Genomic DNA, 141,070 nt, shown 5'->3' on the forward strand with positions numbered 1-141,070 from the left:
GCAACCTATTTATTACTGAAAAATATAACATATAAAGAAAAAGAAATAGAATTAAGGTAAAGAGAAAAGAGGGAATAACTTCCGGAAGATATTGGAAGACAGAAAAAGTGTCTGAGAGCCAGCCTCCAGGATGGCTCAATGATTCTTGCCTCCTGGTATTCATGCTCCTTTGACTTCTCCTCCTACAATGAAAAGGGCTCACCAGTGTAACCAAAAGCATGTTATGGAAATGATGGAGTGTGACTTCTAAAGTTGTTAGGTCACAAAAGAATTCACAGCTTCCTCCTTGCTCTTAACTTACTCACTCTGGGGGAAGGCAGCTGACATGTTGTGAGGGCACTCAAACAGGCTGTGCAGAGTCCCACACGGCGAGGAACTGAGGCCTTCTGCCAACAACCAACACTGACTTGCCAAATATGTGAGGGAGCCACCTTAGAAACAAACCCTCCAGCCTGTCAAGTCTTCAGAAAACTGTGGCCCTGACTGACACCTTGACTGCAACTACATGAAAGATCCCAAGCCAGGATTACCCAGCTAAGCCACGCCTGAATTCCTCACCCACAGAAACTGGGAGGGTAATAACATTTAGTTTTTGTTTGTTTGTTTTTGCAGTACGAGGGCCTCTCACTGTTGTGGCCTCTCCCGTTGCGTTGCGGAGCACAGGCTCCGGACGCACAGGCTCCGGACGCACAGGCTCAGCGTCCATGGCTCACGGGCCCAGCTGCTCCGCAGCATGTGGGATCTTCCCAGACCAGGGCACGAACCCGCGTCCCCTGCATCGGCAGGCGGACTCTCAACCACTGCGCCACCAGGGAAGCCCTAGTTTTGTTTTAATCCACTGTGCTTTGGGGAAATTTGTTATGCATCAATAGCTGGGATATAGTACAGGGATGAAGTTAGCCTTGGAGAAGAAGTATACCTCTGACGTAAAGGATAAGATGGATGTCACAAGAGTTCAAGTCTAGGGATGGGAAAAGAGGAAGTTCAGTTTGATAACCGGTATTTTCTCTAGAGAGTAAGAGGCAATGCCATCTGCTGAAAGTAGGGGTGGGAAGTAGGGACTATAAAGTTGAGGAGAACAATAAAAAGGGTGCAATAGTTAACAGGTAAAGCTGAAAAAAGCCAAACAGGAATGGGTACTTAAGAAATCATACATCTGCAGTGGAGTCAGTTGGCATATTTATGTGATTTTTCTGTCACTACGCTTGATAACCTAGAGGAAATAAAGTAAGAGATGGCGGGTTTCGCTTGACTTGAGAATTGGTGAAGCGGAGACAGTAGAAGAACAACAGGGTCAAGGGAACTCAGGGTGTTGACTTAGGCCACTGAAGTGACTGACCATGGAATCCAAACTGATAGACATGGAAATGAGTTGCGGAGGAAACGCACAGCCTGAGAGAATGAGAGGTTGAGTGCAGAATCAACATTTAGAGAAGCAGAATGGTTATAGAAGCCCAAAGCAGCAATTTAGGAATCAGAAGTTGCAGGTTATGGTCACTATTAACAAGCTGTGTATCCTTGGTAAAGAGAAAATTTTCAGGGCCTGTTTTCCCCTCATCCTTGGTTAAAATATGTAAAACGCTAAGAACAGTGGCTTGCTTACAGTAAGCACTCTGCAATGATTTTAGCAAGTATTCTTAGATGTTTTAAAATTATATACTATTTAATACACACATATGAAGCATAACAAGATAAACACTGGGAAACCCACCACCCAACCTATTAAACAGAATACTACTAATATACTGTGTTTTTTCCTGATCCCATCCTCCTGGCTTCTCCTCTAGAGAAAATAACTATCTTGAATTTTGCATTTATCATTCTTTTTCCTTAAAAAGATATGTCATGTTCCACATTTGTACAGGGCCTGTTTCTTTATAGGTAAGATGAAGCTTTGGATTAGCGGCTCTCTAAACTCCCTTCTAGCTTTAAGAGTATATGAGAGATGATAGGTGGATAGGAAAACTACATACCTAGCAGAACCATATTAATGTTTATTTTTCAAGGGTTTTATAAAGCTAAAACACTTGCTCTTCTGTTGAAATCTCCAATTCAACAAAAGGATATCTCAATGGAACTTTTTTTTTAAGTCTGTGGGTTTTGTTTTTTTTTTTTCGTAAATTTATTTATTTTTGGCTGAGTTGGGTCTTTGTTGCTGCATGCGTGCTTTCCCTAGTTGTGGTGAGCAGGGCCTACTCCCCGCTGCGGTGTGTGGGCTTCTCATTGCGGTGGTTCTCTTGTTGCGGAGCACGGGCTCTAGGCGTGCGGGCTTCACTAGTTGTGGCGCATGGGCTTAGTTGCTCCACAGCATGTGGGATCTTCCCGGACCAGGGATCGAACCCATGTCCCTTGCATTGGCAGGCATATTCTTAACCACTGCACCACCAGGGAAGCCCAAGAGTCTGTGGTTTTTTTTAAAAAAAATTATTTATTTATTATCTTCGGCTGTTGGGTCTTTGTTGCTGTGCATGGGGCTTCTCTAGTTGCGGCGAGCTGGGGCTACTCTTCGTTGCAATGCATGGGCTTCTCATTGTGGTAGCTTCTCTTGTTGTGGAGCACGGGCTCTAGATGTGTGGGCTTCATTAGTTGAGGCACATGGGCTCAGTAGTTGTGACTCACGGGCTCTAGAGCACAGGCTCAGTAGTTGCGGCACACAGGTTTAGTTGCTCCACGGCATGTGGGATCTTCCTGGACCAGGGCTCAAACCTGTGTCCCCTGCACTGGCAGGCGGATTATTAACCACTCTGCCACCAGGGAAGCCCCCTCGATTGAACTTCTAATTTCAAGATCAAGACTTTCCATCACTTTCAATTTGCACCTCTGCTATAAAGTTATACTCTAGAGAGAACCAACACGAGGAGCTAAATAATCTAAGCCCCTGACACTGTCCAATGAAATCCTGAAACTCAAGCCTGAGGAAATAGGACTGAAACAGATGAACTGGGAAAGCATACTTTATTTCAGTGACAAGTATTTCAATAAAAATTAAGAGGCATGGTTGGGTTCATATGCAGTGGCTTTTAATACAACCTGGATTTGTTTCTTCCACATATATGTGTATATATAAGTAGTATAAAGTAAAACAACTAACTTTGTCTTTTTAACTTTCATCAAAGGTGCTTACACTATTTTAGTTTCATAAAAAACCATCTTTAGGGCTTCCCTGGTGGCGCAGTGGTTGAGAGTCCGCCTGCTGATGCAGGGGATGCGGGTTCGTGCCCCAGTCCGGGAAGATCCCACGTGCCGCGGAGTGGCTGGGCCCGTGAGCCATGGCCGCTGAGCCTGTGCGTCCGGAGCCTGTGCTCCCCAACGGGAGAGGCCACAACAGTGAGAGGCCGGCATACCGCAAAAACAAAAAACATCTTTAAATACGATAAACACAAATGCAAATCTGCTGACCATATGGCTTTCCTCTAGGGTGCCTGTCTGGCCTAGGATGCTGTTCTCCCTATCTGTAAACAACCTGAGATTTTGTATTTGTCACACCAGTTACCAAGTTGATAAGAGTTAAGTGAGTTGGACCAGGCAGTGGAATTGCTATGTCAAGGGCAAATAAATGCCCCGCTGATACACAGGTCTGTGTTTATCAGACTTCAGTATGGCTGGAATAGAAAGTCAGCTGAGACTGTTGGTACGAGGTAACCGCTTAATGTGTTTTCAGCGGCCTTTGAAGAGGCCATGACTGTAAAGTAGGATGTGAGTATGTTCTGAACCTTAACAGTACCAGGACAACAGTGGTCGAAAGAATGAGCATTCACTACAGTAATTTTTTCATGGAATTTCAGTAGTTTTCCTTATTCTACCCATTGAATTGGCACAAGAAAACAGGTATTTCCTTACAGGTATCTTCTTCCCAAGTCCAGTCTGGCTTCAATCAATTAAAATATAGCATACAGGGCTTCCCTGGTGGCGCAGTGGTTGAGAGTCCGCCTGCCGATGCAGGGGATGCGGGTTCGCGCCCTGGTCTGGGAAGATCCCACATGCCGCAGAGCGGCTGGGCCCGTGAGCCTGCGCGTCCGGAGCCTGTGCTCCGCAACGGGAGAAGCCACAACAGTGAGAGGCCCGTGTACCGCAAAAAAAAAAAAAAAAAAAAAAGAATATATATATATATATATATATATATATATATATGGCATACAAATCACCTTGATTTTTATAACCTGCCTCTTTAAAAATGGTAGTAAGAAGTATAATGTCATCTCCTTGGTTTCTGTCTACTTTGGAGCTTAATATGAATTGTGAAAAGTACAACTAAAGGACTCTAAGAATGTCAGTATAGGTATTAAGAGACTAACACAAGCAGCTACTGTTCTCTCTCAACAATGAAAAGGTACTGCAGTGCACTATTTGAAACTGAATCCAAATACTCTCCTCGTTTAGCTCAGGTACAGCTACCAGGAGAGCTAAGCATCATTTATTACCTACATTTGTTTATTCCCGGTAAGAACATTTGCAAATCACAGTGTCACTTCCAGAATACCTACAGAGAAAGGTAATCTTCCAGAAAGCAAATGCTCTCCTTGGGGTAGAGTGTGGAATCCCTGGATAAGATCAATATGCAGGATTCAGAGGCTCTCTAAGATAAGCTCAAAATTTTGAAACATGTCTGCATTTAACCTTTAACCATAACACTTGACCTTAACTGAAATTAAGGTATAATATTCAAGTGTTTACCTTCCACTGTTCACATTCCAAAGGGAAGGCAGCCTCTGAAGAAGGTCTCAAAAATAAGTAAGCTTCTTCTCCCAACTCCCAACTTCTGACAAGAATTAAACAGTCACTTCTTTGTTCTAGTTTTTAGGAATGTCCAAAAATCTTCAGCAAACTAAATCCAGTCTAGTGAATCCTAGGCCCAATAAAAATCCTAAGCAGTCTCTGAAAGCTCCTGGACAAGACAAATTGGCTGATTTAATCATTGGTTTACTAAAGAAAAACTGGGTTATCTATTTTGTGAGCTAACAAAATTAACATAGGCAGGCATTCTCCCATAGTGAGTGTTACACTCGCAAAGGTCAGATGTGTTGTGGTTAAGTTTTCGTAGTGGTGAGCAAAGAGATGTCCTCCTAAAATAACATAAGGTTTTTCATGAATGACATGCTAGCCTTTCTTGCCCCTTTAGATATTTAAAAAACACAAAGTAACTATTTTCTATTTAATTCCTTTGTTGAGTTGCACTCAAGTAGCTAATTCTTTGCAATATGACTCATACCCCTTTTTCCTAAACTAGGAAGGAGCTCTGGGTTACAAGTGTAGTGTACAGAGTTTGGGTTGTCATTACCCAAACAAAATCAAAAGGGTTTTGTATTTTCTAGTTAAAACTATTTTTAAATAAAGTTAAATGTGAGTTGCTGACTGACACTCAAACGTAAGTAACCAGAATTAGGAGAATAATGGGTGTTTTTTTCCCCTCCTCAATACATTATACCACCCACTCCAGAAGAAATGGTCTACTTACTCACTTATTCATACAGCTAGAAGAAGAAATACTATTGTACTAGGGCTTATCTTGAATCTGTTTTTAGAGATTGGAACTAAATAAACAGATAGCTCTGCTTCATTAAAGAGAGAATCCTGTTTTGTGTGAAACTTGTGGAAGAGGCATTCCACAATAGCCCACTCCCCCTACAAACAATGCTCAACAGATCAGTTTTGGAATTATTGGTCAGTATGCTTCATCTGACTCCCTATCTATACCAGATCCCAAATCTCTTCCCATGCCAAATGGCTTTAAAACCAAACCACACCAAACCTGAAAAAAAACAACCAAACAAAAAACTGGTCTGGGAGGTTATGAAGTCTCCTTGTGAGGGTCAACAAGATGCTAGGATAGCCAGAGCCTTGAGTTCAGAAATCTAACTTATTATACACACGTCCCAAGGTAGTCAGCAGGGCCTTCACACATTTCAGCTTTGAAGCTTAATCAAATTTCACACACAGATGAAAAGCCTATCTCTTCTCCACACGTACATTGGTTCCTCCTCTCCATTCCAATCTTCACTCCTACGCAATCCACACCTGGTTTGACAGCTAGTACAATTTCTAGCTGGAATGTGGGAAAGAGAAAAGAAATAAAAGAAACCTACCCTAGGTTACAAATATTCAGGGAACAAGATGTCCTAAAGATTCTAAACAAGAATAGGGTATATTTCTATATATAAATGCTATCAACATCAAAGACTCAATAAAAAATGCACTAATCAGAAAAGGTCCATTCCTATAAATGTTAAAAGGAATTTGGTTCATGTGTGTCAGAGAACACAAATATATACACAGTTACTTTTTCCAACCCAAATTTCTTGCCTGCTTTAGCTGGATCCTTTAAGATAACTTTAAATGATTTTGTTTCATCAATGTAGAATGAGATATGAGTTCTGATCTTGCGGCTGCAGGTACTTAACCAAACTATCAAGCTATTTACAATGATGGTTTATTTGAAACAGTTCTTCTGAGCATGAGGATTCTTTCTTGCATCAAATGAGTAAGGACTCAAAGGGGGGAGGAAAAGAAAGGTACTTGTCAGTTTGAAAGTCACAAACAATTTATCTTTCTATAATTAGATTAGGAGAAAAAAATGAAGAACCCACTGTAGCAGGAAGAAGCAAAGAGTCTTCTAGGGTCTGGCATCTGCAAGGAAATAAGAAAAAAAAAAAAAAAGAGTTCTTAGTTCCTATCAATGACAAAAGCATCAACTACATCTGACAATGGGCCACACAACTACAGCCCAATTAGTCTCCTGGTCTGCTGGAAGAATCTGTTGTTGCTAATGGCAGAACACCAAGTACTTTCTGACCCTTAGCTCTTTAGTATCACTAAGCACACAGAAACTTGTTAATTCAATTAAAAACATTCTATACAGAGATCAACGCACACTTGTTGTGTCAACAGTTTTCACGGGTGAGGAGAAAATCAGAATTGACCATCCAGGCAATTGACTTCTGCAGACAATTCTGGATTAATTCCAATTAACTTATATTGATCTTTTTCTCTTCTCATATACCCATCTACTCAGTAATTCAATAATATTTTTGAGCTGTTACAATGTACATCATGGTATTACCTGCTTTTGAGGCACTTACCTAGTAAAAATTGGAGTTGTTGATAAAAACACAAATGGGATAAAGCATTTAAGTGCAAGGTGAACAAACCCTTTTCAGGCATGTGCATTAAAAAAAATTCTCCACCCATTCTTAAGTTTCTTAAGGGAATAAGTCATGTCTTACATTTTTTGTGTGTGTGTATCTATCCAAAGAAGAGAGTTCTGCAACAACAGGTATTCAAAAAATGATGCTTTATTTTTATTAAGGGGATAAGAAGGTCTTTGGCTGTTAAAGGATTCTTTTTTTGTTGTTGTTAAAGGATTCTTACCTATTTTTTTTCCCTTATTCCTCACGGGTTACATAGAAAAAAAAATTATCAGTGTGTAAGGAGTTTATTAGCAAAGAGTTAAGTTCCAAAGCAGAAAAATGTTTAGTCTTAAGTGATAGAAGTTTCTCCTAGGCTTTCACCGTAGAGTAGCCATTTTTACTAGCCATTTTTACTATCCACACTCTATGAACACAAGCATCTCATGCAGTGTGTCAGAGAAGGATTCAAAGTTCACCATTTACCCATGTCTGTGTATGCTTTCTTGACACACCCCAGTGCAGTTGTGTCTTTCCCTTCTGGGATCAAATCCAACTTTCTGGCTTCCAGATATATTCAATAATTTGATGTCAGAACCTACCAAGAAAAATGGCCAGTACCTACAAGCAACTGATAAATATTATTGTTCATAGCTAAGGGGTGTTTGCTTTTAGAATCTCTTTTCTGCTTCTTACCAGAAGAAACATCAGTTTTGGTACTAAAATGAACCCTAACTTGCAGGAGATCCATCTACTTCACTGTCCAGAGAAAGTAAATGGACTAGAAGGCAACAGGCCAATTACTCATTCATTCAATAAATATTCGCTGAAGGCCTACTATCTGCAGGACAGTGGGGATTATCAACCCATTCCCAGCCCAACAGTATTCCTTCTGCCGGAAGCAGTGTGGCCGAGCAGCCTCAGCCAAGACAGCATCTGAAGCATCAAACCTGGCTCTGCTATGGGTACACAGGGTGACCTCAGAGAAAGGCTTCATCTGTGAAAACTAAAAGATTTTGGACTCTTTATATAGATTTTGTGAGGTTCTGCTAAATCAAATATTCAGATAAGATCAACAGTGAGAGACTCTTAGAGACCCAAAACCTTAAAGTTCTCATTCAAAAGAGTATGAATTTTTGATGAGTACTAAACTGTACTGCACAGGGGAAGAACTGCAGAGCAGAGAAGCACAGTTGTTTGACTAATCTCAGTCCATTAAAAAGGCATGATAGGGCTTCCCTGGTGGCGCAGTGGTTGAGAGCCCGCCTGCCGATGCAGGGGACACAGGTTCGTGCCCCAGTCCAGGAAGATCCCACATGCCGCGGAGCGGCTGGGCCCGTGAGCCATGGCCGCTGAGCCTGCGCATCCGGAGCCTGTGCTCCGCAAAGGGAGAGGCCACAACAGTGAGAGGCCCGCGTACCACAAAAAAAAAAAAAAAAGGCATGATAGATCTAGAACGCAACTTTGATAAAAAAAAAGGAAAAAGGAAAGAGGCAGTGCGCACTACCATTAGGGAAAGCCACTTGGCATGTAACAGAATTCTAATTTAACTAGTAAACGCCTATTCATTAGCATGTAAAGCCATAACAGAGGCTATATACTTAAAAACACAGGCACATACAAAGCTTTAATTTGGTACCATAATCTGAAAGAAAATTGGACCCAAATTGCTTTATGTCCAGTTAAATCTTGCTACCATCTGGAAAAAAAAATAGTGAAATAAAACTGGAATACTTACTTGAGATAGATACTCAGTTACTGTGCATTTCCATCTATGGAGTAGAAATATTTCAAAATAAATACGCCATGTCAATTGAAAATCACTCCATCCCCTATTCTTACTAAACACGAATGACTTATTCCTGGGGTATATGGTATTATAATATAAAAGGAGAAGAATTTAAAATTAGCAATTGGATTCCACTCAAGAGCATGGAAAAAGGAAACAGTCCTCTACCTATCAAGCCTTATGGCATATGATTTGGTGATCTCATTTTTGGAGAAATGCAAGTATCCAAAGGGAAATGTTTTAAAGGGGATACTCTAGCCATTTAAAAATTAGCTCAAACAGTAGCAAAAACTGAAATCAAGAGAATCTGAATTTGGGGGCAACATTAGGAAAAGAAAGTTTGTATTAAATAAAAATGACAGCACCTTGGGTGTACCATATGTGGGAATTTCTTTACTAGGGTGGTATGACATGAATTTCATACCTGTTTACTCAGCATGGTCTCTGAAGCCTAGGAAAGACATCTGAATACCATTCTTATGGTGGTTCTTACGACTTATTACTTTCATTTTGTCTCTACCCATTACCTTTTAGGCCCCTGCAATCCAATTTCTAATCCCAATTCCCTATCAATATTATGGCTTGAAAATCAGGGATGATTTCCTCCTAGTCAAAATCAATAGCCTTTTTACTGGTCCCCAAATTTACCCATGGTATTCGATGTCAGTGATCACCCCATCTTGAAAATATTCTTTATGCTTCTGTGATCTTGTCCTTTCCTGCTACTAACCAGGAGTAGGGGCAAGTGAGTAAGGTGCTTGGGGTGCAAGATTTAAGGAGGCACTCACTCTCAGGGTCATGTGGGTACTAGGTGTTCAGAATGAACATGTCCTTGAATAATCAAGACCAACTGTATTTAGCACAACAAACAGAGTAAAAGCATTTTGCCTCTATTTCACTTACTGTTTTTCCATGGCAGAACATATGGCAGAGACTTGGGAACACGCATGCCTGAAGCCAGGTTACTCTTATGTTCCATAACTATGTTGCTTGCGGGGCTGCAAAAAGAAAGATGAATTTGACTATATGTATTCTTCAGGCAGGCACACACACAAGACAATCAAATGCGTTTTTTGTAATTTGGGGGAAAACAACAACCTACATTCTGAAATGTAAACACATTTCCATCAAAACATTCTCACAATGAGAATGATTACCAGCTTCTCTGGTAAGCTCACTCTTCTGTACAGGCATTAACATGAGTCTAACCATTTTCATTTTCCAGAAATTGAGATAAACAGCAATGCCATCTACTGTTCAGTTGTATGACAGGCTCATGAACTCAACAGATAAAAGAGATAAAATAAAATGCCAAGACAACCAAACTAAAGGCAACAAATCTCACAGAACTGAGATAAAATTAAAATTGTACCAATGGAATTCATCTTTAAGTTTTTCTATCTCAGTGCATACACAGACTAAGATACATTTGTTATAACTAACTGACCTCAGGAGCTAAAAAATAAAAATTGATAAGTGTTCTATTTGAGGAAAAAAATGAAGTCTAGCATCTAATTCCTTCATTTTCTAATCCAGAAATATTCTCATTTGGGTTTGAAACATGATCTTTTTTTGCCACACAGCTTATGGGATCTTAGTTCCCCAACCAGGGATTGAACCTGTGCCCTCGTCAGTGAAAGCACGGAGTCCTAACCACTGGACTGCCAGGGAATCTTTTAAGGTTTGAAGATCAAATAGTAATGAAAAATCTTAAAAGGTTTAAATTAGATACAAAATCAGTGGGAAGAAGAGATGCGTTTTCTTTCCTACCCATTTGGTATTATGGATTGCCCAATCTCAAGTCAAGAACTTCTGGGCTTCCCTGGTGGCACAGTGGTTAAAAATCCACCTGCCAATGCAGGGGACACAGGTTCAAGCCCTGGTCCAGGAAGATCCCACATGCCGCGGAGCAACTAAGCCCGTGCGCCACAGCTACTGAGCCTGAGCTCTAGAGCCCACAAGCCACAACTACTGAGCCTGCGTGCCACAACTACTGAAGCCCGCGAGCCACAACTACTGAAGCCTGCGCGCCTAGAGCCTGTGCTCTGCAACAAGAGAAGTCGTTGCAATGAGAAGCCCGTGCACCACAACGAAGAGTAGCCCCCGCTCGCTGCAACTAGAGAAAGCCTGCACACAGCAACGAAGACCCAACGCAGCCAAAAATAATAAATAAATAAAATAAATTTATTAAAAAAATAGAACTTTTAAGATTACTTTTTCCTTAGACACTAGTTACCCAGAGTAAAAATGATACATGTGGTACAGCTAGAGAATTTTTTCAAAGCATTAAAATAATGTGAACTTAGCAAAAACTCCAACTAAGACATAAGAATGGCTGGCGCCACTGTCTCCCTTACTAGACTCTAAGCTAGTATTTTTGTGTTCCCGTGGTAATTAACACAAAGCATGTGACCTTTTTATGAATCAAGGAATAAATAAGGAAAAAACCCCACCAAAACTATATCTAGACTAAATTACCACCAAGTAACATCATCAAGGAAAGAGGTCAATACATGCTTTGGTGGCTTGTATTGGTAACAGAGCACTGTGATTCTGGGAGGAAGAGGTGGGAATGAGACCCTTTCATTTACCTGTTGTTGCCACAGTAGTTGGCTTCGCCCCAGACAAATGGGGTGCTGGTCTGTTCCCACAAATCTGCCAAAGGAAGCAAAACATGGTTTGTGGTACTACTAGGTAAAACACCAATTCATGCTAGTTGAATTTGTAAGATGAGAAATAATAAACATAAGTTTAGAGAAGCAAGTAATAACTGATCAAGTACCTGGCCTAAGTGACAGAGTAGCAAGAATTTAATTGAAGGATATAAACACAAGTGACATAAATAATAATAAATGTGCCTAGTAGCAACCAAACACAGATGGTACAACACAATTTATGGAAAAAAACAGATGTAACGAAGTGCTTTTTCCAATCAAGAGGGATAGGCTGTTCCACGTGTCTGCACAGAGAGAAATATGTGCTTGTATTGGGGCCCAATAAAAATAACAAGTCATTCTGAACAACATGGTATGTTCATAAAAAAGGAAAATCTTCCTTCTGTCTAAAGCAAATGACTTGAGATTTTGACATTGTGAAGAAAAAGATGTAGAAGCATTTCACCTTTATCCCAGTCTTCATCGCAAGGAGGGCACTGCCATGTGCTCTCAGCCAGAGCCTCTTGTCCAAGGTTCCTGGTTTGGCTGACTGCAAGACAATAGAGATTCTGACTTAACAAGGGAACACTGCCAAGTTATTATGTTTAAAGGGGTTAGTGGCTTAAAAGGTTGCAGGGTCTTTGTTTCTGAAAAATGGATGGGATGAAAGCTAAACAGAGATGTCTTATCCCCTTGCCAACAGAAGACAAGAAAGAGAAGCAGAAACAAAGATGTTTGCCATATTTATGGTAATAAAAGAATTTTCATTTTTAGATGAATTATTAGCAAAATGAAATCAGGTTGTTCAGAAGAGAAAGCAGTCTGACAAACACAACCTGACAACCTTTTGCTGCTAAAATAAAAATCTCAAAGGCAGAAAACCATTGTTCTTCTGAAATGATGAAAGCCAAAATCAAGGTGATAACGTAGCATCATATAAATTTGAAGGGGCTAACCTCCAACACTGAAACATTTAGCGAGTCAGTCTTACCTACATCCTGCTCAATACAGCTTTTGTCATCACAGCTTGAGATATGATGACTGATTTCAGCCCGAGGAACCTGATGGCGAGCATTGAAGGGACAAGTAGCCAGTTTGTTTGCGATGTCAGGATGATTCTGTGAAAAAAATTAAAGGGGTCCGTCAATAAACTTGTGGCTTAACTTGGTAGGTAAACTCATAGTAGAACATTAAGAGGGAATTATTTATCACTCATATGGACCATAGAGACATTACCTCAGAATCATCAAAAGCTAAGCCTCTTTGTTATGATTATAAAGACTGACAACACAGATACTGGGGTTAAAGTGGCTTGTATGGAAGTAAGCAGTGAATTTAGGATGGGGTATTTGAAACATATCTTCACCCCGTTTACTTCTCAGGGTCACAAGATTCAGGCGGCACAGCCTGTAATGGTAGAGCTCTCTGGACATCTTTGAAAGCTGATATTCAGGACGAACAGCAACACTAAAACACACTTAGTCTGCATTGCAGTAGTGCCCCTGCTACTGCAGTACAATAGTGCAGGAAAACAGCTGTTGGAAGGGAGCTGCAGAAGAGGCAAACCCAATGATTTTTCAGATTAACACAGGAACGCTTATTTAAAGTAATGATGCCTGAAATGAGGCTCTGAACAATTTGACCTTTATTTCAGCTATTTCACTAAGGAAAAGTCCAAATGATAGAGAACTCTGCTGACCAAGTTCTTTATTTTAATACAAAACAAGAAAACAAAACAAAATGTTTAATATCACCCAAATCCTATGGTAAGTTTACCAGCAATTAAGAAATTTATTAGGAGAAGCAAAAGATATATCATAAATGCTACTCAAAAAAGTAAAAATAATGTAAAGTGGGGAGAAGGGTGGAAAAATATAGGGGATGGAGAAAATTGTGAGGGCAGGTATCTCCATGATTTTTGTAAGGGATATCAGGCATTCGAATGCAAAGGTTTTGTAGCTGAAGATTAAGACATTAGAATAGGGGAGTTATGACAATGTCTTCTTACCACTTGGACCCCTTTCCCAACCTTTATCCTTGGAACATTTTTGAGAGCCTAGGGGAGGAAGTTGTGGTAGTATTTGCTAGTCCATATTGCCCAGGTTCAACCTTAAGGAATCCTTGCTCTAGAGATTAAAAGGAGCTGAGAAATAATCAACAATGGCATTATAATCATGTCTCCAGGACTGCAAGAGAAACATCATTTGAAGAATGTTAATGCATACTTGAATTGTATGCAGGTTTAGATTAAATACTAAAATTGTATTCCAAGCATAAATCCTGGCAGAACTTTGGCCTCTGTATCTGACATCTATATTCTAACAATCCTTTCAAACTGCCTCAATTAATATATCAGCATTAAACTAGCTTACATCAGCTAAGTCTACAAAAGGGTGACCAGAGGAAAAAAAAATCTTTGAGCTGGTTTTTTTTCCCCCAAAGATGCTTACTGTTGAAACTTGGAGAAAGTTATTTTTAGGAATGCTCTTTCCTTGGGTTAACCTCTAGCTGTTCAACTTCTCTAAAATTTCTAAACAAACAAACAAAAAAATCAGAAATAAGTGTATTACAATACTCAATCCTTATCAGGACAATGAACACATCAAATTCACAAGGCAAGAGGGATTTCTCACTGCTAGCAAAAATTAGTGTTTCCTCTTTACAAAGGCTGCGAAGATTCTTGAGAAGCTGTTTATGATGGGTGCTCTGTCACTAGTGGGGGGAAAACCAAAACAAGAAAAAACTTACATATCCAAGAAATAAACAAATTCTTTTCTATAAATATTGGTATTTAACCCAAAGCAATTTTGGCATTCAGTTAAAACATTTATGCTAAAATTATTTGATATTTACAAAATTTGGCTTTTAAAAAGAACTCAGGAGGGCATCACAGGGCAAATTAAGAAAATAATACCCTACCTTTCTGCACTTGATAAGATGATAAGGAAACCTGCAGGCCCTGATCTGGTGGTTTTTATCATAGGGGCATTGTAACAGCTTTTCAGGGTCCAGGGTATCGACTGAAAGAGAGAAAAATAGGGTAAGTATAAAGCTTAACAGGCCCTTGTAAAACTTCAGCATCCCCGGCACACTGGATTTTTTCAACAGAATCTGTAAGAGTTCAACAAGACAGCCTAACGACAGCTTGGAATTATTTTTTAAAAGGGTGACTAAACATCTGAAAATAAAAATGTAACTGTGAGAAGATAAAACTGCATTATCATCGAATCTTCATTAAGTCCAGCAAAACCAGCAGTCATGGGGTGGGGTCTTGGTTCAGATTTGGTTGTACATGAATATTGTTGTTTTCATTGTTGGTTACCCTTACTATAAACAAAAAAATTAAATGAAACATCTTTTCCTTTTCTAAAAGTGCTAATTCAGTGTCATAGGACTTGCGTGGTGGCGCAGTGGTTAAGAGTCTGTCTGCCGGTGTAGAGAACACTGGTTTGAGCCCTGGTCCGGGAAGATCCCATGTGCCACAGAGCAACTAAGCCTGTGCACCACAACTACCGAACCTGCGCTCTAGAGCCCACGAGCCACAACTACTGAGCCTGCATGCCAAAACTACTAAAGCCCACGTGCTCTAGGGCCTGTGTGCCGCAACTACTGAGCCCATGTGCTGCAATTACTGAAGCCCGTGTGCCTAGAGTCCGTGCTCCACAACGAGAAGCCACCGCAATGAGAAGCCCACGCACCACAACAAAGAGTAGCCCCCGCTCGCCACAACTAGAGAAAGCCCACGCACAGCAATGAAGACCCAACACAGCCAAAAAGAAAAAAAAGTGCTAATTCAGGGTCATTCTTATCTCTAGCTAGTTCAACCAGAGCTTCCCAGCCAGTATGTTGAAGGTTGGAATGGACAGTGTACTGATACACTGCCGTGGGGGTCCATTGCATGCGTGTCCCCTATTCCCCAACCAGTCCTAGGGTAAGTTGAGGGTAGTTAATCCCCTACACTAGCATCCCTATTTACTAGTATGCTATGACATGAAAAGAGTTGGTAAGCATTGCTCTATATCAGTTATACGTTCTATGGAAGCTTGAGAAATATTCATTGATAGATTTCTTTTTCGTCTGTCTGCTTTAATGTACTTCTATAAGTAGTTCCTGATCTTGGTGAATCTAGTTACCTCTCAAATGAAACCAATACCTTTACCAGATCGGTGGTTTTACTTTTCATATTTTGGAACATAATGAGAGAAAGACAGAGAATTCTTTAACCTAGTGATTATCAAACTGGCCAGATAAAAAAGTAGAATAATCTGCAAAAAGAGAACCCGAAGTTATTAAGACAAATGCAGATACCTTAAAGGGGCTGCTGTGTGAAGGAAAGCCCCTAACCTATATCACGCTATTTAAAAGTACCCTTAGAAGACTATACTTTTAGGGACCATTTCAATAGTTTGAATAGAAACGAGAGAAGTTTCTCTGAACGTGTACAACTATCCTTATGTTCTGCAAAATGTCCAGGCTGAGCCCCAAATTTTAGGAAGCCTGGTTAAAGAAGGGAAATTAAATGGTTAAGCACATTCTGAATATATTATGAGGACAAGAGGCAACCTAATAAAATGCTGTTGCCACCACTGAAGGCAATAATAAAAGTGAAATAAGATAAACAATTCACATTTGATAAGAAGCTTATAAACCAGGAGATTGCTATGAAAATCAGAAGCTAGTGGGGAACTGAAACAGACAGCTTCACTGGAAGAGTGGTAAACATGGGATAAATTGATAACCATGATCGTGATGCAAATGAGCCAGAAAGGTGACTTGAAGGACAGAATGAATAGGAAGGAAAAGTCTTAAAGGACAAGCAGGCTTATTATGCCAGCCAGGCTCATCCTGACCAGCAATCTTTTCATATTTCTGAAGCTTCAGGACACCCGGGAAGAGTGTACAGATGAAATTCTTGTTAGTTTTCCTTCATTTAATCCATTCCATCACTAGCAAACGATACACCATGTCAGCAGCTGACAGAGACTGGACGGACTTTATGATTCATCCACATTTTACTGCCCATACAGTGGTATTCATCAGAGTTGATAATGATAGCTTCCTACCAAAATGCTTTACTTTTTGGTCTCTGATAACTTAGGTCAGCTCTAAACTGTTTTGTGTTTGTTTTTTGTTTTTTTTTTTTGCGGTACGCGGGCCTCTCACTGCTGTGGCCTCTCCCATTGCGGAGCACAGGCTCCGGACGCGCAGGCTCAGCGGCCATGGCTCACGGGCCCAGCCGCTCCGCGGCATGTGGGATCTTCCTGGACCGGGGCACGAACTCGTGTCCCCTGCATCGGCAGGTGGACTCTCAACCACTGTGCCACCAGGGAAGCCCTAAACTGGTTTTTTAGATTAAAATTTTTAAAATTTTATTTTTAATTAAAAATTTTTAATGGTAATAAGATACACATAACATAAAATTTATCATCTTAACCATTTTAAAGTATACAGTTCAGTGGTGTTAAGTATATTCACATTGTTGTGCAACCAACCTCCAGAAATTTTCATCTTGCGAAACTGAAACTCTATACCCATTAAATAACTCCCATTTCCTCCTCCCTGTAAACCCTGGCAACCACTATTCTACTTTTTGTTTCTATGAGTTTCACTATTCTAGATACTTCATATATGTGAAATCATATGGCATTTGTCTTTTTGTGACTGATTTGTTTCACTTCCCACAATGTCCTCAAAGTTCATCCAGAGTATAGCCTGTGACAAGCTTTCCTGTACCTATTTTGCTATTTGCTTTCTTTTAACTTAACATATCTTTGAACTCCTTCTATGTCAGTATGTTAAGAAATGTTTCACTGCTGCATACGGATGTACCATAGATTCTTAATCAGTTCCCTTACGGATAGACATTTAAGTTGTTTCCAGTTTTTTACTCTTATATACAATGCTGTGACTAGCAATATAACAGATACTTCTTTGTGCATTGTACGAGTATTTCCCTTGGGCAGATACCTAAGAGTGCTACACGAAGTATACACGCATTTAAAGTTGTAATGAATACTATCAAACTGCTCAGCAAAAATCTTGAGTGGCTTTCTGGGAATATAACTTAATTTGGAAAACAAAGCAGGCCCTGTGGACAACCTTCCTCCAAGAGCGTAGACTCAGATGTTCCTCACACTTGCATAGAGCCCAGAACCCATGGTGAGAAATGGAGGAAACTTCACAGAAATAAGGAACTAGACTTGACGAGAGTATCATCAGCTAAGAGGTACTGCCCAAAGACAGAAGCTGGAGATCTTCAGGAGTCTATCAGATTAACGTTAGAGTTTTAGGTCACTTTGGGAAAAAGGTCAAACATATTCTAAAGCACTGTTTCTCACTTTAACATGATTCCCGGTGCTAAATCACTTGGGGACTGTGTTAAAATACAGATTCTGATTCAGCAGGTTTGAGATGAGGCCTGAGGTTGTGCATTTCTAACCTACTGCCAGGTGATATTTTTCTTTTTTTTAAGTCTTAAAACAATGAAGCTTTATTAAGAAAGACATAGATAAAGAAATGCTATAGACTTAAAGGAGTTGTTTCTTCACAAGCCAACTTATTTATTTATTAAACTTAATCACAAAACTTAAATAAAATTGTAAACATACAGCAAAATTCACCATTTCCTTCTTTCTTTAACAAACATCTACTGATTATCACTACGTAAAAAAGTCTGTTATGTAGCAATACAGTAATTAAAAGAACCAGGTGATATTTTTCTAAGAAAAAAAAAATCACCACTGACAAAAGTAATGAATAGAGATATAAAGGGGAGATGTTGCTTTCTAACTTAATAGAGTAGTAAGCTTCCAAGAATAAATAAATATAACTCTCTCATATCTATCTCACATGGAAATCTCAGATTTTAATTAACACATTTTTAGAAAAATTAAGGGGGTGAAGGAGGAAGCCCTAAGGAAGATCAAGGAGAATCAGATCCATTATTCTCAAAGTATGGTCCTCAGATTAGCATCATCACCTGGGAACATGTTAGAAATGCAAATTCTTGGGTCCCAGACCTTCTGAATCAAAAATTTTGGGGGTGGGGTCCAGCAACCTGTGTTTTAACAAGCCTCCCAGGTGATTCTGCTGCATGCTAAAGTTTAAGAATCTCTATTGTAGATATTTAATAAAGATTGTTTCCATGTAGTTTCTACATGTTGGTGATAAAGATTCTATTGGACTCTTCCTTGAAGGTAGAATGGGACTAAAATACCCTTTAGTTAGAACTTATTAATTATAGAGATTCTGAACAAGACAGAAAGTAGGAAACAAAGGAGGCCTTGTTGATGAGTTTTATCCACTCAGATGTTCCTCAAACTTGGTCAGGGTCTAGAAACCACAGTGCTTTGTAGTAGCAAGTAGGGCACTACATATAAACAACATATAAGACTCTGGTTCTGACTCTGTCCCCAACTACCTATGTAACTTTAAGGCAAATCAATTAATCTAGGTTCTGTTTTCTCAGTTGTAAAATTCGAATGTTGAATGAAATGATTTTTCAGGTCTCTTTTGGTGCTACACTTGTATGATCCTAGGTCTCCTGGTTCCCATTTGATTTGTTGGGCCATCTAGATTCCTGGATCACTCGAGAAACAAGAATCCTCCCTAGGATTTCTTTAAGTCTAAAAACTCAGTGTACATCAACATTATGCATATCATATTATCCCACAAAATAGAAAGAAACCAGTTAGTTAATGACTATCCCTGTGTCATTAACAGGAGAAACTGAAGTCCTGAGGAATGAAAATGCTTCATTTAATAAAAATATAGTTTAACACAGGTGTCCCAACCACAGCTTTCTCAAAGCTTGATGACTTCTCATACTTCTTTATTTAAATTTCAAGTGTCGTATTTCAAATTTGGACATTTCTCTACGTTACTAAAACAGTCTCTGGGGAGACATTTTCTTCTCAGCCGTCTAGTGAGAAAAGTGAATCTTTCCCAACACAGTAAAAGTCTTGTCAGACAGAAAACTACATGTAAGTAATTTAACTTATTTTCTAAAAGCAAAAAGAAGTACGTACTGTAAGTTTCTTCCATGCTGGAAATGAAGGAGCCAAATCCAAGTGCTGGTGGGGGGGAAAAAAAGCAATGGATCAGGGAATCAGAAATGAAATGTATCAAAAGTAGCCCTAAGAAGTGGAGTCAAACTTGGATTCAAAGTAGAATTGAAGTCACCCAAGTTCAATATAAAAAACCCTCATAGCACCTCCCTCCCCCTCAATAAATTTCTCCCCTTGAAGGCATTCTTTACTACTTTGAACCATTTTAACATCATTTGCCCAATTTACACTCTTGGAATAAATTCTAGGGCTCACAGTTAAGAAAAACCAAATATGACTACTAACTTAAACTGTATTCAGGCGATAAGATGTCAGTCTATTTTAAGTGCCATTACAACACCCTGTCACTGTTTACCATCTATTAGGGTTTGATGCTATTTAACATTAGAGGGGGCAAGTCAAGTCCACAAGAATACTGTTATTTAAACTTCAGGATAAACAAAGGAAAAGGGTACTATGTTAAAGCTCTCCTCTCAAGTCGTCAAAAATACAGGATGGGCAGGCTGCCAGTCTTGCTTCTCCCCCGGGGACCTGGGGATGCTGGAAGCCTGTGTGAGACTATACACTCAATCCATTCAATATGTCCAGAGACATTCTAGTTTACTACTTCTATGACTTTTCTTAAACATGATTAGGAAGTACCATACTTTTTCCAGTGATGCTTTACCCCCCTCCCCAAATCTCCTATGCTAAAATGGATAGACTTGGTTATTTAAATCTCTCCAGTTAATACTCATTCCCTCTATGCACTGAGGCAAAACTTCTGAATGTTAGGACTCGAGAACTGTCCATTTTATAGTTGACAGTCATAAAAGAACAAGTCTGTAACAGAAATGTGGAAGATTAAAAGACAAATTTTTTTTTAGTTTCAGTCCTCTTCCACCTGAGATTCCCCCCTATTGAGCTCTGTGATTAAATAAACTTATCATTATAGAAAAGACTAAATTTATATAAAACCATCTCCATAGGAAACTTCTGAAAACTGGCTAGGTTTACATCTATTGCCTCTAGAGCCAGCTCTCCTTTGCTACCTCATACAATTCCACACCCCTTCCCTCCATTCTATGACATAAGCAGCCTTGGAACCTATGATAGTAAATACAAGTGATCAGCTGGAACTCGTTCAGTTATCTGCTGCAGAGCTCATTTGTAAATGACAATCATCGGTGAAACTGTCATAAAAAATATTTTTCATGTCTGGATTAAGAAATTCTGACATTCCTTTTGACATGTTACACATAGTTACTTTATACTTTTTCAACAACAAAAAAAGAATTGGAAGAAAGAATCAAGCACTATGTTCCTTGATTTTAAGTCATTTAAAGGAGCAATCAGTGCCAGTTTCATCAACTTGTAGGGAGCCACCCTATCCTCTGGGGGCAAAAAGACTAAATTACACAAGATTAAGGGCACTGGAATCTACAGCCTCATCATTCAGCCCTGTCCATCTAAGTATCTTCCGTATTAAATTGTTAACAAGTGAGTCTTTTACGTTTTTCCTAGTACTAGAAAGCGGTGTAATGGACAAATGACACTTAGCAGGCAAGCTTGGGGGCTGGTTGCAGACTGAAGCAACTGGTTACACTCTTAACCGAGCTGGGGTCTCGGTAAAACCATCATTTTTCTTCCTTTAAACAAAACAGAGTCAATTTAAACAATGGGACTAAATAAGAGAAGGTGGGGAAGATGGTTAACTTAAAAGAATGGAGACACAGGAGCTAGGGAAGACCTCGAGGGGACGAAGCAGCGGCGGCACCACAGGTTGCCAAAACAGCCGCGCCGAGAACCCACGAGGCCGAAAGCTCTGGGCAGAAACGGGAAGATCCTAGAAGGTGAAGGTACCCCAGTCCACTAAAGGTGAGGTCTTTGGAGGCCCCAAGCCGGGGCCCGCGCGTCATTCCTACCTCGGCCGAGTCACACTCCCGCTCACACTCGCCTTCACCCCACACCCGCGCCCAGCAACGCTCACTTCCGGCCCCTGACGTTAGGGGGTGGGGGTGGGGCCCCCACTTCCGGTGACGGAGGCTGGACTCTGACCGAGCGAGGCGCGGGCTGAGGCGAGGGCCTCCTCGGCTCTCCCACCCCTGCCCCCCACCTCGGGCCGTCGTCCTCTGGCCCCCGGCATGACCGTGACCTTGCGTGGGTGGAACTCGCGCTGCCCTGCCGGGCTCTGGGGTGGCCATCTTAGAAAGGAGAACGAGTGCTGAGACATGGGCGCTCGAGGAGGGGCGGGACTCATTAGGGGTCCATGATGGGTACTGGTGAGAACGAAGTCTTGTTTGTGGAAGTTGTCCAGAGAGAAAGATAATTTAGATTTTGACTGGAAGGAAGAGGAAAATTGAAAAGGAGATAAGCAGACACAACAGGCCCCTCTCCCACCCACCCCAACCCCCCAAAACGAATCACCAAGGACAGGAATCTAGTTGTTTTTGTTTAGCACGCATTGTAGGCAGAATTTCAAAATTCAAAAGTTGATAATGGTTTATCTGAGAATGCGTGGTGGGATGGATGCCCTAGTCAGATTAAAGCGAGTTTTAGAGTTGAGGAGAGAGCTCGAGGTAAAAAGGGCCAGAAAGTTATAATTTGATAGTGGAAAACGAAACATATATTGTGAGCCTTTGTTCTGGAAAATGTGATACCCAAAAAAAAAAAAAAAATAATAAAAGGTGCAAGCGGTGGTTCTTGTCTCCAAGGTGCTAGGAAAATAGGCCCCAAAGTGAAAGGTTAAATGGTAGTGTAACAGATGCCAAAAAAGTTGTTGAGACTGTAAATTCATATTAGAAGGAAATCAGTGGGGCCCAGAGTCACCTGGGGAAGGCTTTGAGAAAAAGGACATGTGGCCTTTGAAGATTAGACAGAAAAAAGGAAGAGATTGACACTACAGGTAGATCTGGTAATAATAGTTTTCAAAACCAAGAAGTAAGAGATGTGATATGACAAATTTTTGTATTGCCCAAGGTAGGCAGTCTGGGAGCTCAGTCTGGGTGCTGAAATATTGGGGGTTTTAGAACATTTCAGTGGTTTCTGGAACCTAAATATAATTTAGGAGAACTTACCCTGACAGCATGAAATTAATGTGGCTTCAGTGAAAAGGGTCGTGGGACATTTTATCTTTACATGAATAATATGTAAACATTGTTACCGGGTTTTTTTGTTTTTTTTTTTTGTCCACACCACGCGGCTTGCAGGATCTTAGTTTCCTGTCCGGGGATGGAACCCAAGCACCCTGCACTGGAAACACGGAGTCTTGACCACTGGACCACCAGGGAAGTCCTGTTTTTTGTTTAATTATCATCCCTTGGGCTGAATAGAGTGTGCTTCACAGCCTTTGGTTCATATTAAGACCCTAAAAAGAAATGTGTTGATGCAAGCAGAGCCCAAGCCTGCTTGTTGCAGGCTACTGTTTTTTTGTTTTTTTTTTTTAACAAATTTATTTATTTATTTTTGGCTGCATTGGGTCTTAATTGCTGCACGCGGGATTTAGTTGCGTCAAGTGGGGGATACTCTTCGTTGCAGTGCATGGCCTTCGTCATTGCGGTGGCTTCTCTTGTTGTGGAGCACGGGCTCTAGGCACGCGGGTTTCAGTAGTTGTGGCACGTGGGCTCTAGAGTACAAGCTCAGTAGTTGTGGCGCACAGGCTTAGTTACTCTGCGGCATGTGGGATCTTCCCAGACCAGAGCTCGAACCCATGTCCCCTGCATTGGCAGGCGGATCGTTAACCACTGCACCACCAGGGAAGCCCGGCTACTGGTTCTTAATCTTGCCTGCACATTAGAATCATCTGGGGAGCTTTTAAAACATATTGTGCCACGTTCCCCTCCCAGACCAATTAAAGGGTTGGGCATAGTTATTTTTAAAAATCTACCCAGATGATCTAATGTGCAGTCAGGGTTGAGAACCACTGACCTAGGCACTGTTTTGAACTTACAAAAGCTATTCTTCACCTGGGTGGCCTAGATGATTCCTGTGAAGGAGGAGCAAGCTGTTAAAGTGCTTCTTGAAAGATGATTGCTAAGAATGAACGCTTCCTTACAAGCTTAGCACAAAGCATTTTAGGAAAAGCTGCTGTTTTGGCGAATCAGTTTCAGATTGTTCAGAGTATCTTAACGTAATCTTTACGAAATCCTAAACCTTAAACCTCTGGATTTATCACAACATTATTCATGCAGAATTAGTGGGGCCACTGTGACTTGAAATGAAATGTGATTTTTCAGGCTTTATTTATTATTAATTTTTTTGGCTGTGTTGGGTCTTCATTGCTGCACGCGAGCTTTCTCTAGTTGCGGCGAGTGGTGGGCTGCTCTTTGTTGCAGTGCGAGGGCTTCTGATTGCAGCGGCTTCTCTTGTTGCGGAGCACAGGCTCTAGGTGCATGGGCTTCGGTAGTTATGGCTCACGGGCTCTAGGGCACAGGCTCAGTAGTTGTGGCTCGCGGGCTTAGTTGCTCCACAGCATGTGGGATCTTCCTGGACCAGGGCTCGAAACTGTGTCCCCTGCACTGGCAGGCGGATTCTTAACCACTGTGCCACCAGGGAAGCCCGATTTTTCGGGCTTTAAGTTGAGGTAATCTGGTGAAATTGTTGACACTGTTTCTGTGACCCATCTGAACTTTTCATTCAGATACCTGAAGGTTGAAACTTCTGGGGAAGAAAGAGCTAAGAGCTTGAGAGGACGGGGAGTGGGTACCAAACCAGAATCCAAAGTCAGGCTTCAGTGCATTCAGTAATGCCTTGTCAGGGTGACAGGATCCTCAACTGATAAAGTTGTTCCATTTAGCACCAGTGAATGAGCCCACTGACTTTCAAACAAACAAACAAAAGAACCAAACCTGTCTTTCAATGCTGGAGATATTAAAATAAAAATGCATCACACATCTATTCTTTCTATTCTTAAATGCTTTGTTCATTCCTTTCCAACCCAGAAAGTTCCTGCTTTATCTGATATCCCTGCTGAGCTTTCTTTCAGACTGATTTTCCAGCCAGGTTGAATGTAGTTGAAAAGGAAAAAAAAAAGAGAGAGACCAAGGCATTTACACAGGGTCATTCTAAGAGCTAGTTGGGATTAATACCCTAAACTGAATCTGATCTTTGCTGGTTCTATCTCTGGGTATGCTTGCATTTATCCCTAAATTATAAATTATATTTTTAGAGTTATTAGTTAAAAATAAAGACTGAACTAATGAGTAAAGAGACATCTGTATGCTAATGACTGAAAAAAAAAACCCCAACTTTGTTAGAAGATGAGTTTTCTCAGTTTTTAGGACTGAAGGAATCCCAGTAGTCTTTCAGATTCTTTAGAGATTTTCAGTGTTTCAGAAAGCCTGATAAAACTTAAACTTTTGCCCATCAGAAGACTAATACATTAAATTTCTTTGTTTTTGGCTTAAATTTTATCAACTAAGTCCTGGTTCCCTCATCTAATTATGATTTCTGATTGGTTGTTAAGTGTATAATTTAAAATAGGAAAATTATTCAATAAATGAATTGCAAAATATTTCAAAAAGAGATCTATGGGGGAACATAATAGATGTTCTTATTGGTGAGGTTAGATTGGGAAGTATTGCTGTAGAGGAGGGTGAGAAGTTGGGGCTGGTTACAATTTTTCAGGCAAAGTAGCAGGGAGAGGTGTTCCCACCCGGGAGCCACTGAAAATAAATTTATGTTTAAAAAAGGGTCATTAATGGGAGTTTGCCAAGAATAGCCAGCAACCCCCTCCACAAACACAGGATGATACAGGATAAATGAAAAACCAGTAGTGGGGCCTCCCTGGTGGTGCAGTGGTTGAGAGTCCGCCTGCTGATGCAGGGGACACGGGTTCGTGCCCTGGTCCGGGAGGATCCCGCATGCTGCGGAGCGGCTGGGCCCGTGAGCCGTGGCCGCTGAGCCTGCGCGTCCGGAGCCTGTGCTCCGCAACAGGAGAGGCCACAACAGTGAGAGGCCCGTGTACCGCAAAAAAAAAAAACGAAAAAACGAAAACAAAACAGTAGTAACTTTTAAATTTTTGTCTTTAAATTCATTCTGTGTCCTAATATGTAAATATTATATAGCTGTGTAATCCACATTGCCTGTAATAGTTGCCAGTGTACTCGAGCAATCTGTTCTCTGTGTTTTTCCTTGACTTCTAGGTAATTTCTTTCCCTGGGACTCAGCAACAAATAGCCCCTCATGCCCTTACTGGTGCTGGCATCTAAGATGTAAATTGTAAGTCCAAGTTTGTAAACCATTGTTAGTATTGCTTTGGCAAGGCTTAATGAATAGATAGGTAAGAAAATGGAAACTTCTTAAAAGTTTGTTGAAAAGATGGTAGGATGGCAGAATTACGCTAAGGAAATTTTACCTTCTAAAAATTGTGTAAAGGGCTAGTCTTGTATGGAACAGTTCTAAAATTCCAATAATACTATTCTTCTGATGTTATTTTAAGGAATGTCAAATGTTTAAACCCAAAGGTCATTTTCCTTTTGAAGCCTTCTCCTAACCTCTGCCTAGGATTAAGTTCTTATATTTTCTTATAACCTCCTTTCCTCCCAGCACTTAAACTGTGTGTCATACCAGTTGTTCTCAGAGTGTGATCTCCAGACCAGCAGCATCAGCGTCACTTGGGAACATGAGAAAAATGCAGATTCTTGGGCCTTACTACTGAAGCAGAAACTCAGGGGTAAGATACCCTACAATCTTTGTTTTAATAAGCCCTCCAAGTGATTTTGATACCCACTGAAGTTTGAGAACTGTTGCCTTATATTAACTATAGTCGTCAACATTGTTCCCTCATAATGGACGAAGCCCACTCTAGTTCTTTTTTTTTAAATACATTTCTTTATTTTTATTTATTTTTGGCTGCATTGGGTCTTAGTTGTTGCACGCAGGCTTTCTCTAGCTGTGGCGAGCAGGGGCTTCTCATAGTGGTGGCTTCTCTTGTTGCGGAGCACAGCCTCTAGGTGCGCAGGCTTCAGTAGTTGTGGCACGTGGGCTCAGTAGTTGTGACTCGCAGGCTCAGTAGTTGTGGCACACAGGCTTAGTTGCTCTGCAGCATGTGGGATCTTCCCGGACCAGGGCTCAAACCCGTGTCCCCTGCATTGGCAGGTGGATTCTTAACCACTGTGCCACCAGAGAAGCCCCTACTATAGTTCTTAACATAGTGTCCCAAGCTTAGTCGATACTTGATTATTTGACTTGAGAGCACAGGTATATTTTGTCAGGGGCTGCAGCAACTGTAAGACATCATCTGTCTTGTAAGAGAATACGTGGGAGGAAGAGACTAAACTATTTGAGGTTGTTTTCTTTCTCTTTTTTATACCACAGCTGCTTGGAAAGCCTGAACAAAAAGGCCCATAAAGTATGGACCAACAAAAGGATAAAAGATGCAGAACCAATGAGATACGTTTTGGTACGTATCTAGGACGTGAGTAATGGGCCTTAGCAATTTTTCCCCCATAGTTCATACTGTGAATGTAAGAGTAGAAACCCTAAAACCCGATTTTAGGGACGAAACTTTATAGCCAGAAAGTCTTATTACTGTTACACAAACATAATTTAAATCACCTCGATAGAACTTTTCTGTGAAGATGAGTGAACCTGGTTACCAAGGGTTTTGAAAGGTTGATTTTTTTTCAGTATAAATATTTAGCCCAGAGTACTGAATCTCTTTTTACTACACCTTGGGTATAAAGTGTAGATTCTCCACATTCAGTAGCTTTGATTTTGTGTGGGCATAGGACTAGTACATAGTAAGATCATGCCTCTCCTAAAGCGTATTATAGTTTAATAGTAATAAATCAGAATGAAAGGAGGTTAAAAGGAGACATAAGCCACCTGTTATGGGAGCCTGGGGAAATAGTTAGGACTTTGGGGAGTCTAGGCAAGCTTCAAGGCAATTATTTTTAAACTTTGCTTTTTTTACAGAGTATTTTTCCGTAAGTTAATTTGGTCTTTTTGAAGCTTTGACCAAATGTTATGTTAGAAACCAAGAAAAGTGATTCTATTGTGCTTTTATCCAAGGGACTCAAAACCTCTTAAAGCAAGATTTGAGTAAATCTGGCACCCATGTTTTGAATGATACAACTGCCTAATAAGTGATGACTTATTAGGGTAGTTGACTCGGTTTGTCTGGCTGTTATCCCAGGATAATTATTGTTCCCCCTTTCAAGCTCAAGAGTATCCTGGTTTGGAGGAAAAATTATATGGTCCCCCAGTTAAGACTGCATGCTCTTTTAGGGGAAGATTCCATAGAGCTAAAATATGATAAAGGAAGACAATTTTATCTTTTAGGGCCATTTTTCCTGGGAAACAACCTTTTGTTTTTATATAGTCTGGTGTTAATATACCAAAGTATAATTTTAAAAATTCAAAATATGTGTAAGGTCTTAGTCAAGAGATAAAAGTAAATCTTGTTTATATTCTGTAAAGCTAAGTGAGAAAGTCAGTAGCCCCCTACCCCCTCCACTTTGTACGAAATATACTGGAATGTGCTAGATGCTAAAAGTGTCTAGTGTTCTCTGTTCTCCCTTCTATTTTAGCGGAAGAAAAAAAAAGATCATTTGAAAAGGATCTAGAAAATACTTAGGTAGGGATAGGACTCTTTAAGTCTAAATATACCTGGACTAGTCAGTAAACTAGCAAAACCCCAAACTCATTATTTTAAAAGGATTAGCTAGCTGCAATAAAAATTACAGGTTAAGAGGAACTAATTTTGGCCTGTTTTAAATTGGGTCTTGGTTCAGTTTAAGCACCAAGTATTTGAATATCTCCTAGATGCACAGCACTAGGCTAATGAGGTAGCAAATATAAAGCAGTATGTGATTCTGCCTTCCTTCACGAAGGTTTGTGGTTTGGTTGAGGTCGGAGACAGGGAAGGTTTAAATGAGGTGACGATTAAGAATTGGACTTAAAAAAAGCTAGAACAGGGATTTGAATAGTTGAAGGGCAAGGGGTGACATTTTAAAACGAACCAAGTGAAAAAGAATAAAACATATTTAACATGGATGTAAACTGACTTCTGCAGAGTTAGGAAGGTAGATTTGGAGCCATGTTTCAAACTCAACTTGTCATAAAAACTATATCCTTTAAGCATGGAAGATTCGTATGGAGAATTGATTGAAGAAGGTTGATATGATGGTCATACAGTAAATGACTTGGAGGTAGGAGAAAAAGGTTGGGGGATAAAGAACCTAACTAAGGAATAGCATTATAGACCACATGGTGACTGTAGTTCCCCTACAAAGAGAAATAGGCAAATCAGCCCTCCAGCCCTTTAGTTGAAATATGAGGATATGACAACAAGGAAGAATAAAAAACCAAAGGAAGCCTGATGACATAGATTTCATTGCTGAGTGATATTGCCCATCTTCATTTAAATAAATAAAAACATGTTAAGATGCCAACAGTGACAAGAGTTGTTACCTAAAACTTGACAGTAAAGATTGCCCCAAAGTTTTAAAACAAGACTTAATAAATCTTCCATCTGCTGGCTCTTTAATCTACAACTTCCCCATCAGTTCTTCTGACCTAAGGATAGAAAGAGAACATTGAGGCAGTGCCATTTTGATAGCAAGTGTTTTTATGGAAGACCTAAGCTTGATGTGTGTTAATAGCATTTCAAATAGAGTTCTAGACAGCTCTTTCTCCAGTCTGATTTAAAGCCATCAGGACTTTCCCTGCATTCTACTGTGAGAGGAGGAGGACTTTGAATAGAAAACGTTTATTTTTATTTATGTATTTATTTTTTGAAAGTGTTTATTTTTAAAGAAGAAAAGCTTGTCTAAGAATCTTTGAAGATTTAGAATACAATGTTAGTGATATTAGTTAAAGCTATGTTAATATAAAAAACTATGTTGGGCTTCCCTGGTGGCGCAGTGGTTGAGAGTCCGCCTGCCGATGCAGGGGACACAGGTTCATGCCCCGGTCCGGGAAGATCCCACATGCCGCGGAGCGGCTGGGCCTGTGAGCCATGGCCGCTGAGCCTGCGCGTCCGGAGCCTGTGCTCCGCAATGGGAGAGGCCACAGCAGTGAGAGGCCCGCGTTCCGCAAAACATAAAAAAAAAAAAAAAAAAAAATTAAAAAAAAAAAAAAAAAAACTATGTTAATATATATTAAAACTGTGATGTTAAAAAAGTTATTCTACCTTTTCTCCAGGACTTATGGTTGTTAGGATGTTTATCATCCATAGTCTCTTTTTTTATGTCTCTTGAATCGCTGTAGAAGATGACCAAAGGAGGAAAGTTAGCTGGAAATCAGAACTAGAGAATTAGTCTAGATAACCAGTTCTAGGAGATTAAAGTTACTTTAACAAAAATAGTTGATGCTACTACATGTCAGGGTAGGAATTACTGGTTTTGTGCTAGCATCTGTTTTATATAGTTCCTTTGCACCTTCTCTCCCCACTGTGTATCCAGTGGGTAGCTCCACGGAGGGCTTCTCTAGCTCTTGGCTGTACCCTTGAAGTTTGTGTGGTTGGGGATCCTGCCCATGTATAGTATACTAGCTCTTTCCCCTTTGTAGCTTTAGGAATTGGGGATTTTTTTCCTTGAAAATCTTACACAGAATTGAGAACCTTGTGTAATCAAGTCCGTGATGGATTAAAGTCCTAAGTGGAGCCTTAGGAAAGGAATGGAAATACTCAGAGCCCATGAGTACAGCTCTTTTAAAATTTGTAATTGAAGCTTAGGCATCTGCCATGCCTATGATCTAGTGGCCATTCTCCTAAGGTATTAAAGGTATTCCACTCTCTATTCCAATAACTTCTATAGGATGATTTATCTTACCTTTCACAAACCAGCATTTTTGGAGCAAATGTCTTAAGGACAAATGAAGGAGAATGATGTGTGTTATCTAGAAAGAAAGAAATCAGGATGAAGTAACACAAGTACTAAGCATTTTTACATTATTGCAGAGAAGGCCAGCTGGCAGGAGATTTGAGTCTCCCTTCCATAGCTGTTGCTGGGAAGTGACTGCTCTGCCTGGGCCTACATTTCTGCCTCCCTGACATAGGTATGGTCTTGTTACTAGTTTTTGCCAATGGGATGTGAGTAGAAATATTCTCTTCTGGGCTGAGGTGGTTATGAGGCAGCTGTACTTTCTCCCTTCTCTTTTTGTGGCAGCTTGGGAAGCCAGGTGTGGGAGGTGACAGTCAAAAGTCAAAGAGCCTCTGTTCTTGAATCACCACTCCTACCAAATACTTGCACTGGATTGTATACAAGGGAACTTCTGTTGTGTTAAATCGTGACATTTAACACAGTTTGGACTTTATCTGTTAAAGGGGCTTGCATTGCTCTAACACATACATACATCTTTATTTAATATTAATCTACCTTATGAGGTAGATATTATTCCTTTTATGGATGAGGAAGATGTGTTTGAGAAGTAACTTGAGGCCAGAGCAGATAGTTGAACCTAGATCTGACTGAAAAGCTAGTGAATTCTCCAATATAACATGCTGCATCTTAGAGAAAGGATATCACTTGAGATAGGATAGATCCTAATCTTTCAGATTACAAGGAAAAAATTACTTCTATGGAAAGTGACTGGGTATTGGTAAGATAAGAATCTTTTAACTGTTATAAGTGAATTTAGATTTAATTAGACTCCTTTTTACTGGGTTGCCTCTCCAGAGAGAGATGAAATTCTGAGATTTACTCTTTTGATTGCTTTGGTGAAGGATTTTGTGGGAGTAGTATTAAGACTAACTACTGCAGGGCTTCTGTACTTATTAGCTATAGAGGACTTAGAGTCCAGGCCTTCACTTAGGACTGTGTTCACTGTCTCACCCTTGCTTACCTACATTCCAGACATCAGGGTCAGGAATCTGATTGGCGGCATCAGAAAATTTTTCACTTGGTTCCAAACTTGGAGAAGTAACCTTTGGAAGATTAAATGGCTCTGAAATAAAGCAGACCAGAAGTTATAGAAGCAGAGTGGAAACTTCTTTTTGTTTTTCATTCCTCATTTGGCTAAGGTGTCCATAGCTATGAGATATGGAGGGTCGGGGGGCAATAGAACTCGACTCCACTTATCTGTCCCCCAAATGAAAAACTTGCTGTCATCTATAGCAGTTCTATTGACACAGTTAGCCTCATGTTCTTTGAGCCTTTTGATTGGGACCACATGACAAGCATTATATTTGCAGTTAGCCATCTTTTTTAGTTTTCTTTGGATTTTTCTAAAAGGAAGAAGTTCTTGTTAAATGGCTATTAGGTTTTGCCTGTATTCTACCCTCCATTCCTTTCTGGAAATGCTGAAGACATACAGTGTTCCAACATTAAGAACTTGCAGGTGCTATGTATACTCAGAAGTTTTTTTTTTTTTTTTAATTTCTTTCTTTCTTTATTGATTTTTGGCTGCCTTGGGTCTTCGTTGCTGTGCCCGGACTTTCTCTAGTTGCGGCGAGCGGGGGCTACTCTTCATTGTGGTGCACAGGCTTCTCATTGAGGTGGCTTCTCTTGCTGTGGAGCACGGGCTCTAGGCACGCGGGCTTCAGTGGTTGTGACATGCAGGCTCAGTAGTTGTGGCTTGCGGGCTCTAGAGTGCAGGTTCAGTAGTTATAGCACATGGGCCTTGTTTCTCCGCGGCACGTGGGATCTTCCCGGACCAGGGCTTAAACCTGTGTCCCCTGCATTGGCAGGTGGATTCTTAACCACTGCGCCACCAGGGAAGTCCTGTTCTTTTATTTATTTATTTTTGGCTGCGCTGGGTCTTCATTGCTGCGCGCAGGCTTTCTCTGGTTGCTGCGAGCGGGGACTACTCTTCATTGCGGTGTGTGGGCTTCTCATTGTGGTGGCTTCTCTTGTTGCGGAGCACGGGCTCTAGGCATACGGGCTTCATTAGTTGTGGCATGTGGGCTCAGTAGTTGTGGCTCGCGGGCTCTAGAGCACAGGCTCAGTAGTTGTGGCACACGGGCTTAGTTGCTCTGTGGCATGTGGAATCTTCCCGGACCAGGGCTCAAACCTGTGTCCACTGCATTGGCAGGCGGATTCTTAACCACTGTGCCACGAGGGAAGCCCCCTGTTCTTTTTTTTTTAAAGGGTCTTTAACCTTTTATATTCTGAGCTTAGTTTTCTCCTTCCAGTGCCTTAAGAGTTATCGGGAAAACTCACCTTTCTACATGATGCCAGGTGGTACTGTAACCTGCTGACTGACATCCTGTGGTTTGGGTCATAAGGACATATTTCCAAGACTTCTAGCTCCATGAGCCCTAAATAGCAGGAGCCATGGGTTGGCAAAGAAAATACTGACATTTAGGATCAAGTAATGTTGACATAGGTCTATTTTCTGTTCTCAGAGAAAGAGTAGTGTGAAAGATATGGGTGTCTCAAGTTTTACCTATGAAAGTTTTGGATAACTGAACAATAGTCTAGCCAGTTAGATAGTAGGATAATAGGATAAATTCACGTTTATCTGCCTCAGAAGGCCAAAAATTAGTATTTGTACATATTATATAGCTTGTTTTAGATAGTTTTTTTTGCCCTTCTTTAGTGTGTTAAATAAACAGGTAGGATTCCTTGGAAAATTCACAGTACTGGGGTAAGGTGAAGTTTAACACCATAAGCTTGAGTGCTGGAGAAAGCAAGGGCTGGGGCAGCCGGTTCTTTCACTGTTCAGCACTGCCCCCTTCCATCTCTCTGCCAAACCTGTCTAAATTAAGCTCTTTTCCAGACAAGGATGCTACTTGTCAGATAGGTCAGCATAGACGCTTTTGGGGAGAGGGATTTGGAAGAATGAACATTACCATATTCAAGTTCAGGCTACTTTATAATTATCTGAGAATGCTCATCCGAAATCTCTAAAGTTGTAGGTATTAACACATGAAGACTCCTAGAAGTGAACTAAGAATACAGTCTCAAATCTGCCTCATTTTACTACCAATAGGAGGCCTACACTCCCTTATGGCTAGCTGTCTTTAGCATCGCAGACATTCACTTCAAGGACTCCCAAGTTTCCAGGCAACAGCTACAGTTGAGATTTCTGCAAAGCAGAGACAGCACAGTCTGATAAGGGGGAAAAAGATCAAGGCAGACTGCCATAAGCAGTAGCGATAGAGAAGTGCCTAGAATAGCCCATTTCAATTCTACTTTACATCATGCCTAGGGCATAGACAAAGGGCACAGAGCTAGACTGTTAAATGTCAGATTTTCCTGAGGGCATTTAGGTGATTAAGTCTAGGGATTTAAACTCAGGTACCTTTCAGGAACACAAGCCAAGGTGTTTTTTTAAAGCTTACAATGCATATTAATGGTTATGTTAGAGCCGTGAATACTTACTCTGAAGTGAATTAGCTCTCTGAATATAAAGGCGCAGTATAATCCAACATTGCATAGCTATCTTTAAATTCTTCTTCTTTTTTTTTTAAATTATTATTGGGGTATAGTTGTTTTACAATGAAGATTCTTAAAGATAATGGAAAAAGAGCTTTAATACCTAAGTGTAGTCTTTAGATAACCTCAAACCCTCATTTCTAGCCAGCAGCCTAGAAAAATTTGAAGTTTGATTGGACTGAAAGGCTGGTCTTAATAAACAAAGAGTGCTTCAGGCATAGGCCTCAAGAATTGGTGCCCTGGGACCGTTCACCTAATTATTGTTAGCTGAATATCCCATGTAGAGAGGCCAACACTCTAATGGAGGCAGTTTGGTTTAATGCCATTTGTTAGACTTGGCAACAGTATTCCAACCTTGATGCTAGCTTGACACTTAAACGTAGTCTGAAGGCTTTTTAGACCGAACTTATTCTTGAAGCAGTGACTCTCAAGAATCCGAAAGGCAGGGTCACTTGAACAGGAGAACAATCCTTCTGTAAGGCAAAACAAGGCAAACAGCTGAAGGGAAAGCACAGTACCTTTCAGTCAAGTGATGTGAAGCAACTTTCTGTTCAAGTGGTGTGAAGCAACTTTCTACTCAATGCCTCTTCTCCCATCATATGTTCTGTGGTTTCTCAGAGGTTTGGAAGTTTTTGATGTCATAGTTAGGTCCTGAGAAGTGGTTCTCAAGCCTGGTTGTACATGAGAATCACTGAGTAGTTTCAAAGTGACAGAGCCTTTGGCCCCACTCCAGAACTGTTGTATTAGAATCTTCACGAATGGGGTCTGGCTAACTGTGGCTTTAAAAGAGTTCCACAGGGTATTCTGATTTGTAGACAGGGTTACTAGACCCTGCTCTGGGGTATTTGAACTCCCCTTAGAAGGGTTCCTCCCGTTTCCAGCAGGACCTGCCACATAATGTTTCCAGTGAAGTTTCCCTAGAGATTACCTGTTGGCAGATTAGTCTCATCTTTAAACTTGGCCTTTTTCTTGATGGGGTGCCAAATAGAATTCCACAGAAAGCAACATAAGCTCACTACATGCTAAAAAAAATCAAAAATTTATATTTGGCGCTCCTAATCCAGTGTACCAGGTCTTGAGCCAAATATTTACATACACCATGTCATATAATTACTTGCACAGTTGTATGAGGGATTACTGCCATTGTATAGATTAGGAGACCAGCTCAGTGGTGGTAGATAGCTTAAAGTTACAAAGCTAGTAAGTGTTGATTTCATCAGGAACGACTTTTTTTTTTTAAATAAATAAATTTATTTATTTATTTATTTTTGGCTATGTTGGGTCTTCGCTTCCGTGCGTGGGCTTTCTCCAGTTGTGGCGAGCGGGGGCCACTCTTCATCACGGTGCGTGGGCTCTCACTGTCACGGCCTCTTCTGTTGTGGAGCACAGGCTCCAGATGCACAGGCTCAGTAGTTGTGGCTCACAGGCATAGCCGCTCCGCGGCACGTGGGATCCTCCCGGACCGGGGCACAAACCCGTGTCCCCTGCACTGGCAGGCGGATTCTTAACCACTGCCACCAGGGAAGCCCCAGGAACGACTTTAAGTATCGGGAATCTGTCAGGCTCGTAGTAGTGGATACAGGTTTTCCAGAATTGTCATTTCTGCTTGACAGTTTGTATTTTATCAGTGGCAATAAATACTGTCAGTTGTTTTCTCTGAAAAAAAAAAAAAGCTAGCAAGTGTTTGAGTATCATTATTACTATTCTTTGATGTAATACATGTCAAGCACTTAAAGTACCTGGTACATAGTAAATAACCAGGTCATCACTTTACATGCAGTAACTTACTTAACACACACAGTACTCCCAAGAGGTAGGAACTATTAATATCATCTCAATTTTACAGACAGAGACACTGGATCAAAGCTGCTAAGTGATAGAGTTGGGATGTGAACTCAAGCTATCTGGCTCTAGAACCTGGGATCCTAGCCTCTAAGTCATAAGGCTCAGTCCACTGTACTCAACTGTTGAACCCAGAATTCTGTCTGATTCCAGAATGTAGGCTTTTCCCATATGCCAAGTACAGGCAAATAAGTGTTTCTGGGCTCTAGCAATCTTACAGTTCAGCTGAGGTGGCAGTATAATATGAACTGGGCAATTAAAGGTGAAAACTAATTTAGGTGTAAAATATGTGCTATAGACCAAGTGCTATAGGAGTTCAGCAAGGGCTGGACTTGGGATTGTTTGTGCGGGATCCAGAAGATTGACTGGGATTTGGGTCAGCAAGAGGGAAAGCATCCATAAATGAGAAAGGCAGAAATGAAAAATGAACATAGGACACTGAGAACATGGTCCCCACTAAGCTGATGAGTACACAATAGGGGATAGCAGAGCGTAAGATTGGCTTGGCATGGAGTGTCTTTAACAAAATTTTTTGGATGAGGATAAGAAATGCAAGTGAGAAAGATCCAATAGGCACTATACTAACCCATAAGGAGGCTGCTGCTATACTGCTGGTCAGCTCCGTAGATATTGGTGTCTTACTGCCTGCCCTTTATTCTCCTCCATCAAGGTGAAAGACCAATAGAAACCTCATGGATCTCTTTAGTAGAACCTGAGTTGTGTTGGTAACAGCAGGTAATTCAAATATTTGGGGCCACTATCACCTTATGCTAGGCCCATAGCCTTCTAGGGACTCAATTGCAGTAAATAAGCTGGAAGGCAGATTCTGTTTTCCGAAGATGCAAAGTCTACCTTCGAGATATTTGAAATTTTATTCCATCTTCTTGTTTATTTGAAAAGGTGTTAGAAAGGAGGTAGATATGAAGACAATTCTGTTTGATTTAGAATTTTCTGAGGACTTTCTGCTTTTTGCCTTGAAAGAAACTTGAAAGAGAGCTGATTTTCTTGAGTTAGGGAGTTAAGGCCTAACTTGGAATGACAAAATATTATAGTGCTAAAATTTATCTAATCTTCTAGGATTTAAAGTCTGTCATTAATTTACCCTTGTTAATCTCAGTTAATTTGGTTCTTCTTTATGGGGCCTATTTCCCAGTTTAGTCTTAAAAATTCAACAAATAAATCAGCATATTTATTGAGTGGCTATTGTGTCTAAGAGGTGGTGTTCTAGATCATTGTTTCTCAATATGTGTCCAACGGAACATTTGCACCAAAACCTCCTAGAGTACTTGTTAATGCACACTTCTAGACCCCACTGCAGACCTGCCAATCCTGAATCTCAGGAGACAGGGATTGATCTCAGTTTCTTAAGCACCTTTAAGAATCATTGTACTTAAGTGGTAGTTCTCAAACCTGGGAGAGCATTGAATTTAACCTGGAGGGCTTGTTAAAACAGAGTGCTGGATACTACCCCAGAGTTTTGGATTCAGTAGGTTTGGAGTGGGACCTGAGAATTTGCATGTCTGATAAGTTTCCAGGTGATGCTAATGTGACCACACTTTGAGAATCATTGTGCTAGAGGGATATAAAGAAGTGTTAGATACAATTCCTGTCATTAAGGAGCTTATGATGTAGTTGGGAAGATAAGACATATACTTAAAAATATAACAAGGAATACAGTGTTATATAATGTTTGACAATGAATGGGGTAGTTTGGAGGAGTTGGAATTTAATCTAGGCCCTAAAATGTGAATAGGCTTAAGGTTCAGGAGAGAATAACATAGGCATTCTTGATGGGGATATAAAAGAGGGAAAGTATAAAGGTGGATGGGCCTGGGGTGGTTGATACTTTTTGTCTGGTGTGGAGCTTTATATAGGGCACTAGTGGAAGGGTAAGGCCAGAAAGGTTGGTGGCAGACTGTGAAGAGCCTTGAAAGCCTGCCCCTCTCCCCCACTTCCACACATTTTACAGTCTTACCAAAAATGCTGCACAGCTAGAAAGAGGAAGTCTCCCCTGCTGAGTGTGCAAGAGGAAGCACAGAAGATTTGGAGGCCTGTGAGGTGTAATGACTGCTTTCAGCCATGAGCCAATTGTAGAGGCAACGGGAAGACCAGCGCACCAACCAGGCTGGGTGCCTCCGCCCAGAGGGTGTCACCACCCAAGCTGAAAGTGTTTGGGGAGATCAGGCATTGCTGTCTGGATGCTCCTCTCTCTCCGTGGCCATCATGTCTTTGACTTCTGCCTACGAGCATAAATTAGCAGAGAAGCTCACTATCCTGAATGACCGAGGTCAGGGGGTTCTCATCCGAATGTATAACATCAAGAAGGTAAGCATAGGCAAGTGGACTAGTACTAACTATTCCAGCAGTCGTAAGGCAGGGAACCCTGAGGCAGGTCCAGCCATTAGGCTTGCTCCTCTTTCTCTCTAGTTTAACTGGCCTTCAGTCACTCGGATTATGTAGGACAGCCAGTGCTGGGAGGCAGAAGCGGAGGCTTTTTTTCAGGGCTTCCGCCTTTCTTGGTATGATTCTCACCCCCAACGAGGGTGTCTGCTTCCTGCTGGGGTTAGAGATGGGATGGGAAATAACTGTGTTCCGGGTCTCCTGGATAAAAGTCTGGGTCTAGAATTCTGGGTCTTATTGTTTAGTGCTGGTCCCCCACACTCTGAAGACAGCCAAAGTTGGGTCTCTGGCAAAAACTTTTTCGTGCAAGTACTTTCCCTAAAAGGAAAAAATAGATATGCTATTTGGATTAAAAAAAGTAGGTACCTTCTGAGGGACTTAGGCTCTGAGACAGCTGTTGCTGTGGTTATATATATATGTGTGTTTAGGATAGGAACTTCGGAATTGGGAGAAGCTGGTGGCAAGAGGTGGGCTAGGGGCTGGGCCTAGTGAAGTTAAGAGATAAAGACGGGTGGGAGTGGGGAATTTCTGGAAGAGAAAATAGGGGACTTGCGGGGAGGGGACTTTGGTGCATTTCATAATAAAACAAATCACTGGGGACATAGTTTCTCTGTCTCCATGCCCCCTATAAATGCCCTTTGGGATAAGATGCTTATATAATGGACATAATTGTGACACTGATTCTCCCACAGAGTCTAAGTTCTGAGCAGCTGCTTTTCTCACTCCTTCCGGCTTCAGCTGAGGGGTGAGGAGAGAGCTTCCTCTTTGTGCCGGGCGAGCAGATGTTAAGCTTTACCCAGCAAGACGAAATGCTGAGGTTATTTAGCTCTTCTGATAGTTGGCTTAATGTCCTGAAACTTGTTCCTGACCTACTCTTATGCTTTTATAATTAATTCCCAGTTTCCCTTTCCCTAAGAGAGATTGTGTGAGAATGCATGATGCAGGAAGAGGTATGTTTCCAAGGAGCGGGAGAAAGCGTTGAAATGTAGTGTTATTTATTTGTGCAGACTTGTTCAGACCCCAAATCCAAGCCCCCTTTCTTACTGGAAAAGTCCATGGAATCATCTCTCAAGTACATCAACAAGAAATTTCCCAACATAGATGTCCGAAACAGCACGGTGAGAATGCTGTCCCTCTTCTCTCCTTTCTCTGAAATAACTCTGTGCTTGGATGGTTCAAACTCTCTTTTGACTGCCTCTCTTTGAACTTGGCAGGGGATGGAGTAGCCTTCTTTTAGTTTTCCTAAGCTCAACCACAGGGCTTCAGGTTGTTGTAGTCTTAAGAATTCTGAGATAAGATGGGATTCTCCTAGGGTAAACTGGAGCAAAGCATTGCCCCTTTCTCCATTGTAAGATTCACAAGAACACTTTGTTCTTTCCAAGAAAGACGGCTCTATCGATGAAGCAGTTGCATGTATTTTATTGTTGTTCCTATTTCCCCCTCAGTGTTTTCTCGGTTATTGTCTTAGAGTTATGCATCTAGTGTCATATCCCTTACTTCTCCCTTATTAAATGTTAGCCCTAGATTTCTTACCATCTTACCTATAGCATCTTCTCATTCAGCTTCTTTTGACTTTGATATGAATAATAAACCTCTTTAGCTGAAAGAGACCTTGAAATTTCCTCTCATTTCACAATCTATATCCAGTCAGGATTGCCTGCAACCATCCTGCCTAGATAGAGAATATTCTCTGTTTAAAAACCTTCAGAGTTCGAAGACTTTCCAGCTTCCTCTGTCAGTGTATTTTAACCCTCTTTAAGAATGTTTTAGGTACAACCCCTGTTCTTCTTGGGTTACTTTGATCAATTGTCTTCTTAATTTGTGTTTTTTATTCTGTTTCTCTCAGCAACATTTAGGACCAGTACATCGGGAAAAATCTGAGATAATTAGATTCCTCACCAACTACTACCAGTCATTTGTGGACGTTATGGAATTTCGGGTGAGCTCTCTCTAGCCCAGGTCCCCAATGTTTGGACATTCTTTTATGTTCCTTATTCCCGTTTCTTGAAAAAATAAGATGTATTGATATATGGAGGGATATCTAAGTTGTATTGTTAAATGAAAGTGAGTTGCAGAATAGTGTATGATACAATTTTATTTTTGTTTTAAAAGATACATAAACTTATATACACATAGTGTTTTATATATATATATATATATATATATATATATATATATATATGAAAGATGTGGAATATTTCACATTAAACTGTTAAAAATACCTGCCTTTGGGGGTAGATTATTATGATTGGCTTTAACTTATTACACTATACATTTTTGTATTATTTGAGTTAAAATTTTAAGTATTCTTAACCAATAGTTTATTACAAATCTATTGAAAAATTTCAAGAATGGTACAATGAACATTGTTCTACTCTCCCCCTGGATCTCCTGATTTTTAGTATTTTGCCATGTTTGTTTACCTTTTTTTTTTTCTTGAACCATTTGAGTTAGTTGCAGGCATCGTGACATTTCCCTCCCTGAACACTTAAGCATACATCTGCTAAGAGCAAGAATATTTTCTTACCTAACCTTAATACAATTATCGTACTCAGGAAATGTAAAATTGCTACAATGTTATAGTTAATATATAGCCCATATTCATATTCCTCTAGTTGTCTCAAGGATCATACATTGAATTTATGATGTCATGTCTCTTAGTTGTCATGTCTCTTTAGTCTTTAATCTAGAATAGTTCTCAGCCTTATTTTGTCTTTCATGACACTGACCTTTTTGAAGTGTCCAGACTAGTTATGTTTCAGAATTTCCCTCAGTTTGGATTTGTCTAATTGTTAACAGTGTTTGGTAGCATAATACATGGATGATAAATTGAGTTTTAAACAATGAGCATGTACTATTTTTGTAAACATAAACTGTGAAAAATTATTTAGTACAATGTTTTTGAAGGGCAGATCGATACGGTGTTTCAAAAGTCTTAAAAATATATACTTTTAAATGTAACAATTCTAATTCTAGAAATTTGTCTTAAGGAAACAATCAGAAGTGCAAAGGTATATGTACAAGAATGTACTCTGTTGCATTACTTATGATAGTGACAACTTGATAATCATATATTCAAGAAATAGAGACTTAGTTAAAAGTTCAGAGTATATGTCTATAAATGAATATTATACAGCTGTTAAGGATAACACGTATTTATATTAATCGGCATGGAAAAATGCTCTTCACATGTTCTTTAGTATAAAAGCAAATTACAATGTAGCTTACGACAGGAGATGTCCCTAAAATGTATATTTACATAGGTAAATATGCATATAAATAAGGCTGGAACTTCTTTACATAGTGAGATTATGAGTGGCTTTAAAAATAAATTGAAATTATGTTTGTATTTTCTAATTATTCTGCAATGAACACCTATTATTTATGTATTCAAGAAATAACACAAATTTTAGTCATCTGAGCCATTTAAGTTTGTGATGGTATTATAATATTTTTTCAGGTGGTACAAGAGTATGGGACCCTGCTTTGGGTGTCCTGTATTTTCTCTAGGGAGCTAATCCAGGCTGTTCATTAGATCTTGCAGTGAAGAGGGAGGGTCAGGTCAGAGGTTAATTCATTTGGAATTGAGAGTAGTGATTAGGAAGAAGGTAGGCACTGGTGGAGGTAGTAGAAGAATGCTGGAAGCATATAAAAAGTCTATTACTAGAAAATTTGTCCAAAGGAGATTTTAGGATACCTCTGGTTGCTGCAGTGGTAAAGTTCTGAGCCCAAGGAATCTAGTATGCCTCATTCAGGGCAGGAAGGGAAACAGAGACACGGAGGTATTGTGCATTGTAAAGTAGGTAGGCTCTGAATCAGGCAGACCTGGTTTTAAATCTCAGCCTTATCACTTACAAACTGTATGGCTTTAGACAAGAAACTCTTTGACTCCCAGTTTCTTTATCTATAAAAGGGGAAATGAGATTTACTACATGGGGTATTTGTGAGAATTAAATGAGATAACACATTGAAAACATCTAGTACAGTGTTTAGCATATAATAAAGTAATAGGCCAAACAGATGTTAAATACATTCCCTTCTGATTCTGTCTTTACAGTATAGTGACACTGGTTGTATGAGAGGCTGAAAGCAAACTTCAGTTATATCTTATATCCCTTGGGAACTGGGTTGCAGGAAGGAGTTGTAGACAGGCCCTCCCAGCAAAGGAGGCAGCATAGACCTAGACAGAGGTCTTGAGATCATGTAGTATAGACAGAAGATCATGGCCTCCAGGTTCTAATTCTGATACTTTGCCTTACTAGTTTTGTGATCTTTGGGGAGTTTCTTAACTGCTCTTAGCCTCAGTTTCCCCATATGTTACTTTAGATACAGCCTTTTGGGGAAGGTAACTTGGAAACATTTTTCCCCATACATTTAATAAGTTTGCAAATGTATATACCTGTGTAACAACCGCCACAAAGTACAGAAAATTACCATCAACCCAAAGCTTCCCTGCACCTTTTTTTCCTCAGTCCATCCCTACCTCCCTGACTCCTGGCCCCAGGCAACCACTGGTCTGCTTTCCAGATTAGGTTTTTCTTTTTCAGGGGTTCATATATATAATTAGAATCTATATAGCATGTTTTCTTTTGTGTCTGGCTTCCTTCACTCAGCATGTTTTTAAGATTTGTTTATGTTTCATGATTCATTTCCTATTTTTGCTGAGCACTATTTCATTCATTGTATGGATACAATCTGTTTATCCACTTACCTGTTGATGGACTTTTGGGTTGTGTCCAGTTTCTGACCATTATGCACAAGTTGCCATAAACATTTGAGTACAAATCATTTTTCATTTCACCTGGGTAAATAATCTAGAAGTTGAATTGCTAAATCATATGGTATGTATATGTTTAATTTTATAAGAAACAGCCAAACATTTTTTCCAAAGTCATGGTTCCATTTTCCCTTCCCATCAGCAATATATTAGTGTTCCAGTTGCTCCACATTCTCATCAACACTTGCTTTTAGTCATTCTTTTTTTTGTTGTTTTTTGGCCGTGCCAAACAGTTTTCGGGATCTTAGTTCCCTGAACAGGGATTGAACCTGGGCCACTGAAGTGAAAGTGCCAAGTCCTAACCTCTGGACCACCAGGGAACTCCCGAATTTTAGTCATTCTGATGGGTGTGTGTAGTGATATCTTCTTGTGATTTTAATTTGCATTTCCCTGATGACTAATATTATTGGGCGTCTTTTCATGTGCTTGTTCGTCATTTTTATATTTTTAATTGTAAAGAGCCTGTTCAAATCTTTTGGCAACATATTTTAAAAATAAAAATATATATACCCTTTGATCTAGCAGTTCCACTTTTGTAGAAATGAAAGTACCAATGTGCAGTGGATAGGGCCAGGAATTGGAACAAAGCAAACACTCATCAGTGGGAAAAAGGCTGAATGAACTGGCCGTACCATGGGCTATTATGCAGCCATTAATAAGAAGTACATTAGTGCTCTACCAGATGACTTGAGGACTTTTAGCAGGTAAGGTTGAATAAGAAAAGTAAAATGGTAAGAACAGTATAATATTATCTCAAATTTTTAACACAAATGATTTTCAAAAAGACCCCTCTCTCTCTTTTTCTCCCTATCTAATAGGATTATATAAATAGGATGAAAATTAAGAAAGGACATACCAGGTTGTTAAACTGGTTTACCTGAGGGTTGGGCAGGATGGAGGGTGGGTGCTGATGTTGCGGGGAGGGAAGTGTCCACAGTAAAACTGCATATTTATTTAGGTAAAATTATGTATGAAAAGAAAAAGAATCCCTCTCACACTGAAATGAGGTTAAATGAAGTATATGCAACTTACCTAGTAAGTACTTAGTACATAGTAGGTGATCAGTAAACAGAAACATGTAGAAAGTTGGGTAGTTTTCCCATTTGTTAATGATTAACTTCTGAGAATAAGAGACAGAATCAAAGAACAGACTGATTTTGGGATTCATCAATAAAAATGGGTCTGATTTTTGGTAGTTTAGAAACAGCCTATCAGATGGTCTGCATCTTGTAACCTTTTTTTGTGGAGGAAGGGGGCACTGGGATGATAAGATCAGGGAAAGTGTGCATAATGTAGTAGTGACTTGTGCCTGTGGAGACATGGGCATCCAGTAGGGTAGACTGATAGGGGCCCACGGACAGCTTACGGAGGAGGAACTCCCTCTACTCAGCAACCCGCTCTTATGTTATTCAGTGGCTCTCTAGGACCTCCAAGGGAGAGAACCTTCCCCTCAAATTCTGGTAGTACATGTCATCTTCTCTTTATTCATTCTCATCTCCGATTCTACCCCCAGGATCATGTATATGAACTTCTCAACACGATTGATGCCTGCCAGTGCCATTTTGATATTGTAAGATTCTTGGCAATTCTCTTCTATCCTAGAGCCACGGAAATTGTCTCTGTTGGGACAGTGTGGGGTGAGATGGGACTGGAGGAATGGCTATTCCCCCAGGACTATAATATAATATATATAATATAATATATACTGTATAATGAATGAATGGCTATTAATTCCAGGACTATAATTCTTTTGTAAAAATGTTGAAGTTAAAGTGTATTTACGGGCTTCCCTGGTGGCACAGTGGTTGAGAGTCCGCCTGCTGATGCAGGGGACACGGGTTTGTGCACCGGTCTGGGAAGATCCCACGTGCCGCGGAGTGGCTGGGCCCGTGAGCCATGGCCGCTGAGCCTGCGCGTCCGGAGCCTGTGCTCCGCAACGGGAGAGGCCACAACAGTGAGCGGCCCGCGTACCGCAAAAAAAAAAAAAAAAAGTGTATTTACATGTTAAGCAGATCAGCAATGTGATTTATTTAATCCAGAATTCACATAAAAATCTTCTTATTCTACCTCCTCCAACCTCTAAATGCCACGTTATTTCCTGGCCTCCTTATATCTTGAGGTCACTTTTAGCTCCTGAATTTTGTTAAAATTTTCTCCTTCTGAATTTGCAGTCTTGTCAGTTTCTCCTTCTAAATAGATCTTTCCAGAGTCTGTTTAGCACTGTCTGGAATGGTTGGGGAAATAGTGGTTAATAGGCCTTGCTGTTCTTGGGTTCCTATGTATTTTCCTTGTAGAATCTCAACTTTGACTTCACGCGGAGTTACCTGGACTTGATAGTGACCTATACCTCAGTTATTTTACTTCTGTCACGGATTGAGGATCGACGGGTACTCATTGGCGTGTACAACTGTGCCCATGAGATGCTGCATGGACATGGGTGAGTTGAGATATACAAGATGAAGAATCTCATACATGGTGCTATGAGGTAAAGGTGGATACAAGAGAAATAGATGGCATGCTTTCTCATGTGAGAATCTATAGTCTATATGATAACCCAGGCAAAGTAAAACAATTGCCCTGTCTCTAATGAGTTTTTAATCCTGGGCTGGCTGCCACTCTGTTTTTGAGGTTATTGCAAAAGGCAAAGAAAATTCTTTTTAATATTGGTAGGAATAATATTAGTAAAGTTAAAGCCATTAGAGGTAAGTAATGTTTGAAAATACATTTGGAGCCAAATATAAATAGATTTTGGATTATCTGCAATTCTTTGCCTTTCCATTAGTGCAAATAAAAGTATTTAAGGGCTGAAAAAAATAAAGACCAGAGGGATCAGAGGGGCCCGTGGAACACTGTTCTATGTATGATGTGTATTCCCATGTGCCTACATGAATACCTAGGCACATGACTTATCATTCGCTTTGAATGTATATATATTCTTTTGGGTTGTATACAGATTTGGGTCCAGCCATATTACTTGATTTGTGACTAATCAATATGAATTTATAGAATACCTATCATGTGTCCAACCTTATTTCAGGTGCTTATAATGAAGAAACTTTCATGGACCAGCCCCAAATCATGGGATTCTATCTTAGTTATACCTGGGCCTGGAGTGGGTTATCTGTATATGTAATTCACAGTTTAGTATCTTTGGAGGTGGTGGAGAATACCAGACTATGTACACATCGTTATCCTATATGCAAACATGAGAGTTTACATCATGTTTAAGGGAGGGCTGTAACTCCTTTTTCCTATGCTTCCAGTGACCCCAGTTTTGCCCGTCTTGGTCAGATGGTCTTGGAGTATGACCACCCTCTGAAGAAGCTGACAGAGGAGTTTGGGCCTCACACAAAGGCAAGTTTCTTGAGAGAGTGGAGAATTCCTCAAGCAGAAGTATGTTGTCCCCATCATTGACATTGGAGATTCATTTGTTTTTCTCCACAGGCTGTGAGTGGAGCCCTGCTTTCTTTGCACTTTCTGTTTGTCCGAAGGAACCAGGGGGCTGAGCAGTGGCGTAGTGCCCAGCTTCTAAGTCTCATCAGCACCCCTGCAGCCATGATTAACCCTGCTAATTCAGACACAGTGAGTTCCCTTTTCCTCTTGTCAGTGGAAGTATTCTCTTTCCAAGGCCATCTCTTTAGAGGGTGCTTCTTTTCAGGAAATATCAGCCCTAAGAGTGCTTTAGCCCTCTTCTAGGATATGCCTCTGAGTTGATCACCTCTTGTGGCTAAAAAAATCATAGTTGGGTTGGAGATTTTCTTTGGACCAGGATTAGTGTGTGCCTGCCCACAGAAGGAATTTAATAAATGTTCATAGAATGAATGAATGGATGAAACTGAGTCATTAGGCACCTATTCAGCCCAGCAGGAACTTGAGCATAGATGTCAATTAATTAACAAATGTTTTTATTCAACTACTATCGGCCCATGGTCCTTGCTTCAAAGAATTTATAATCTAGTAGGAAGATATGCCGTGTATTCATAAAAATACAACTGACGGTACAAGAGTATGAGAAGCACCAAACAAGTGACGTATACTTTACATGGTAAAAGAATCCAAGGGAGACGGAAATCATGAGATTTTGAGTATTACTCTCCTGAACTGTTGAAGAGAAGTTATGTCAAACCATTTGTTTGTCCTCACTTCCAGTCCAAGTTCCTTTTTCTTTTCTCAACTATATTCTTTTCTCCTCACTCCACTTCTAGTGCCTCACCTCCATTACTGGCAGCTTTCCCAGATATTGGCTTATCAATGTGCCCTTATCCAGTCTGGTAAAATAAAAGTTGGTTTTAATACTCAAACTCTAGCTTGACCGCCCTTGTCTTGACTGCCTTAGTCTTTAGCGTAGACCAAGTTAAATAACTGCTAGACCATCTCCGCCTCTCTTCTCATAGATGGCCTGTGAGTACCTGTCTGTGGAAGTGATGGAGCGCTGGATTGTCAGTAAGTTTTGTGGGATGAGGTGGGAACAGACATAGCATGTTATATGGAGATCAAATTCTAAAAGTCTTCCTCTGCACTGTTTTACCCACCCACAGTTGGGTTTCTTCTTTGTCACGGGTGCCTCAACTCCAATAGCCAGTGCCAGAAGCTGTGGAAGCTGTGTCTGCAGGGTTCCCTGTACATCACCCTCATACGGGAGGATGTGCTACAAGTGCACAAGGTCACCGAGGATCTGTTTAGCGGTTTGAAAGGGTGAGATATGAGGTCCCAGCTAATCTTTTAGCCCCTCGTGACAGGGATTTTTAGCCCCTCCTGACATCCTTTTTTTTAGGGATTTTTAGCCCCTCCTGACATCCTTTTCTAGTCTCCATAAGTGTCCCAAGTACAGGTGTTAAGGAATAATTCTAATTATTGAACAAATATTTATTGAATACATTCTATTTACTAGGTACTTCACTTGATACATTAGTTAGTAAGATAGCATAGAGGTTAAGATAACAGATTCTGAAACCAGATTACCTGTGTTTGAATTCCAGCTCTACCACTTACTGGCTATGTGATCTTGGGCAAGTTACTTAGCTTCTCTATGCCATGCCTCAATTTGTCTATAAATAATAATAATACTTCCCTATGACCTACCTCATAAGGTTGTTATGAGGAATGAAAGAGTAACTATTTATAAAGCATGTAGAAAAGTGCCTGGTACTTTGTAAGTGCAATATATGTGCTTATTAAATTAAAAAAGACAGAATCTCTGCTCTCAAAGAGCTTGCAAATTAGTGAAAAATAAACTGTTGTGATATAATGAGGGATTATGATGTATAAACCTAAAGTGCTTTAGAAGGATACTTAAACTGGCCCTGGAGGATCCAGGAAAACCTGGAGACAGATAGACCTGAAGAATTAAAAAGGGGAAGCGTGTGTGTGTGTGTGTATGTGTGTGTGTGCTGGAGTGGTGGGGGTGGGGATGGAAAGGCAGGGAAATTGCTTAAGGCAGAGAAAGATACTTTAGGCAGAGAAACTATCAAGATTTCGAGGCAAAAGGGAGCATGGCAAGTTCTAAGAAATTCATGCAGCCCAGGTGACAAAAATGAAGATGTTGTCAAGAGTCAGATTTGGAGAGGTAAGCTGGGGCCTTGGATGTCCTGTCATGGGTTTGAGCCTGTTCTAAAAAGGCTAGGGAGGGACTTCCCTGGTGGCACAGCGGTTAAGAATCTGCCTGTCAGTGCAGGGGACACGGGTTTGATCCCTGGTCTGGGAAGATCCCACATGCTGCAGAGCAACTACTGAACCTGTGCTCTAGAACCCGTGAGCCACAACTACTGAGCCCGCGCACCTAGAGCCCGTGCTCCGCAACAAGAGAAGCCACCGCAGTGAGAAGCCCAAGCACCACAACGAAGAGTAGCTCCCGCTCGCCGCAACTAGAGAAAGCTCGTGCGCGGCAACGAAGACCCAACACAGCCAAAAATAAATAAATAAATTTATTTTTTTAAAAAAAGGGATAGGGAGTCATTGAGTGATTTTTCTTTTTTTTTATAATTTTTTTTATAATCTAGTAGATTATAATGAACATGTAAAGGTGTGCATATATTTTCAACCTTATATAAGCAATTGATAAAAAGCAATGGATCCACATTCTACATTATATTCTTTTTTTTTTTTTTTTTTGGCTGCGTTGGGCCTTTGTTGCTGCGCGCGGGCTTTCTCTAGTTGCAGCGAGTGGGAAATACTCCTTGTGGTGCGCGTGCTTCTCATTGCGGTGGCTTCTCGTTGCAGAGCACAGGCTCTAGGCGCGTGGGCTCAGTAGTTGTGACTCACAGGCTCTAGAATGCAGGCTCAGTAGTTGTGGCACACGGGCTTAGTTGCTCCACGGCATGTGGGATCTTCCCGGACCAGGGCCCAAACCCGTGTCCCCTGCATTGGTAGGCGGATTCCTAACCACTGTGCTACCAGGGAAGCCCCTCTACATTATATCCTGAAGTTGTTTTTTTACTTACTGTATTTTGGATATCTTTGCGTGTCAGTCTACAGAGACATTCTTTTTAACATTCAAACAGTATTTTATTATGTGGTTGTAACATAATTTATTTACCCAATCCACTATTGATGGACATTTGAAGTGTTCCCTCACTCCCTCCTTTTTTTTTTTTTTAAAAAAAAAACCTTTACAAACAATGTTGAAATGAACATCCTTAGACATATATCTTTGTGAACATTTCTATAGGGTAAATTCTTACAAGTAGAATTGCTGGGGTAAAGGATATGCATATTTCAAATTTAATAGCTCTTCCCAAATTGTCCTCCAAACAGATGTATTATCTACCATCTATGAGAATACTTATTCATCATACTCTCAACAACTGAGTATTATTAAAAATTCAGGGCTTCCCTGGTGGCGCAGTGGTTGAGAGTCCGCCTGCCGGTGTAGGGGACAAGGGTTCATGCCCTGGTCTGGGAAGATCCCACATGCTGCGGAGCGGCTGGGCCCGTGTGAGCCATGGCCGCTGAGCCTGCGCGTCCGGAGCCTGTGCTCCGCAACGGGAGAGGCCACAGCAGTGAGAGGCCCGCACACTGTAAAAAAAAAAAAAAAAAAAATTCATTGCCAGACTTAAGAGAGAGTAAATCTAAGATTAATAATTAGAAGTTACAGGAGGTAAATAGATACAGATATATAGAAACACTTTCTAATGATTACCGCTTCTGGGGAATGGAAGGGATGTCTGAAGCGTGTGTTGTTCCCCATCACTAAGAACAACACTAACATGTAAGATTTATAGTTTAGGGAGTTCTTTGCCATAAATGATCTAATTTGATCTTCATGTTACTTATACTCAGGTATATGTTTAATATATTCTTTTTTTCTTTTTTTTTTTTGGCTGTACCACGCGGCATGTGGGATCTTAGTTCCCTGACCAGGGATCAAACCCGTGCCCCCTGCAGTGGAAGTGCTGAGTCCTAACCACTGGACTGCCAGGGAAGTCCCAATATCTTCTTTTATAAATGAGCAAATAGAGGCTCAGTCTCAGTGTCACTCAGTTAATAAGAGATGAAATTAGGAAATCATTCCAGATTTTTTGACTCTTAATCCTCTCACTTTCCATCATACCACATAGAGGATGAAATAATTACCCACCAGGAATGCTGTGGAGTTGAATCCTGATTTGATTAAGATACTTTCCAACTCTAAATTTCTTTGATTCTGTGCTAAGCTCAATAAGGGGTGGTTTGGAGAAGAGAAACGAAAGGTTATAAATTCGACTAATGTGGTGGCAACAGATGCAATACAAGAGAAGACAGATATAAGGGACATAGAGAGCACAGAGCCTAAAGTAGTGTGGGACTTTTGAGCATGGGTCACTAGTTGAAAAAAAGAAGTATGGTCAGGAGAGTCAAATGTTACGGAGAAACAAAGAACAATGAAAAGGCCATCTAATTTGGTGATTCAAAAGTTGATGGTGACCTAAGAGAGAGCAGTTTGTTTAGTGTCTAAGATCATATGGGCTTCAAGGGTCAGTGAAAGGTGAGGTGAAAAAGAGTAAAGGTGTCTCTCTGGAGGAGTTTGGTGGTGTGGGAGAATGAGCAAAGTTCAGTAGATTGTCAGGGTCAAGCGAGGGTCCTTTTAGAATAAGGGAGGCTTATTGGGAGAAGAGAATAAACCAGTGGAGAGAGAGAGAGATTGAAGTGACAAAAGGGTAACTGATAAGGTTAAATTCTAAGAGGAGGTGGGTGGGAATGGGACCCAGGGGAGAGCTGGAGTAACTACTTTTTTTTTTTTTAAATAAATTTATTTATTTATTTATTTTTGGCTGTGTTGGGTCTTCGTCTCTGTGCGAGGACTTTCTTTAGTTGTGGCAAGCAGGGGCCACTCTTCATCGCGGCACGCGGGCCTCTCACTGTCACAGCCTCTCTTGTTGAGGAGCACAGGCTCCAGATGCGCAGGTTCAGTAGTTGTGGCTCACAGGCCTAGTTGCTCCGCGGCATGTGGGATCCTCCCAGACCAGGGCTTGAACCTGTGTCCCCTGCATTAGCAGGCAGATTCTCAACCACTGCGCCACCAGGGAAGCCCTGGAGTAACTACTTTTACTTGAGAGCAGTGTCATATTTATGCACTGCTTCTTTGTATTTCCCTCAAACCTGGAAGAGTACTTCAGCTTGAAGGTGTCAAGGCAGGAGCACAGGACAAGAAATCTAGTTCCAGCTTTGCCATTAAAACCCTATGTGACCTTGGGCAAGTCAGTTTTCTTCTGCAGGTATTATTTTCTTTATCTGCAAAATAATGATGAGAACTAGATAATCTCTAAACTCTATGAATCTCTTGTTAATAGGTCAGGGTAAAAAGTAAGGTTTGGAAAGATCCTGATGGTGAAGGCTGCCCATGCCCCTGCAGGCTGTAGTTTGGAATCTCTGAGGACTGGGAAGGTGGGACAAGGCCTTTAGCTGGTGGTATGGCCAACCCTTCTGTGTGTATGTCAATCCTCAGGTATGGCAAGCGAGTGGCAGACGTAAAGGAAAGCAAGGAGCATGCAATTGCAAACAGGTAAAGGTGGGCAATGAGCTCTTCCAGAGGGGATGGAATAGGAATCTCTCCTGAGATTGTTCTCTCCTCTCCTTGTTCTCACCCAAGTTTCTGTACAGCCTTATTGTCTCAACCCAAGAACTTGCTGCTGCCCCACAGATTCTTGTGTTTCCTTACCAGGTCTAACTGTGGCATTGAACCTTCCTCCTAGCTGACACCCCTTCCTAAATGCAGCTGTCTTCTGCACTGCCTTTGGAAGATTTTTAAGGGTGGGTGAGGCAATATTCTCTAGTTTCCACTTTCTTTCCTCAGTGGCCAGTTTCACTCTCAAAGGCGTCAATTTCTGCGGATGGCTGTGAAGGAGCTGGAGACTGTGTTAACCGATGAACCAGGACTACTGGGTCCCAAGGCAAGAGAGAAATGTTGGGAGGGGGACGATGTTCAATGATAAAAGACTCCTATGTGGGGGATGACTTGGCATTCATGAGTTTTTGCATTTCTGAGTTTTTGTTCTGTTTGTGTATGTATATGCTGATTCCCTTGAATCTTCTTAGAGTACCCTAAAACTTCTTGTATCTCTTTTTTGGGCACTATCATAGTATATCATATATTATAGCTATTTGTGTACTTGCCTTATCCTCTATTTGACTGTGAACTAATTGAAGACAGATAGTTTTTTGTGAGTCTCTGTGTTTAATATTGGATACCACTGTTGGTATGGTTACACCGTTGTTTCCATATGCATATTTTCATGATAGTCTTCTCTGTGCTTTGAAATCCATTTATAAAGTTGAAAATTCTCATAGTCCCTGTCCCCTCCTTAGGCCCTTTTTGCTTTCATGGCCCTGTCCTTCATTCGTGATGAGGTCACTTGGCTGGTTCGCCACACAGAAAATGTCACCAAGACGAAGACACCTGAGGACTACGCTGACTCGTTAGTACTTGGCATGGTTAAGAATCTTGACCTTAGATGGACTGGGAAAAGGGACGGGGGGACATCACAGGACCTCGGGAGGTCTCAGTTTCTGCCCTGTTGTTGTTGTCTTTGTTTCGGGTCACGTTTTCAGTCTCATACAGCTCTCTGTTCTCATCCTCGACTTTGTAGGAGCATTGCAGAACTGCTTTTCTTGTTGGAGGAGATTAGGGCTCTGGTCCGAAGACACATCAAGGTGATAGAGCAATACCACCTTCAGTACCTGGCCAGATTTGATGCTCTTGTGCTCAGTGACATCATTCAAGTATGTTTAATTGATGATACTTTGGAAATTTGGGGGTGATCCCTGGTCATTTTCCCCTGGGGGCCACCCTGGCTGAATCTCATGCTCTGTAGATTGTGTGTCAAAAAGCCTGATTTTCCCCTCTACGTTTGTTAAAATTAAAAAAAAGGACTAATAACCATAGCAATTTTTTTCCCCAAGTGAGGCTGCACAGAAATAGGAGAGAAGAGTAAAAGGCAGTTGGGTGTTAGCATGGCAGGGAACTCAGGGAGGTTCCTCCGTGTCTTGTTTGGCTCTTTCTCCTTGTTTGTGGCACTTGGCAGCTCTTCCTACCTTCATACACTGACTGAGCCTTGTGGTCTTGTTTCTCTCTTGGTGGAACTTATACCTCCTTGACGGAAACTCCACCTTCTCTTTTAGAACCTGTCTGTGTGTCCTGAGGAGGAGTCCATCATAATGTCCTCATTCGTCAATACTCTCTCCTCTCTGAATCTCAAGCAAGGTAACTGGAGGGAATTGGAGGAGGAAGAGTGAGGGCAAACATCTTTTTTTCTAGAAATATTGATCTCTTGAGCCAGGGAATAGCCAAGATGACTTTGAAGAGGACCTATTATACCATTCCATGCAGTTGGATAGAGGTGCTGTTTTATTATTTCCTTTTAAACTTCTATTTTTCTTGCAGTTGATAATGGAGAAAAATTTGAATTTTCTGGATTGAGGCTGGACTGGTTCCGTCTACAGGTAGGTCTGTTTCTGTTAATGGTCCCCCATTCTCAAGGTTTTCTCTCCCTCACAATCCCTTCTCTTTCTAACTCCTAAGCTCTGCTGTATGGAATGATTCAACACTGAAAACTGCTGATTGGACAGGACAAATACCAGCCAAACTGTAGTCCCAAGGCTGGGAGTCTTTTTCATTTATCTTGTTTTTCTCCACCCTTTTCCGAACTCCAACCATAGGCGTATACCAGTGTGGCTAAGGCTCCCCTGCACCTGCACGAGAACCCTGACTTAGCCAAGGTGATGAACCTCATTGTCTTTCACTCTCAAATGCTGGACTCAGTAGAGAATATACTGGTGGAAACTTCTGATTTATCTACTTTCTGGTACGTCCTGACTCAGTGCTCTTTATCAATTGACCCGATCTCTTGCCTGGCCTCTGTGGAGGACTCTAATTCCCCCAGATACACAGGAAAGACTTGTTTTCTTTGAGATCTCTTTAAAGACGGATGCTCCACAGCTTCTTCTTTCCAGCTTTTATCAAGTGGTAGGAATTTGAAGTTGATTCCCTTTTGTGTTGGCTTTCTTTAGGAAAGCCATTTGGACTTTACACAGCATTTGGACTTTACACAGCATTCTCTTCTCTGGGATAATTCATTGATTATCTTTTCCTCACGGTTATATGTGGAACCTCCTTCTTCTTTTTATTCTTGGGACATTGTGATTTAAAAGAGACATGGAAAACTTGGAAGTTTAGTGGAGAGGACTGAAAATAATTGGGAGGGCTGGGGAACAGGGTCTTTAGAGAATGCAAATGAGTTTGTCTTCCTTGGGTATCATTCGGCCTTTACTAAGTGACCACTGTTGTTCATAACTCTACCCTTTGAGGGATCAAACACACAACACAATATGTTGGCTCTGCTCTCTGCATTCAGCATGAGTGGGGAGGTATAATACCCACATGTGAAAAGGACATCAACATAATAATGGCAAATGTGCATGATGTTGAGAGAATACAGGGTTGAGGAAAGATCAGCCTCATGAAATTAATCAGAGAAAGTTTTCTGGAGCCTGAGTGTCAAGTTTTGAGAGAGATGTGAATTAGTAATACTGAGGGACTTCTAAATCAGGGCCCAAATCATGCAGAGGTTCTGAGGGAGGAATAGCAAATTTTGTATAAGAAAAGGGAAGGAGGTATTATTGGGTTGGCCGAAAGGTTCCTTCGGTTTTTAACGTAAAAATGAAACATTTTTCATTTTCACTAAGAACTTTATTGAACAATGTATTAACCCTTTTGCTCCACTACCTTCTGCCATTTTTCAGGCAGCTTCATAATTCCATCTTCCCAAAACTTTTTATCTTTTTGCTCAAAGAACTGTTCCAGGTGCCTTTTACAGTCTTCCAGGGAATTGAAATTCTCTCCATGAAGAGAATTTTTGTAAAGACCGAAATAAATGGAAATCTGAAGGTGCAATACTGCGGGTGGATCAGAACTTCCCAGCCAAGCTATAACAGTTTTTGCCTGGTCATCGAAGAAACACGTGGTCTTGCGTTATCCTGATGGAAGATTATGTGTTTTCTGTTGACTAATTCCGGATGCTTTTTGTTGAGTGCTGCTTTCAGTTGATCTAACTGGGAGCAGTACTTGTTGGAATTAATCATTTGGTTTTCCGGAAGGAGCTCATAATAGAGGACCCTCTTCCAGTCCCACCATATGCACCTTCTTTCGATGAAGCCCGGCCTTTTGTGTGGTTGGTGGTGGTTCGTTTCGCTTGCCCCACGATCTCTTCCGTTCCACATTATTGTACAGTATCCAGTTTTCATCGCTCTTCACAATTTGTTTTAAAAATGGAACTTTTTTAATGTTTAAGTAGAGAATCACATGTGGAAATATGGTCAAGGAGGTTTTTTTCTTGCTTAAGTTATGTGGAACCCAAACATCAAAGCGATTAATGTAACCAAGCTGGTGCAAATGATTTTCAGCTCTTGATTTGGATATTTTGAGTATGTCAGCTATCTCCCGCGTGGTATAACATTGATTGTTCTCAATTAATGTCTCAATTTGATCGCTGTCAACTTCAACTGGTCTACCCGACCATGGAGTGTTGTCCAGCGAGAAATCTCCGGCACGAAACTTTGCAAATCACTTTTGACAACTTTGAGCAGCCACAGCACCTTCTCAATATACTGCACAAATCTTTTTCTGCGTTTCAGTTGCGTTTTTACCTTTCTTGAAATAATAAAGCATAATATGCCCAAAATGTTGCTTTTTTTCTTTCATCTTCCATACTAAAATGGCTACACAAAAATTCACCAATTTTGATAAGTTTTTTTTTAAAGGCATGCTGATATGACAGCTGTCACAATACAATCTAACAAAAGTTGTTTCGAATGAAGTTAAAGACAACTAAGTGCTACTAGAGCCATCTTATGGAAAAAAACCAGATGAACTTTTTGGCCAACCCAATACTAACCTGTCCTGGGATCCAGTAAAAATGTCTGAAGGGGTTGAGTTTCTTGGGTTCCCGTCTACCTTAAGGGTAGGGAAATTAAGGAGGGAGGGATGAATATCAATCAATATTTGTTGAAAGAATGAATATTCTCTCTATCTCAAAGGGACCAGCTCCTGAACCCTGGTTGTAAGTGTCCTTCCCCCTTTTCCGCAGCTTTCATCTTCGTGCATTTGAGAAGATGTTTGCTATGACCCTGGGGGAACCTGCCATGTTGCGTTATGCCATTGCTTTTCCCCTGATTTGTGCTCACTTTGTCCACTGCACTCATGAGATGTGCCCAGAGGAGGTGAGTACCCTGAACTCCAAACCCTGTCATCTCCTTAATCACATCTCATTCTTATTCCCCCAAAACGCAATTCCAAGGGTTGATTTTGGTCCCAGGAAGGGTACAAACGTAGGTATCTGATGCAAGTCCCTAAATGTTTCAGCTTTATGTAGAATGTGTACTCTCTCTGGGTCTCATTTTCTTCTTCTGTGGGAGCGGGTGGCTCAGGCTGGGCCTCAGAACAGTATTATGAGGAAGAAGTGGTTGTCCTGGTGATGACAGCTTCTTCCTTGGATCCTCTTTCCCAAAGTACCCCCACCTGAAGAACCATGGCCTTCATCACTGCAACTCCTTCCTGGAAGAGTTGGCCAAGCAGACCAGCAACTGTGTCCTGGAGGTCTGTGCTGAACAGCGAAACCTGAGTGAGCAGGTAGGCTCAGCCCTCTCTCTGTTTCAGTCTGCCCTCTGCAGTCCCTTGGTGCCTTCCCCTCTATCTACCTTTATCTTCTTCTCAAACATCAAGTTCTCTAACCCTTTCAGGTAGGGCTAGGGCTTTTGTGTACATGAGTTTATGGCAGGCTTCTTTTTTTAGTGTAGTCCCATCGGCAGGCTTTACTCCCTTGGGACTCAATAGAGGTGTCTAAAAATACTCTAATTTGAACAGCTGCACTGCAACAAAATCTGTGCTTTCATTTGAAGTGTTCCAAGAGATGAGTTAACTTTCTAATTTACTTCCCCTCCTCTCTCTGCCCTGTGTACACATACTTAGAACAGTGGCCCCAGATCACCTGTCTTGTCTCACCTTTCTGTCCATCTGCACCCTAATCTGTAGCTATCTGAACATTTTCAGGCACCTCCTCTGTGTTTATCCCCAGGGCTGCTTTTGTGTCTTTTTTTTTTTTTTTTTGAGGAGTCATCCTTCCTGATTTTATTAGTATTTTGAATTATGTTAATAGATTTGAATATTGAATCACTAATTCAACATACTTCACCATCATCGTGTAATTCTTCCCTTTGCTTCTGGATTCTGTTTGCTGATTTTCAGCTGGAAATTTCTGCTTTGCTTTTGTGTCTTTGTCTGTTGTTTTCCCCTCCCCTCCGTTGACTGACTCATGGCATCCGGTCATGATTAGCTCAACCTAAGTTTATAGGAAATTTGAAAATGAAGAACTTGTTCCGCTGTTGCCCTGGATTCTTTCAGGTTTCCTAGACTACCCACCCTTCCTGGGTTTGAGTCAGGCTTTGTAGCAACTTTGGTAGGAGGGGAGTCAGTTTGTGTGCGTGTGCGCGCGTACGTGTGTGTGTGTGTGTGTGTGTGTACATATGCACAGTTATATTATTACTTAACCTTCCCATTTTCTCATATGTAAAATGGGGATAAAAATAGTTTATTTTTTTTAATTTTTGGCTGTGTTGGGTCTTCGTTGCTGTGTGTGGGCTTTCTCTAGTTGTGGTGAGCGGGGGCTACTCTTCGTTGCCGTTTGTGGGCTTCTCATTGTGGTGGCTTCTCTTGTTGCAGAGCACGGGCCCTAGAGTGCGCAGGCTTCAGTAGTTGTGGCACGTGGGCTCTAAGGCATGCAGACTTCAGTAGTTGTGGCGCACGGGCTCAGTAGTTGTGGCACACAGTCTCAGTAGTTGTGGCACACAGGCTTAGTTGCTCTGTGGCATGTGGGATCCTCCTGGACCAGGGATTGAACCCGTGTCCTCTGCATTGGCAGGAGGATTCTTAACCACTGTGCCACCAGGGAAGTCCAAAAATAGTTTCTTAAAAGAAGTATCATAAAGGTGAAATGAAATAGCATATGTTAAATATTTGGTGTGCGATTCTCAATCGATGTTAGCTGCTATATTATTGGGTATTTATTGGGCACTAAGCCCTGTGCTGGGTTTTTGGGATAGGGTCCCAGAAGGAAAGGTACACAATTCCTGCCCTTGGGGAATGTCCCAATTTAAGGGAGAAAGGTGTACAAATACATGTTTGAAATAAATTTAAATAATTAATGCAAGGAAGATATGTAAACAAGTACAATTATGGGTATATTCATCACTCAACTTGAATACCTACTACATACAAAGGACACAGTTAAAGATATTTGCTCAGTGCTGTATCAAGGTTGACTAAAACATTATGTATTATTTTCACACACACCAAAACTTTTGCAGATAAGTATTGACCCCTCCAAAGTTATCATTTTGAATAAATAGTGATGTCGCCTTACTAATGGAGTTGCGTTTTTGGAACTACTTTCAGAATCTACCACAGACAGCTTTGCATAGTTTCAAGGTTGACGCACCTTTGCCCATCAAGGTAGACTTGAGTTTTTGGAAACAGTAGAAGCTTGGATTTTAAAAAAAACAAGTGTGACTATTAAGTAAGAAAACCAGTTTTCTCATGGCTGCTATCGTGCTCTAAGAGTAATTCCAAATGAAGAGATGTATGGAAGGAAAGAGAGGGAAAGGCAGAACGAGAAAAGAACAGACAATAAGGGAGGGACCTATTTATAACTGTTAGATGTATTACTCGGCAGTTTTAGGAACGAATCTCATTTCTCCATTCACTTGTGTTTGTTTCTAAAGCTTCTACCTAAGCACTGTGCCACTACCATCAGCAAGGCCAAAAACAAGAAAACCATGAAGCAGAGGCAGACTCCGAGAAAAGGAGAGCCTGAGAGGGACAAACCAGGAGCTGAGAGTCACCGGAAGAACCGCAGCGTTGTCACCAAGTGAGGACCTAGGCCTTAGAGGGCCAGCAGGGCACTACCTCAAAGAAGGGAGAACAGGAAAGAGGGAAGGTGATGCAGCAAAAGAGTGTGGAAGTGGTGGTGGGGAATGACAGATATGGAAAAGCGCTTAAATATGAATTTTCTACTTTGCCTTTGAAGTCACCATCAATGTGTACTCTTCTAGGCTGAGTTTTTCCAGAAGATGAAAGGGGTCTGAGGGTCATGGGCCTGACAGATCCTCCCCAAATACTAGCAGGCAGTGCCAGACCTGCAATGGAGGCTCATTTTACTTTCTCAATTTTACTCAGCATGGACAAGCTACACCTAAACTTGACAGAATTGGCACTGACAATGAATCATGTACACAGCTTCTGTGTATTTGAACACACCATCTTCCCTTCTGAGTATCTCAGCAGCCATCTGGAGGCCAGACTCAACAGGTATCACTCTTTTGTTGTCTTCTGTTTGCTTAGTATGGTCGTTCTCAAAGCTGGGTTCCATTAGATCCATCTTGGTGGTCATTCTGATGCAGTCAATCTGGCATAGGTTCCAAGCATCTCTATTAAAAATAAATAAAAGAACCCAGACTTCCCTGGTGGTGCAGTGGTTAAGAATCTGCCTGCCAATGCAGGGGACACGGGTTTGATCCCTGGTCTAGGAAGATCCCACATGCTGCAGAACAACTAAGCCCGTGTGCCACAACTACTGAGCCTGTGCTCTAGAGCCTGTGAGCCACAACTACTGAGCCCATGTGCACAACTACTGAAGCCTGTGCGCCTAGTGCCCATGCTCCGCAACAAGAGAAACCACCACAATGAGAAACCCATGCACTGCAGCGAAGAGTAGCCTCTGCTCGCCGCAACTAGAGAAAGCCCACGCGCAGTAACAAAGACCCAACGCAGCCAAAAACAAACAAACAAACAAATAAAAGAACCCCAAACCTTTATAGGTTTCTTTTTTTTTTTAAGATTTATTTTATTATTTATTTATTTACTTATTTTATTTTTGGCTGCGTCGGGTCTTAGTTGCAGCATGCTGGATCTTCGCTGAGACGTGTGGGATCTTTCGTTGCAGCACGTGAGCTTCTCTCTAGTTGTGGTGTGCGGGCTCCAGGGCACGTGGACTCCGTAGATGTGGCTTACGGGTTCCAGAGCGCATGGACTCTGTAGTTTGTGGCACACAGGCTCTCTAGTTGAGGCGCTCGAGCTTAGTAGTTGTGGTGCACGGGCTTAATTGCCCCACGACATGTGGGATCTTAGTTCCCTGACCAGGGATCGAACCCATGTCCCCTGAATTGTAAGGCGGATTCTTTACCACTGGACCACCAGGGAAGTCCCTCTATAGGTGGTTTTGTTGAACAACCAGAACTGGTCATCACTGGTTTAGTAGGGTGACTGTGGCCTTTGCAGTCAGCAGATCTGTGTTGATGCTGTTAGCTAAGACATCAGAGCAGGTTATCTAACTTGTTTGAGCCTTAATTTCCTACCCTATAGAGTAAGGATAATGATATTTACCTTATAATGAGAATTACCTGTAACTGAGAATTGGTAGAGAATTAAAGATAATAATGAGTGACATATATAGGCCTCAACAAAATAAATTCCCTTCCTTCCACTTTGCCTCTCATTCTATTGCTCCCTGAAGCTGCAGGAACATTCCTTATATTCAAATTGGGCACTATAGTAGGCAAATTAGGGGAGTGAGGGGAAATATTTTTTATGAATAATCTCCTAGTCTTCTGTGTTTCATTTTGCAATACGTAGTATATTTACTCATTCACTTAACAAGTATTTATTGAACATCTATTGTGTGTCATCAGTGTTCTCAAAGCTGTTAATACAGCAGTATACAAAAGAAATAAAGACTCCTGGCCACATAAAGCTTACCTTCTAGCGGGAGAGACAAGCAAAATAAGAACGTAGGATATATGGTAGATTAGAAAATAAGTGCTAAGCAGAAAGTTTAAAGCAGGAAAAGGAGATGGGAAGTGTGTAGTGGTGGTGGTGGTGAAATTTTACATAGGGTGGCCAGGGAAGGCCTGCTTGAGAAAGTGACATTTGAGTGAACTCCTGAAGGAATTGAGGAAGCCAAGTGGGTGACTATCTGGGGAAAGGACATTCTGGGCGGAGGAAACAGCAAGTGCGAAGGCTCTGAGGTGGGAACATGCCTGGTATGTTCAGGGAACAAGGAGACCAGTATGAGCCAGGGGGAGACTGGTAGGACGTGAGGTCAGAGAGGCTGGAGGAGTGGCAGACTGACGGTTCAGGTGGCTCTATGCCATCGTAAGGATTTTGGCTTTGATCCTGAGTGAGACGGGGAGCCTAGGCATGGTTTGAGCAGAGCAGGAACATGATTTCACTCAACATTTCAGTAGGTTCACTCTGTCTGCACTAGGGGGGCCAAGGACAGGAGTAGGGAGAACGGTTAGGAGTCTGTGCCTTGACTGTAGGAGATGCAGGCTAATTTTTCAATTAGTTTTTTGCTTGCGTGACAGTAAAATTAGTTTGTTTTCATTCCGTACACTTTAGCTATATGGAAGGAAGTGTCTCAGGTGCATGTAAAATGTCAAGAAGATGACAATTTGATAATCACCCATGTGTAAACCTTCAGAAACTGGCAATGGTTTCTAGGCCCTGGAGCAGCATGTCACTGGCATCATTGTTCCTAAAGCCTGGAAGTTGGCCTAAAGGTTTGGCCTCAATGAAAACTCTAAAATAGATTAGGCTTGCCTCCCATCTGTCCCTTCCGTAGTATTTTTCCTCAAGTGGTACCTCTTCTCTTTTCCTTTTCATCTGGGGAGTAGGCCCTCCTGTTCCCTTCCCCTCCCCTGCCATAAAGTTTTCCAAAAACACAGAACAAACAAAAAACGCCCAAACATCTGTGGCTTTAGGGAGAACATGATGGACTCTTTCATACTGATGTGCAGATGACTGACAAAAGCTTGTGTTGGCAAAGTCTAATGTTCCTCTTTCCCCTACTGTTTACATTTTAACAAGGAAGAAAGCCTCAGGCAGAGGACTGACTCTAATTGTGAATTCTCAGGTTCCTGGGGAAGGTATTTTGGAAGGGGCTGGGAGTCCAGTGAGGAGGGGTGTTCCTGGTGTGCCCCTAAAATAATAGTGTGAACAGTTATTCTACCTTCTCTAAGGTTGGCTATAGATGTGTGCCAACCAAGTGTACCCTCTCTCCACCTGGCATCCCGTGGCCACTTGGGATTGCACTGCACCTCTAAGGATTTCTGGGTGTGGTTTTCCATTTCTGACAGTCATTGGAACTAATTCTTTCCGAGGAGAAAAGACAAATGCTGGCCCTGAGAATGCAGGAGGTTGTAAGCAAGCACGTACTGTTAGATGGCATTTGGGAGCCCAGGTCTTTTACCACCTGATTTAATTTCTCCAGAGGAGGCAGAAGAGTATGGTGATTGAGAATCAAATGTTATTTGATTCAGGTCCCAGCTTTGCCACTTGCTAGCTGTGTGGTCTTCACAGACCACCACAGCTGTGTGGTCTGTCTCAGTTTCTTCATCCGTAAAATGGGGATAATAATTGTACCTACCTTATTGGGTTGCTGTGAGATTTATATGAGATAATGCGTGTAGTTAGATCATAGTACAGCACGCAGAACACAGTATAAATGTGATAACTGTTACTATGTTTGTCATTATGATTGTGATTATGGTTTTTGTCACCTAGAGCCATTGTGTGGCTGGCTGGCTACAATGCCACAACCCAGGAGATCGCCAGGCCTTCTGAGCTCTTGGTAGGAGTCAAAGCGTACATAGGTTTCATAAAGTCACTGGCCCAGTTTTTGGGTGCAGATGTGTCCAGAGTCATCCGCAACGCCCTCCTGCAGCAGACGCAGCCACTGGACTCGTGTGGGGAACAGACTATCACCACTCTCTACACAAATTGGTCAGTGTTGCTTATCCTCTCTCGCTGCCTTGCTTCTTTGTTAGCACTTTTTCCTTTATGCAGTAGGACCTCGGGACCAGGCATTTTAGCTCCTAGGGTCATAGACCCCCAAACAGAAGCCTGTTTCTGCCCGAGGACTGGAGCTGTAAGCTGGGGCAAACTCAGATCCCCTCTGTCCACCATGAGGTCTCTTTCTAAGCTTCCATGTAACATCCATTGATCTACTCTGTAACAATTTGACCCTTTTCCTCTTAATTTGCCATTCTTAACCTTCCTTTTCTGGATTCTTACTGTTTTCATTCCAAATGATCTCTCTTCCTCTTTCTGAAGTTCTTTTTTATTTCTCTCTTTGTCCAGTTTCTCCCCCTGGAGACCATTCTGTCTCACACCATCTCTCCGGAGCACTGCCTCCTTACCTCCCGACATGACCGTGTCGCGTCTAGTAGATCGTTCTTCATAGCGAAAGGGGCCTCCTCCTCCAGACTGGAGGAGGCAGGGGTCAGCAGTATTTCCTTTGAGGGTTAAGGATGGAGAGGAGCTGGATTCCTACCTCCCTAAGCCACTGGGTGGCGTTCTTAATCCAGTATCAGCTCGGCAGGAGCCCGCCCGGCTGCAAAGAACCCCCTGAGGAGGGAGAAAGACTGAGACAAGGTTTACAATAAAATGCCAACAGGGGCCTGGCAGGTAAGGTAAATGGGTGTTGTGGGCTAGGTGGGGACTTTGAGTAGTTGGAGAGGGCATGCCCCTCTGAAAGGCGACGGCCACCACTTAGCCCCATCTGATCGCTGCCCCACTAAATCCATATTTTAATGTAAAATCTCTCAGTTTCAAAAACTTGACAACTGATTCAACTTAAAAGGGAAAAACCTCACGTTTGAGTGCTGGTTTTGACCTACCCGTGGTTAGCTTGTGACTTTTGTAAGACCTAGGCCCGGAGCTCGTGCCTGGGTGAGTGGCAGGCATTGCCACGCCCTCTCCTGACGCTGGCTGGAGGCCTTCTCAGCTTGCCCAGAGGTCAGGAGGGCATATTTGGAGACTGGATGACAAGTGTTCACGGGGCCTCTCTCTGTCCCGGAGGTTTGACTTGAGACCTGCTTCCAGGGTCCTAGGCCCTTAGTCCAGCACTCTCATTGGAGAGGCTGAGGCTAAGTATATTTCAGAGGAGCCTGATTAGTAGGAATTTTTGTCTTGTCAGCTTAGGCTTGTCTCACCTGACAGAGGAAGGCCAAGGGTGAGGGGCATGCAGTAGCTGGTAAAGGTGGTAGGGCGTGCACACCGTTACGTCTGACAGCACAGCCCAATGCCCTGCAGGTTAGAGGCAAAGTGGAACCACGCTACTGCCAGTTGTTTTTGAGCCAACAGCTTGGGGTGTTAATTAGAGTGTTGTACTGTCTTCTTTGAGTCTCTTCTCCCCACCCCAGCCTTTGGTGGAGTTTCTTTTCCTGAGCCCAGTGGTGGTGGTAGGGAGAAAGGATTGAACACTGATCTTCTGTGCTTTCTTGCCAACCTTGTAGGTACCTAGAAAGTCTGCTTAGACAGGCGAGCAGTGGAACCATTATCCTCTCACCAGCCATGCAGGCCTTCATCAGCCTCCCCAGAGATGGGGAGCAGAACTTCAGCGCAGAGGAGTTCTCTGACATCTCTGGTGAGCCCAGAGCCTGGTCTCTGTCAGGGAGCCGAACCTTTCCCCTCAATACAATATCTTAACCTATGGATCCCATCTAAATTCTCCTACCTTCCCAGAGGCTCATTCTGTACTCTTCTAGATCTCTGCTAGATTCTACCTTAGGGACGGTAAAAAGAGATTTCAAGTGAGACCCAGAATTGAGGAGTGGCTTGGGGGTTGAAGGTGGAGAGGGAAGATGCGGGGTGTTAGGAGCTAGGCAGGGGCACTCAAGTCACTGAAAGGATTTATTCTTCGAAGGGTAGTAAATGGTTATTTTCCATTTCCACAAAGAGTAAAGAGTAGGACATATAATGAGGGGTAAAGGATAAATGTAAGGAGGACATTCTGATGTTTGGAATTATTAAACAGTGGTCTGACATCATGGCATCTTCTTCCTGAGGGATAAGTTTTAGAGCTTTAGCTAGTGCTTGGATTGCTGATGTTTAATAATGATGATGAGCTAATGGATGACATTTAGTGTGGGCTTGGCTCTAAATGTTCACATGTATTTAACTCCTTTACTCCTCACAGCAGCCTTGAGGTAGGTACTCTTATTACCCCCATTTTACAGATGAGGACACTGAGACACAGAGAGGTTAAGGAGCTTGATTAAGGTCATACATCATTCATAGATGGTAGAACTGGGATTTCAACTCAAGGCAGTCAAATTCCAGAGCCTGGGTGCTTAGTCACTATGTCACGCTGCTTCCCAGTGTATAGAAGCGCTTTTGTGTCTCAAGGCAGGCAGATGAGGAGTGTGTCGTGAATGAGTTGGGAAGTTATTCTCTTTTTAAAGAGGGCTTGAAGCCATGCAGATCCTTTTTAATAGATTTGTTTTACTGACTGACTGATTCATGAACTATCCTACTGCTTCCTCCTTCCTCTCACCTCCATGTAAATCATGGACCCTGCGTGGTATCTGAGACAGGTAGGAGATGTTTCAATGACCCTGCCCTCTCCATTCTTCCCCTTCCTTGGGGGGTGTTATGAAAGTCAGAGTATACAGTTCTGTTTTCCAGCTCTGCCTTCTTCTTACCCTCATACTGACTCCATCAGTGAGCTGACCCTACCCTTTACCTGTTGGAGGCTTCAGATGTCCCCTTCTTATCAGCTCCTCCCACAGACTGTAGGCAGCATCTAAAATCAGCTTTAGGTCTCTCTGACAACTGACGAGCCGCAGGAGGTAATGCTGATTCCCCCTTCTACCACCCCCACCCCAATTTCCCTGGGTTACCATGGTGATGGGGCAATGCTGCTGCAAAAATAGATAGATGGATAGAGAAGGATGCCCTAGGGTTACTAGCCTAGAGAGGACCAGAGTAAGGAGAGTTGGCAGATCCAAATCAGTAGATCAGTGTGTCTTTTCTCCAGAGAAGGCAGTTCAGCCCCTCTGCCTCTCTGTCAGCCATTTTAGAATTATCTAAGTTGACCAGTTTGGAAATCCTTTTCTAGTTCTCAGCTCAGTTGTTCCTATTGTAAATAGGTGACTAAAAATGTTTAGTATTTATTCCACATGAGGCTCTGTGTCAGCTGCTGTGACCAGTTCCACTTCCTTTGTCAATGGTAGAGGTGGAGATCAACTGGTCCTGCCTTTAAACACTTGAGTGTGGAGCCTTGATTTCCTTTTCTCTCTGAACTCTTGTTAACTATATTAAACTCACCTTTCCTCTACTGGTCTCTTGTTACTTCTGGTCTTTATGGTTTTCTCTGCTGAGACCGCCCATAGCCAAAGGTCATAGCTGGAGCTCTTCCCTGTCTGAATTTGTCACTAGTGTTTCTAACATGGGATTTCCTCAGCCAGGTTTTATTTAATTCACAAAGGGCCAGAAGCAGGTTGGGTAGGGAGGGATAAGGTAATGGGGCAGACTTGAGGGAAGAAGAATTTAGGGGAAAAGACAACTGGGAGTCTGGGGATGTGTACTGATTATGCTATCATATCAACTCTGTGAGGTATTCAGAGTGGATATTAATTTCTTCATTTTACAGAGAAGTGAACTGAGGCTCAGAGAGGAGCTTAACATCTGATAAAGCTAGTGCAGCTAGTCCAGCAAGAGTAAAGTCCAGGGCCATGTAAAGGGACTGGGAAAGTCTAGATTCTTATGGGAATGAAAAGTAAATAGTTATCATTTGTGGTACGTCTTGGTGTGGGTACCAGTGGGGAGAGGGTAAATTGTCCCACAGGCAGGCCAGACCTCTCACCTGAATACAGGATTTCAGGCTACGTTTGCTCTCCAACTTCCCACTTCCTTTCCTTGCTGAAAAACACTTAAGGTGTTCACGTTACCCTATAGCTATTGTGCAAACGCACCGGTGTTTTCTGAGTCCCACCTGGGGCCTCTGTGACTCGATTCCAGAGTTGCGGGCTTTGGCTGAACTCCTGGGCCCCTATGGCATGAAGTTCCTGAGTGAAAACCTGATGTGGCATGTGACCTCTCAGATCGTGGAGCTGAAGGTACCGTGGAAGCAAGCCCCCGGGAAGAAGGTCCAGCCCCCGGGGGAAGAAGGGTAGGGGTAGGAGACTGTGGGGAAGATGTACCATGGGTCTCATCTTTTCGTGCTTAATGGCTCTGTGTCCCGGCTGCAGAAGCTGGTGGTGGAAAACATGGATGTGCTTGTTCAGATCAGATCCAACTTTAGCAAGGCAGACTTGATGGCTTCTCTGCTTCCCCAGCTGATGGGTGAGCACGTCTCCCAAAGGGAGAAGGAACTGTGGGAAAAGCATTGTGGATGACGGGTTTTTGGGGCTCTGGGGCCTAGGCTGGGTCTGAAGAAGCAAAACCGTTGCCATTCTCCTGAGTTCTCTTCTTGAACGCTCTTCTTTCTCCTCAGGGGCTGATAATGTACTGAAGCGTATGACCATCATTGGAGTTATCCTCAGTTTTAGGGCCATGGCCCAAGAGGGACTTCGGGAGGTGAGCTGGGGGAGAGGGGGCTGCCACAGGATAAAGCCTTGGGTAGGGCTTGTGTGAGAAGTTGTGGAAAGGGTTGGTGAGCATTGAGGAGAACGGAGCTTAATTCGGTAGAGGTCCTGGAAGTTCTTTGAGGCTAGATGAGCTGAAGAAACCTAGACGCATGAGGAGAGAAGTGGCATGGGAAGCTGGCTAGGTTCTTATCTAAGCTGAGGCCTTTTTTTTGTTTCTTTGTTTCCACCTGTTTGAAGGCATCGGCCACTGTCCCTTGGACTCATTTGTACTCTCTTTCCTCCAGGTTTTCTCATCCCACTGCCCATTTCTTATGGGTCCCATTGAGTGCCTGAAGGAGTTTGTCACCCCAGACACAGATATCAAGGTATGGGAGAGTGCAAAGTGGAATCTAATTAGGAGATTTTTGTTGTTGAAAATGGATGGAGCTAGGATCTAGTAAGGGAGAGGGGGCTCTGAAGAATACTGCAGGGAGAAGAGCCAGAATTTGAATAGAAACACGTTGGGGGAGATTTTTGTGGAGGGAGGGGCATTGGTCAGGCGAGAGGGTGCACAGCTGGGGAGCCCTGGGGAGATCCTGCGGGGGCTAGGGAAACGTTACTGGAGGGAGAGGAGTAAGTTCTAGGATAGTTTCTACAGCTTTTCTCCTAAGATGTCCAAATTAGATACCCAACTATATGCAGACAAGTCCCCTCTTTAGTCAGGAGCCTGGGTACTTTTTGTAAATTTTTTTTCTTCCATTCCTACCCACCCTGTCTGCCCTCAGATTTTCCGTTCTTTTTCTGGCCTTTTCTTCCTCCTAGTTCTGAAACTTTCTGGTTCCTCTGTGTGTGTGTCACCTGCCTTGGGCCTCATTTCCTCTAGAGATGGGGAAAGGCGGAGGGGACTCTGTAAGCACCCAAGTTAAACATCCATTCCCCCTCCCCCACCTCACGTCAGCTTGCCTTTTGAATCACCTAGAACAAACAAGTATGTTTTGCAGGAAATACAGCTGAAGGCTGGGAACAAGGGCCTTCAAATGCACAGGGCAGGGCACTTCTCTTATAATTGATTCCGTTAACGGAGGGAGGTCTGTGAGAAGAGGAAACTGGTTAACAGGAAGTAGTCAGGAAAAAAAAAGAAAACTTAGAGAAAAAAACTTCCTTTACCTTGAGGTCAAAAGAGTTGTGAACATTTCCTCCTCTCTGCCTGAAATCAGATGATGAGGGTCAAGGGGTCACGGGCCCTGAGGGGGTGACGTTTCACTGGGTTGGCTGCTCCTTCAGGGCAGGTCTTTGGTGTCACGGTGAGCCTGGGGTTCAGGCAGGTGTTGGTGGTGGGGCTGAACTCTCTGGCCTGTCAGGAGTGTGTCTAGCTGGCATCTCCCAGGCAGCTCCGAGCTTTAGGCTCTGCCTGCCTGGGAGAATGAGCAGGTCGGGTGGCGTGGGGGATGACCTGTCCGTCAGAGATTCTGTTACTGCCTCAGAGGGGTGAGAAGATTAGGAGAAGAGAACAGAAGCTCCTTCAATGATCACTTTCTTCCTCCAGAAAACCACAGGTCATGGACCAGGTCCCTGATCGCCTAGGTCATGGGTGCCATGAGCAGGGTTATTTAGTTAGTAGGGAATTTAAATAAAGGGCAGAGCAGAATGTGGCTGAGGTTAACTTTCTGTGTCCAGCACCACAGGCAGTGTGTTTATTGTTATGTCTGTGGGGTTCTTTGCATAAGACACTCTACTTAGTTATCTACTGTTGAAACAGTTATCCTTGTTCTCTCAGAACATTTTCAAGTCTTTTTTTTTTTTTTTAACCTCAAAAGGGGTCTGAGTAATTTGTGGGTGGGTGTTTGGGGCTACATCTTGGGAACCTGATTCTAAGTACAGTGAGGGATTCAGGAATCAATCAATCAATATTAACTGAATGCCTTCTATGTGCTTAGCATTGTGTTAAAGCCTAGAGAAGATAAAAGAAATGCAGAGTTCCTGGCTTTGAGAGAAAGGAAGTAGAGCGAAAGGGACAACGATTATTAGTGTTTTAGTGACTCTGTGAGTCACTAGGTTAGATACTTTACACATGTGGTCTAATTTAATCTTCACAGCAACTTTGTGAGGTAGGTATCATTATCCCACTTTTACAGATGAGAAAATGGAGGCTTGAAGAAGTTTAGTAACTTTTAGCCAAGGTCACACATTTAGTAAGTGGTGGTGCTAGGATTTGAACCCAGATCTTCTCACTCCAAAGCCTTTTTCTCCCCTCTCTATGCCATGAGGTTAAAAAAAAAAATTGTTATCTAGTTGATGAGATAAGCCATACGTCTCACCTCCAATCTGAAAAGAAAACTGATGATACCAGGTGCTGTGTGTGACCACTGCGAAGTAAGTGGCACCAGGTTAAGGAGGGAGAGATGAGCTTGGGCTGAGGTCAGCAGGGAGGGCGCCATAGAGAATATGAGATTTGAGTTAGGCCTCAAGGGTGGGTGTCACTTAGATATAAGTAGAGGAGAGGTAAATAGGAAAAACTCTAGACTTTTTTCCTTCCTATGTAGGGAAAAACCCAGTTCTTTCCTGCGTGTTTCTCGCCTGTGAGTCTTCTTTCCTCTCACACAGAACACTTCACTTCTGACACTTCTGGTCACCAAATGTGTGGAGGTTTTTCCCCCACCAAATCTCTGTGACACCAGTTGGGTGTCCTGAGACTTAATTCTGACACTATCTACCTGGAGATAGTGTCAGATCACACAGGTTAAGGGTTCACTCCCACAAGTCTGCACCTACTCCCCGCTTCAGAAGCCAGTTGCAAACCTGAGTTGTCACCTGTGCTTCTGACCAACCGGCTGTAGGTCGGAGGTTCCAATATCCCCCTCCTTATTTTCCATTAATTTGCTAGAGTGGCTCACAGAACTCAGGGAAACACATCTACCAGTTTATTAAAGGATGTGATAAAGGATATAAGATAAACAGCCAGATGGAGAGATACGTGGGGCGAGGTCTGGGAGGATCCTGAGGGCCGGAGCTTCTGTCCCCGTGGAGTTGGGCTGCATCACCCTCCTGGTCCGTGGATGTGTTCTCCACCTGGAGGCTCTCTGAACTCCGTACTGTTGGGGTTTTATGGAGGCTTCTTCACGTAGGCATGATCAATTATTAACTCTATATCCAGGCCCGATCCCCTCTCTGGAGCAGTGGGGGTGTGGTGCGGCTGGAGATTCCCAACTTCTAAGCAAGCGTGGTCTTTCTGGGGAGCAGCCGCCATCCGGGAGCTGTTCGGGAGCACACCCAGAGCTGCCGCATAAGACCAAAAAGATGTTCCTAGTGTTTTTATCACTTAGGGAATTACAAGGGTTTTAGGAGCCCTGTGTCAGGAACCAGGGGCAGGGACCAATATATATATTTTCTATCATCTCTCAAGAAGAAAGGACACTCTAGAAGAGGGAAGCACATGAACCGAAGCATGCAAGTAAGAAAGTAAGTTGTAGCTTGGAGACAGTGAATAAATTACCCTGGCTGCATTGACTGTAGGAAGCATTTGAGGAAATAAGGTTGAAAAAATAAATTTGTATTGTGGAGAATCTGAATGCCAAGCTAAAGAACTGGATTTTTTTTTTTTTTCCTCTTTCCCCCGTAGGTTAGGGAGATCTATGAAAGGAATACCCAGCAAAGATGATAGTACACCAAAAGTTTAGAATCTATGATCCAGGAGTCTTGACTGCCTGTAGCTTCTGTCAAGCACTTCTCTCCAGGGGATACCCTCCAGAATGTTGTTTTCTTCTCTACCAGGTGACCCTGAGTGTCTTTGAGCTAGCATCTGCTGCAGGGGTGGGCTGTGACATTGACCCAGCTCTGGTGGCTGCCATTGCCAATCTGAAAACTGGTAAGATTGGGGAAAGGGGGCAACGGAGGGCTTGGGCCCTATTTTGGGGTGGAAAAATGTCAGTCTCAAAGAAACCTTTATTTAGGATTGTGAATTCAGAGGTTATAAACTGGGAGCTAAGGAAAGACTTAAAGCATAGTCTCTAATTCCCAGAAAATACTTCCACAGGCAATTTAGATTTCTAGTCAGGTTCTAACCAGTTGATCTGTCAATCAGCTAAAAAGTATTAAGTGAGAGTCTGGTACTCAGCAAGTGCTCAAAGGAACTTACAATCTGGTTGGGGAAATAAGAGTAATGCAGATGAAACGATGAGCGAACAATACACAGTAGACGTGAATTCGTACTAAGTTGTGTGGTATAGCATCCAAGTTCCCCAGAATGATCTTGTGCTCCCCTCCCCTATAATCACCTTGACACCATGTACTTCCTCCCCTGGACTCACACTTGTCTCATATTTCCATTACACATTTCCTCGGATTAGCACATTCATACTTGTACACACTCAGAATAGGATGGAATCAGGGGGCTGGTAGTAAGCCCTTTTAAAATTGCCAGACTGGCTCTCCCTCTTCTCTCTCGGTTTTGGTGAGACTCTTTCCTCTCCTTCCTGCCTCTGCACCCCATCAGGTAGCTGACAGAGTGCCCTCAAACTGCATGTCAGCAGAGCCCTTTGCCAAGAGCTGTGCTCAGTCACCAGGGGAAGCCTCCAGGACTCAGGCCTCTCACTATCAGTGGAGGCTAGTACTGTCCCCTGCAGCAGTAATGACTTGCCTATAGTGCTCTACAAATTATTTTCACAGATATCTTCTTATGTGATCCTCCTAGTAATTCGGCGAAGTAGGACCCCCTGGAAGAAAACTCCTGTTCGCTGACCTTACTCTCTTTTCCTTTTTCCTTCTTTCCAGATACGTCATCCCCTGAGGAAGAATATAAGGTGGCCTGCCTGCTCTTGATCTTTCTTGCCGTTTCCCTCCCCCTTCTTGCCATGGACCCAGCTTCCTTCTATAGCATTGAGAAGGATGGTAAGTAAGGAGTAGGTTTGAGGAACCAGTGCAGTTTAGGTTAGTGTCCTGGGGTCGGGATATGAGACGGAGACATTTATCTGGAAAACAGAGACTTCTGACTCAGATATAAAGTTCTGTTTCAAAAAGCACTTGAGAATGAACTATTCCTAAAATTCAATTCCAGTGAAATTTCATAGGAATATCCTTCTCCTAATCCTCAAATGCCTTCCAGTCCTTTCGGTGTCAAATAGGGATGGCCCAGCCTGAAAAAATGAGAAGTTACTAGCTGGGGTCGCCTGGGGTGGCTCACTTTCCTTTCCTTTCTCTCCCTCTCTGTCAATAATAACCTAGGTTACAGCAACAATATTCACTGCTTGACCAAAGCCATCATCCAGGTGTCTGCTGCCCTCTTCACCCTCTACAACAAGAACATTGAAACTCACCTCAAGGAATTTCTGGTGGTGAGTGGGTATAGGTTATAAGGAATGGATGATTGCAAAGTCTGGTGGGAATTGGTTTGACTTAAATCCATAGACAGTTATTGTTGAGCAGGTCTTGGAGCCTAACCTCCCATCCTATTCATTAAGTAGTGAGAGGCCACTTTGTGAAAGGCAGGGGTTTCTTCTAGATTCTCTAACAGCTGGTATTTCAGCCTCTGCCCAAATACTTGGAAGGAGCATTGGCCTAAGAGTTAGCAAATCTGAGCTCTAGTTTTGGATCTGCCACTAAGCAGTTGTGTGATCTCTGAAGACCCAAACTTTTGGGTCCTCAGTTTTCCCATTTATTAACTAGAAAGATTAAACTGAATCCATGATTCACTACCTTGGTGTGCATTACAGTACCCTGAGGAATTTGTTAAAATACAGATTTCTGATCCTTACACCAGACCTACTGAATTAGAATATTCTAGGGTGAGTCCAGGCCTCTGTTTTTAACAAGGTCTCCAGGAGACCAGATGTACAGTGAAGTTGGAGAGACACTGAGTTTTATCATCTATAAGGCCCTTTCCAACTCTAATACTGATAAAAAGTCAAGCTTTTTTCAACTTCTCAAACTTCATTGTAAGTCAGAATCTCCTGGAGAATTTCTGATTCAGTGGATTAGAGGTGGGGCTAGAAAATTTGCATTTTCAACAAGTTCCGGGAAATGTTGGTGCTGCCCATCCTGTGATCTCACTTTGAGAATCACTGGTCTAGATTTCTAGGGACTGGAACTTACAGTCAAGCAGCTGATTTTACTATAGGTTATGTCCAGTTTGTTTGAAAAAAATTGTTAAAATAGTTTTTTAGCCGAAGTTTGACTCCCTGTAGCTATCATTATTGATCTAAGTTTTGCCTCTGGAAAGTCACAGAATAAGTAATCTCTTTCCTTTGTTCAAAGAGGCCCCAGAGCTCCCCATTCTAAATACTCCATGGAGGAATCCCATCCATACACCTCTGAAACATGGTCCAGTACCCACTGCCTGCTGGAGCATTCTCAGCAATAGGGAGCTTATTCTTTTGCAAAGCACGGTCCTGATTTAAAAACTAGGTCCTTATCTGTCTCTTTTTAGGAGGAAGCAGTAGATCATATGCTCTAGGGAATCACACTCTTGTCCTGAGACTTCTCTGTCAGGGACTTCTGTCAGGGACTTGGAAGCTTAGTGAGAGGGCCTCTATTTAAACTGGGACAACAGGCCACACAAAATGGGCTCTGAGCATCTTGGATAGAAAGAGGATTCACACCAGATCTCTAATATGGGGTGAGAAGGGAATCACCCCCCGCCTTTCCCCTTTTACCCTCTTTGTTTGCTGAGTACAGGTAACCTGGGCCTGGGATGCAATTAGTGACATATCTTTCTCCCTCTTTGATCTGTTGGGGGCCTGAAGGTGAACGAAGAGGACAGCCATTCGGGAGCTGACAGGAGGAGAATACCAAGAGCGCTGTGTCTGAATCAGAGGCCCAGCCCTGTCTCTGGTCGGGTGGGGAGTCAGCTGTAAACGGTCTGATGACAGTGGTGTCTGGAGGCCGCCTAGGAAAAGAGATTAATCTCCTGGCATACAGTATTACCTGCCTCTGCTGCAGGTTCTTTCTTCGCCCCTTGCAGCCTCTCCTCCAGCAACCTCCTGTTGTCTGCACTGGCTAGTTTAGAGGCAGTGTGCATCTCTGAGGCCTGGGGGATTTGCCGCTTGCCCACCCTGAGCCTCCAGGAGCATCCCGCCACTTCTTAACTCACCTCCTAGTCTGAGGCTGTCGTACTCTGACCATAAAAATCTGCTTCCTGGGCTTCCCTGGTGACGCAGTGGTTGAGAGTCCGCCTGCCGATGCAGGGGACACGGGTTTGTGCCCCGGTCCGGGAAGATCCCATGTGCCGCGGAGCGGCTGGGCCCGTGAGCCATGGCCGCTGAGCCTGCGCGTCCGGAGCCTGTGCTCCGCAACGGGAGAGGCCACAACAGTGAGAGGCCCGCGTACCGCGAAAAAAAAAAAAAACCTTCTTCCTTACAAGTTCTTCCCTTACAGGTAGCTTCCGTCAGCCTCCTGCAGCTGGGCCAGGAGACTGACAAGCTTAAAACCAGAAATCGGGAATCCATCTCTCTGCTTATGCGCTTGGTATGTATCTGGTGTAAGTTGGTCTTAGAAGAAGGGCCAGAAGGAGGTTCCTCTTTAGGGTCCTTGGCTCCCAGCCATTGTTATCACCCAAAAGCATTAACTAAGAACTTAATTCTGCCTGAGGAGGTCTAGGCCTTACATTCTGGCTAACATTCTAGACTTGTCTTGTAATCCCAAGGTAGTAGAGACTTCGAGGACTTCTCTGCAGGACAGGGTCTTCCCAGCCCCTAGCTAACTGGGCCCCTTTCCCTGCAGTGTTCTTGAGTCTGATGTGGTGGGGCAGCTGTGTCCCTCATCCTTAACTATCTGTCCAGTACATGTTTGGTTTTACTTGACCACTTCCTACCACTGTATTTCTTGTCCTTAAGAGTACCACAAAGAAGGTGCTGAGTAGCACACAGCTGAACTGGGGGAGGGGGATGGGGGCTCAGGGGAGGGATGGGATTTTAGCTGAAAAGCTGTAAGGCAGGGAGCCAGGTGGGCCATGAATCAGACAGCTCCTGCTGTCTCTTCTGTCTTCCCAAGCTGTGGCCTTTCCCCGACTTTGGCAGAAAGTTCTGGGAACTCTGACCCAGTTAACTTAAAAAAAATCTTTTCCTCTTTGACCCTGTTTCCCTCTTCAACATGTTTACTCTTTTGCTCTAAAGTTTGATTCCCTCGGTTAGTGCTGCACTTAGATGTGGACAGGAGGGGCTCCTGTCTGGGGCCCTGGGTTTAAGTGGCCCCCTCTGGCCTACAGGAAGAGGACATGCCCACCTGGAGCCTGTGCCCCACCTTGAAGCCCCCACTAAAGATTTCTAGGGCCTCAGAATTCTCTGCTAAGCAGCTCCAGCCCACTTGTAGGGCTTGTGCTGAGCTTCTCCAAGTCCATCCTACTGAGGCAGACTGTGCTCTAGAGACCACGGAATGTATGGCTGGAGTTTAGATGTGCAGACAGGAAGTTTATGTGTGTATACAGATCCCCCAGACTGGGGGTGGGAGGAGAAGGGGGCCAGGCTGGAGGCTGATTCCCTCTCTTCCCCCTATTCTGGTGCAGAACTCTGGGAGGTCTAAGAATTCTTGATTCAAACCTGTCTTCCATGAAATTGTAAAGGTACACTCAGCCCTCCATATCCACAGGTTCTCAGCCATGGATTCAACCAACCGTGGATTGAAAATATTAAAAAAAAAATTCCAGGATGTTCCATAAAGCAAAACTTCAGTTTGCCCACACCAGCAACTATTTAAGCATTTACATTGTATTAGGTATTATAAGTAATCTAGAGGTGATTTAAGTATATGGGAAGATATTGTAGGTTATATGCAAATACTATGCCATTTTATATAAGTAACTTGGGCATCTACAGATTCTGGTATCTGAATCCCCTGAATTAGTTCCAGGGCTGGTCCTAGAACAAATCCCCTGCCAGTACCCCATGAATACTGAGAGACGACTACATATTGCAAAGGTCACAAGGAAGAATAGTTTGTCTGATTTATTTAGTCATCTGGTATATGGGCTTCCATTTGTACTCTTGGCCAGGCCGACATATATTAGGGGCAGGCAAGCCTGGGACTCCCTCTGGGTCTCCTTCTTTAAATACACAGGCATTGAGTGGTGTCTGTGTCTCCTTTTCTCCAGCTTGAAAAAGGCCTAAGCTGGGCTGATTAAGGATTATGATGGAGAAGAGAAGAGAATGGACCTGAGGGGGCGGGGGTGAGGTGAGGGGTGAGAAGGCACAGGAGGCAAAGGAGGGCAGAGGGAAGGCAAGTGTAGTATGCTAGGTAGAGCACAGTCTTCAGAGCAGCAGGACCTTGGGCAAGTTAATTAACCTTTCTGAGACTGATTCTTCAGCCATGAAAGTGGGCAATTATCCTTATGATAGAGGGGCAAGGATTCATGAGACGGTATATATAAAAGTGCCTACTACATAAGAGAGGCTAAATAAATGTTAGTCCCCTCTCTCCACTGCTTAGTTTAGTTTCTGGATGATTTAGGCATGCCTGTTCATTCCCTTGGGCAGTTTTCACCTCTGTGAGGTTGGAGGTGATGCTGTATTGCCGCTCCGTGCCATCTCCTCCCTCTGCTTTGCGTCCCACCCTCCCCCCGCCCCAAAGTGTGGGAAGCTGTCTGCCCCTTAAGGCATCACAGGCCTGCAGAGTGGCTGGAACAGAGCTAGGACCAGGCACTTTTTGTAGGAGGGAAGAGACAGAGGGCCTAGCTGCTGAAAAGCAATTTAAATGCAAATGGTTCCACAGAGAAATTGGAAATGACTGAGGGGAAGGGGCTGTATTTTGAGTTAAGAGGCTACTCAGGTAGCCCCAAATCCTGGGCAGGCACTTCTGTCTGTGGGGTCTTTCTGTCTTGGCTGTCAAGCCTGGGCAGTGCCCATCCCCACTACTGTCAGATTGTTCCTGGCTTGGGTGTCACGGGGGAAGGAATGACTCTCTCATAGGATCATGGAATCCTAGATGTCAGAACCAGATCAGATGCGGGCAGTTAGTCCAGTCCTCACAATTCATAGGTGAGAGGGAGGGAAAGATGACATCCAAGGTCTCCCCCAGAATACATGGGCAGATTTGGGACTAGAACCCATTTCTTGGCCTTCACTCTAGGGCTGTTTCCGCTACCATGAATTTCCTCCAGTTAGGAGCCCTGTGGTTTTCTGTGCTTAATAGAGCGGAGAATAGAAGTCTTGGGCAAGTGGGTCTTCTTGAAGCCACCACTCATTTCCCTGTACCCAAGGGTCATGTCCTGGAAAAGAGATCCTATCTGTCTCCTGGCTTAAGTTTTGAAAGTCTCGTGTGTAGCAAGAAATTCTTTCTGTCATCCAACCCAAGATCAGAGCTACAGTTTTACGGGCAGATTTCCTTTCCTTCAGCCTGTGGTATCTGCTCTTCTGAGGCTGTTGTGTGTATTGTGTGCGCATGGTTTGAGAATTGCAGTATCTTACAAATTTTAAAACTTGAAAGGGCTTCAGGGAGAGACACATGATAGAGTAGAGACGGTAGATTCTCTTCCCTGAGTGAATTTTCAGGACTTGAAACACCAGACATATTGGGAAGGCCCATCTGTGTGAACTGCCAGAGGATATGGGACACTTCTCTCCAGAGTGTGTTTTTAGTCCCATAACCTCTTGGGTGAGGAGAGTACCGAAGGAAAGACACCCTGTTCCTTCCTTAGGGAAGGGGGCCCTCTGGCCCAACGCTAGGCTGTGCTGCTCTTCGCTAATATCTCCCTGCCCCGCTTCCCTCTGTCTTACCCAGGTATCTCCATCTATCATTCTGCTTGGCTCTGCGGGCTGCAGGGGTTACCGCAGCACACAGGCTTCTAATTAAACTAATTAATCATGCCTGCTCCTTCATGCAGCATCGTTACTGTTCCCCAAGCACTGTACTAAGGGAGGGAGGAGACTGAGGCCCAGCCCAAGAGGACCCGTGTGGATTCCAGACCCCTCTTTCTTGGCCTGTAGTGGTAATTGTTTCTTTCTCTGCAGAGCTTTGTCTTTAGCTCTTTTATCCATCCTTACCTGCATCTGTGCTGCCCACCCACGTATGATTTAGCATCCAGAATGGGAGAGAATGGGAGTTTTTCCGTTGCTAGAGAAGTGATTCTTTCCTGCTTTCTTCTTCTGAGCCCTTTATGTAACCCTGAGGAGGGGCACAGAGGCCATTATAATGGAGCTGAAGAGGCCACATTGCTTTCCTAAAGTGGAATGAAGTGTGGGAGGAACGGGGGGACAGTGCCTTGGGAACCCCATTCACTTGTAACTCTAAGCACCCCAGAGGGCCCAGGGAACTGAATGAAGAGGAACAGGGTGTCACTGAGGTGCGCCCTACCTGGGGTCCTCATCTGTCTTGGCCCTTTCTCTTCCAGGTGGTGGAGGAATCCTCCTTCCTGACTCTGGACATGCTGGAGTCCTGTTTCCCGTATGTCCTGCTTCGAAATGCCTATCGGGAGGTATCCCGGGCCTTCCACCTGAACCGAGTGTCGGCCAGTACCCACTGAAGGGCCCCTTGGACCTGCCTCAGCCCGCGCTGCAGTGGAAACTGTGGCTATTTTCTCAAAGGGTGGGGTCGCTAGAGAGAGGATCAGCCAGAGTTGGTGAAGAGGAATATGGGGGAACAGCCCAGGGCTGAGATATCATAGACAAGTGGGGCCCACTGGGGCGGGGAGTGGAGGATTTTTTATGGAAAAAAGTTAGGGGATTGGGGCCACGGGTATGAAGTTTTACAATGAAGAAAACTTGACACACGAGTATGTTTTCTATCTTCTGGGGACTAGAGCTTGAGCTCTGACTGGCATGGGTCTCTTCGACCTTCATCACTATTCTAGGATAATGCTGGCGGGCAGAGATGATCAATCATCATATTAAACCATAATGAGCCTATAATCCTCCCACTGGAGCTGCTTTTGTCTTCTGCACATTCATTAGGACGATTATCTCCTCTCTTCCTCTTCCAAATGTGTTCAGCAAGCGTTCGGCCTGCCCCTACTGCAAAGTAGTAGCAAAGGAGCCCCTTTTCCCCTTGTGGGAGCTCTTGTAGGAGCCGTGAGTCTCTTCCTCTGCTTCCAGCTCTGCGGCCTGCAGGGGCAGCGAGGAAGTGCTCTTGAGAGGTTTTCACTGCCCCAAACCCCCCCCTCACCTGCCCTACCACACCTTGTAGGTAACCAGTTAAGTCCTCTCATCTGTTGAACTTTAACCCTCCTGCTTTTCCTTGACATCGCCACAACCCAGAGCAGAGGGTCAGTCTAGATTAATTGTAGGTCACAGGACAACTAATTGGACCAGTGTCATGTGAGTTTCCATCACATAGCATTTGGGGGTATTCTCCCCCCTGTTTGGAGGGACTAACTTAACCCAAATCCCCTTGTCATCCTGGGTACAGCTGTTGCTCCAGGCAGGAATTTCTCTTCTAGATCTTAAATTTCATAGACCTCATTAGGTTACAGGGCCCTGAGAGTAGGTATACTTGAGGGAGTACAAGCTGTTTCAGCTTCGCCCTTTTCTGCACTAATTAGAATTTCAAGTGTCACAAAGCCCAGGGCATTCAAGATAGCACTAAACTAGGTTTAGTTAACTCCGTGGCAGGAAACAGTGGCCCCCATCCAGCACTTCTGTGCACACAGTGCCAGGGAGGACTGGAGCAACAGATCATGTATGTCACAAGTCTAGAGTGGTTGGAATGGGCAAATATAATTAACTAATTGATTAATTAGGGTCATGTCTATACTTCCATGATAAAAGGGAAGCGATTTTTGGTTTTCAGCAAATTCATCGGAGTTCATTAAAGCTATTTGTTAGCTATTTTTAGCTATTTGTGTGTTCGATCTTTATTTCTCGAGACCCAGGCTTAGTCAATACTCATTAAACTTGGCAGCCATAATCAATACACAAGTTTTTCTTAGCAACAATTGTCTACTCTTTAGGATAGAAGCATCAGAGGGTCCTGCTTCGTGCGTCAGCTAATTGTCCTTCTGTGCTATGGAAAGGACATTATGTTCTAAGGAGTGATTTGGGGTCAGGCCTACTGAGACTGAAGGCAAAGTTGATGAGGAAGAGAGAGCTCAGAAATCTCTGAGCAACTACCCTTACCCTCTTATATCTCTGCTGGGATCTTCTCGTTGAGGAGCTGGGAGATCCTTTTTCCGTATACATGGGGAATCGCTAAGAGGAGCCTCCCAGAGGACAGCAGGACAAGTTGCTGAAGGGGAATAGAGGGTAGACATAATCACTTTTTTTTTAATTAAAATATTTATTGAGATAGTTAATCCACATGCGCTTGTAAGAAATAATACAGAGTGATCCTGTGTACCTTTACCAGTTTTCCTCAAAGGTAACATCTTGCAAAACTATACTATGCCATCATAACCAGGATTTTTTTTCATGTTTACATCTTTTTTTTAATCACAAGTTGCCAACAGCACTTTATCAATCCCAATACTCGTTTCATTGTGTGTATTTAGCTCTGTACAGCTTTATCACATGTAGGTTCACGCATCCACCACCATGATCAAGACACAGGACAGTTTTATCACTGCAAGAACCCCCTCAGGGACTTCGCTTGTGGCCCAGTGGTTAAGAATCTGCCCTCCAATGCAGGGGACGTGGGTTCAATCCCTGCTCGGGGAACTAAGATCCCACATGCCACGGAGCAACTAAGCTCATGCACTCTAGAGCCCGCACACCACAACTAGAGAGCCTGTGTGCCACAACTACTGAGGCCCACGTGCCACAGCAAGAAAGAAGCCCACACACCGCAAAGAAGAGCCCACGCGCCACAACTAAGACCTGATGCAGCCAAATAAATAAATATTTTAAAAAAGAACCCCTCATATTGTTCTTTTATGTCCCTCCTGCAACCCCCTTCCCCTTCCCTAACCCCTGGCAACACAAATCTGTCCTCCTTTTCTAAAGGAGGACAGCAAGACAAGTTGCTGCAGGGGAATAGAGGGTAGACATAATATCTGTAATAATGACATTATATATATATATATATTTCTTTTTTTTTTTTTTCTTTTTTTTTTTTTTTTTTTTGCGGTACGCAGGCCTCACTGTTTTGGCCTCTCCTGTTGCGGAGCACAGGCTCCAGACGCGCAGGCTCAGCGGCCATGGCTCACGGGCCCAGCCACTCCGCGGCATGTGGGATCTTCCCGGACCGGGGCACGAACCCGCGTCCCCTGCATCGGCAGGCGGACTCTCAACCACTGCGCCACCAGGGAAGCCCGACATAATATCTTTTTATAAACATATAATCACACACATACTCCTCTACCACATAAAATTTTTCAAGGTGCTCTCACATCCTTAAGACAATTCTGCAAGGTAGCCAGGGAAAGGCTTCCCTATTTCAGGCCAGTAAGCAGATTCAGAGATGTTAAATGACTTAATGAAGGTCACATGTTTAGCAGTACATCTGGAACTGGGACCCAAATATGACATTCAGTCCTAGACCTTTTCTACCTTCCCCGACTGTCTCTTCATCAGGGAAGGCTTAGTTGTTAGAATCCAGAGACCTTAGAATGAGCAAAAACAGGAGAAGGTGAGGATATATGGCCTTTACCACCTGAAACAAAAGGTGACTGTCTAGAGGTGAAGGACAGATGAGGCAACAGGACCCATTGGCATTTTAGGCAGTTTACTTCCTTGGCCAGGAGGGTCTCTGACCTCTTACAGTCTGGGATGCAATCAACAATGAACTGCTTTCTCCTCTCAGATCCCCAGCTCGCTTTAGTTAGGTCTAAAAGGAACTGCAGAATGAATATCAAGGAGAAATTCTGACCCCGATTGTTTTGTCTCACAGACAGAGAGTAGGTTCTAGCCTCAGCATTTTCATCAGTGCAGTGTTTTCATTAAAATCTCCATTAACTTGTTTGCGGCAATGAGATAGAATTATCGCTCCCACCAGACCTGGGGCGAGATGTTTGCAGAGGAGCTCCCGTTCCTTTGGGCAGTAAAAACAGTGCTTCCCCCACTATGCTGTTCAGTCCAGTGGGTGGGTGAGGGCAGCCTTCATGTGCAGGGGGGCCGGGGCCTGGCCGAGGGGATCTCACCCTCTGGCACTTTGCCTGGGAGGGAAAGAACAAATGTGGTTGGCACACGGGGACCCAGAAGGGAAGGAGGTCCCCGCTAGGGACAAGACTTTCCTAACCTTAGATCCTCTTGCCTAGATCAGTTCTCCTCCAACAAAGTTTGACTTTGAGAAGCTGACACCTGGTGGAAATGCACTCACGTGGTTGGGGGACGAGTGTTCTTCCAGTCCTCCCAGGGCCTCCTGCTCCTCCTAAGTACCTGTCATCAAAGGAGACGAGGATGAATCCCCCCTCAGCCCCCACACCTCGATGAGTTGTCAAGTCCTCTCCCTCCCACCTAAATAGGAAGCAGGAGCGGCAGGCCAGGGTGCAGGCTGAGGAAGTCAGAAGTTAACTTGAGCTGAGTTTGCAGCTCTGGAGAGATTGAGGAGCAGGCTTTTCTCTTGTCACTTTGGAGGGAGAGAATTGTGAGGCTGCCCCTTTAAATAGCATTCCTGTAGGAGGCAGATCACATCCAGCCGTCACCGCCACCCGCTGCCAAAGCATCGTTTTTCTTTTTTTTTTTTTTTGGTCTTTATCAAACTCAAAGCTTGTCGGCTGGGGTTAGGGGAGTGAGGAGGCAGGGTCTGGGTCAGAGGCAGTTTGGAAGCTGAAAAAGAGAGGGATAAGGTTGGGCAGAAGGAGTCTGGGAAAGCTGGGGGTGGAGGACAAGGGGAAAAGACAGGGAGAGAAGAACGGTGGTGGTCTTTTGAGCCTATGAATGCAGCAGACATACCCTGTTCTTACCTCTCTAGAGGTAGGGTAAGGCAGAAATGGGATTGGATTGAAACAAGGTTGAGGTTAAATGCCAGGACCGGGGATAAAGAAAGAGAAAGAGAGCCACAGAACAGAAAAGCACTAGAAACAGTTTAGGAGACTTGGCCCTGGCTTTGTCCCTGACTCTGTGGGATCACACAATTTTTCTGGGCTTAGTTTCTCATTTGTTAAATGGATGGGGTGAGACTATATGGACTCTGAAGTATCTTTCATGAATAATGTGTGTGTGTGTGTGTGTGTGTGTGTGTGTGTGTTTGTGTGTGTGTGTGAGTGAGTGAATTTTCCTTTTCTTAAACTGGGTTAGGACTTGGGGGCCTGAGAGGGCAGGGATGGGATATGTCACTGTGTTGACAAGAAACGTTGAGCGATCCCTCGGGAAGTACATCTCCTGCCTCTTTCCCACCTCTTCTACTTGAAATGCCTGCCTAATTTGGAGAGCTCCTTAGCTCTAATCCCAATTTCCTAATTAAAGCTCTTCAGCTATAATCTTATTTTGCAGTTCTTTTGAATTATAGTTTCCAGGACTTCCCTGGTGGCGCAGTGGTTAAGAATCCGCCTGCCAATGCAGGGGACATGGGTTCGAGCCCAGGTCTGGGAAGATCCCACATGTTGCGGAGCAACTAAGCCCGTGTGCCACAGCCACTGAGCCCACGAGCCACAACTACTGAAGCCTGCATGCCTAGAGCACATGCTCCGCAACAAGAGAAGCCACCGCAATGAGAAGCCCGCGCAACGCAACGAAGAGTAGCCCCCGCTTGCCACAACTAGAGAAGCCCGCGTGCAGCAACAAAGAGCCCTAATGCAGCCAAAAATAAATTAAAAAAAAAAGAAAAAAAAAGAATTATGGTTTCCAGCCCATTTCAGTTGATAAAGAAGGTGATTGCTCTCAGGTTTTGAGAGCTGGATTGTGTAGGAGTCAGACTCGGATCTCAGAGGCATCTATGTCTTGGCTGGGACAGTTCCACTGGCCAGGAAGGGAAACAGCGTAAGCTGAAGTTAGATGGACAGAGAGGCTGAAGTCTCAGTATTCTTTCTGCTTTTTTCTGCATCTCTGATTTTGCTCTCTCCTTCTGCTTCTGTATTTCCTGGGAGCTGGTTCTGCTGATACTTCTCTGTCCTGTCAGGTCAGAAGGCCTGACCTAACCTAATTGCCTAGAAGGCAATCATTTTACGTTGGGACTCTTCACGCTGCCACTTCTGTTCTTTTCTCCTCCATTGCTTGGGAAGAGGGGAGCTTCCACCCGATATTTAGAATGGAGTACATATCTTTTCCTTATCACCCCTCCTTCCAACCTCCAGAGTTCTTGAAATTAAAACTCACATTCTGGGATCATGGATTCGTTAGAGAATACATCTCCACTTTCTGTTTATATAGGATTTTCCCCAATGCCAAAGTAGGTGGTCATTAAGGAGGAGGAGTTTAAGGAATCCTAATGTGGTTCCTGCCAGAGTTCCAGGTAGGACTCAATTTGATGGAAGAGGCTTTGCCCTGTTATAAGTCTTGAGTTCAAATTCCAGATCATACATTCTACAGATGCTTTAAGCAGCTAAACTGTTTTGTGTTGGGCCCTTAGCCATTAGATTTCTTTCACAGAAGACAGAATAAGAGGAAATAAACTGGAAAGCTACAGCAGGGGTTGAGATGAGATAGGAATGATTTCCTGGTCCTTATGGAGTTATCTATAGCCAAATGAAGATGGGGTGCGGCCTGCTCTTGTGAATTCTCTCTGGAAAGCTTTAAGCTTAGGAGAGACTCCCACCCGCCAGGTGGGTAGTTAGAGGCACCAGGGGGAATGCCACATGATGGGTGCGTGTCAGGAAGACCGCGCTAAGGGAACGGGGGCAGAGGTGTGGGATACCGTGGCCACTCAGAGCACAAGCTAGACTTCTCGCCTCAAAGTCAGGACCACACATGCGAGGGTCTGGTCTGAGGCTGGGTTCTGGTGGTGGGTGGCCTCACTCAGCGAGTGCCCAGGACCCAGGACCCCAGGACGAGCTGTGGACTCGTCCCCGACCCCTCCTTCACGCCTGGGACGCACCGGCGGCTCTGAAACGGCACGCACTCACACAGAAACTCAAAACACACACCCAGGGAACCCACGGCACCGCCCAGAGCGAAGTCCTGCCGCCCGCCGCCTGCGCTGCGCTCCGTGAACACGCGCTCACATCCACCCGCGTGGGGCACACGCAGCCTCCCGCACCCGTTGCCAGCGTGCGTGCACTCGCCCTTGGGCGCTGCCGGCTGTGTGTGCCCCAGGCTGCCAAGCGTTCCTTTGGGAGGGGGAGGAGAGGCTGCAAGGAGTGAGAGACGAGCGCTTAGGCAGAGAAGGGAGGGGGGAAAGGGAGGGGAAGCCGGCCCGGGGAGGAGGAGAGAGGCGAGGAGGCGGCTCCGGCAGCGCACGGCGGCGGCGGCGGCGGCGGCGCGGAGGGCTTGGACTGGGAGGCCAGAGCTCGGCTGGGCAGCGGGAGAGGAGGAGCCTCAGGAACTGCAGCTCTGCCAGCTTGGGCCGAGCCTAGAGACATCGGCCTGGCTGGTCCCCGCCAGCCGCAGGTGGGAAGGGGCTGGGATGGAGGGCGCGGGTCTCCCGGCTAGCGGCTGAGGCTGAGCCGCGGGGCTGTCTCCTCCCTCTGTTCTGTAGACAGAGGCTGAGCATGGAGCTGTCCCCCCGCAGCCCTCCCGAGATGCTGCAGTCGGATTGCCCGTCGGCCCTGGAGCTGAAGTCAGCCCCCAGCAAGAAGATGTGGATTAAGCTTCGGTCTCTGTGAGTCCCCGGGCAGGGGAGTTGGGGGAAGGGATCTTAGGGAGCCTGGAAAGGCGGGGGATAGCCGGAGCCGGGCCGGTGGATTCTCTCGGGCACACATGTTGGCAGGTGAGAGGAAATAAGCTGCCCTGACACGCGTGGCCAGACGACATGTGCAAGGCATAGGCGTGTGCGGAGCAAGCCGGCCGGTTGGAGCGGGTTTAGGAGTTGCAGAGCTAACGATGTGCCTGCGGACCCCCCGGGTGACACATGCAGCGCAGAGAGGCGGCACAATATTTGCGGTGTGGCAGGGCCGCGGACGGGCAGCATTCGGGAGGTGCCAGGCTGACTCACACGTATCCATGTGCAGGGGTGTGCAGATGTGAGACACATCACATGTGTGTGCATGACTGTCCCAGGGTCACAGAGATGTGTGTAGAGTGATTGCACACAGATGCAGCTCTACTGCCTGGGGATACTTGTGCTAACCTGTGGGCCATATGTATCTCGACTGGGATTGGTGGTTTCCGCCTCCTGCATCCAACGGGGGTGGGGGGTGGGGGGGAGGGAGGGGATGGGCCGGGGCGGGGCACCCTATACCTGAGCTGCTCACCTCTCTGCATATTAATAATGGGGGACCCATCTGGGATCTAGAGAAGAGGTGGAACCCCTACCTGGGATCTGGAGGAGGGGGGGTGGAGCCCCTACCTGGGAGCCGGGGTGGTGGTGAAGAGAGATTTGTTGACAGGGGCAAGGTAACTGTCAAAGCCTTTTTGTCGCTGTAGGGTCTCCCAAGGATCTCCAAGCACATTTAGGCATCTTTTCTTATTGTTGCAGGAAGAGGGCATGTGGGGAGGAATAAATGGGAAAGGGGAGGACTCTGGTGTCCCATACTCCAGTTCCAGGGAAGGAAAGGAACTTTTCTTCCTGCTCATCAGAGAAGGAGAGGATTGAGTCAAAGACAAGCCATGCATCATGTTTAGCTCCCTGTCAGCTGCCATCGGGTAATCTCCGCAGTCTGTTGATTCTTAACCAGAGCTAGGGAAGTGCTCCTCTCCCTGCTAAGACTTTCCATGGCCCTAGGAAAGAGGCTGCAGACGTTTGGTGAGGAAATACAGGAAACACAGCCTCCAAACCCAGTTCCTCACCAGCATTCTCAATGGTGAGCACTGAAGCTTTTCATTTCTGGGCTCTGGCAGAGGGAGAGATGGGGGTAGAATATGGATAGATGTTTATGATTGTGTTTTTTAAAAAGCCTTCACCTGTGGTGATAAGATGACGCCTTTATATTGGGCCCGTGGGTCTGATTTACACACTAGCTGCTTAGAGAGGCCTTAGGGAGAATGGAGGCATAGTGGGCAACAAACGTGCCGTAGTGGAATCCAAATATGCTTCCCGGTCCCCTCCTTTGCTGTCTCAGACCAAATGCAATTTGTGGGCTCCATGAAGTGCAGCCTTGGAATGAGGTTCTGGGATGAAGAAATGGAAAACCGGATTGAACTGGGTTTTGTTGGGAGGAACACTGGGTGATTCTTGACAGAAAACACTGCTCCGTTAACAGGAACTAAGCTGGGAAGAAGGGTAGGTAGGGAAGTGGTCAAAAGGTAAAGAAGGGCCCACAGGGTCTATAAGTGGCAGAATTCAAGGTGTCCCAGGATGCTTCCCCACAGCACTAGTGGCTCATCATGTACTTCCCTCGCCTCCGTTCCAGGTAAGGGACGCTGCAAATGAGCAGGTTCTACCATTTCACTCTCTCCCACACCTTGCTAACCACAGGTCTTTTCTGGAAGCAAATTGCTATTTCTTCCTTTAGTGTGAGAAGTGGTCAATGGCAAGAGAAGAGGAGCCTCACAAGGAGGCACTGAAACCCAGGGAAAGAAGGGAGTAGAGGCAGCTGCCCCTACAGAGTGTGTTGGCTGAGATGTCCTTACAGGAGATCACTGTGGACAAGAATCACTAATCTTATTGATGAGACTGTTCCGGTTTTCACTCACTCCAGCAATCTGGTCCTTGAGAGTGCTAGCTACATGTAATAACTTACCCAGAAAAGTACCATCTCCTCAATGTTAATTACCAGGAATAGATTCCCAGTCTCACTTTTTCAAAGCAGAGGCAAATCTTGATATCAAGTTAGATCCCAAGTTGATAGCTTACTAGATTTGGCCCTGTTTGAATATTGGGCAGGGGTGTGTGCTTTGCCAATCAGATGAAGGGAAATAAAAGGATTTAGGACTTTTGCTTGGTAGGAGAGGGAAACAACTCTCAGGGTCGAGTGGTTTCTGAAGAGGTGAGCAAAGAGGGCATTTCTTCCTTTAAATGGAAATAGAACCTCACCCTCACCCCCAGTCACCACTGTCCCCAAATAGGCCTGGGTGGGAAGGGGCTATTTAGTCTGGAAATAGGTAGATGGACGTGATTATCTCAGGACTAGATACTGAACAGAAATGAAGACAGATGGAATATATAGATTCCCATGCTCAACATATCCTATCTCCCCCACCCCTACGACCCTTTTAATATCTAATCTGGGACATCAAGATTCTCTTTAGGGAACCTGGGCCTGGTGTTTTTTTCCTCTGGTTAAAAAAGCCCATAGGAATATAATTGTCCAGGGCAATTTCTTCTTGGGAAGGGCATCCATCCAGGAATTCTGTTTCCCGTACTAGCACTCTGCCAAAGCTAAATTCAGAATCTGGAGCATATTAGCTGGAGAGACTCTAAGTGTGGGATTTCACCTCTACCTAGCAGGAAGATTTTCCTACCTAAGCAGACTTATAGGCTGAGGCTTGAGAGGGGCTGAGACAGGCATTTCAGGGATGATGGGTTGGCCAGGTGAGTTTCAGCATCTCTAACCTTAAGATGGAGGACTGGACTTGCCTACCCACCCTTCTCTGAGACCAGAGGGCCTTGAGAAGTGTGGGGAAGGGCCAGTAGAAGTTGAAAGGGTTTTCAGTGTCTTTTGTGAAACAAGAAAAGCTATGAGCGGAAATTGGTTTGCCATCCTTAGCTCATTCATTCATTTAACAACTATTAATTGAGTGCCCCCTGTGGGGCAGGTGACGTGCTGGATGCTGGGCATATAGTGGTGGACAAAATGGACTCAGTCCCTGATTCTGCGGAGCTTGTAATATGGATCAACTCCAACAGATGGAGTGGAGAGTAGAGAAGGCCTCCTGCTCCTTGTTTTGCCACACCCATCCAAGTGGTAAAATTCAACCATTCTGGCATCTGCCTCACATTTCCCTTTGGGGGGGTCACCTACACAGGAAAAGCACATATATGATTTCTCTCTCTCCCTCTCCCAGGATAGTACAAGCACCACTCTCTTCTCTCTGCTCCAGTTCCTCCTGGAATTTTACAGACAGAACTTCCCTCTTCCTTGGGATAGTATAGACACAATCCCTTCTATTCTCCTTTTTCCACATGGTGTACACTCAGGCTCCCATGGTCTAGACCCAATGTCCTAAGCTGTGGTTCAAGGTCATTTCAGGGGACCTGGAGCAAAGACCCAGATGGGGATTATTTTTGCCCATCTTTGTTTCATCAGAGTCAGTGTGGGACCCAGAACACAATAGGCACTCAAAAATTGCTCTTAAATAAAGGAATGAACAAATGAGTTAATGAATATACCTGTATATGTCACAGAGCCCAGTTCTGTCTCTGATTGTGTGTTGCGTGTGTTCCTGTGTGTAGTGGGTGAGGCGAGTAGGCATGGGGATGGAAGAAAGGGAGAGGTTGTTTTTGTTGTTGCTTTTAGAGGGTGATGTTCAAAAAGTTTGGTCCTCTCTCTTTTTTTTTTAATTTGTTTATTTTATTTCTTTCTTTCTGGCTGCGTTGGGTCTTCGTTGCTGCGCGCGGGCCTTCTCTAGTTGCAGCGCGTGGGCTTCTCATTGCGGCGGCCTCTCTTGTTGCAGAGCACAGGCTGTAGGCACGTGGGCTTCAGCAGTTGTGGCATGCAGGCTCAGTAGTCGTGGCACACGGGCTTAGTTGCTCCGCGGCATGTGGGATCCTCCCGGACCAGGGCTGGAACCTGTGTCCCCTGCTTTGGCAGGCAGACTCTCAACCACTCTGCCACCACGGGAGCCCTGGTCCTCTCTTTTGAGGACCTCAGACCAGAGCCTGGAACTGAAGGAGTTACAGAGAGGATACAGAAACAATCTGGATATATGAACGAGATGTATCAGGATGAAATTGTGAATGCCTGACGTGTATACATATGAATCTGGGTAAAGGTTGATGTGAGTGACAAGGATATTTGGTGGAGTGTGAGCTCCATGACGATGTCTGTTTTTATGTTTATAAATGGCATGTGTGATGATAAATATGTTGGGATAATAAACACGCGCTTACCTGAATACCTGAAATTGTCCTATGTATGCATGAGATGATGTACGTGAGTGTGTGTATAGGTAATGGGATAATATGTATGTGTGATCTGGTGTACGTATCTGTGACACACCCACATTTTGGACAATTCTGGGAGATCAAATGCACAGGAGGAAGAAGCCCAGGGACTGGACTGGGTGCCTCACTGATTTACCCCACCTTCTGTCTTCATTTTGTGTATGACCCATGGACTGATCTTCTGTGGCTCTGTTTTGAAAACTGTGCTGCTGTCCTTTCTCTGCATATGGCTGTGGAGCTGCCATGAAGACTGCAGGATAAACTGGCTCCCTGGACCTCTGGAGAAAAAGGAGCATCATTTCTCCCAGGCCTTGGCGGGAATGATTTTTAGTGTCTTCCTCCCTGGATTGGCCCTTCTTCCTTTATATTCAACCATGGCAAAGGGAATCTCTCCTCCCTGGGTTTTATATCCCCCTCTATTGTCTTGAATGAGGCAGCTATTGCCCCCACCAGCTTTGTCTTGAATGAGGCATCCCTCGATGGTAGAGGGTGGAAAACACCTGCAGTAAGGTGAAGGGGAGGTGCAGAGATACGGGAACTCAAATTTAGACCAAGGGGAGAACTTCACAAACCTCTGGTCCTAACAGGTGGCTGGAGGGGACCGGGGACCGGAGTGGTGGCAGTGGAAGAGCAGAGGGAATATTGGGAGACTTGAGCTCGAGTTCTTGTTTCCACTCTGCCAAGTATTAGCTGCATGACCTTGAAGTCATATAATCTCTGCATCTCTGTTCTTTATTTGGTAGCGTCCATATGAAAGTGACTGTTAAATGATAAAGTCTGAAGTTCTTTCAGCATGGGAGCGCTTGCTGTGTGAAGAGGCAGCAGAATGGGAATAAATGGGTGGCCATTGGCTTGGATGGGGAGAAAAGAAAGACTCAAGAGGCAGGAATATGAATGACTTAATAGGTTCGAGTCCTGGTGTCTGGGACCTGATTTGGAAGAGTCTTGCTGATGAGTGGTTGTCTGGAGGGGGTGAGGCAGGTGACTGAGGCAGGGGGTGAGGCAGGTGACTGAGCTTAGAGAATAGAAGGCTGGGTGGGATGGGAAGAGGGCTGTCCCACAAAGGGTGTGGGCCCCTGAGGTCAAAAGAAAAGAGAGAAACTTACTCCTTGTCATCTCTTTCTGATTGGTCAAACTAGAAGTGGATGGAGCAATTTTAAGTTTTGGTGGGTGTGGGCAGCCTAGGGACTGCGTTGGTGAGTTCCTGAGCATTGGAGGAATTCCCCTCTGGCATTTATCCTAAGTCTGTAGGCCTGGGGGGGATATGACCAGGTATGACCCATCCTATTCTAGAGAATCTCTAAAGTCCCTTAGAACCCAAAAGCACTCTGCTTGCCTGGGAGCCCCAGGAGGCCGGTTAAAAAAGGCAGAGGAGATCCCACGTTTGAGGTTGCCACTTAGCACTTTTGCCAGGAGGAGGGTGAAGTAGGTTGGGGATGATGCTATGGGACTGGAAGGCCAGGTGACAGACTCAGGAAGCTTGGATGTCTCTAGACCCTTTCCACCCGCCCCCAGTCCAGGGAGCTCCTGAAGTCAATGCAGTGAGGGGTTGTGTCTCATCTTCTCCTCTTTATGTTTTTGGCTATTCCCATCAGACTGGGATGGAGGAGCCGGGAACCTTGAAACAGGTCTTTCCCTCTGTTCTGAGTCTTTACGGGGATCATCGAGGATTTGTTTGCAGCTTCTCTGCTCCCTCTGCTTTCCTCTTCTTTGATTCTTCCTGCAGCCTTTCCTCTGCCCCTTCCCTCCTTTGTTCCCATCTCTTTCTGGTTTCTCTTTCTCTGCTGGGCTCTATTCTGCTCTCCTCTCTTGTCCCTCTTCCTCCCTCTCTTGGTCAGGAGCCAGGACCCCCCCACCCCCCAATCCCCCACCGGCTCAGGTGTTGTTGCGGTGATTGCGGTGATGGTTCAGGGCAAGTTGGCTGCAGGCACCCTTTGGGGCCGCCTGACGAGTCCAGCCTCAACTCCTGTATTCTGCAAGGCCTTTCTTTTGCCATCTCTGACCTCATCCTCCCAGCTCCTCTGGGGAGGAAGCCAGGTAATTGCCTTTGGATCTCAGGGGGCTGATTTTCGCAGGTATGGAAGTTGAGTAGTTATTTTCCAACTCTCTTCAGGACAGCAGCAGAGAAAGGGGGACAGAACCAGGGCAGCAGGTGGGCTGCAGGTGAGGCCACTGGGAGACCGGTCTCCCAGTTGTTATATAATGAGATTGTCCCCTAAGGGAGGAAGACTTAATGGTCTGCGAGAACTGGGGGAGAATCCTGGGAACGGTGAGTGGGGCAAAGATGGGACTTGAGGGGGAAGAAGGGCTACTGAGAAGGGAAAAGGAGAAAAGCGAGTTGTGATCCATTCATTGCAGGAAGGTCCCTAGTGCCAGTGTTCTTGCCCCTCTGTCTCCCATGCCCCCCGTCCTGCAGCTGCTCCCCTCCCCTCAGTTCCAGTGGCATCCTCTTCCTCTCTGGCAAGAAAACAGCAGGTTAGGATATGCTTCGGCATCCCAGACCTGGCAGAGGTCCACTGAGGGAGCTGGGATGGGGTTTTGGTGGAGAAGCAGGCTTGGGGGAGAAAGGGCATATCCAGGGAGAGGCCTGGGGGCTCAGGGCTGGGAGAAAAGCTAGAAAGGGGGTACTCAGGTGGTACTGTTGGATCCGCAGCTGCAATGGGTAGTCAGACTTGCAGATAATTACAGTGGCTGCAGCGGGATCAGCCTGCCAGCTGGTGTTGGCACCATTTAGGATGGGAAGGGAGCTTGGCTTCCAGGGGACTTAATGATTCTCTGGCAGGCAGGACCTGGGGACAAGAGAAGCTTCTTTCCTTCCTATTCCTTGGCTTCTCTGCTCCCCTGTTTATGATCTCTTGATCATCTAACTTGGCACCATCCGCCTAGTTCTCTCCTCTGCGCCCACCTTGTTTGGAAACTTCTCGGGGCCTGGGTTGAGTGAGTACACATGCCAACAGTATTATCGGGCTCCCTAAATTCCAACCGTCTCTCTACAAGCAGTAGCTTTAGAAATTCCAATCTGAAAGAAATATAATTAATCAAATTGCACCAGACTCACCCCAAAGACTTCTTTGTCCTGCCCATTCTCTTCCTTTCTGTTCTTCTTTGAAATGCCAAGAAAATGCTGTTGTTTTCATTGCAGCAAGATGGACTAAAGATAGATATGCAGGAGAACTTCCTGGAAATTTCATGGAGGTTAGAATGTAACCTTCCTACGGTAAAGAAGAAAGCCACCCTCCTCCTTTAAAGCATCAGGTTAGGGCTAAGTTGGGGGAAGCAGTGAGCCAGTCAGAAAGATAAATTCCAACTAGGGACTCGAGACCCAGGCACCCTACTTCCCTAGTGCCTCCAACCCAGGCAGTGACTCTGAGAACCATAATGTGTTACAGAGGGGGAGACTGATGCCCAGAAACAGTTAGTGAGGTGGGGGGCAGGGCTGAGACCAGACTCAAATCCTGCTGATTCACAATCTAGAGCTGCTCCCGTCACACTGGCAGTCAGTACCTTGCCAAGCTTCCAACTCACTCTCCCAACCCAGGCGCCCTTCAATGTCTGTCAGGTCCCCTGGAAGCAGGGAATCTGCTGGGAACATCTGTTGGGATGTGGTTTGGAGGGCCGGTGGGGAGATCCGTGCGCAGGAGGTTAATGAGCAGAATTAAATAGTGCAGGGATGGCGAAGAGGAGTGAGCGAGTGAGCCAGAGACGGAGTCCTCCTGGGTGGGATCCTGGGAGCCTCCTCTCTGGCTACCCTTCCCCTGACCTTCTTGCCCACCCCTCCTATTTCCTCCCTCTTTCAAGGGCTGAAGCCTGAGGGAGACGGGATTCATTTGTGTGCTGGGCAGGCAGCTGGGGTATCTGGGTTCTTATTAGTCTGGCCTGAGGCTCCAGCTGCTTAGATTACCCCTGCCTCAGCGGATCTGAGCTGTGCTGGGCTGTTGCTAGGAACACCTGTTAGAAAGGGCTTCTGGTCAGGAGGCGTAGGGGGGGAGTTGCCTTCAGACACACGTGGGGTGTGAGCCGACCACTCCCCCTCTTCTTCAGTGTTTCCCAGACCTTCTTCAGCAGCGCTTTTCAAGTGTCCTTTCTTTCCTTCCCTGCCCCCTTAATACCTCCTGCCCCTCTCCCTCATCTCCCTCCACTCGCCTGGCTCCTGTCCTTCCCCCACTACCCACCAGCTTTCCCCAAGCCCTGCTCAATTCTCCCTTGACCCTCCCTCCATCCAGCTCCTCTGTCCAGTACCTGGAGATCTCTCACCACCGCTGCCATGTCAACCTGAGGCCTGCCACCTCCTGGGATGGCACCCCAGCTCTGTCACCAGGGGGGCTATTTTTATCTCTGGAGCCACCCCCGCCACTGTGCCCAGCCAGCTGCCAGAACTGGGGCTGCCTGTATAGCAGTGGGAAGCCAGGGGAGTGAGGGGAGCGGCAGTACTTGGGTAAGGTGGGGATCTGGTTGTTCCTGGTCTCTAGAGCTCCATGCTGTGCATGTCCCCAGCTTCTGCTTCTGCTGCTTCCCTGGTCCCTGGAATAAGGAGCCAGGGAGGAGACCCAGACATCTGGAATGGTGGTGGTGGGGAGACTGGGCTTTTCCACATCAGGGGCCCTGGGTACAAGGGTGGGCATGGGGAACTTTGTTCATGGAGGAGTTGTAATGAACCTTGCTGAACTAACTAAAATAAAAACTAAATAGTAATTTTTTTTGCATTTATGCATCACTTTATAGTTCCCAGGGTGCTCTCATATGATCTCATTTGATCCTTGTGAGAATTCTATGAAGCATGTACTTACCCATTTTACAGACAAGGAAACTGGAGCCCAGGGTGTCTTGTCCAAGGTCACACATAGTGCTAAAGTCCAGGCAAAATCTCCTGATTTTAATTCATTTCCTTTTTCTATTGGATTTAGATGATTTCTTTGATTTTTTTTCAATTTCTGAGATTTTGGAGCCTTTAGATCAGCCGGGTAATTCCTTCCCCAACACCCCTCCACCCACTCCCCCTCACACCCCTCTTCTCTGACCACAGGCAGAGGCTCCTATGCTTTGCTCATCCCCTATTCCAGGTCCTGTTCTTCAGTGCAGGTGGGGAATGGTGGGGATGGACCAGGGAGGAAGGCATTGTAGTTGGGCTCCTTGCTATTTTAAAACTACATTTAAGGGCTGAAGGAAACTTCATGCTGGGATCATCACATCTATGCCCTGCCTCCCATCCAGGGAACAGTCTCCTTAGCTCAGACAGAGGTAGAGTGTGGCATGTGTATATATGTGTGGGTGAGTGGATACGTGTGAAAAAAATATTTTCCCAGGAAGGGATGGTGGTTGATCAATATCCTTTCTAATTAGGAACAGTTGATAATAGGCTGGGATGAGCATGTACGGGGTGCACGCTGGGATGATGCGGCATGTATCCACGCAGGGTGATGTGGTAAGCCGTTATTTGTCCAACAATCTTTGGTTCTACTGGGCAAGAGAGCAGAGGGATGGACAAGACATCCTCGCTAGAGCTTTTCTAGTCTAAGAAATCTCTACCTTTCAGTAGGATGGTTGAGGTTAGTGCCTACTTGGCTCAGGGGGCTGGGCCTGGAGTCGGGTGAGGGAGGGGAGCTGGCTTGGGTTGGTGTTTGCTGGTGTACCACCTGCCCCACTCCCACCCCATCTGTATCTCTCCAAGCGAGCTTGTCTACAGAGCAGGCTGAATAACTTGTCCCTCATCCTCTGGGTGGCAGTTCTAGGTCTCTGACTCTGGGTCTAGTCCTTTCTCTCCAAAAACACTCTCTAGCGCAGCGGCCGCGCTGCACGGCTACCAGGAGTTCACTAGAACACAACTTTGTAGATATTTAGCCTGCATTGCTGCTTCTTGCTGCCCTGAAGCCCGCTTCCGCTGGTCCCAGTAATTTCCCAAACTTCATTTGTTTATAAGCCTTCAAGGCTATGGCACAGTGACAAGGTATTTTGATTTCTCCCTGCTTTTGGTGGGGAGGGGTGCGAGGCGGGGTGTGTGCGGGGGGGTGGAGCAAGACTTCCCGTCACAAAATCCTGGCTCTTGGCCCGTTTCCTTTCTTTTCTCTTTCTCCTGTCATCCTCATCCCCACGTTACCCCCAGCCCTAGGACGTAGATTAAAGAGACTGTAATCGAGCGGAACTCTCTTCACTCGCTGCGTTTGGCTTCACGCCGGCTCTCCTCCTGAGCCCCGCCTCGCCCCTCCGCTGACCAATCGCGGCCCCAATGCACTTGTATTGGTGACGTCACCCCACAGCCAATCCGGAGGCGGGCTGCAGCTGTATGCGCACTTCGCGCCGCAGAGGCCGGGTTCTTTTCTTCCTAACCTGAGCGAGAGCAAAGCCAGGAGGAGAAAGGGGGGTCTTGGTTCCCAGGCACTTTCTAGGCTATCCCATCACTTCCCTTCTCCCTCTGCGCTGGATTGACCTCTCTCCAGTTAATTCACGGTTATTCCCCAGTCCCCGTTTTACAGATGAGGAAACTGGGAGTATTAAAGAAACTTGCCCAGCCTCTCGGTTTCGATGAGCAAGTCCTTCTGACTTTCAGTCACTACTTGGGCGGGGGCTTCCCGCCCAGTTGAGCGGATCTCTGGGTAAGGATCCCCGGATCCCTAGCTTTAGCGAGCCCCTCTCCTGCAGTTCCTAGTTCTCTTCCGGTCTTGCTTCCATACTTTCAGGTGGGTTAAAGCTCATTTTGAAGAATGGCCCCGGAAAAAGACCCTGGGAGGGAGCCGAATCTGCCTTAGCCTCGCTGAGGGGCTCTTGCAGGGCCCTTTCCCTTCACTACAGACTTCCTCTCATGGACAAATTCTGGATGGTTCCCTGTCCCTGCACCCTTAAGCCTCCTGCTAACCCTTTCCTTCTCCCCAAAGAGGAGCCCCACCTCCTCAGAGCAAGGGGCTGGCCTGTACTATTTCTGTCCTTTCTGGGATTCTTCTGAGAACAGATTCTTGTTTTCAGTCTGATTCAGATGTGAAACTTTTCCTGCGGCCTCTCACCCACTTGCTGTGGGCTGGGTCTCTCCCTCATCACTCCTTCCTCCAGCCAGGCTCCTCCTGTTCTCCTCGTCCAAATTCTCTCTGGTCAGTCACTTTTGCTGAGACCTGGAGGAGGAAGTCAGGGGCCCAAGAGGGAGCCATTCCCCTCAGGGACCCAGGGGGCCCGGGGGCAGCATTTTGATACTTTCAAGTAGGAAACTTTGATTCCCATGGCAAGCCCTGTTCCTGTGCCGAGGCGCCACCTCCAGGGCCCCATCCTCAGGTAGGCGCCAGGGATGAGGAAGGGGGAGGGGAGGAGGGGGACAGGCTGCTGTGGGTCTACCAGTTGTAGTTTGGTGGAGGGGAGGGCTCAAGACCTGACAGCCCCATATGCTGTGTGTGTGTGTGTGTGTGTGTGTGTGTTAGCAGGGGCAGGTGACTTAGCAGTGTTCCCCTCTTTCTCTCCTTCCTGACCCCCAGCATCATTTAGGACCTCATATTCCTCCAGTATCTCCCCATCTGGTTTTAAAACCTCCAGAGGGAAATAGGATTCTTCTCTCAACTCCCAGCCTCTTAGCTTGAGGCTGCCCTGTCCTAAGCCCTCTACTTACAGCGATCTTTCAGGGAGTGTGGGTGCTGGAAGTAGTGGCAGGGGCCTTCGGAAGTTGTCAGATCATCCGATGGGGGCTGGAGAAGCTGCACTATTCTGGGGCGTTGGGATTATTACTGCTCAGAGCCCCCTTTTCCAGCTGGCTGCCTAGAGCTGGGAGAGACTGGGGCCTCCAGCAGCCAGGACCTGAGGCTTTCCCGTCGTGGTGTGAGGACTGAAGATAAAGGAGAAAGAAGTGGTGGTGGTGAACCAGGGCTAGGAGTGGAGTGGAAGGACTGTTGGGAAGCTTCCAGGCTTCGCCAGGCCAGGAAGTGTCGTGGGGAGACACGTGGGGAGAATTATGTAACTTCAGGAGGGAGAAGTTCACCACCTGGGTCCTTCCAGCTGCCGGAGTCCAGGTCCCTTCCTTGGCCTCCCCATTTGTCAAATTTATTCTTTAATCTTTCTTTTCCTCCCTCCCCCCCTCCTTCTGGTATCTGGATCGTGTTGGGTTCAGATTTCAACAGGAGCTATAAAAGAGCTCCTGGACAACATTGAGAGGTGGAGATGGGAGGAACTTGGAGGGAGGGGTGTGTTGAAAGCCAGCCTACAACCGCACTCTGCTTCCCAAGCCCTGAGATCTCAATTGGGAGTGCTGGCAGATAGCCCCCGACCTGATTAATCTGCTCCCTTTCCCTTTTATTGTTTAATGAACATTTAGCGAGCATGTACTGTGTGCTCTGGGCGCAGCCGCCAGGATAGAAAAGTCACTGTCAGTGTCATCAAGACACCTCCAGTTTCCTGGGGGTCTGGTGGTGTCTGCAGACACTATCACCCCAGGAAGCCTGGACGACTGACCCTGAAGGAGCTGTGATGCAGTGGGTCCAGCCTCGCTTTTGGTGTTTGGGACACAGTTAAGCTCCAGTAGAGTGAGTTGTAAGCTTGCCGACCTGAGTGAGATTGACAAGTTGTGTGACCTCGGACGAGTCTTATAACCTCCCCCATGAGGAGACTGTGAGGCTCAAGTCAGGTTTGTAATTGTAAAGGAGAGATCATGGTCATTATCATCCTCTCATTTCCTCTGTTAGGGGGCTTCCTAATTACCAGCCTCCATCCAAACTAGGCTCACTTTTCTCCACCTGGACTTGGGATCAGGAAGGCAGGTAGGTGCTTGTTGGACTTGAAGGGAGTGAGGCGTGAGCTGGGCCAGCATGATGGTGGTCAGTTAATTCCAATTCAACTCATGTTTAAAGAGCCTCGTTTTACATGCCAGGCCTTTCACATACATTCTTTCATTTACTCCTCTTATTAACAGGTGGTTTACTATTATCCTCACTATTTAACAGATGAAGGAATTGAAGCTTGAAAATAAAGGTTCTCAAACTTTAGTGTGAATGAGAATTATCTGGGATGTTTGTTAAAAATGCAGATCCCTGGACCCAAACTTCAGAAATTCTGGTTCAGTAGGTGTGCAGTGAGGCCCAGAATCTAAAATTTTCACAAGTATCCCAGGTGATTCAGATGCAGTGGTCTACAGGCCACACTTTGATAGACACTGATGAAGAAATAGTGACTTGCCCGGGACTCAGAGCCAGGAAGTGAAAGGTCTGCATCCAGGAGTCCTGCCTCCCAGAGTTGTGCTGGGAGCCTGGGTTTCTGCATTGGAAATAGGGGCAGCACTGCCTTCCCGCCTCCCTCTCTCCCTCCCTCTATCCCTCCCTCTAGGCCCATTTTGAAGACAAAAGGAGATAATGTAGGAGAAAGCCCTTTTTAAAATTTAGAGCGGGCAGCATTGTCAGAGATTATGCAAATACATGCAAATGAGCACCCATGGGCTTGGCTGTTCACTTGGGAGCTTGTGCTGGGATGTGGGTTTCCCTAGGTGGCTCAAGAAAGAAGAACTTTGGTGGTGGGCATATTGACCCCTAGTGGGCAGAGTTTTCCGCTGTAAAAGGGGCTGATCGAAATGGAAGACTGGGGCTGGGATTGGGAAGAGATGGGACCAGAGGCCTTTTTTTCTTCCTGAGTTGTGTGTCCCCAGAGTTGAGGGTCCCTGGCCATGGGGACTGACCAGGAGAGGGAAGCTGTGTGCCCCAATGGCAGAGCGTATCTCTTTCCTCTGTGATCTCTGGTCAGCTCTCAGTTGCTCCTTTCCAGCCCATTGGCTGGAAAGCCTTTTTTAAAAAAATTAATTAATTAATTAATTAATTTATGGCTGCATTGGGTCTTCATTGCTGCGCGCGGGCTTTCTCTAGTTGCGGCGAGTAGGGGGTGGGGTGCTACTCTTCGTTGCGGTGCGTGGGCTTCTCATTGCAGTGGCTTCTCTTGTTGCAGAGCACGGGCCCTAGGTGTGTAGGCTTCAGTAGTTGTGGCTCGTGGGCTCTAGAGTGCAGGCTCAGTAGTTGTGGCGCACGGGCGCGCACGGCCTTAGTTGCTCTGCGGCATGTGGGATCTTCCCGGACCGGGGCTCGAACCCGTGTCCCCTGCATCGGCAGGCGGATTCTTAACCACTGCACCACCAGGGAAGCCCCCTGGAAAGCATTTTATGTTGTCAGCCTCTATTCCTCCTCCCTAATGAAGCCAGAGCCGGGGCTGAGCTTTACTGAACCCGGACTCTTTCTTGTGGAACCACCTACTCTTTCCACATGGAGATGGTGCAGCAGGAAGGCTGGAAGTGATATTTGAAGATAGCCCACCGAGGAGGCTGCAGTGTCACCCTCCAGCTTCCTTCCCCACCCATTTTTCCCCTTTCCCTTCTGCCCCATTTGTATTCAGACCTGTCTTTGGCCAGGACTGCTGGTCCCTGAGGTGACAGTTGGCCAGTGACGCTTCCTGGGGCTGGCTATTCTGAACGCCCCTATTCCAAAGCTGCTGAGACCCCGGGATTCTAGAGCTGCTTCTGTTGAGGAATGCCATTGTTCTCCCTCACCCCCACCCCCACCCCGGCATCCCTGGGAATCGATGCTAATTTCAGCCTCCAGTCCCTGACTCATTCTCTTCTCCTCCCTGACTCATAGGGTGACCTTGGGATTCTGAAGCCCCTCTCAGTGGGGAACTGTGCTGGCCACCATTTCACACCATCTTGGTTTTAGGTGGGATGGGGTGGGGCAGGGCTGGGGGAAGGAGCCAGAGGGGAATGTTTCATCGCTTTCTTTAAAATCACCATCTAAAGTCAGAAAGCTCTGTCTGCTTTGTGACTGCCTGGGCTGGACTCAGGCAGTCACAAACCAGACTTTTAAGAAGCCTCCCTGTTAATCCCCCGGAATTCATGAGGGCAAAATATTGTTCCTTCAGGCAAAGCATCCCATAAGTGAGACCTCCAACCCCACCCTCCCCACTTTGGCTCTGTGGGAAGCTGCCACGGGGCAGAGGTAGGGGATGGGTACAGTCCCCCTTGGCCAGAGGTTCTCTCTGGAGTGGCACTGGGGAGGCAGGGGTTAACCCTGCTTTGTCCTGGTTGATGGATTCTGGAATCATAATCGATTAGCTCTGCCGGGATGGAGTGAGGCCAGGCGAAAGACCAATTCAGATTGGTCTTTGTTCTGTGTCTTTGCCATGCCTGCCAGAGACAGCGGGGCTGTGGACATGTACCCCCTCCCCGCCAAGACCAAGAGACATAATGAAAGGATGCTGGGGGCTCTTTTGATGGCTGCTGATCCCAAAGCCCTCTCTTAGGGGGAAATAAGCAGTTTCAGCTCTTGGTTATTCAGACTATGAAACAGCTCATCCCCAAAACATCACCCCGGGAGCTTGTACCTGCCTAATTCTGCTGGGCCCTGGGCACTCTAAACAAGAGTTTTCAGGAAACACTGACTAAAAGGGGGGCGTTGAGAGGTCAGAGGGGGTGGGGACCATGGAAGAGCCCGAGATTTAACTTTGGGGGCTAGGTAAACTTAGTAAGGCAGTGGCAATGGCCTGTGATGAAAAACATTAGCTGCTGTTATATTTTAAATTCTTTTTTTAAAAATTAATTAATTTGTTCATTTATTTTTGGCTGCATTGGGTCTTTGTTGCTGCACGTGGGTTTTCTCTAGTTGCGGCGAGCGGGGGCTACTCTTCGTTGCGGTGCTTGGGCTTCTCAGTGTGGTGGCTTCTCTTGTTACGGAGCATGGGCTCTAGGTGCACAGGCTTCAGTAGTTGTGGCACGCGGGCTCAGTAGTTGTGGTGCATGGGCTTAGTTGCTCCACAGCATGTGAGATCTTCCCGGACCAGGGCTTTTTTAAAAAAAATAAATTTATTTATTTATTTATTTTTGGCTATGTTGGGTCTTTGTTGTGGTGCGCGGGCTTCTCATTGTCGTGGCTTCTCTTGTTGGGAAGCACGGGCTCTAGACGCACAGGCTTCAGTAGTTGTGGCTTGCAGGCTCTAGAGCGCAGGCTCAGTAGTTGTGGCGCATGGGCTTAGCTACTCCGTGGCATGTGGGATCTTCCCAGACCAGGGATCGAACCTGTGCCCCCTGCATTGGTAGGCAGATTCTTAACCACTCTGCCACCAGGGAAGCCCAGCTGCTTTTATTCTATTAGAAAGATTAATGGGTTATGGAAGACTGAGGCTGTTTCTGTAAAATGCATCCTATTAGAGGTATCCTGTTCTCTTGACAAGGTCCAGCGCCTAAGCAGGTTATCTGTACCCGGGCCCCTACAGGCTGCGCTACATGGTGAAGCAGTTGGAGAATGGGGAGGTAAACATTGAGGAGCTGAAGCAAAACCTGGAGTACACAGCTTCCCTGCTGGAGGCCGTCTACATAAATGAGACGCGGTGAGAGTGGTGACATGGGGCTGCGGGGAGAAACTCACACACAGAGGAGAAAGATACCAGACAGACACAGTGATTCAGGGAGGGCCGGGGAGTCAGACAGGAACCTGACCCGGCCAGAGCAGGGAGGAGGGGTGGGAGGGCAGATAGATCTATAGGTAGAAATATCGGCAGAGGTACAGGCATAGAGTTGCAGAGACAGAGACAAACACAGACATCAAGAAGATAACACTGTTCCAGAGCTGGAAGGGACCTTAAAGCTCATCTAGTCCTAACCTTCTTCCCAGTGCGGAGGCCTTCCAGACCTGCGCGCCCAGGATGGGAGCCACTGGTCACACATGGCTGTGGGGCTTGAAACGTGGCAAGTGTGAATTGAGATGTATGTGTATGTAAAATACATGCTGGATTTCAAAAGATTTTGAAAGAATGTCAACTATCTCATTAATATTTTTATATTGATTCCACATTGGAATGATAGTACTTTGCGTGTATTAGGTTAAAGAAACGTTATCATTAAAATGGATTTCACCTGTTTTTTTAACCTTTGAGTGTGGCTACTAGACAATTTAAAGTAACTTATATGTGGCTTGCGTTTTATTTCTGGAGGACAGTGCTGCTGGTCTGTTGCATCCTCGATGGGTGGTATCCATTCCACTGTCTGCTTGAATACTTCCAAAGTTGGGGTGCTCACTACCTCGCATAGTGACCTGTTTCATTATTGGAGACATCAGATAGAGAAACAGAAGTAAAAAGACTTAGCAAAAGAAAGGAAAGGGAGGGTCAGAGAAGGGAGAGAGCTGGTGTGAGAGTTTCCAAGGTGTGGCTGGGCCCGGGCCTCTAGGCTGTGGAAGCACCTGCCGTCTTTCCTCTGTGACTCCCCTCCTGGGGCTTCAGGCAAATCTTGGACACGGAGGATGAGCTGCAGGAGCTGCGGTCTGACGCGGTGCCTTCGGAGGTGCGGGACTGGCTGGCCTCCACCTTCACCCAGCAGGCCCGGGCCAAAGGCCGCCGAGCAGAGGAGAAGCCCAAGTTCCGGAGCATCGTGCACGCGGTGCAGGCTGGGATCTTCGTGGAACGGTGAGGCTCACCCGCGCCCTGCCAGCTTCTACCCCTGGCTGTGTCCCTCGTTCCCAGCCACCCTCGTCTTCCAGGACCCCACTGTACCACCAGCCCCACATGCCCACGGCCTATCCACACAGCCCCGCCTGATCCGACCCCATTCCCAGACCTCACACCTGGGCTCCTTTTCGTTCTTCTCCCTCAGGATGTTCCGGAGAACGTACACCTCTGTGGGCCCCACCTATTCCACTGTGGTCCTCAACTGTCTCAAGGTGATCCCGGGGGTTTCAGGCAAGAGGAGAAGCTTGGAGGGGGGTGGAACAGTCCTTGGGACTTTCAGACGCTTTACGGGATGAATTTTGCCTTCCCTTTTAACTGTTGTTTCCATATTCCTCAAAACAACTTTTCCCCACTCAAGAGGCACACTCCTGACTTCTTGTCACTCCCCTACTGAATGATATCTGGGAAGAAAGAGGCCTATTTACCACTTCTTTGTTTTCCTGCTTCCCAAGCCTCTGTAATCATTGGGAAGTCCTCCTTGAAGTCTACCTGCAGCCCTCGCTGCTGCAGGAGATGTGCCCCTTGGGAGTCTCCCTGCCTAGTTCCTTGTTTCTCCACAGAACCTGGATCTCTGGTGCTTTGATGTCTTCTCCTTGAACCGGGCATCTGATGACCACGCACTGAGGACCATTGTTTTTCAGTTGCTGACTCGGCACAACCTCATCAGCCGCTTTAAGGTTGGGCAGCATCCTATCCCTGCCTCTGGGTAGGATTCTCTACTCCCACCACCCTGTTCTCAAAGAGTCCCAACAAGCAGCAGACTCCAAAGGCTCCCTGGCTCAGTCTCACTGTCAGGGAAGTCGCCCCCTGCACACCCCAGTCTAGCCTTTCCTTCACTTGCTGCAGTCCCAGCCTCTGGCTTCATGTATTGCTTTCTAGGGGAAGATTCTAGCCCTGAAACTGGCCAGCCTAGGATTCTGCACTCTCGCCCTTTGCTCTGTCCCCTAACTTGTCCTCTCCAGGCTGGCTGCAAGTTCAGCTCCCTGTTTCAGCCCTCCTGCCCCTGTCCATGGACGCTGGAGGCTTAGAGGTCAGAAGCTCTCAGCTGGTGCCCTGCAGAACTAGTGTCTCTCCACTTGTTTCGGGGGGGCCTCTCCCTCCCCTCCCCCTCCAGCTCTAGTCTCTGTCCAAGGAATTTTAGGGAGAGGGTCAGCTCTTGGCAAGGCTACGTAGGGCTGTAGGAGGGGAGGGAGGGTGTGAACTCGATTTGCTCTTCAGCTTGGCTGGCCAGGAAGTGTACAGGATTAACGTCCTCTTCAGATCCTGTGCCAGGAGGGAGGGTCTTTTGAGAACAGGGGCCGGTTAAAGATCACTTGCACGTGGAAAAACCACACTTGGAAGTGGAGGGTGAGGGGGGCTGAGGAGTCGCCATGGGGATATTTGGCGAGCACTTGGGTGAGGCGTTAGGGTGGAGGAGAACATGTGTGTTCTGAGGGGTTTGGCGGGGGTGGGGGTCAAAGGAGTCCAGCTGGAGGGCCCCTCCGGCCACCTGTGCCTCCACTTCACTGTAACAGACTATTGGTGTGTGAGAGCCTTTCCTCGACCTTTGACTCCTCCCTTTACAACTCCCAAGGGGTTTCCAGACCGTCCCTGAGATGCTCAGCTGAGATTTTCTTCAGTGCCTCCCGAGCCCTGTTCTGCAGTTGCGTTTTCTTCTTTCCAATCCTGCCCTCTCCAGGACGGAGAACAGCAGGCTCTTATTTTTCCTAAGACTTTTCCCAGCTCGTGTTTCTCCAGACTGGTTCTCAGGCTTACTCCAGACACCAAGTTCTCCCACAGGTGCTTCCTCACCCGGAAGGACTGGTTCCGGGGAACTCCGAGAGTAACTGCATCACGTTGGGTTTGGCCTCGCCCCAGCCCACCTTGCTCCAAGGCAGTTAGAGAGAGAGGAGCCTTCTTGCTCTAGTAGTAGAGACCCCCTTGGAGCCGCCCTTTTCAAGCTCCACATTCCCTTCCTGGGTACCCAGCCTCTCCCATGCTCCTCCCCTTCCCTTCCTCCAGGGACACCATGGCAACGCAAAAGCAAGGGCGGTTGTCGTGGAAACAGTCCTTTAAAATTCCCTGAATTTGGGGCACAGCCCTCCAGGGGTTGGGGCGGGGGACATTAGGGTCCGACTGACTAGTGGCACATCCTCTGTTGTCTCATCACTACTGCGCATCTCTACAGAAGCTTCCTCAAGTCCTGAACCCCGCTCTCCTTGCAGCGTCAGAGATCTAGGGACAGGTACAGACACCAGCCCCGCCCTCTGGGAACCTTGGGCCTTTGAAGGAAGCAAACGTACCCCAGGGCACATGCAGAGACCGAGACAGGATTGAGACAGGATTGAATAGCCCGCGCGCAGCCCGACAGACCTCTGGTTCCTGGTGCTTGGGTGTGTGTGTGTGGTGGTCGAAGGGTGGGGAAAGGCTTCTCAGAGGAGGGGGTGATCCACATCTGGCTAGAGGGGCCTCTCTGGGTCATCTTATTCTTTCGTTTGCTTCTGAGCCCCTCTCCATGGCATTGGCTTGGGGATGGGGTAAAGTGGTTGGAAGGTAGGAGGGAAATTTGACTTCCTCTTCTTAAAAATCTCCAGGGAAATAATAATAATTCTAGCTACTCTCTAGAGAACACTTACTAAGTGCCTTGTGCTTATCTCATTAAATTCAAGGTAGGTGGTATTATCTTCATTCTGCAGTTAAGCATCTGAGGCACAGGAAGGCACGTGACTTGCACAAGGTCACACAGCCAGCAGGTGGTAGAGCAGGATGTGAACCCAGGTTCACCCGACTGCAGAGCCAGCACTCTCCTATGCCCTGTTGCCTTCCAAAGAATGGGCCTTGCTGACCTCCGTCTTCGGCCGCCTGCCATTCCCGCACATCCGCCACAAATCTCGATTTCCTCCGTCCTATTGCAGATTCCCACTGTGTTTTTGATGACTTTCCTGGATGCCTTGGAGACAGGTTATGGGAAGTACAAGAACCCTTACCATAACCAGATCCACGCAGCTGACGTCACACAGACGGTCCATTGCTTCTTGCTCCGCACAGGGATGGTGGTAGGTGCCCTGGAAATCAGTCTTCTGTGACTCAGGGTCTTACGCTGCAGAACCGGGAGGTCTAGACTTTACTCCCATTTCCTTTTTTCTCTCTTTGGTTCCTCTCCTTTGGCATCCCAGAGTCTTTACAGATTCAGATTGGGCTTACTCACTCTAGAGTATTCCTGGGTGGACCGTAACTTCATGGGCAGCGCTGGGGATGTGTGCCGGGATGTGATGGGAATGTTGCTGGTTGGGATGGAGGAAGGTCTTTGGCCATTCCAGGAGCTGAGAAACGTGGCTGCATTAGCCCAAGAGCTGGCCTCGAAGAATGGAAGGGCTGGGCTGAGCAGTCCTGCCTGTGTGTGGAGGTCTTTGGGCAGCGGCCGGCAGGGGGTCCGCCCCCTCTCATCATCTGTCTCTTTCTCCCAGCACTGCCTGTCGGAGATCGAGGTCCTGGCCATCATCTTTGCTGCAGCCATCCACGACTATGAGCACACTGGCACTACCAACAGCTTCCACATCCAGACCAAGTGAGGGGTGGGGACGTGGCAGGGGCAGGAGGGGCCGAGTGGAGGTGCAGAGGGCCGGACACGGTGACTTGGGCTTTGCAGGTCAGAATGCGCCATCCTGTACAATGATCGCTCAGTGCTGGAGAATCACCACATCAGCTCTGTTTTCCGAATAATGCAGGACGACGAGATGAACATTTTCATCAACCTCACCAAGGATGAGTTTGTGTGAGCAGAAGCCAGGAGTGGGCATCCCTGGGGACCCCCTCACCCCAACCCTCTTTCCCCACTTCCCGGAACTCCTGCCTAGCAGTGCTGATCAATACTTGGGTTCTGTCCTTTCAGAGAGCTGCGGGCCCTGGTCATCGAGATGGTGTTGGCCACAGACATGTCCTGCCATTTCCAGCAATTGAAGTCCATGAAGACGGCCTTGCAGCAGCTGGAAAGGTGAGATATGGTGGGGTGTGGCTGGGCATAGGCCAGAGTGAGGTGTGTGTGAATTGGGGGGGGCATCCGCATGGGTAAAGGGTGTGACAAGTCTTTACCTGGATATAGAAACTCTCCTGGCTTCAGGAATCTCAGTATATCTCATGTATGTGATGTGTACAGCCCAGGCAGCCAGTCTACTGGAGAGCGCTTGGGCTGGGGGTCTGAGATGGGCGTTCTCAGGGCAGCTTCAGGTCAGGCTTACTCCAGCTCTTTGGACTCATTTCTGTATCTGTGAAATGTGAAAATGTAACGCCTCCTTCCACAATAGCTTGCCACCAGTTCCTACTCTCATAGGGCTACTGGGAGAGTCATGTGAGGTTAAAAAAAAAAAAAAAAAGCACAGAAGAAATGCCATAATTACATCTAATGTTGCTTAAAAGTGGGTGGGAGTATATAAATGTAAGGGAGAACAGACTGTGTTTGTGTGTTCTGAAGGTGTGTGTTAAAAATTGTATGGTGTCGGACTTCCCTGGTGGCGCAGTGGTTGAGAGTCCGCCTGCCGATGCAGGGGACACGGGTTCGTGCCCCGGTCCAGGAAGATCCCACATGCTGCGGAGTGGCTGGGCCCGTGAGCCATGGCCGCTGAGCCTGCATGTCCGGAGCCTGTGCTCCGCAACGGGAGAGGCTGCAGCAGTGAGAGGCCCGCGTACCACAAAAAAAAATAAAAATTGTATGGTGTCTGGGTGTGAGAGAGTGTGCAGTGTCAGAGCGTGTCATTGTTGGGAAATAATAATAATAATTATTATTATAGATTACATCTACCGAGCACTTATTAGGTGCCAGACACTCTTCTAAATACTTATATGCTGTATGTCATTTAATTCTCAGAACAACTCTATGTGGCAGATTCTGTTATTATTTCCACTTAGGATTGAGGAGAATGAAATATGTAAATTTTAAGTAACTCGCTCTTTGTCACAGCTAGTGTGTGATAGGTATGTGGGGATTCGAACCCAGGCCCTTTGATTCTGAGAGCCTGGGCTGCTTCCTATACATATGTAAATGTGTGTGTGTGTGTGTGTGTGTGTGTGTGTGTGTGTGGGTGTGTGTGTCTAGCCTCACAGGGTGTTTGAAGTTTGATCTGAGAGAGGGCTTGTGATGGGAAGTTAGGAATGGTCCAGGCTTCCTTCCCCTAAAAGATCAGTCTCCCTCCCCTTGCCATCTGCCCCAACAGGATTGATAAGCCCAAGGCCCTATCTCTACTGCTCCATGCTGCTGACATCAGCCACCCAACCAAGCAGTGGTCGGTTCACAGCCGCTGGACCAAGGCCCTCATGGAGGAATTCTTCCGCCAGGTATGAGGCCTCTTTGCCTGCCCCCGCCCCCGCCCATGGGGCCTTCTCTCCCCTTTGTTCTCCAAGTTCCCTGTTCCTACTCCAGTCCTCATTCAGTGGCCTGCAGCTGCCAACCTGATCTCAAACCCATGGGATATAATGTCATCTCCGAAAAGCTTAACAGTAATTGCTGGCAGTGGCATTTGCATGCCACTCATTTCCAGGTCAAAGGCACAGAGATCCCTCTTCTCCCCCGGCAGCCCCTTCTACCCCCAGCTGCACCTTGATCTGGTAGACTGAGGTGCTTCCCCGCCCTGTCTGCTCCCCTAGGGTGACAAAGAGGCAGAGCTGGGCCTGCCCTTTTCTCCGCTCTGTGACCGCACTTCCACTCTCGTGGCACAGTCCCAGATTGGTGAGTGTCCCTTCCCGCAGGGAGGAGAGAGTTGCGAAGGCTAAAGGATGCTGGCTGGGCCGGGTCAGGACCTCTCCAAGTCCACCTCCTTCAAAGCCATTCTTCCCGTAGCAGCAAGCCCGCCGTGCTAGAGCATGGGGTCCTGGGGTGGAGTTCTCTGGGGTCGTAAAGACATCATCGCAAAGGTTGCCCCCACTGGGAACTTTTCAGCCCCAGGTGACCCTGTTTTACGTGCAGCCGGGGGCACAGCTGTGCCGGCCATATCCTCTGCCCGGGCCCCCAGGTCAGATGGCTCCATTGTGTTACCCCTGCACTGCAGGTTTCATTGACTTCATCGTGGAACCCACGTTCTCTGTGCTGACTGATGTGGCCGAGAAGAGTGTCCAGCCCATGGGGGAGGAAGACTCCAAGTCTAAAACCCAGCCCAGGTGAGGGTGGCCGCAGCAGCCGGGGGCCCACAGAGAGCACTGACTCCCAGGGAGGAGGCACAGGCGGGCGTGGAGAAGCAGGCGACTCCAAAAGTGGGAGCCCCTCTACTGCGAGTCACACACAGGGGCGGAAGGATGGGGGGCAGGCAGTGTGGTCTGCACCTCTCTTCCCTCCACCGTATTTATCTCTCTCCCATTAGCTCTGTCTTTATTGCCTTTCTGCTAATCTGCTTTTATTTTCCTTCTAGGAGGAGGGAAGGTGTGGAGAGGGATGGGGACTGCGGGTACCTAGCAGAGGGAAAGAGGACAAGGATCAGGGTGCCTGAGCCTACTGGTCCTCTACCCCCTCCACTCCGAGGGCTGTGAAGATGGCTCTGGGGTGGGCAGGGCCTGACCTCGCAATGTTGGGGTCCGGCTTTTAGCTTCCAGTGGCACCAGCCTTCTCTGGATGTGGAAGTGGGAGACCCCAACCCCGACGTGGTCAGCTTCCGCTCTACCTGGATCAAATACATTCAGGAGAACAAGCAGAAATGGAAGGAACGGGCGGCAAGCGGTGGGTCCATTGGGAGGATGAGGCCTTGCGGGGAGGGTGGCTGATGCAGCAGTAGCGGGTCCCTTTTCCTTAAGCCCGTAAGCCCTTCCTCAAGCAACCCTTTGTCTGGCTCCTTCCCTGAGTTGGGAAAGGGAACTGACTAGGCTGCAGTAAGATCACAGGAACGACTGACTGGCCGACTGGCCTGGACCGTTCTAGAATGCGGACCTGAGAGAGGATAGGGACAGCCACATGCCACGACCTGAGGGACCCCATGCACACTGCGGCCTGTCAGTGGTCCCCTGTGGATGTGGTAACCTGGTGGCCCCGGCTGGGACATCTCTTCCTTACCGTGGGAGTTGAGGGCTGTGCATTTTAGCAAGGTTGGAGAGGCTCTCCCCAGGTAGGCGTGGGTTGGATGTAGCTCAGCTGGAAGGAAGAGGGATGTGTGAGAATCCCTTACTTGTCTCCACATATTCCTTGGGTTTGGGGGAAACATACTGCTTGGTCTGGTCCCAGCTTCCTTCCTGCCCCTTTGCAGGCGTCACCAACCAGATGTCCATTGACGAGCTGTCCCCCTGTGAGGAAGAGGCGCCAGCCTCCCCTGCCGAAGATGAACACAACCAGAACGGGAATCTGGACTAGCCTGGGGCTGGCCAGGTGAGCCTGTCGCGGCAGACAGGGTGGGGCTTAAGGTTCTGCAGGGAGCTGGGCCAGCGGGGTGTGCCACAGCCCTCTTTGAAGGGTCATCTCTGGGGTTCAGTGGATGCAAGGTGGTCCTTCCCTCTTTCCCAGCAGGGATATGGAGGAAGTGAGCACACAGACTCGAGCGGGGCCTGAGTGGAGAGCAGAGTCCTCCCACCTGCAGGAAGAGAGGAGTGGGCTGAGCAGCTCCTTTGTGAGGGCCTGGGGAGAGGCGGCAGTCAGGGCCCAAGGCTCCGGGAGGTCAGCTGGGCATGACTTTCAATCCAGCCCCGCTCGCGCCCTGGCTGAGCTCCTTCTGCAGGGCCTTTTTTGCTCAACTGTAAGCGGGACTGAGTGGGGATCCGGTGGGACCCGAGGAAGGTAAGTCAGGCTGGAGATGAAGGAGGAGGTCAGAGCACCGAGGTGTCTCCTCTTCCCCCAGGTCCTCACCGAGTCCAAAGTGTTCGATGTCGTCAGCACCACCCATCGGGACTGGCTCCCCCATCTGCTCCAAGGGAGCATGGACATCAAGGAACAGACACCCCACCCGAAGGACAGATGCCAGAGATTGCGGGATTGGGGAAAGGGCCTGTCCCCACCCGACACCCATTGGGGCGCACTTTAATCTCCCGGCGGCAAGACTGGGGAACTTCAGGCTCCCAGTGGTCACTGTGTCCATCCCCCCCCCCCTCTGGACTCTCCCTATGGCCAGATGGTCGGCTGGAGGGGAGCTTCCTGGAGGCTTCCCAGGGCCTGCGGGGGAGGGTTGGAGATGCCAGCCCCCTGGGTCCTCCCGCATCCTTCTTGACTCCAAGTTTCTAAGCAATACATTTTGGGGGTTTCCTCAGCCCCCACCCCAGACCTTAGCTGGCAGGTCTGGGTCCCCCTTTTCCTCCCCTGGGAAGGGCTGGAATAGGATAGGAAGCTGGGGGTTTTCAGAGCCCTATGTGAGGGTAGGGGAGTGGGCTCCTTCAGGGCATGGTACCTTTCTAGGGCCTGGGAATGGGGGGCATCCTCTTTACCCCAGACCTGCACTGCTTCAGTCCCATCCCCAGCCCAGACCCTGCAATCTTCCCTCTCTCCCATTCTGCAATGGTGACTGGGGGAAGAGGAGCCATTGCCACCAGGGGCTGAGAGGAGGCCTTTCCTGGGGTGGCCAAGGACTCGGGACTGGTCTAGGCCCCTGGGGCTTGTCATCTGCCCTGGCTGAGTCCTGAACCCTTTGCCTCCTTCCTCTCCCCTGGGGCTGGGAGGCTCCCATCCGACCAATGTCTGTACAGTGCTTTGAAGTCTCCCCAGCAAAGCACCTTCAGGATACATCCTACGGGCACAGGAGGGGAGAGCTGGGTTGGGGTCAAGGGCGCATGGGGAGGGTGAGGTGTAACCCAGTAATCCTGTGTTGCTGACAGAGAGGGTCCCTCCCCCTCCTAGCCCCGGCCCAAGAGGCCCCTCCCCAGGACAAGTGGGGAGTGGCGGGTGGAAGGCAGACGGGCAGGGGCTCAGGACTGCTGCTCTCATGTCCTCTGGAGAGAGCCCAGCCAGGCCCCTGCCCCTTCCTCTCCTCAGGCTCCTCTCACCCGGCTTTGTCCCAGGAAGGGCCCAAGTCCAGGTGACTGCCCTCCTCCTTTCTTGTACCAACCATGCATTTGTACAGTGGGCCCTGTTCCTGTGAAGTCATATCCATGGTCTCTTAGACCTGCCACCTGCCACTTGTCCCTCCTACCCCACCCTGAGTGGGGCAGAGACGCATGAGACTCACCCCCACCCTTGGTCTCCCAGAATCCTGCTATAGCCAGAGATCAATAAAGAAGGGAGACCTGGCCTGGCTGTGTGTGTTGTTTGTCGGGTGAAAGTGCACTGGGCATCTTCACGTGCACTGTCTCTTCAAGCTGATGAAACCCTGGTGCGGTGTTCATCCTGTTATATATGGAGGCCCAGAGAGGTGAGGTCTTGCCTGAGGTGCACAGCAAGGGTGGCAGAAGGGGACCTTACACTTCTGAAGTTCTTTTTTCTCTCCATCGCACTACTTCTTCAGCAAAGAGGGGTGAATCTCCCCTCCCCTCCTCTCCTCTCTCCACTGCCCGGAAAAATCAAAAGCAGTAGACAGGAGAGGCCTGGCTGTGGGGTCTGAGGAAGGTTCTTCACTTCTCAGCTTTCGTCGTTTACCCTGGCCCCTTGGTGTCTTGGACAAGGGGGAGAGGTGACCTTTCCAGTTCCCAGCAAGGGCCTCTTCGTGAATAGCCACTGTGTCCTCAATCTAGCTTGGCTAACAGGTTGGAGTCTGGGTGGTGGTCTCCGCACAGCTGGAGAGGGAACACATCCTGAAGCTTGGGGATCACTGAGGCTTGGAGGGCAGGCAGGGAGGCATCCACGCAACGCCCCGCCTCTTTCCCATGGGCCAAGTGCCAGGGTGCAGTTCCCAGCTTTGTTCAGCAGATGGCGCCCACAGCAGCGTCGCAGCCATACGGGCCTTAGGGCTCCAAGGCCTCAGGGCAGCCCTGCCAGGTGGTTGTATCTTTTCCTCAATATGAAGAGAGCCTGGGGCCATCCTTCCTTCTTGGTACCCCGGAAGTCAGTCCTCCTACCTATCTGACCCTCAGCTCTCTTTCCCCAGCAAGTCAGGGCAAGGCTGGGGAAAAACTCCTCCCTTCTCAAGGCTCCTGCCCAGCTTCCTTATTTCCTCCTTCCTGGAAGCAGCTGGGCAAGAGGGAGGGGGGCTATAGAGAGGGCAGGACAAGACGGGAGGGAGAAAAGATTCTCCAAGTTGGGAAAGAAGGAGAATACCAAGGACTTAACACTAAATTTATCACTTTTAAAAACAAGAGATTTTCCCCAAAAGTGAAGAAATAAACAAATCCAGTGTCCGTGCATTCCCAACTGCAGTCTTGATTCCAAGATACCTCCTTCACTCTCAGACCTGTTGCAAGGGAAGCAGGTAGAAAGAGAAAGTGAGTGAGAGGCCTGAGGTCCTATTGTCCCCTCCCCTGCTGGTGTGCCCAACCATCCCGTTAGGCATCTAACTTCTAATGTCTGACTCCAGTCCCTGGCCCCGTGTCCAGTCTACAAAGGGGAGGGGAGACTGTAAAATCAGAGCTCACAGGGTTATTTCATCAGTGTGTCCACTCCAGGCAGGACCACTGCTCACCAGCCTGGACAGGTGAGGATCTCCCTTTGGGTTCCAAATGCCCTTTATCAGAAAATCCTGGTCTACTTCCATCACCCATTCCAGGAGCCAGAAATCCTCAGACAGAGTCTAACCTCACTGCCTCCTGCTGCACTGTTATCCCGTTTCTCTTTGTCTGTCCTTCCGGGGAGATGCAAATCCTCTGGCCACAGACGACAGCTTTTCAGTGACTGAAGCTGGTCCTTTGTCCCCCTTTTCCTTGACTCCAGATCTTAGCCCTCACCCTCCCCACACAGCCTGCTCTCCTGCAGACTGGGCAGCCCAGCCCTGGGGTCTTACCGAACTGGCTCCCTTGGAATCCAATGGTGGTCTATGGGTTGAGGGTTCCTCTGTGCTGGGTTTCTCACTGCCCCTCTCCTGAGTGTTAGGGATGGATTCTGCAGGCTCTGAGGAGGGAGAACAGGTGGTGGGAGTGACAGGTAGTATTCACGAGGTCTTGGAGAGAGGCAGCTGCTTCTACTCACCCTAGCCCATACTTCAACAAGCCCTGAGAGGAGCCCAAGACCAAGTGGAAGGCAACGGGGCAAGACCAACAGGGTTTTCTCTGGTCACAATGACTACTTAGGTTCACTATTTTTAAAAAAATCTGCAATCGGAAATCGAAAAAAAAAAAAAACCCTCTAAAAAAAAGCTTAAAATTTGGGGTATGATCTCAAAGTGTGGCTAAACCTGACCTGAACAGAGATGAGCGTTTGATAGCCTGTTTATCCCACTTCGTGTGACCACGCATTTCCCTGCAGAAATCTTCACGTGTTCGATTACAGGGGGCTCTGCTGGGGTGTCATGGAACATATGGTGTATATACCGTGTCACCTTCATAAAACTGGAAACATTCTGCCTTCCGGCCCACATCTGGGATAAGGACTCGTGGACAGGCAGGTTCCAGTGCTTGCATACTTTGTGTTCACTGCTGGGCCAAGGACCAGTCTCACTGAAGTTTCACACACAACCCGATGCGATAGGCGCCATCATTATCACTCTACTGATTGAGGTTAAGCTGCTGAAGACCTCTGGGCTGATAAAGTGGCAAAGCCAGGATTCCAGCCCGTGAAGGCTGCCCCCATGCTGCCGGGCTCCCCCGATACAATAGGGAGCTCTGAAGTCCAAGTTGGGAGGGGATGGTGTCATTCAGTAAAGAAAGATGAAGAGATACAAACACACGCCGTCCATGCAAAGATCCATACTCTCAAAAGACAGTTTCTGGCTACTGCTAGGCCCCTCCCTACAACGGGGAAGGCTGGCCTCCCCCGGGGTTGGTCCCTCCCCAGCCTGAACGTACTGTGTGCTTTCCCGGAGGTGCCCAGCCACGACTCCGCTGCTGTGTCTCCGATCCCAGGTGGGCAGGACTCCCGTGTCCCTGTGCTCTCGGCGGCTCCTTCAGGCTCCTCTCCCTCCTGCTGTTGCCCCAGGTGATGTTCGACCATCATCTGGAGCTCTGAGGGCAAACAGAAAGGGAGAGAGCATTGGACGTGACTGCCCAGCCTCCTCCATGGACCCTCAGATGTGACAGCCCCACTAGAGGGCCAGCACACACTGCCCATGTGGTTTGACTTTCCTGTCTGAGATTGAACAAGGAGGGACATCTGCTGTACAATAAGGAGGGACTAATGTTAGACAATAAAATGTACTTTTTTCAAAGGTAAGGGAGGGGAAACGAAGAGCCTTTAAGATCAAAAGATCCTCCTGATTTGCTGGGATACCTGGTCTCCTTTGGGGTCAGGAGATAAGACTCAATTTAGATTCAAGAAATATTTGAGTACCTCCTCTGTGCTGTGCACTATGCCGGGTGAGTTCACATACTTTATTTAACTGCCAAAGTGAGGTAGTTTTCAGGGCCCCTGTAGGTTAAGCAGGTTCTCCAAGGCCACCCAGCTAGTGGGTGGCAGAGCTGGAATGCAGCCCCGGGCGGTCCAGCAACAACTCTCCTTTAATAAAGGCAGATGTAATGACTTCCCAAGGATTCCTTCCAAACGGGTCATCCTGGCCACTGCTCAGCATCAGGCATAGCGGGGAAGGGTCTTCCGAACCTTTCATTGTGGGTGTGGTCCTCATCACCTTCTTCTGTTGCCGTGGAGACATGGACAAAGTGGACTGTGAAGGGCACAGAGCACAGGTGGGCGTCCGCCCTTCTCGCCCTCCTCCCTGCCGTGCCATGCTGTGGGACTGGAGACTGGGGGTAGGTGTGGGCTTCAGCAAGTGGGGGAAAAAAGCTCCTGCTTCCTCGGCCCCCACCCCGATGATGGTGAGCAAGGAGACCGTGTATGGGAGAACGTAGAGGACCATGTGTGTACATCCACTCAAGAACATTTTGGGGGAGGGTACAAGAAAGAGGGAGACAAAAGGTCCTAAGGGGGGGGGGTTGAGGAATAATCTTCTAATGGGTCTGAGGGTTCTCTGTGCTGGGCTGAGCGGGAGGGGCCAGCTCACCTTGAGATGCGGGTTGGGGACCCGGTCTTCATCCACCTCTGAGGGAAGGAGGGAAAGGAGAAAGTGATGAGGATGGGAAACCCAGGGGGTCCCGCAGACTGACTTCCCAAGGGGAGGAGCCTCTGCCATCACCTCCTTCCTGATCCGTCCCTCACATCTGTCCCTAGGAAGCTGGCCCTGACTGTGGCTGTCCCCAGCCTCTTCCCTCCAGCTCCCTCCTGCTCTGCTGGCTGGCGTTACCTCCTCCTGCTTCTAGTCCTGTCCTTGCCTCTGTGGCCAGTCTGCATCTACATCCTGGCCTCAGACCTGGAGGTTCTCGAAGGCAGGCTTTGTGGTCCTTTTGTCCTTTTCCTCCCTGTCTCCTTCCAATCAGCCCCCCACCCCCGATCCAGAACTGAAACATGCCTAGGAGGGAACACCGGATAGAGAACAGCAAACTTATCGTGTGCAGGGCCCAGGACAGTCTTTTTTAGTAGTTGGAGGAAAGTTGGAGACTCAGGTATCCTGAATTCCAGTCCAGCTTATTAGCATCACTACCTCTCTTCCACTCTCTCGCCAGCGCCCCTGACATTCTCTGAGACCTTGTTCTCTCCCCAGACCTTGATGGAGACACTGGTGACCAGAATGCCAGCTGCTCCCTGAGCTGTTTCTAACCTTCCCCTTCCCCTCTGGGGGCCATGAGAATAGCTGATGGCGGCGGTCCCTCCCCCTCACAGCTGTCACCGCCTCTGGCGGTGGGGGCAGCAGCCTCTCAGTTGCTGGAGAAACCTGGAAGGCTGTTGCCACAGCAACCAACACTCCGTTGACCACCCCAACTCCTGGGGGGCTTAGGAACCAGGTTGTCTCCCCCGCTTCCTAGCACTGCTCTGTCTTTCCAAAGCGGAGGAAATCCCACTGCTAACCCAGCCACCGCTTCCCTGCCTCCAGGACTGAGGAGACCGCGGGCTCCTCAGATGTGCCCTCCTGTCTAGCACCCACCTTCTCTCACTGGGACCCAGCTGTCTTCAGCAGCCCCTACTCCCTTCAGCGACCCATCCTGGAGTTACCTGGGGATGACTGGTCACTGGTCAGCACGAGGGTGGCAGGGGTGGGGCGGCGCCTCCGGATCTGAGGGAAGAGGTCAAGTACACGTGGAAGCATCACAGCCCCGCGCACACTCGGTAACATAATCCAGGCCGCCCACTTAGCACACCTCCAAAAGTGCCACGTTACACTGAACCCACGCTCTCCGGGTGGACGTTCTTGGGCCCATCCCTCTGCCCTGGGGACCCAGAAGACCACCTCCACTCCCTGCTTCCCCCAACCCCCTTTCTGTCTCCGCATCTCCCCGGGTCCTGGCCCCAGCTCTCCATCTCAGCAGCTATATCTGCGCTAATGCATCGATTTCTGGCCTGCTGTCCTTCCGTCCGTCCTGGATCAATGGTCAGAAATAACCCGAGAGGGCACAAAACTTTCCCCTTAGTCTCCCAGACCACTCCCCAAATGGACATAAACCTGTGGTGGGCCAGCACCGGCGGAGAGCGCCCCTCGATCCCCACCCAGCCTGGGAGGACAGCACAGAGAAGGTGGGTCTGAACGTGCCTTCACCTGGCCCGTGCCCCTCCCTCCCTCATCTCCTCCCTATCCTTGTACACACTGCCTTTCTGATTTGTCAAGAAATACGGCCTAGAGAAATCCTTGTCATGGTAAATATAATATGAGGAGAAGCGTGAGGCAGGACCCTGGTCAGGGACTAAAGCTAAACTGAAAAATCTTATCCTGGGCTCTGGGGTCTGATTCTAAGAAAGTAACAGATAAGAGCGGATTCACTGCTGGGCCTTTGAGCCCCCTTTCCCCGCCTCTGTTCTTTTGTCTTGCTGCCAATAAAGTTGACTGTTGTTGAAGTCAGTCCAAGGACTCTTGGGACACGTAGTTTTTTCCGTTTCTCTGGAGGCTTGAAAGTGAAGGGTACCGTGGGGTTGGAGTCCCTGCGGCTCCCTCCAGGGCAGAAAGGGGGTATCAGCCCTAGCTGGGGGCAGGGTTAATCTGAGAGAAGGACACCTCAAAGAAGAAATGGGTACACAGAATGGGGGTAGGTTGGGGTAGGGACTGTTTTCTTAGGAGAATCCAGCAGTATCTGGTTTTGGTGGCATTTCAAGGTCCCTGGCAGTTCTGTGTGTGTGTTTGTGTGTGCATACAAGCACGCACAGCATAGACATTATCTGTGAGTCCGTCGCTGGCTATTCCTGGTGCAAACGTGCTGGGGGCCAGCAGGTGGGCAAGTGTGCTCCGTGCATGTGGGGTGAGGCCATCCTTCTCCTGAGAGAGAACTCCTCTCTGTTTCTTTCCTGCCCTGGGGGAGGGGAGCTGAGAGAGGGAGAGGGTGCGGTGGGGGTGGGGATTAATGGCGGTTGGGAGCCTGAGAAGGAGTCTGCAAGTTTGACAGAAAGGACCTCTGAGAGGGCAGCAGGGCTCTGTGATCTTGGACAGGTCCCTTAACCAATGTCCTTGCCTTGGACAAGATTTCTAAGCACTCAGAGTCCTTGAGGATTTTGATGTCCTACAGGAGGAGGGAGTAAAGTTAGACTTCCTGAAGTACCTCCCAGGCACCTGAACTACTAGCAAATGAGTAGGTGGTCTCTTATTTTCCATGCCCCGATCACAAATCCTAGTTCTCAAGGACACTTGGTGCCTTTGCCTCTGATTTCTTTCCAAACCAGTTATGCCAAGGACCTGGTAGCTGCGGGCACCCCTCCATCCCCTGCCACTCTGTGCTCCATAACTCAGAGTTTCCAACCCCTGCCGCCCTCTCATGTCACTCTGGGTTAGGTGTTCCTGCCAAGCCTGGAACTTTTTGCCTACACACTTGGGTAACACGGCAAGGGGGGTTGAAGTTAGACTGCAGGTAGAATTTCAGGCTGAGCAGACACAGATTTCTGAAGACGAGAGAAAAGCAGGCTGAAGTCCCAGCTCTTTTTCCCTCTGGCTCTATAGCACTGCCTCATTCTCCTCCCCTGCTCCCCAGAACCCTGGGCCAGCTGGCCTGCCATCCCCCAACACACACCTACACCTGCCACATCTAACGCCAAACAGAGGCAGGCGTCAGGCAGTGAGCACTGACTGTGCCAGTGGAAGACATTTCTGCTTGGAACCTCACCCCTGAGCCCGTAGCTCACACTCCTGGGCCCTTTTCCCTGGGTCTGAGGTTATCTTAGCCAGCCCCCTGCCTCTAGGCATAATAGCCTTTTTCCTGACCCCAAGGGGATGCTCCCCATGCCCCTGGCTCTCCACCCTCCTCATCCTCAGGAGGTTTGCAGTCCCACCACCCTCCCTCCTACTGTCACACCTTAGAGGTCTGGAGATCCGGCTCCCCCCACAGGCCAGGGAGAGGATGGAGACACAGGTCCCTAACCCCTCCCCACACTTTGGGAAGCTAACGTTATAGGGAGAGCGTGTGTACCCAACCTTTCCCTTCACATCAGACCTTATTCCACCAAACAGCTGGAGCAGCAGAAAGAACACTCTCTCCAGCCCATCCCAAGAGGTCAGAGTTTTCTCAGGTAGGGAGGCCCAGCCAGAGCCCTGGCAGCCGGTTGGGGGAAACAGAGAAGTGACCTTGTGGGAAATGGATAGTCTTTAGGGACAGGGATGTCTAGGCAAATGGATAGAGAACCCGGAAAGAGGTGGAGCAAATATTTGGCAAATGGGCGGTAGTAGCGACCGCGGGTGGCCGCCGTCTCCGCGCACAGGCTCACTCTCCCTGATACACACACGTGCTCACACAGTCTCATACACTGCCGCCTCTGCCAGGCTGCTCGGAGCTAAAAATAGGCCAGGCCCGGAGGCTGGGCCAGGGCCCTGGACTCCCACCCCTTGAGCCCAGCCCAGCACAGTGCTTCTCCCTTGCCCACGCCCAGCTAGGACCCCAGCCCCGAGAAAGCCCTCGTTTCGCGCTCCCCAGGGCCATTCTCTCCATGCCCTCCCCTTTCCGCCGCCCCCCCACCCCGCCCCATAACCGATCCAAAGGGCAGGAGATGGGAGTAAGGACCCAGTGTCCAGACCTGAAGAGCGCGGAGTCAGCCTGCAGACACGACCACTCCTCTCCCCCAAGCCCCAGCCCTCGCAGTTTTCCTCAGCCCTTCTTGTCCTCATCCTCTGGGGTCCGGCAGGGTCGCCCCCAATTAAGAGCTGGGGGGCTCTTTCTCCTCTTTCAACTCCCTCCATTACCTGCCCTCTCCCTTAGGCCCTCCGACACCTTTGGGCGCCCCTTCCGAGCTCAGAAACTCTGGCGGGGTGTTGACTGGGTGGGGGATGAAAGACTGGCGAAGGGGGGAGGGGTCGTGTCCTCAGGCAAGCCCCCTCCCCCAGGGCTGGGAAAGCAGGGAGCGACTCTCGCGGGGACCGGCTTCGAGGGCAGGCTCTCGTCCTTCAGTCCGTCTCGAAGAAGCACAGATGGGGAGATGGGGTTTCCACGGTGGGGGAGGGGAGAGAAGACCCCCACCCCCCGCAAACAGCGCGCCGGCGCTCGCAGGGGCGCACCGCCAAGGGAGGACTGAGCGGGGGTCTCGGATCGCACAGTCCAGGGGTCCCTCGTCCTCTGTGGGGCGAGTTCCCTGCCGCCCCGCCCCGCTCCGCACCTGCTCCGCCGCCTCGGGGTCAAGGTGCGGCTCTAGCAGCGGGACGGTGAACTGGATCTTCCGGGGGCTGTGGTCTTGCTCCATGGCTGGGGCGGCGGCCGCTGGGCCGGCGGCGGCGGCGGCGGCGGCGGCGGCGGCGGCGGGCGGGCAGGCGGCGGACTCGGGGCTGGGACGGGAGCGCTCCCTCTTCGCTCCGCTCCGGCCCGGCCCCAGCCGGGCGCGCTTGGCTCTCGGCTCCCGGCTCAGCGCTCCCGGCTCGCGGCCCCGGGGACTCCGCGGCCGCCGATTGGCTCGGCACCCGCCCCTCCCGGCCCCCTCCCCTTCCCCACGCCCGGAGCCTTAACCCCGTGGTGGCTGCGCCGCCGGCTGGCGGGGGTCACCGCCCCGCTGGCGGGCGAACCTGGGTCCCGGTCGCAGTGGACACAAACCGGATGGGTATGCGGGGATCCTTAGAGTTCTGGGCGGGGAGTGGAGGTGGGGAGTGGCCACGAAGAACTTCTCCAGGCTGGGGCAGAATTGAGGGGCTGGGAATGTGGAGGGGCGCTGCCAGAGAGGAGGCTGCAAACGCTAGAGGAAGATTTCCTTTCTGATCTTAAAGGGGTCGCCTCATAGAGAAAAGAAAGAAAGGGGATCTAGGCCTGCAACAGGAGGGATTAAAGTTAGACCGGGAGAGAGACTTTCCACTGAGAGGAGACTGCTAGAGCGGAGGTGGAAACTTGGAGGGGAGGCGTGGGGTCTGGGCACAGGTCTGGGTTCACTGTTTAGCGAGAGGGGGAACCGAAGACCTTAGAGGGTATCCAGAGCCTCTGTCGTGAAGTGCTGATGGCAGTGGGTGGAGGGCTCAGGGAGCAGGACCATCTGGGACTCAGCAGAAGGAGAAGTGGGTGTGGGGAGCCAGTAATGCTCGTGAAATAGGTTTCTCTTCTTGCTTGCTAAATTCTGGGGATGTAAAGCAGGTGAAAGGCCTGCCGGGGAGAACGCTCCCCGGGGATGGAGAGGGAAACACCTTTGGTGGGGTGGCTTGTTTATAGATGGGGTTGGTTTCCAGTTCCACTATTGGCAGAATAATGAAAAGGATCTGCTGTAACTGAAGGGATGGAGGTGAGACTATGTGAAGAACTTACTAGTTTGGTGTAGGACCAAGATGTCAATACTACTGAGTGAGGGAGATAGGATATTCACCGGAGCTGGTGGGCACTCTGCCAGGGGCTGGGGGCCACTGGGTAGAGGGAGGAGAGGTGCTGGGCACTGAGGAGGGCAGGGCTGGATGCATCTTTGGGGGAGGGAGCTCTGAGGGAGGGGCTGGGCAGAGGCCGGGGCCAGAGATCTGTTTCTTTAGTCTTAAACTGAGCAGCTGGCACGTTCGGTACAGATTGATGCCTGGTTCTCTGGGAACCCTGGGATCATCCTCTCCTCTAAGTGGTCAGCCTAAATCCTCAGTTGCCTCCTTTTCCAGGCAGCCCTTCCCTGGCCTGGATTTCACATTGCCCCTTTCCATCTTACCTCCCCAAATAACCTCCCCTGCCCTTCCCCCTAACCGTATCCCTTTACACAAAACAGGTCTGGCTCACTTTTCTCAGGGCAAGGCTGGGGCTATAGGCACGCAGTGGGCCAGCCAGACCTCTATCTGCTGTTAATTCTCTCCTGTTTTGCTGTCGCTTGGACTCCAGAAATGACCCCCTACACCCAGCCTACACATGCATGGTCCCTTTGTGCTCTCTTTGAGGTAGCGGGGCCATTCTGGGTAACAGCTGGTTGGATCCTCAGATCCCTCCCTTCCAGTTGCTCCCCTCCCCGCAGGTGACATTGGAAGGAGGGTGTGTGAAGGCACTGAAGCCAAGAAGATAAGGCTAGGGTGGGGGACAAGGGGGCCCAATAGGACCCAGGTGCTCTCTCTGGCTTTCCCTCCGCTCACCCATCTCCTAACTACACATACACAGAGCAAGGTCCAAGGTGTCCTTTAAATAGGTGGCTTGTCCCTCCCCTACACCATTCCACCAGGACCCTGGAACCTGGAACTTGAAGCCAGGACTCCCACACGCCCGTCTCTGGGGACTCAGATGCCCCTCGCTGAGGCTTGATTTCCACATTTGTAAAATGGGCAGAATTGTCCCTACCTTATAAGGTTCAGTATCATAGGAGGTAAGGCACCTGGCACATAGAAGGCCCTCAGTTCATTGATAGCTGCTCTTATTATTGTCGCGTTATCTCCTGGCAGGACAGCAGAGTTAGGGGAGTCACCTTTCCAGGTTCTCAAAAGAAGACCCTCCACACCCACCCCAGTCACCCAGTTTGCCGTATTCCCTTCAAACTTGGGTTTGGTCATGGAAATTCCTCCCAAAGGCTCACATCCACACTTCCGTTTCCCTTCTCAAGCTCCAGATTCTCAGACTCCCTTCCGCTGAAAGCTCCAGGTCAGGAGAGGGCCCAGAGCGCTCAGGCTTTGGAGAGATGGCTGATGGGGGCTGTGTAGGACAAGGGTTCCTGGGAGCAGCCAGCGCTGCGGTAGAGGCAGAGGAGGGGAGAGAGCGGGGAGGGAAGACAGGCAGCTCCTGCTTCTGGCAGGAGCGTGGGGGTGGGTGGGCAAAACGTTTATGGGTAGCGGGGAGGGGAGCGTGGCTGGCTGCAGCCTCTGGTCCTGGGGTTGCTACACAAGTTGGAAGGGGTCTGTCTGTGAAGGCCTGTGATGTCGTTTTGACCTTTCTTATGCCCGGAGCTGGGTGGGTGACTGTGGTGTCTGTTGGGCTTGTGGGTGGAAGAAGACGTGGGTCGCTTGCACATGAGGCTGGGAGTTGCAATGCCTGCTCTTGGAGCCCTTCCTAGAATGAGTAAGAGCGGAGCCTGCCCCGTCCCTGGCTTGCACGTGTCTGTGCAAGGTGTGCTTGTGTGTGTGCAAGCGTTCACATCCCTGCCGCAGTCCCGGCCCCACCGGCGGAGCAGCAGCTGTTCCACGTGGTGTACTTCTGGGTCCATGAAATATTTAAGGTTACAGGGATGTGACCCGGTGATGCAATTGCTTCACAGCTCCCGCCCACCCCTACTCTCCAAGCTGGACTCTGGCTTAATGTGGCGGCTCTTTGTGGCTCTCAGCATTTCTGCTTTTATTTGTCTGTCATCCTCACCCCCCACTAACCTTCTCCTGCGTTAATTTACTAATCCCCACACCCAACCAGGAAGGAGGGCAGGAATTATGATTAGAACCCAGGAGGCCAAGCCCTTACCTCTATCTTTGCGTCTCCCTGCTGGCCAGTGTGGCAGGGCTAAACTCCTGCCTGTTGAAAACATGATGTCAAATAAAATTAAAAAAAAAAAAAAAAAAAAAGAAAGAAAACATGATGCATGCGCACTTTCCACGCATTCAGCTCTGAGGACTTTATACACCCAAAGGAGTATGACCCTATCCAAGTGGTCCCCTGGGAAGCCATATGCTCCTACCAATTTGCCGCAGTTTCTCAAACGTTTCTGGAAACTCCTTTGGAATCATCTCAGAACTGGTGGCATCTGCTCTGAAAAATCCTTCCTGGGGAGCGAATCTTTGTCCTTTGGGGTGGCTTTGCTCTTCTGGAAACGAGTGAGAGTCTTTAGGGGTTGTGCCTTGTGAAGAAGGAGGGAAACCAGGTGAGGAGCAGAACTGGATCTAGAACTGAGGTGCGGGTATCCTGCAGTGAGGCTGTCTGCCCCCTGGGGCTCCAAAGCCCATCTAGAAGCCATGTCTGCAAGAGAAGTTTCCAGAACTTCTTGTGAGCCCCAGCAGCACCGTTGGAGTAGATGTGTGGCCTCTCAGGGGATGACTTGGAAGGCCCAGCCTTCTCCAGCTGCATGAGTGCTGGTTTGCCTGCAAAAAACCCCATTGTTGCGATTCTGCCAGGCTTGGGTGCACACCCCCTTGCAGATGGCAGTGTTGGGAATGGGGCCAGAGCTGGTGATTCAAATCGAGGGGATGCTCATTTCCAAAATGCTTTGCCTCTTCTTGAACCACAAACTGGTAGAGGTGGAAGAGACGTAAAGATCAGTCAACCCAACCTCCTTGAGCTAGAGAGGGGAAACTGGCCGAGAGAGAGGAAGCAGCTCTCCCAAGGACTTGAACCCATGCCAATGTTTTCCCCAATAAGCCAGATTTGGAGGCAACGGCTGAACCTGAAGCAGGGGCATAGACCAGAGGACCTCTTGAAATGCATTTTAACCCTGTGATCATCACTAGTCTAGAAGACCCAATCCCTCGCCTTCCACCCCAGTTCTCTAACACGTTGAATTTATACTTCCAACCAATCTTTATCAGGTATTCATATGTGCCAGGCACCGTGCTAAGCACTGGGGATACAGTGGAGCACAAAGCAAGTACATTCTCTGTCCACTGGCATCTTACAGCCTAGCAGGGCTCCGGGTGGAGTAGGGTAACTAGGTAATTATAAATGACAAATACTGCAAAGTGAAAGTACAAGAATGAGGTGCATCAGGGAAGGCGGAAGGTCAATGACCTCTGATTGCTCGGATAACCGTCTCCTGGGCTCAAATCTTAGCTCTGCCACTTTGGACAAGATGTTTAACTTCTCTGAGCCTTGGTTTCTTTATCTGTAACTAACAGGTATCTCTATTATCCTAGTGAGGGTGGGATAACGTGATGTCCACAGAGTGCCTAGCTCAGTGCCTGGCGCCCATCCAGCTCTTGTGAAAGGAACGTGAGTAACGAGATCATCTTAGCTAATGTTTTCTCCTTTGACTCTGGAAAAGGCAGGGATGAAGGAATGGGAGCTTCAAAGCTTTCAGAATTGGGAGGGGGTCTGCAGAACACCCCCTGCCCCTTTTTAGCCAGACCCTGCTCTTCCCACCCTTGCCTGGTCAGCTGTTCTTGATGGCCAGCTGTGTCCTCATCAGCACGGATGACCACCCTGCCCTGCTAATTAACACCCGCCCTGTTAATGATTAAATCTACTGACTTTGACTTGGGGGTGGGATGGAAAATTCCCCAGCCACAGGACGGGACTGAGGTAGGTTACTGGGAGTAGGAGGGAAGGGCCCCCTGGGCTCTGGGTGCGTTGTTGATGGTAGGTGGCCGGGGAGCAGATGCCTGGTTTTCTCCCGGGGGCTACTCAGCAGGGGAATGTGGTTGGAGAAGGGTCATTTGAAAGTCGCAGCCCATCCTCCTCCCGCACTCCTACCAAGCTTGGCGGAGGGCACTGGGCCCCAGCCCAAGCCTTGGCATTCCTCTTGCCGGGGGTTGGCCATTGAATACTGCTATAGCCGGAAGGACAGGGGGAGATGCTGTATTAGTTCCTAGGGCTGCTGTAACAAAATACCACTAACTGGGTGGCTTAAAACAATAGGGCTTTATTCTCTTACAGCTCTGGAGGCTAGGAGTCTGAAATCTAGGTGTCAGCAGGGTCACGCTCCCTCGGACGGCTCTAGGGCACAATCCTTCCTTCTCTCTCAGCTTCCGATGGCCCCAGGTGTTCCTGGGTTTGTGGCAGCATAACTCCAGTCTCTGCCTCTGTCTTCACATGGCTTTCTTCCCTCTTGTGTGCTCTCTGTGTCCTCTCTCCTCTTCCTGTAAAGACATCAGTCATTGGATTTAGCACCCACCCTAAATCCAGGATAATTTCATCTCAAGATCCTTAATTAATTACATCTGCAAAGACTCTATTTCCAAATAAGGTCACATTCTGAGGTTCTGGGTGGACGTGAATTTTTTGGAGACACTCTTCGGCCCGCTACAGATAGTGAGATTGCCCGGCAGTTCGGCGAGGTGGTGAGTACTCTAGAAGACTGCGCCAGGGCTGGTACAGGAGACCAAGGCTCTGGGTCCCCCCCCGCAGAAGTAGAGGAAGTGCTCAGGACCCGTAGGTGGGGTTGGACTGGGTCTCAAGAGGCCTAGAAAGAAAGGCTACTGGTGGTACAGAGGCAAAGGGATGGGAGTAGGGCTGTTCTAGTTTGGAGTCAAGAAGGCTGAGGGGACTTTGAAGGGAAAATCCTGGGTCCCTGTAATTTAGTCCCATTGGAGGGGAGAGCGTAATGCCCATTACATTATATATTGTATATCGTACATATTCTGTATTGTATATTGTACATGTTATTGTGTATATTATATACTATATATTATATGACAACCACAACTTTTCATGTAATAAAAGAATGAAGTTGCATTTTGATTACCTGATAAGTTTGACTTCATGACGCAATCCTTTATACTTTATGGGGCCAGTGGGCAGAGAGAATTTATTCTCTTGCTCGTGGGAGAAAACCCAGGAAAGCTTCTTAACTATTCTGCTCACTCTTAGATAAGAGACAGGCTCAATTCAGAGATTAGAACGACCCGGCCAAAGTATGAACCAAAACCTAAAACTGTTTATTTTTTGCCTTGCTAGCCTTAGTCTTTTTTTTTTTTATTGAAGTCTAGTTGATTTACAATATTGCATTAATTTCAGGTGTACAGCATAGTGATTCAGTTTTTTATTTTTTTTTTGCAGATTACATTCTATTACAGGTTATTACAAGATACTGGACATAATTCCCTGTGCTATACAGTGCATCCTTGTTGCCTATCTATTTTATGTAGAGCAGTGTGTATCTGTTAATCCCATACTGCTAATTTCCCCTTCCCACCCAGCCCTGCCCAGTGCGGGTGGTGCAGAGCAGACAGGAAGGGGTAGGTGAGTTTTTACACCCTTTGGCACTCAGCCTCCTTCTCCATCAGCTGGCAGTGTCCTCGCCCTTCCTCTCTGATGTTCTCTGGTGACCATTCTCTCCTGGGTGCTCTCCTGGCTCCTCAGAGCTTTGCCATCAGCTCTGTTTACCTGTGTTTCCTTATCCTAGAAACTTGAGCCCCCTTCCTCAGCTGCTGGGGTCTCTTTGTCCCTTGAGGAAGCCCTATTGGACAGCACCCAAGATGCATGCGTGGGGATACACCTGTTTCTCCTCCAGGACCCATAGTTGGTTCTTCCTTTGCCAGGCAAACTCTGGGAGCCCAGGCTGTCCCAGAGCGTCAGCTCAGCCAGCCTGCCTACACGCGGTTCCCTGGTGCTTGTCTCTCCTTCTAAACTTCTGGGAGGCATCCAGCCCCCAGGACATGCTTCTCCCCACTCTAGGGGCCACATATTCAGCTCTTGGGGTAACCTGTGCCAGCATCCACTAGGTCCCCTTCCCTTCCTTGGGAGAGAGGGGATGGGGCTCACAGCACAGCTCCCTCCATGCATTTCCTCCTTGCAAAATCCTCCCTTTGTTACTGAATGCAAAGGGTCCATCACTTGGGATGCTTAGCCAATGAACACGCCAAGTACTTTTGATTAAAGCAGAAACATTTCTTACTTGTGACAAGTAAGGAGACAGGGAGATAGCTCTCAAAGCCTTGTCTCCCAAAACATCAGGATCAGGGAAGTTTTAAGCTAAAGGTGAACGCATATTCATGAACGGTCGAGTGTGATCTTCCACGTAGAGGTGGAGTTCCAGACGCGCTTGTGCAGTATGACACGTTCAAACATATGTTGTGCGTTCCAAAATGGTGGCAGTCCCTGCCCTTGGAATGGAGATTTTAGCATTGACGTGAGGCAAAGGGCGCTCTAGGCTGACAAAATCCAGGCACCTCGTTGAGTGAAGTCACGAGGGTCAGCAAAGGTCAGTATTGTCATTCCCTGGGCTCCAGTGATTCTGGTGGTTGAGTGGTTGAGGGCTTTGGATCCTACAGAACAGCTCAAGAATGTGCTTCAGGCTGATCTTTACCTTTGAAAGAGAACTGGGTGTCTTTAAGGCTGATTTATTATCTTTGCTATGGTCACTTCACTTTCTGATAATAGTTAGTTTCTGCATTCTTTTTTCTTTTTAAAATCATTAATTATTGAGACTGATTCTTTCCACATGAAGACCTAGGAGCCCATAGTTCACCTTTCTCCGAATCATCAGTAAAGAGAACAGAGAGGGGCTCTGAAATGTTTGCTCTGGTTCTTAACGTAAGCTTGTCCAGGGGGTGTTAATGCTTTCTCTTATTGCCTGGTACTCTACTTCTGCAAGATATGACATACTCTGGTTTAACCCCATCCCTTCCTTGTCACTGTCTTGCTAACACCTTCTCTCTCTATAATGATGCCTTTCTGTCTCCTTGATCTGGCTGAGGGGGTCAGAAACTAGTTCTTAAACACTTCTTTTGAAATTCTTCCTATGATGATTTGGTGCCTCTCTTTGAAACTCCATCTATTGTATCTTCAACTGGTGCCCAGTTGAAATTCTAATTTTAATATTCTGTTGCAAAAGCATCTGGGACAGTTACGATTGTGCCGGGAGAGAGGGGCATCAGGTTTTAAATTCATACCAGCATCTTCTCTGTGTGGGGAACGAGAGGACGTCAAGTGAACGGCCCTGAGGTGGAATGGCCACCAGAGGGCAGCAGATCCTGCTTCAAACACTGTTTCCTTCCTTGGACTCACTGGAGCTGGATTGTTTTATTCAATTCCCAGAGACCAGGTGGCGCCCAGGTGCTGGGTCACGTGGAGGGGCTGAGCTCTCCGGATATCTCAACCGGCTCTTCAATGTTGATCCTGCTTTCTGGCTTTCTGCAGTCTAACCACCATTCTGCCAGTTGAAGGATCAAAGATGTCAGTCTGCATTTGACAGTAACAGCCAGTTACTAAACACCTACACTGTAATGGGCTTGGACATTAAAGCTATACTTTCTGGGCTTCCCTGGTGGCGCAGTGGTTAAGAACCCGCCTGCCAATGCAGGGGACATGGGTTCGAGCCCTGGTCCGGGAAGATCCCACATGCCGCGGAGCAACTAAGCCCGTGCGCCACAACTGCTAAGTCTGCCCTCTGGTGCCTGCGGGCCACAGCTACTGAGGCCCGTGCGCCTAGGGCCCGTGATCCACAACAAGAGAAGCCACCGCAATGAGAAGACGGTGCACCGCAACGAAGAGTGGCCCCCGCTCGCTGCAACTAGAGAAAGCCCGTGCGCAGCAATGAAGACCCAACGCAGCCATAAATAAATAAATAAAGCAAGCCACACTTTCTGCCCTGGAGAAGCCTAACCAGTGCTGTGAACAGATGTGATGGAATGCAAAAGAGCAACTTCTGCTGCAGAGGCAGGAAAAAGGACTTTGTATCAAACCCCTAGAACCAGAGAGCAGGCTGATGGTTGCCGGGGAGTGGGGGTGGGGAAAATGGGTGAAGGGGGTCAAAAGGTGCAAACTTCCAGTTATAAGATAAATAAGTTCTGGAGATGTAACATACAGCATGGTGACTATAGTTATACTGTATTGTGTATTTACAAGTTGCTAAGAGAGTTGATCTTAGAAGTTATCACACACACAACACAATTGTAACTATGTGAGGTGATGGACATGCTAACTAAACTTATTGTGGTAATTACTTCACAAACTATACATATATCAAATCATTACATTGTACACCTTAAATTCATACAATGTCACATGTCAGTTATATCTCAATAAAGCCAAAAAAAGAAGCAGTCAGGGCTTTGGGAGCACTGAGGAAGGGACAGGAGCTGGAGAAGGCTTCGTGGAGGAGGGGGAGGGGAGTTGGGTTTGTTTAAGGATGAGCAGGACTTTGGGAAGTTGGGAAGAAGAGGTGTGAGCTAAGGGGGAGCCAGATGGACAAATCCTGGGGGACAAGGAAGTTGACAGGTGATAAGGGAGGTGAGAGTTAGCAGAAACTGGAGGGTCATCAGGGCTGCGTTTGAGGACTGAGGGGAGACTGGGGCCCAGTGGGGGAACTTTGGAAAGACTCCATTTTCTGCTGTCCCAGAAGCAGAGCTTCCTTTTCCATTCTCCAGTATCCAGGAAGAGGGTCTGAGCCTAGATGACACGAGGATTTTATTGAACTTGGAAGTTATCAGAGAAAATGGGGAGATGGGCGCCTTGAGCTTCTCAGAGAAGAAACGCTTGAAGGATTTGGTGTTGTCTAGCCAGGATTAAAGATGACTCTGTCAGGGATGGGTGATCTTGCATAACAGGAGAAGTGAGGGCATGGGCTTTGGATGGAGTCCGATGGGTCCTGGAACAAATCCTGATTCTTCCAATACCTGGGTGACCCTGGGCTGATGGCTTTACTTCTCAAGTTTATTTCCTAATCCCCAGAATGGGAATAATAATTCCTACATGCTAGGGATGCTGCAAGGATTGAATGAGATAATATACATAAAATGCTTAGCACAGTGCCTGGTAACCATTCATCAAATGGCAGAATTTATTATTAGAATACTTGCCTTCATATGTTTAAAGGTTGTCACATGGGCACAACCAGCTCATCTGTGCTGGTCCACCAGACTGCACTAGCAATGCTGGTGTGAAGGAGACAGATTTGGCCTGGCTGGGAGGAAGAACCTCTTATAATCAGAGCTGCCCAAGCCTGGAAAAGGCTGCATTATGTGTAAGGAGAGCTCAGTCTCTGAAGTACCCAGAGGCTGTCTGGGAGCTCCTTACATTAGGCCCAAAGCTGGACCTTTAATGACTCTTCCTAACTCAATTCTCTGGGATCCTGGGTTGTTCTGAAACTGTGCATCAGTGTCTATGAATGGAAGATTCTGTGATTTCCCTTGGAGGAGAAGGGTCCCTGGAACAGGGGAGATGGAACCGGCAGTGGAGAGAACCAGCGTCTGTCCTGGTCCAAGGCCAGATGACCGGAGGCCTTAGCTTTCCTGTCTCCTCGGGTGAGGGAGTGCAAGCAGGAGGCTCTGTGGAGGTTGCCCTGTTCCTCCTCTTCCCTCCACGTGGTGGAGTTCCATATTCTGTGTAGGAAGTCTGGGAGTGGTGGGGAAGATTCTTTTTAAAGACACTTCTCTCAACCCCAATAAAAGAAATTCCCAATTCCGGGGTCCCCCTCCCTGTGCATGTGTTGAGAAGCCCTTTCCGAGACACAGCCTCAGGCTTCCGCAGTGCAGTGCCCGAACCTCTGATGCTGTACCTTGTTCTCTGGGAATGTGGTCTCCGCATCTCTGCATAAACCCTGTAGAGGCAGGGGAAGAGAGCACTGGGCCTTTGAGCAAAGGCTTCTCAGCCCTTCCCAGGATCTTTTCTTCCCAACCACTCCGACGAAGGGAGACCCTTTTCTGCTGCCCCCTCCCTGTGCCCCTTTCCATTAGAGGAGAGGACTTTGCTCCCTTCTTCCGCAGGGGGTGGCCATCTGAGTGAACCCTTCTCGTTTCTCTCTGTCCCTTACTTGCTCCTTCCTAGGAAAGGAGTAGCTAATTTCACCATTCATTCATTCCTTCATTCAATTCACTCATGAATTCAATTGGGCTTCATCCATTGAACTCTGTTTGCCCAGTTATTATTGTTCAAGGCACCAGGGAGAAAATGGTGGATACTAATGATTGACAAGTTCCCAGGTTTCATGGAGCTCACATTTTTCTGAGGTAGAAAGCATATACACAAGTAAACAAGTGTATAAATAAGATAATTTCAGACTATGGTAAGTGCAATGAGGGAATAAAGAGAGTGAGGTGACGGAAGTAACGGATGGGAAGGGAGGTGGGGCTAAGCGCTGAATGGGGTGGCCACGGAAGCTCTCTCTGAAAAGAGACATTTGAGCTGAGACCTGAAGGATGCGCGGGAGTCAGCTAAGCAAAGAGCAAGAGGAACGGGGCTCTAGCAGAGGGAACAGCCCTGAGGAGGAAAGCCCTGAGCTGGGAAAGATGCTGTGTGTCCCAGGATCATGAAGGATGCCAGCGTGGCCATGAGATACTGAGTAGGAGAGTGGAACGTGAGAGGTTGGGGGGATATAGGCAGGAACGTGTCGGCCCTGGGAAAGGGGTTGGATTCTACATGATGAGCAACTGGAAAACATCTAAGTGTTTAAGCAGCAGACTGGCTGACGTGATATGATATACACCTTAAAAATATCACTTGGGGCTTCCCTGGTGGCGCAGTGGTTGAGAGTCCGCCTGCCGATGCAGGGGACACGGGTTCGTGCCCCGGTCCGGGAAGATCCCACATGCCGCGGAGTGGCTGGGCCCGTGAGCCATGGCCGCTGAGCCTGTGCGTCCGGAGCCTGTGCTCCGCAACGGGAGAGGCCACAGCAGTGAGAGGCCCACATACTGAAAAAAAAAAAAAAAAAAAAAAATATATATATATATCACTTGTCTAAATGCTGAATGGAGGGTGGTTTGGAAGGGGTAGGAGTAGAGGCAGAGGGCACTGCAGACATCTGAGTGATGAATCATGGTGGTGGAACTAGGGAGACGGGAGAGAGGGAGGAAGTCAAGGTATATTCTGGAGGTAGAGTTCAAGGCCTTATTAATGTGGGCATTGAGGGAAAAGCACAAGTCAAGACTTACTCAGGTTTTTGGCTTGAATAATTGATTATATGGAGGATATATTTAGTGAGCTAGCAAGATGAAGTGGACAAGTATATTAAGATATTAGTTCAGATGCAGTAATAAGGTCATAATACTGCAGCTTTAACAGAAGTTAAACAGGGGTACTAGGGTGGTTCCACGATATTCAAGACTCAGGCTTTTTCTATTTTGCAACTTTTTAAAAATTAATTAATTCTTTTGTTTATTTATTTTTGGCTGCGTTGGGTCTTCGTTGCCACTCACTGGCTTTCTCTAGTTGTGGCGAGCGAGGGCTACTCTTCGTTGCGGGGCACGGGCTTCTTATTGCGGTGGCTTCTCTTGTTGTGGAGCATGGGTTCTAGGCATGGGAGTTCAGTATTTGTGGCACGTGGGCTCGGTAGTTGTGGAGCACAGACTTAGTTGCTCTGCAGCATGTGGGATCTTTCAGACCAGGGATCAAACCTGTGTCCCCGGCATTGGCAGGTGGATTCTTAACCACTGTGCCACAAGGGAAGTCCCATAACTTTTTTTTAACATGTGGCTTCCATTTAGTGGCCTACAATGGCTGCTACAGCTCCCACCTCTTCATCTCATTCCCATCAGTGGGAAGGGGAGCAAAGAGAAGGGGAGGACACACTCCTCTTCTATCAAGGATCTCACACATAACTGCCCTTATCATATTTTCTCATATCCTATTGGCCACAGTCTAGTCACATGGCCACATCTAGCTGCAAGGAATCCTGGGAAATGTAGTCATTAGTTACATGGAAACAATAGCAGAGTCAGTAGATTGGAGATCCGGACAAGGTGAAAGAGTTGTTACAGCTGGACTTCTAGAGCAAAGGAGATGAAAGGTCAGGAGGTTGTAGACGGAGGATGGGATTCCTGAACTGGAGATTTAGGAGGTTACTGGAGCAAAGAGTAGGCTGAGGTACAAAAGTCAAGGGCTGAGAAGTCAGAGTGGATGAGAGGTCATCTGTGTGAATGTTGAACATCAGGAATGGTGAGAGGAGCTGGTGGGGAGAGGAAGGCCAAGTGCTGAGGTTGTCAGTCAATGAGTGGCAGTGGGGTAGAAGCAGAGATGGGGAGCAAGGAGGACGTCCCTTCCCACCTTCTGGCTCTGAGGTTAATGGCGGTAAGGGAGACAGCGGCTTCCACTAGGGAGTCTTGTAGATGCTGTGGGATTCTTAGGAAATCTTAAAATGTCACTTAAGATCAGGCACTTGAGAGAACATTCAAAACAAGACATTGGCTCAAGGAGTTTGCTGATCACAGATCAGCAATTCTAGAGGGCACAGGAAAAGGGTTTGGGGAGAGAGAGACAGAGGACTGGGTTGGATTAGGGACAGACAGAGTCAAATGGAGAATGGGAGTCTGGATAATAGCATCCCGGAGGCTATGGTTTTGTTCCGGTGATGACTGAGGAAAACAGAACAGGCTTGACAAGAGTGACACAGTTGATCATCTTCCTCTAAGAGCCCTTGGGATAGGATAAAGACCTGAGTATCTAGCTGGATGGTTGGGGCCTCTGGTTGGAGTAACCAATTCCTGTGGTGCCAAGAACTAAGGGGTGTGAGTAGTGGCCATCCCATAGGAGCAGGAGATGTGTGGTAGCAGAGTAATGGCCCCCAAAGATGTCCATGTCAAAAAAACCCCCAAACAAACCCAAAAAACAACCCAGGGAGCTTCCCTGGTGGTCTAGTGGTTGAGACTTCCACTGCAGGGGGTGCGGGTTCAACTCCCCAGTCTGGGAGTAGTAGCACATGCCATGCAGTGAGGCCAAAAAAAACCCCCCAGAAAAACAAAAAAACCTCAAAGATGTCCATGTCCTAATCCTCAGAGCCTGTGAATATATTAGATTATGTGGCAAAGGGGAAATAAGGATTTGGATGGAATTAACGTTGCTGATCAACTGGTTTAAAATAGGGAGATTACCCTAGATTATCTGGTTTAGTCCAATGAAATCTCAAGGATCCTTAAGCATGGAAGAGGGATTCAGAAGAGAGAAACAGATTGATAGCAAAGTGAGAACCTGGATGGATGTTGCTGGGTTTGAAAGTGAGAGAATGGGGCCATGAGCCAAGGACTGTGGGTGACCTCTAGAAGCTGAAAAGGTTACAAAAATGGATTCTCCCCTAGAGCCTTCAAAAAGGAGTGTGCTCCTGCGGACATCTTGATTTTAGCCTAAGTGAGACCCATCTTAGACTTCTGAACTCCAGAACTACAAGATAATAAATTTGTGTTGTTTTAAGCCAGTACATTTGTGGTAATTTGTAATTAGAAATTGTAATTAGAAAACTAATACAACTCCCTCACACCATACACAAAAATAAACTCAAAATGGCTTAAAGACTTAAATATAAGACATGACACCATAAAACTCCTAGAAGAGAACATAGGCAAAACACCCTCTGACATAAATCGTAGCAATGTTTTCTCAGGTCAGTCTCCCAAGGCCATAGAAATAAAAGCAAAATACAAACAAACAAACAAGAAAACCCAAACCAAATGGGACCTAATCAAACGTATAAACTTTTCCATAGCAAAGGGAACTGTAAACAAAATGAAAAGACAACCTATGGAATGGGAGAAAATATTTGCAAATGATGCGACTGACAAGGGCTTAATTTCCAAAATATACCAACAGTTCGTACAAGTCAATAACAAAAAAAACTAACAACCCAATCAAAACATGGGCAGAAGACCTAAATGGACATTTCTCCAAAGAAGACATACAGATGGCCAGTAGGCACATGAAAAGATGTTCGACATCACTAATTATTAGAGAAATGTGAATCAAAACTACAATGAAGTGTCACCTTACACCGCTCAGAATGGCCATCATCAAAAAGTCTATAAATAACAAATGCTGGAGAGGGTGTGGAGAAAAGGGAGCCCTCCTGCACTGCTGGTGGGAATGTACCATAAGTTGGTGCAGCCACTATGGAAAATGGTATGGCAATTTCTTAAAAAATTAAAAATAGAGCTACCATACGATCTAGCAATCCCACTCCTGGGCGTACATCCAGAGAAAACTCTAATTCAAAAAGATACATGCACCCCACTGTTTATAGCAGCACTATTTACAATAGCCAAGACGTGGAAGCAACCTAAATGTCCACGGCCAGATGAAGGGATAAAGAAGATGTGGTATATATATATATATATATATATATATATATATATATATATACACACACAATGGAATATTAGCCATAAAAAAGAATGAAATAATGCCATTTGCAGCAACATGGATGGACCTAGTGAAGTCAGAAAGAGAAAGACAAATACCATATGGTATCACTTATATGTGGAATCTAAAATATGATACAAATGGACTTATTTACAAAACAGAAGCAGATTCACAGACATAGAAAACAAATTTATGGTTACTAAAGCGGAAAGCGGATGGGGGAGGGATAAATTAGGACTTGGGGATTAGCAGATACAAACTACTATATATAAAAGAGATAAACAAGGTCCTACTGTATAGCACACGGAACTATATACAACATCCTGTGAAAAACTATAATGGTTTGCTGCACGCCAGAAACTGAAACTAGTACAACATTGTAAATCAACTATACTTCAATTACAAATAAAAGAAAAGTAATACAAGATGAAAGTGTCTCCTATTCTGGGTGACTGCTGGGCGAGATGCTGTGGCAGCTGGTGAGGCAGAACATTTCTTGGACCGTGTTTCACCAGGAAGTGGAGTTAATGCATGAACGGGAATGTTCCCAAATAGCACTGCCTCCTTCTCTGCTACCCTCTCCTGATGCAAACATACACACTTGGACAGGCTTCCCCTCCCCTCCTCTCCGCTGGGGGATGTCTGCTGTTTCCCTCTCTGTTTAGCGGCAGGAAAGAGAGGAGGCCCCTTTTGGACTCGTGTCTCAATTGTATTCTCCAGCTCAGCTTGCCAGGGAGGTCAGAGTGTTGTGGGTTGTCTGCAGCTGGTCTCGTCCTTAATAAAACTGATACTTTGTCTCGTTTTTGCCCTCTGTTCTCTGGGCGCTTTCTTCACTGGCGGGATTCAGAGGTGTGGAGGGACGACACCAGGGTGGGCCCTTCTGGAACCTTGATGACAAAATCAAGTACTAGCCTTGGGGGACACAGTACAGTGGATTTTAAAGGCAAAAGCCTCTGCAGTTACCTCTGACCTGCAGCCTTATAGGTACAGTTGAAGGCGGAATGAAATTACCCCAGTTCCACGTGGGTACAGAGCACAAGACTTAAATTTTGGCTTCAGATTATTTGTGCTAATCTTTAGTAAGTGAGGCTATAGGTTGGCTGTCCCAGATCCTGACTGTCTACTTTGTTGTGAACTTCACTTAGGGCCACAGAAGGAGCCATGGAGGGATTTTATTTATGGACTGTCCATAGGTTCCTAGAATTATTTCCTGCTGCACAGTCTCAAGGTTGTACCTTTATAAATCAAGCCCTGCCTATTTGAGAAGTTGTGTATTTCAGACGCCCGCTGTGGGATTAACCACAGAGGTGTGGTGGACTTCATACCAATAAAAAGGACCAGGACCCCTTAAATGGAGGAAATGCCAATGTGCGTGAAAGTGGAGAAAACCCAATTTGGAATTATCGCAAACCTGAAAGATAAGAGAGAAACGAACAAGTCTTGTACCTGGAACATTCTGCGTCTAGAAAGTAGACTTACTCAGGCCATCAAGGAGGCATGGGGTCCAAGAGAGATACAAGTCTTGGACTTGTGGTGAGAAAAGTCAGCAAGAAAAGGAAAGAGAAAAAGAAGGAAGTTCTGTTGTTCAAGCTGGGGGAAAAGATAAGATTTTCTTGGGAAATAGTTTGAGTTTTTAGAGGGCGTGCTTGAGATGTTTGAAGAGAAAAAGGAAGTTTCCACACCTAAATGCTTTTAAGGACAGAACTAGAAAAGAGCAAACTATTTATTTATTTCAAGATCAGGCAGGATGAATGGGCAGATTTAACAACGATGCAAAGAGGAGAGAGGCCGCTAGAGGGAGTGTGGACCCAGGAAACTAGTGTAGACAGTTGCTTGCCCAGCAGGAGGGAAGAAAGGACCAGTTGGAGCATTGCCAGTGTTGTTATGTAAGTTTCAAAGGGTCACAGTTATTTGGACGTGTGTGTGTGTGTGTGTGTGTGTGTGCGCGCGCGCGTGTGTATTGCTCACGTCCTGAGGGGCCAAGCCCAGGAATTTGTAGAGTCAGGACTGACCCTCCACATAGTTACTGAGAAGATGAAATGCACACTAAGGGGAATTCATACAGGAAAGAAATATCTCTAGTCCCACCTGAGTTAAATTAGGACTATTGGCAGCATTATTTTAAATTTCTACATATCGCAAGATGACAGAAGTGTCTTTTTTTTAATTAATTAATTAAGTTTTGGCTGCGTTGGGTCTTTGTTGCTGCACGCGGGCTTTCTCTAGTTGCAGCAAGTGGGGGCTACTCTTCCTTGCGGTGCGCGGGCCTCTCATTGCGGTGGCTTCTCTTGTTGCGGAGCACGGGCTCTAGGCGCGTGGGCTTCATTAGTTGTGGCACGGGGGCTCAGTAGTTGTGGCTCACAGGCTGTAGAGTGCAGGCTCAGTAGTTGTGGCGCACGGGCTTAGCTGCTCCGCAGCATGTGGGATATTCCCGGACCAGGGCTCAAACCCGTGTCCCCTGCATTGGCAGGCGGATTCTTAACCACTGCACCACCAGGGAAGCCCCAGAAGTGTCTTAAAGGCCCCTCTTTGAGAGAAGAGATAGTAGGCATACCCCGGCCCTCACCCCATGGTAAACAATGCCCAAATCAACCTCTCCATGGGTGGTTTCTCCCAGTTGAGGTTTAAGTTCACATGTTGGGAAAAAGCTGGCACTGACTGAGAGCATCCTGGCGAGGTGCTCTTCTCTCGGGTACCACTGAGTTTCCGCTATGGCACAGTGCTGGCATTGGCAACTTGATTGGCTGATTTCAGTGCCCCCCGTGTCAGGAGGAGACTGTCATGGAGATGCCTGGCCATCACCTCTTGTGTTTCAACTGCATTCTGCCCTGGCTGAGTGAGCCACCTTCCAGCCCCTGTGCTGCCATGAGCTGCCCACTGAAGATCTCATTCAAGGGGATCATGGATGAGACAGGCTCTTCCCCAAGCAGCAGCCGAAGCAGCAGTGGAGACCCTCCGTGAAGTATGCACAGGACGCATCTCCACAACATCTTTTTCTTGCACCTTGAGCCCCCATTAAGCGTTTCTTGGCCCCCATCCTCCCCCGGCAAAAGAAGCCCAGAAAAAGCCATGCACTAGGTCCTGGGCACATCATTGCCCTGGAGCCTGAGCATATGCTTGTGCTTCTAAGTTTTGTGATGTGGAGCTGGTCCCATAGTATCCTGTGTCCCAGTTACGCTGGCTTGGAAAAAGCAGAACCCAGGAGCTACTTGGGGGTGGACTAAGTCAGCGCTGGAGGTGCTGGAGGAGCTGCTCACAGTTCATGGGCGGGAAAGACCAGGATGCAGCCGGGCCCCTGCCTCTAGGCATAATAGCCTTTTTCCTGACCCCAAGGGGACGCTCCCCATGCTCCTGGCCCTCCGCCCTCCTCATCCTCAGGAGGTTTGCAGTCCCACCACCCTCCCTCCTACTGTCACACCTTAGAGGTCTGGAGATCCGGCTCCCCCCCACAGGCCAGGGAGAGGATGGAGACACAGGTCCCTAACCCCTCCCCACACTTTGGGAAGCTAACGTTATAGGGAGAGCGTGTGTACCCAACCTTTCCCTTCACATCAGACCTTATTCCACCAAACAGCTGGAGCAGCAGAAAGAACATTCTCTCCAGCTCATCCCAAGAGGTCAGAGTTTTCTCAGGTAGGGAGGCCCAGCCAGAGCCCTGGCAGCCGGTTGGGGGAAACAGAGAAGTGACCTTGTGGGAAATGGATAGTCTTCTTTTTTTTTTTTTTTAAATAAATCTATTATTTATTTTTGGCTGAGTTGGGTCTTCGTTGCTGTGTGCTGGCTTTTCTCTGGTTATGGCGAGTGGGGGCTACTCTTCATTGCGGTGCACGGGCTTCT

At 46.6% G+C, this 141,070-nt stretch overlaps 4 protein-coding genes and 1 pseudogene across 8 annotated transcripts; 2 read left to right on the forward strand and 3 right to left on the reverse strand.

Moving 5' to 3' along the window:
* Positions 1-9,805: 9,805 nt before the first annotated feature.
* On the reverse strand, positions 9,806-19,631 carry GTSF1 (gametocyte specific factor 1; the record flags this gene model as incomplete). Its single annotated transcript, XM_082850445.1, has 6 exons — positions 19,592-19,631; positions 14,484-14,584; positions 12,556-12,682; positions 12,031-12,114; positions 11,502-11,565; positions 9,806-9,908 (listed from the first exon to the last, which is right to left on the reverse strand). Exons 1-6 carry the CDS (start codon positions 19,605-19,607, stop codon positions 9,806-9,808), a joined length of 495 nt encoding a protein of 164 aa, XP_082706571.1. The 5' UTR covers positions 19,608-19,631.
* A 9,483-nt stretch (positions 19,632-29,114) lies between these two features.
* Positions 29,115-32,805, reverse strand: LOC309968933 (gametocyte-specific factor 1-like; annotated as a pseudogene). The gene is made up of 6 exons: positions 32,713-32,805; positions 31,624-31,778; positions 31,397-31,498; positions 30,385-30,451; positions 29,745-29,815; positions 29,115-29,128 (listed from the first exon to the last, which is right to left on the reverse strand). The product of its transcript is annotated as a gametocyte-specific factor 1-like (transcript).
* A 5,190-nt stretch (positions 32,806-37,995) lies between these two features.
* On the forward strand, positions 37,996-80,128 carry NCKAP1L (NCK associated protein 1 like; the record flags this gene model as incomplete). The annotated part of the gene is made up of 31 exons (XM_082849545.1): positions 37,996-38,097; positions 39,180-39,290; positions 40,019-40,111; positions 44,463-44,519; positions 45,244-45,386; positions 46,213-46,303; positions 46,394-46,531; positions 47,344-47,392; positions 47,488-47,644; positions 51,873-51,929; positions 52,221-52,317; positions 52,733-52,842; positions 53,014-53,146; positions 53,546-53,627; positions 53,808-53,866; positions 54,083-54,228; positions 56,509-56,641; positions 56,931-57,050; positions 59,198-59,343; positions 59,652-59,783; positions 63,036-63,254; positions 64,769-64,899; positions 67,275-67,372; positions 67,505-67,598; positions 67,750-67,832; positions 68,128-68,208; positions 71,594-71,687; positions 72,593-72,709; positions 73,043-73,152; positions 75,191-75,280; positions 79,137-80,128. 31 exons carry the CDS (start codon positions 37,996-37,998, stop codon positions 79,266-79,268), a joined length of 3,405 nt encoding a protein of 1,134 aa, XP_082705671.1. The 3' UTR covers positions 79,269-80,128.
* A 5,916-nt stretch (positions 80,129-86,044) lies between these two features.
* Positions 86,045-113,289, forward strand: PDE1B (phosphodiesterase 1B). 3 transcript variants are annotated; one of them, XM_082850677.1, is made up of 16 exons: positions 86,045-86,160; positions 86,249-86,371; positions 102,962-103,075; positions 103,967-104,149; positions 104,337-104,403; positions 104,752-104,868; positions 107,086-107,226; positions 107,638-107,738; positions 107,820-107,945; positions 108,063-108,164; positions 109,381-109,501; positions 109,811-109,892; positions 110,212-110,320; positions 110,743-110,873; positions 111,394-111,508; positions 111,974-113,289. In XM_082850677.1, the coding sequence occupies exons 2-15, from the start codon at positions 86,262-86,264 to the stop codon at positions 111,495-111,497; spliced, it is 1,608 nt and encodes a 535-aa protein (XP_082706803.1). In that variant the 5' UTR covers positions 86,045-86,160; positions 86,249-86,261; the 3' UTR covers positions 111,498-111,508; positions 111,974-113,289. The 3 variants fall into 3 exon arrangements, with proteins under 3 accessions (XP_082706803.1, XP_082706804.1, XP_082706805.1); XM_082850678.1 differs by lacking the exons at positions 86,045-86,160; positions 86,249-86,371 and adding an exon at positions 97,918-98,011; XM_082850679.1 differs by lacking the exons at positions 86,045-86,160; positions 86,249-86,371; positions 102,962-103,075; ... (1 more) ...; positions 104,337-104,403; positions 104,752-104,868 and adding an exon at positions 106,530-106,563.
* A 1,043-nt stretch (positions 113,290-114,332) lies between these two features.
* PPP1R1A (protein phosphatase 1 regulatory inhibitor subunit 1A) lies at positions 114,333-122,025 on the reverse strand. 2 transcript variants are annotated; one of them, XM_082849547.1, is made up of 7 exons: positions 121,764-122,025; positions 118,194-118,254; positions 117,148-117,185; positions 116,748-116,781; positions 116,000-116,155; positions 115,000-115,106; positions 114,333-114,453 (listed from the first exon to the last, which is right to left on the reverse strand). In XM_082849547.1, exons 1-7 carry the CDS (start codon positions 121,845-121,847, stop codon positions 114,448-114,450), a joined length of 486 nt encoding a protein of 161 aa, XP_082705673.1. In that variant the 5' UTR covers positions 121,848-122,025; the 3' UTR covers positions 114,333-114,447. The 2 variants fall into 2 exon arrangements, with proteins under 2 accessions (XP_082705673.1, XP_082705672.1); XM_082849546.1 differs by having other exon boundaries at positions 116,748-116,811; positions 121,764-122,023.
* Positions 122,026-141,070: the final 19,045 nt, after the last annotated feature.

Source organism: Leucopleurus acutus, assembly GCF_964270905.1.
Source record: "Leucopleurus acutus genome assembly, chromosome: 11".
Classification (NCBI taxonomy): Eukaryota; Metazoa; Chordata; class Mammalia; order Artiodactyla; family Delphinidae; genus Leucopleurus; species Leucopleurus acutus.

What these genes read in the sequence shown, in the direction of transcription:
- PDE1B (XM_082850677.1), top strand. Translation starts at nt 86,262, where the DNA reads ATGGAGCTGTCCCCCCGCAGCCCTCCCGAGATGCTGCAGTCGGATTGC. An exon ending in GCTGGGATCTTCGTGGAACG is followed by an intron (nt 104,150 to 104,336) that starts GTGAGGCTCACC and finishes CTTCTCCCTCAG; the next exon opens with GATGTTCCGGAGAACGTACA. An exon ending in ACCTCATCAGCCGCTTTAAG is followed by an intron (nt 104,869 to 107,085) that starts GTTGGGCAGCAT and finishes GTCCTATTGCAG; the next exon opens with ATTCCCACTGTGTTTTTGAT.
- PPP1R1A (XM_082849546.1), bottom strand. Translation starts at nt 121,847, where the DNA reads ATGGAGCAAGACCACAGCCCCCGGAAGATCCAGTTCACCGTCCCGCTG. An exon ending in CAGTGACCAGTCATCCCCAG is followed by an intron (nt 117,186 to 118,193) that starts GTAACTCCAGGA and finishes TCCTTCCCTCAG; the next exon opens with AGGTGGATGAAGACCGGGTC. An exon ending in GACCACACCCACAATGAAAG is followed by an intron (nt 116,156 to 116,747) that starts GTTCGGAAGACC and finishes GTTTGCCCTCAG; the next exon opens with AGCTCCAGATGATGGTCGAA.